Genomic DNA, 144,179 nt, shown 5'->3' with positions numbered 1-144,179 from the left:
CAGGAAGGCTAAAAGAGCTGTACTGCACTGATGATGCCCTTCAGGGTGTGCGTGACTGTCCCTTCACCTCCTTGTCTGCCCTCCGTGGATTAAAAACAGCCTTGAGACTTAGGGTTAGCAGAATGCGAAGGATGACCCTCAGTGGACCTTGCCCCTGCGTTATCCCCTCCACTTCAAGTGTGGGTGGAGGCTGGGCGGAGGCTGGGCGGAGGCTGCGCGGAGCCATCACTGCTGTGATTAGGTTGCATTATATGGGAAGGAGAGATTATCCAGATAGGCCTAATCTCCCCAATGAGCCCTTTAAAATCAGGACAATTTCTCAGCTGAGTAGCAGCAGGAGAGGTCAGCGAGGTCTAATGTTTGAACGACGCAAAGCCACAACGTTGGTGGTTTGAAGCCAGAGAGGTCACGTGAGGAGGAACTGTGGTGGCCTGGAGGAGCAGAGCGCAGCCCTTGGCTGGCAGCCAGCAAGGAAGTGGGGCCCTTATTCCCACCACTACAAGGACCTGAATTCAGCCAACAACCAGGATGAACTTGAAAGAGACTCTTCCTCCGACCCTCCAGCGAAGAGTCCAGCCCAGCTGGTAACCTTGATTTTGGCTTTGTGAGAGCTGAAGCAGAGGACCCAGTGCAGCCCACCCAGACGCCTCAGCTACAGAACTGTGAGCTAATACCTGGGTGTTCTCCTAAGCCACTAGCTTACCAATACCAGTAACAGAATTCTAACACAAGACTCAAACTTTAACACTGAAATTTTTGTGGGGAACTTGGTCAATCGGTTACCTATTGAATTCACTATAAAATTGTGCAAAAGAGAACCCTGCTTTCCCCCACATCTCTGAGAAGGGCAGGGGGAGAGAGGGCCGGTTTCCAAGCTAAATGATTCCCCTAACTTCAGAAAACAAGTAAGACCTTTTGCCCCAGAGGCAGGATGCCTATCCGCTGCTCTGCTGCTCTCTGGCAACACCGTTCGAGTTCGCTCACTCCGTGTACTCCTCCATTTCCTCTTGCCTTCCTAGTGGCACAGCGGGCACTTGACCTTTCACCCTGTGCTTTCAGAGCCTTGAAACTAATAAGGGGACACTCCTGAGAAATTCTACAGCATGTGAGACCTATTTCAGCACCTGACAACTAACCTTATTGCCTAAATAAAGACGAGCTGACGCGCCTTCTAAATAAGAGAGTAACCAAATTCTGAGCTATTAATGTGATATTAACAATAGATTTTGTGCTGGAGTTGCAATGGGAGCTCATAACCCAGCACTCGCTCCTGTCATTATATTCCAGCAACGGTGTCCAACTGTCCCCCAGATGAACTCAGCTTGCAGTGGTGAACACACAACACAGCATGCAGATGATATATTGTAGAACTGTACACCTGAAACATATGTATGGTAATTTTATTAATCAATGTCACCCCAATAAATTCAACGAAACCAAAAAAGTGAACCCAAATGATGACCAAAATCTGCTTATAGCAGTGGTGACACGTATAATGTCTGCTTAAGACATTATACGTATGTCTTAAATGATGCTAATGCTAATTGATACCAAAACCTCCTTTGGAGACCCGCTACATTTCTGGCACTGTGGTGTGTATCGCAGAGGGTGAATAAGACAGTTAACAGTGCAGAAGGACACTCTTAGTACTGCCCAAGCACAGGACACGCCCACGACTTCATCACTTCTCTATAGTACCCCTCTCGTACAGTGATCCCTCTTTTTCCCCCTTCCTACCAGGGACCAGTTCCTCAGCAAGGATAGCGGTATGAACCAGACTGTGGTCCCTGCTTACCGTTTACCCAACCATCTGCCTCTCCTCAGACCGCCTTCCTCCAGAGCTTCTTCATCTGATTATAAAGAACATTGGAAAACGACCCAGTTCTGCACCTGGCCCTAAGGAGGCTCTCAGAAAACGTGGGTTCCCTTTTCCTCCTTCCCATCCCACTAGGGGCTGTGAAAGAGGGTGTGTATTTAGAAAGTTTGACTCCAAGTTCAACCGGTCAGTAGACTAAAATTATAGTTCATAAAAGGGAAAACAGACACTTAAGAAAAGTCGGGCTGTGTGTTAATGAGTACGTGGGTTCAGTGGACTGCTGTGATCGGATAGTCAAACCTCTGTCCAGCCAGGGGACAAAGTGGTTTCTCTGGAGAGGCCAGTGAGGGATGACTTCTCTACCAAGCTCTTGTTTTCCCTAGAGATTGCACCCCACCTGAAATATCCTGCCTTGGATGGCTGTTTCTGCTGCCTGCTAAATCTTGCCTGCAAAGATGACAAATAAATTACACGTAATGAAGCCCAGTCTTGCTGGGTTTCCATGAGAAATGGGTGTGGAATTATTCTGAAGAATAACATGGGTTAAAATGTGGCTTTAAACTCTAAATGTATATCTCAATGAAATCAATGAATCACTCTCTGTAAATATTTGCTCTTTCCCAATGGTCACCTCCTGGTGTAATAAGAAAACAGACTCATTCATGTGGAGACAGATTTGGAAATTGAGGAAAAACACGAGGATTTTTTTGCCCAGCCCTACTATTTAACTTATGTGAAATAATGGCATTTAAATGAGGAATCTATGTCAATTCAGTCAGATTGTTGAACTCCAGTGCCAATGAGGCCAAGGGCTTGCCCCAAGGGGCCAGGAGATTCAAACAGAGGCAAATTTCCTCCCATCATCAATACCCAGCCCTGCTTTGCCATCTCAGAAATGACGGCTGTAAGTTCCCGAGGGCTTTCAAGGAGGCAGTGTGAACAGAGCCTTTTCAACGTTCCTGGGCAAAGTGTGTCTGTATATATTTTTTAATGTATCAGTAGCATCATCTTTATATTCAAGGGATTGCTCTATCGTAAGTAAAAAAAACAAAAAACAAAAAAACAAACAAAACTTGAGAGGCTTATATTAAGTGTATAATGTTGAAGTTCATGTTCAAAGACAACATGCCTCTTGAGAAAGGAGACCTGGGACACGTTAAGAGCCTCACATTTCTAAGTGCTTTAGATCCTGACTTCCTCTAAGTCACACGTCTCTCTTCCCTTGCCAACCTCATGCATAATGCAGTGGCATCCGCTTTTGGTGAAAGCTTGATTGATTCCTTCTCTTACAAAAGCAATCACGAGAATGAAGCAATTAAACTTAGTAACAGTAGTAAGAAAACAACTCTGTGTTTCAGCCCCACCTCAGGAAGATCGTGGAGCGTCTGCATAATTTTAAAGAATTTTATGGCCATAGTTAGGTGGGGTTTTTGAATATCCTTAATTGGATCAATCTGTTCAAACAGCTCGCAATTTCTGAAGTTAAAGAGTTCTTAAGTAATTAGAATGAAGGTTTCTTAGGGTTGAAAAGGCACTTCAAGGGAATCAGGACAGCACTGTAGACGCAGCACGACTTGGACCCATCTCCCAACCTAATGTCACAGTCCCCCCCCCAACCCCACTGGAGCAGAACAATAAATCCTTGTCATTCATTGTAATCAGGGAAGGTTGATAAACTCCCCAAAATATCCCTTTAAATTTTTTCATTAACTTCCTCGTTTAGGTTTTCTTGCTAATTGACCTGCAGGTATACTCAGTAACTAGTTCTTCCTCATCCTTATGAATCCGCCTGTGTCATAAGAATATAGAAAATACTCGACCCTGGCTGGCATAGCTCAGTGGATTGAGCGCAGGCTGCGAACCAAAGTGTTGCAGGTTGGATTCCCAGTCAGGGTACATGCCTGGGTTGCAGGCCATAACCCCCAGCAACCGCACATTGATGTCCCTCTCTATCTCTATCTCCCTCTCTTCCCTCTCTAAAAAGAAATAAATATAATCTTAAAAAAAGAATATAGAAAATATTCATTGTATACTAAGTGAAGCCAAATACATAAAAATCTACATCTTATTTCTGAATCTAATTTTACTCAAAGTTTTAGAAGTTTGAATCTGGGGTTTCCCTACAAGGGAAACCCCTAAGTAGTTCTTAACTCTGAGCCACTTCACATCACTTTACCAATATAATTCATCCATCTAGGTAGAAAATGTAAAAAGGCTGAGAGGTAGTATTTGGGCTATGCTGGAGGGCGAGGAGCGGCGCTGGTGCGGGTGCGGAGCCACGGAAACCCTTAGACGTGCTGGTGGGGGCACAGAGTGTGATAGACGCTTTGGAATATGGTTTGGCTGGTTCTCACAGAACTGAACAAACTTTCACCATATGATCCAGCCATCACACTCCTTGGTAGTTACCCAAATGAACTGAAAATTTATGTCCCCCTAAAAAACTGCACATGGATATCTATAGCTGCTTTATTCATAACGGCCAAAACTGGGGAGCAACCAGGATGCCCTTGAGTAGGTGAGTGGAGAAATAAGCTGTGGGGCATCCAGACAGCGGGGTATTATTTGGCACTAAAAAGAAATGAGTTTTCAAGCCATGAAAAGACATGGAGAAATCTTAACTACTTGCTACGAAGTGAAGGGAACGAAACAAAAAGGCTACATACAGCATAATTCTAGAAAAGGCAAAACTGCAGACAGTAACGAGATGAGCGGTTCTCAGGGGTTAAAGGTGGGCGTGAAGTACAGAAAGGCAGAGCACAGAGGCTTTTAGGGCAGTGAAACTACTCTGTATGGCACTGTAGTGGTGGATACATGTCATTGTACATTTGTCCACATCTACAGAATGTAAACACAAAGAGTGAACGCAGATATAATACAAAGGTGAATTAAGACAACACATCTGCCTTTAGAGAGCGCCCAGGCTTGCCTGACTGGTGTGGCTCCGTGGGTCGGGCATCGTCCTGCAAACTGAAAGGACAGCAGGCTCGATTCCCGGTCAAGGTGTGTGCCTGGGTTGCTGCATGTGCCGCCAGGACCCCAGATGGGGGCATGCGAAAGGCAATAGATCAATGTTTCCCTCACATATCAATGTTTCTCTCCCTCTCTTTCTCCCTCCCTTCCTCTCTCTGTGAAAATAAATTAATTAATTAATTAAAATCTTTTTTTAAAAAAGAACTCACAATCTTGTAAGGAGACAGACCCATAAACAAACAAACAAACAAACAAACAAAGCTCACTGCTCTAATGGAGTGACTGGCGGTGCTATGGTGGAAGTATGTCCTGAGCATAGGAAAAACCAAAGACGATTTTTTCCTATGGGATGGGGATGGCAAGGCAGTGGCAGTGAGGTTCGGTGATAGGATGACTGTCATGGTTCTCTTCCTCTGCGCTACAAGCAGACACCAAAGAAAGGATTCCCAGTATTATCTCTTTTCTATTCCCTAAAAACTGTGTAACTGAGTGGGAACAAGGGAGATAGGCATACCAACTGATCTTTTACTGGCTATTACAACCAACTCAGGATGAGATCCAAATAATCACTGAAAATATTAGCATATTCTATTCTTATTCAGTATGTTTTAGGCACCAAATGACAAGACTGGAAGAAATCACAATTTGGTCAAGTTTATGAACTAGATAATGAGCCCCTGCTTCAGCCTCCGGATGCTCTCGCCTTACATTGTCTCTAGGCGATCTCGAGAATACCTCTAATCAGAGACATCTGGAAGCACATTGTTGTCTCAGAGAGGTATCTGCAGATGTTTGTGTGACATCTCCACTTGAATGTCTCAAAAGCACCTGTAACATAACATGCCAAAAACTGAATTCACACACTTTCCTGTGAAACAGTCCTCCTCCAGCTCTTATCTCACGATCAGCAAGCATTACTGCCCTGGCTGCACAGACAGACCCCCAGGAGCTGTGTTCACCACACCTCTTCCTGCCTTCCCTCTGACATCCAAGCCACGCCCTCTCACTCCTGCTATTGTATCTTCAGACTCCCCAGGTGGATGCTGTTCTCTCCGTCTCTTCCTGTGTCTCCTAGCTCAGGCGACCATCAACACTCACTTTGGTTTCTCTCTCCCCGCCTACTTTCCAACCTGCAGAAGGATAGTTTCAAAAATGGAAACCTAAGCATATCCTTCCACTTAAAACCTGTGGTATCATAAAAAATAAATACTTAGGCTTTGTCCCTGGTCTCTGGGACACAGTTCCTAAAACCTTTGGAATCTCTGGAGAGATAGATCTGCATGTCCTTTGGGTGCAGTTGAGGTGATAGGTGCCTGGGGGCTCCTAGAAAACTTCGAGAAAGAGCTGTTCACCAGAGAAACCAAACCATTTGATTTGGTTTCAGCCGCACCCCCTGACCTCTGGAGAGGGGAGAGGGACCTGAGATTGGGTTCAGTCAATGATTGAATCAGTTATGCCTACATAATGAAACCTCCCTGAATGATGAGGTTTGGAGAGCTTCCTGGTTGATGAGCGCATTCACGTGCTGGGAGGGTGGCCTACCCACCCGGAGAGGACATGAAATCTCCAAACCCCGTACCTTGCCCTATGCGTCTTCTTCCTTTGTCTGTTCCTCAGTTCCAGCTTTTGCATTAAAGCAGTAACAGTCAGTAAAACACTTTTCCTGAGTTCTGTGTGTCCTCCTGGCGGATGATCAAACCTGAAGAAGAGGTTGTGGCAATCTCTATTTTATAGCCTCTTGGTCAGAAGGACGGCCCAGACTTGGAATTGGCGTCTGACCTGGGAGCATTGTTTTGACACTGAGCCCTTTGACCTGTGGGATCTGATGCTTAACTCCAGGTAGATAATGTGAGAATTGAATTGTACACCTAGCTGGCATCGGAGTGTTTGTTATAGTATACTGAGAAGAAAGGCCTGCTAATTATGTTTTACAAAAATATAAGATCTGCCCTTTAAGATGCTACAATGAGCCCTGGCTGGTGAATTGGGCACTGGCCTGTGAACCAAAAGGTCACCATATCAATTCCCAGTTAGGGCACATGCCTGGGTTGCCCAGGTCCCTGGTTGGGGATGTATGAGAAGTACATAGAAATACATAGAAACATCTATGTATAAGAAATACATAGGGGCCTGAGTATTTCCTCCCTCCCTCCCTTCCTTTCTCTCTAAAAATAAATAAATAAAATATTTTCTCAAAAAAAGAGCCCTGGCAGGCATGGCTCAGTGGATTGAGTACTGACCTGCAAACCAAAAGGTTGCCAGTTCAATTCCCAGTCAGGGCACATGCCTGGGTTTGGGCCAGGTCCCCAGTTGGGAGGGTGTGAGAGGCAATAAACACAAGTATCTCTTGCACATTGATGTTTCTCTCCCTCTCTTTCTCCTTCCCTTCCCCTCTCTCTAAAAGTAAATAAATAAAATCTTTAAAAAAAATAACAGATGCTGCAATGAAAAAGGACCACTATGCCACTTTCTAAAAGTCCAAGGAAAATAAATTTCCCTACTAAAGGGCTCCATGGGTTAACCAAACCAAGTCATTTTCTTTGACTGAAATACTGTGTGTCAATATGGTATCTCTGATTACAAGATTTATTTACCTTTGACTGAGGATCAAATTGATGGATACATAGATAATGCAGTTTCATATACAAAATGAGATGTAGAAAGGAATCATGGAAAGTCGGTCTGTTTTGGAACAGTAGTAACATCAGGACTGCTATGTGACCGTGCGCACTTGCTGAATTTCTCTTAGCTTTAATTTCCCTGTATGTAAAATGGGTTTAATAGTTTTTAACCAGACAGGACAATACAAATTAAAAATGTAAAATATTTAAAAAATACAATGTTTGTGAACTTGTAGTGAATACGGCCTAATGGTTAAGAAGAAAGCTTCTGGAGCTGGACTAACAGTCACTCCTTGCTCCCCTGCCCTCTGGCTGCATGACTCTGGGGCCCAGTTTACACATCTGTAAAATAAAGACAATAATATACAGGGGTGGGCAAAAGTAAGCTTACAGTTGTAACACAAATAAATAATAATACAAGAATAAACTCTGTGCTTCGCATCCTCACAACTGTAACCCTACTTTTGCAACCCCCTGTAAACTCCCTCAGAAGATTATTTTAAGGAACTAACATATGTAAAACACTTAGAGTGCTGGCCGACCTACAGTCGTGCGAAATGTGTTGTTCATGATTAGTAGGTATTCGGCAAGCAGGAGTTCTACTCGCATAAACAATATTAGGGTTTATTACCAGTTCAAAATTTTATGTCAATTCAAAAAGACAATGTAAATCATTCTGAAGGAGAGTCCACACAGAAGCTATATCTCAAAATTTTTTTTTTGAGTTTTCCTATCAATAGGAATAACCATTCAAAAGTTCAAAAGAATGTAAGAAAGAAAGATCTGGACCACACTGACAACCTAGTCTCTAAAGTGCCTGGGAATAAACTGAACAAGACATATAAAATATCACTGAAGGAAGTAAAAGAAGGCTTAACCAAGTGGGGAGACATACCCTAGTCCTAAACTGAAAGCCAGCAGCTGTCCCTCGAAATCAGTCTATGAATCCAGAGTAAGTCCTCATCATTGCTCATCAGGATTTCTTATGTAAATCAACAAGCTGATTCGAAAATTCTCTTCATAAAGGTGAATGAATAGAAAAGCAAATTTAGAGAAGGGAGACTAGTAAGAAGATTTGCCCCATCTGATATTGGGTCAGAGTCTGGTACTATAGTCATTAAAACCATAAAGGCTATGTCCTGGGAATATCAACATACACCCACAAAAGGGAACAGCATCCGGGGGAGGGAGCTCTTTAAATGGGTAAACAAACGGTGGACAATGTCTCCTATTACAAACATTGACGGAAGAATAGTTATCTACCTCTCACATCTTTTCATAGTTCTAGAGCTCATTTTTTTCTAAAGTTCTGAATAACATTCCATTGTCTGGATGCACCGGAGTCTATTTATCAGTTAACCTGCTGAACGACGTCTTGTTGGTTTCCAAGTTTGTGCTATCATCAAGTTGCTATGAATATAATATTGAAGGAAAAATGATCTCTTTCTCACACCGTTCCCGAAATAAATTCCAGATGGATTAACCAGCAAAAAAAGTTAAAATCGTACCGAGCAGGAAATAGAAATTACTCATGAGAGAAATTTTTTTAAAAACTGAGATAACATTTTTTGAGCCTATCAGATTGGCAAAGGTCCAAACATTTGATGAAACACTGTTGTGAGTTTGTGGGAAACACACAGACCTTTCATATTTGCTGATAAGAGTATAAATTAATACAACCTTTTGTGGAGGCAATTTGATAGCACACACAGAAATTACAAAGGCATATTATCTTTAAAAAAGTGTATGTACGCGTGTGAAATGTGAAATGCCGCGCACTGCAACAGCATGGTTTGTAATTACTGTAACACATTAGGGGGAACGAGCTTAAACCTAAGTGTCCGAAAATAGGAAACCAGTAGCATAAATAATGGTATGTCCATAGCGTCCACGTAAGAAACGTCCAAACCGACAGAGAATGTTACAAGAGTTTATTTGAGCTAAACTGACCATGTATGCTGGGGGCGGGGGGGGGGTGGAGCATAAATACTCCAGAGAGGAACAGGTTTGCAGTTGATTTTATGCAGTTGAAATTAAGGAGGGGGTGTGAGAAAGATCGCAAGAAGCAGGGAGAAAACAAGGCAGGGATTAGATTTCGGATGGTTAAGACCATTTGCTCCCTTGAGGGGGGTTATGTGTCAGAAGGAGAAGGTCTGAACAAGCGGTGCACACGTTAGAGGGAGGGGTCTAAGAAGAGGCGCTTCAGAGGAGTGTTAACCTGGATGCACAGACACCACCGAAAGGGCTGGCTTAAGGCAAAGGTAACCCTTTCACTAAAACGTTACATGGCACCCTGACTGAAAGCCTGACTGAAGTGGCTCCGACGACTGGGCATAGTCCCACAAAGCAAAGGGTCCCCAGGTTTTGTTCCCACATGCCTGGGTTGGGGGTTCAGTCCCAGCTGGGGCGTGAATGCGAGTGAGAGGCAACATATCGCGGTTTCCCTCCCTCTCTCTCTCCCTTCCCGTCTTTAAAAAAATAAATCAATAAATAAAATCTTTTAAAAATAACAAGCTATATGCCTGGGGAGTGACTACCCACTATTACCTGTGCACTAGGAATTTATGATTTATTATTTCACTTTTTTGAGCCTATCAGATTGGCAAAGATCCAAACATCCAAAGATCCAAACCCTTTTTTTAGCCCACAATAGCATAGAGCTACCAAAAGGACTAAAAAAACTCAAAATACTGGTACAGAAATATCTCCAAGCTATATATTCTATTCTTTTCTTGGGTTAATTTTTTTTAAAAGATTTTATTTATTTATTTTTAGGAAGAGAGTAGGGAGGGAGAAAGGGAGAATAATATCAATGTGTGGTTGCCTCTCCTGTGTTCCTCCACCAGGGACCTGGCCTGCAACCCAGGCAATGTACCCTGACTGGGATTCGAACTGGACATCCTTTGGTTCACAGGCCAGTGCTCAAGCCAGTGAGCCACACCAGCCAGGGCTCTTTGGTTAATTTTTTTAATAGACTTCATTTTCACATCAAAATTGAGTGAACAATACAGTGAGTTTATATATACTCTCTTTCTCCACACATGCCCAGCATCCCCCACTATTGAACACCAGAGTGGTACCTTTGTTTTCTCGTGAACCTATATTGAAAGTCCACAGTTCACATTAGGGTTCACTCTTGCTGTTATACGCTGTATAGATCTGTACAAATATATAACATGTATTCACCATTATAGTATCCTACAATGCAGTTTCACTGTCCTAAAATCCTCTGTGTTCTATCTATTCATCCCTCCCTCTGTCTTCTAACCCTTGGGAGTCACAAATTTTTTTTTATTATCTCTTAATTTTGCCTTTCTCAAAATGTTCCATAGTTGAAATCATATAGTATAGCCTTTTTAGATTTTCTTCTTTTCCTTAGCACTTAATTTTCCTCCTTGTCTCTTCATTGTTCTATAGCTTATTTCTTTTTACTACTGAATAATATTCCATTGTCTGGATATAACGCAGTCTATTTATTCATCCACCCATTGAAGGACATCTTAGTTTTTCCCAAGTCTGGACAATTATGAATAAAGTTGATATAAACATGCATATGTAGGTTTTTGTGTAGATATAAGTTGTCAACACATTTGGGTAAATACCAAGGACCACAATACTGTGTTTATTATATGTGAATGTTTAAAGAATATGTTTAATTTTGTAAAAAACTAAGAAACTGTCCTCCAAAGTGGCTGTACCATTTTGCATTCCCATCAGCAATGAGTGAGAGTTCCTGTTGCTATACATTTTGCCAGTATTTGGTGTTGTTAGTGTTTTGGATTTTTGAGATTGTAATAGTTGTACAATGGTATCTTGTTGTTTTAATTTGCAATTCCCTAATGACATATGATGTTGAGCACCTTTCCTATGCTTACTTGCCATCTATATGTCTTGTCTATAAGATGACTTTTCAAGTCTTTCATGTATTTTTTAAAATCAGGCTGTTCATTTTCTTGATGTGTGGGTCTTTTTCCCCTGACACCAAGCACATGGTGTCTTTTTCAACACCAATCAGTTCTCAAATTCTCTGGCACCAACGGTGTATCCAACAAATCAACGGACTTCTGGCACTACGTACTTGCAGTCAGTCTCAGCTCTCACAAGCTAAAAGGCCCAGTCTCAGAAGTCTGCCCCGACTTCAGAGGCCAACTGCAAATAAGGTGCCCAGCTCCCCCCACTTTTGCCTAACAACTACAATTCAGGGGTTTCCCTGAACCCTCTTCAGGTCCAGTGATTTGCTAGAATTCAGAAGCACAGTTATGTCTTTTGCAAATATTTTCCCCCATTCTGAGGCTTGTCTTTTCATTCTGTTGTCAGTCTTTCACTGAGCAGGCATTTTTTATTTTAATGAATATGAGCCTATCTATTATTTTTCTCATGGATGTGCCTCTGGTGTTGTATTTAAAAAGACATTATACTCAAGGTCATCTAGATTTTCTCCTCTGTCATCTTCCAGGAGTTTGATACTTTTGAAACCAAAAAAGCCAGTGTTCATGCTGCCTGTTACCTACCAGACCCAATAAGCAGAGATGCGGATTGAATCTCTGTGGGCGCTCCATTCAGATGGTCGCCAACCTGAGAAGATGGTGGGTTTGTACCCTAACAGATGGTCTTAAATTCCATTCTAAACTGACCCTTTTTATAAAAAGAAGAAAAGTGTAGCTAAGGGATTTGTAATTCAGGGAAAAGTTAATCAGATAAAAATCTGAAGCATTCTTTCATCTGTGTCCTGGGTGTTTCACTTTGGAGCACAACGGCTCAGATACCATCTTGGATTGCTTGGAGTCCCCCTGAGGCACAGAGGTGGAACTGCCTATGGTCTCCTGGAGTCAGGGCGAGTCATACCTTCAGTTCCTGGAACATTAGCTATTACCTGAAACTAAATTTTCCAGTATTTGAGTCTCCCATTAGTTTTGCATTTTACCTTTAGGTCTATGATCCATTTGAGTTAATTTTTGCAAAGGGTGTAAGGTCTGTGTCTAGATTCTTTTATTTTTTCCATGTGGATATTCAGTCATTCCAGCCTTTGCTTCTTTGTCAAATTTTATTATTTGAATATTAATTTATGTATATATGTATATATATGTATGTGTGTGTATATATATATATATATATACACACACACATATGTATTTTAGTTTTAAAAAGTTAGGCACAAACTCACTACTACCAACAACTGAATCTAAAAAAAACACAAACAAAAAAAATTAAGCAAACAACTAGAACAGAAACAGAATCACAGAAATGGAGATCACATGGAGGATTATTGGTGGGGAGGGGCAGGAGGAGAATGGGGGAAAAGGTACAGGGAGTAAGAAGCATAAATGGTAGGTACAAAAAAGACAGGAAAGGTTAAGAATAGTATGGGAAATAGAGAAGCCAAAGAGCTTATATGCATGACCTATGGACATGAACTAAGGTGGGGGAATGCTGGTGGGGGTAGGGTGGGGTACAGGGCAGAAGGGAATAAAGGGGAGAAAAAGTGGGAGAACAGTAATAGCATAATCAATAAAATATATTTGATAATAATAATAAAGTAAGGCACAAATAAATATTTTACTATGCTACTCTTTGTATAAAAATAAAGATTGGGATTTAGAGATTTTATACATGTAGTCACTTAGATAAAATTTCTGTTAAAGGACAAAATTCCATAAGTAAATTTGAAGCTCCAATTGGCTTTATTAAGTGACTCATGAATCAAGCAACATCCCATTTAGCAACTACAAGGGTGCTCTGAGGAGTTTTACAAAATGGAAGATTTTTATAGTGTTGATGTAAGAAACATCCAAACCTGCACACAAATTTTTATGAGTTTATTTGAGCCAAGCTGACAATGACTGGGAAGCAACATTTCAAAGGATTGGGAAAATGCTCCAGAGAATGGCAGTTTTACTGCCTATTTTATGCTTTAGAACCAAAGAGGAGACGTAAGGAGGGTTATGTGAAACCCATGGATGGTATATTAAGGAGGCAGGAGAAAGCAAATTGGGGAGATCTCTGGGATTGGATAAAAAGTAAAATGGAGAGACACATACTTCTTTTAATTGGTGGGTACAGGATAGTTAACGATAACATTTGTAGCACATAGAGATGCTATTAGGGAAACAGAATGACAATGAGGTCGAATTGGGGACTGTGCCCTTAGCGGTCTGGAAAAAAGAGGTCTGATCCTTCAAAGGTATGTCATCATAGAGGCAAAAAAGACAATAGACAGGCTCGGTGAAGGTAAAGATTAACCTTGCTCAAGGAAGATTCCCATCTAGGACGTGACTACCTGCCATGACTCACTTTTAGTGAAAAGGCTTTTTTGTTTTTGTTTCTTGTTTGTTTAAGAGAGAGGAGAAAGGAGGGAGAGAGAGAGGGATAGAAACATGGGTGCATGAGAGAAACCTCAATGGGTTGCCTTTGGCCCACCCCCAACATGGGACCTGGCCCACATCCCAGGCATGGCCTGACCAGAATCAAACCGGTGATCTTTCGGTTGGCAGTGCAATGTTCAACCCACTAAGCCACACCAGGCAGGGCAGTTAGAAAGTTTTAATTTCAGTCCATCCTATGTGGTTACATCCAGTTTCTGAGTTTTTAAGGCCACGCGATGTATAACGCCACTGAGCTTGTCAGGTCTAGTAGGTGGCCCCTTTTTTGTCCACAATAGGCAGAAAGAGGGTGCAACAAAGAAGTTACAAGAGTGGATTATATCAGGCAAGGACACCTTCCTTTAAACAGGGGTATCAAACTCATTTTAATGAGGGGCCACATCAGCCTCGAGGTCGCCTTCAAGGGCCGAATGTAATTTTAGGGCTGTATAAATGTAACTACCTCTTAATTAGGGGCAAGGAGCTCAGCGCTGCTGCCGGGTAGAAACAAGGTGCAGGACAGATAAAACAATGGGGAGGGCCGAATCCAGCCCTCGGGCCTTCTGTTTGCTACCTGTGCCTTACATTAAGGCAGGGGATCTTATTAGGCAGATTACCTCCTCAGTGCTGACCGGAAAATTCCAGACCGATTTGTTTAAAAATTCCAGTCCTGGGAAAGTCTGAAACTGCACTTTGGTGTCATTAAGTTTTGGTTTGGTGACGTGACTTAGACAGACTGAATCAATTTTGAACTGTTATTTCTTTTAAAAAAAAAAAAAACACTGCCTCTGAAAAAAAGAAAAAGAAGTTACACTTCTTGTCAGCAACATAACAACAAAATAAAAACAAGCAAAATGTTAGTTGCAAGAAACCTGGGCAGCTGAGGCATAAGGGTGAAAAGCCTTTTTCTGTATACTCTTCCTCAGTTCGGATTAATGTGAATAAATTACCTGAACTGACAAATGACAAAACTGAAACAATTTAGTTATGAGTTTGGGATTCTTTATTCAAGGGAGAATAGTCTATGAATTGGAGAAAAGCAATGCCTGGCATGCAGTTGGACACTGTTTCTGAGAGATTTTAGGCAACAGCAAGTTTTAGCATTTTACAGAATGTTAGGAAAGGCAACAGGGAAATGGGACATGATTAGCTAGTTGGTTAGGATTTCCTTATAAGCCAACAGGTCTTATTTTCTAGGGTAAAGTAAGCTAGCTAAAGCTGAGTTGGAGGGTTGTGACTGTGACGGGGGACTCAAGAGTTGATAATTTTTGGCTCTGGGTAGTGTGGCTCAGTGGATTGAGGGCCAGCCTGTGAACCAAAAGGTTCAATTCCTTATCAGGGCACATGCCTGGGTTGAGGGCCAGGTTCCTAGTTGGGGCATGCAAGAGGCAACCAACGGATCAATGTTTCTCTCTTTCTCCTTTTCCTCTCTCTAAAAACAAATAAATAAAATCTTTAAAAAAGGGAGTTGGAAATTTTTAGTTTAGGTAATAGCTCACAAGCTTAGTAGTCAATGCAGATAAAAAGCTGTTGTTCCAGGAGCTGAAGATACGACCCACCTGGACTCCAGGACACCGTAAGCACTTCCACCTTTGTGCCTGGGAAGGTCTGTGAGCAATCAAGATGGTATCTGAGCCATTGTGCTCCAGGGTGACATGTCCACATCCAGGATAAAGACCACTGCCCAGGACACAGATGAAAGCATGCTGTAGCTTTTATCTGATTAACCTTTTCCCTGAATTCCAAACCCCTTACCTACACTTTTCTTCTCCCTATAAAACAGGTCAGTTTAAAATGGAATTTAAGATGGTGTACATGACCCGCCACCTTCTCAGATCGCTGGCCATATGAATAAAGCATCCAGAAAGATTCAATCCCTGCTTCTGCTCATTGGGTCTGGTAGGTGACAGGCAGCACGACCGCTGCTTTCCTCGTTTCATTTGGTGTGTGTTCAGTTTCTTGATGGGTGTTTAAGTGTAAGCTGACTTAGGTTGAGATGTGTGATGTGGTCTGGGCCACTGGGGTGACCTCTATTTTATGGGTTCCAATATATGAATTAACTTTATCAGCACAAAAAAACCAGAAAATATGAAAAATGCAAAAATTAAAGTTTTTTGTGTTTCCGTTTTAGAAGATATATTTTATGTCTATGTAAGCAAATGTGTATGTATTTTTTCTACCTGGAATAGAGTTTGGCATGGGAAGCGGGGAGGGGAATAGGCAATGGAAATAAGACATACCCCAAAGAGCCCACCTTGACTATAAAGCTAGCAGTCTCCAACTAATAAGCTGATTTTTTAATGAGCTTATTTAATTTTGCAATACAAAAGCAAAAAAAATTCTGGTATTATTTAATCTATCTGTGTTTCTATTTCTCTGGCAGGTGGTGGCAAAATCCTATTAGTTCAGTTACAGAACTTTGCATTATATTAGACACAACTCTTCCCCTTGGGTCCTAATTAAACGAGTTTGAATCAACTTTCTGCCTATAGCATTTGTGCTTCAAAACACAAAACTATTGCATTATTCTGCATACCCCTGGAAAATTTTAAAAAGAGAATAAATAGTCTCTCTTAAAGGGTTAAATTTAGAAAAAAATTTAAACCCACTGGAAAATGGCTTTCACATTCCAAAGGATGAGGAAGGAAAACTATGAAATCATTTTGAATGGATTTGTTCAGCAGGGGAAGAGCTGGCTCATTTTCCACGTGGGTTGCCAAGTTCACCAGACACGGGGGGGAGATGATTTTACTCTTACTTTCTTACCTACATACGTGTTTAAACTGTAGTCTTATGGAAATGAAAATCCCATTTGGAGATCATATTTTTCAGATGGATTTAATTTATATACCATTTGGCCAAGTCAATCAGACCAGACTTAGTAGATGGCTTTTCTCATTATGACATTGTGGGCTTTGCTTAGGGATCATTTTTATGTTACAGTGAGTCGGTTTGGCAAGCACTGCATCTGATTTAGGCTTTGCAACTAATTATCTTTGGGCTGCATTAAAATTTTCTCTTGAGCAATAATTATATTGCCTCTCTTTAAAAGCAAACTTTCTGAATCATCGTCAGATTTTACTTTCTAAAATCTAGAATTTCCCCCATATTCATGGTAGCTAAATATGCTCAAGGGAACTGATTTCCGGCTGTAGCTTGTTTGTGAGGTTGTCAGAAATGTGCAAGAATGGAGCAGACCAGGGCAAGGAAATGGTACCTTTACAACCCCTCTTCGGAGACCAGACTCCATCTCAGTCTAGGATATGGCCCAGTGTCTTAACATCACTGCTAAGCTTCCTTTTGCTTGTTGCTTGAAAACATAAATGAATTATTTACTCTGTTTTGCAGAGTGGAAGCCTGTTGGATTTAACAGACAATGGCATGCCAGTATGTGCACCCACACTTAAATATGCACCCTGGCATTAATGCAAGAAATTTTCACTGCTCTTCTCTCCTTCAAGGGAAGCTGAAGTAAAGCAAACTCCTGCTTTACTGAACTCCTGCTTTGCTGAACTCCTGCTGCTTCATTATGTCAAAGGGTAGTGTCTCCCATTAGTAAACCCACAGAAAGCAGGGGCTTCCTGCCAGCCAAATGGTGTGGATGTGTTGGCGGCAAACCTCCAGGTGTCAGACGGGTGGTGTCAGACCAGACCTTGGTTCAGCAACCTCAGTACTTGAATTCTGGCTAAAAAAGAATTCAGAGCCAAGACTTGAATTATAAGAGCAAGTTTATTTAGAAAGTCACGGGGGGGGGGGGGAATGACTTTTTTAAAAAGGAAAAACATAATAAAACAAATTTAAAAAATAGAAAGTCGTGAAGATAGAAGAAGTGAGCCATAGTCTTCTATGGGCTCAGGAAACAAGTTACAGAGGCAAGAGAAGAACCCTTGGAGCTTAGGAGAAAGAGAGAGGCAAGGCAAGTGCTCCCAGGGGAGAAGGTGGGGAAAGGAGCTGGCTGGGGGGGCTGTGAGGGAGGCTGCCGAGCTCCAGAGATGGAACCTCACTGGGACCTCCCCTGGAGGGTGTTTATCTGGAGGTCTCCGGGAAAGATTCCAATAGAATATTCATCAGCTTTCCAGGTGTGTCCCTTCAGGGCCATGGTCTCTACCGATTGGTCAGTGCCAGGGCAGGGGTCATTAGTCAAAGCAGCTGGTTCTGGTGTCCGCCAAGGCATTGCTTGTCTGGTTTTGCTGTGTTCCTGGACCTGGAGCTGAAACACAACTGAGGCCTAGATGTTCTTGATGTGGGTCAGAACCTCATTGTCCTGGGGGCTTAATGCTTAAGGGCTGTTCTCTGGCCTCCTTGTTCCTTCCAGCTCCTTGACTAGCAGCACACCTGGGGAGGAAAGGTCAGGGGAGGTTCTGAACCACATGACCGGTGATGTGAAGGGTCAGGGAGTCTAAACCACATGACCAGAGATATGATAGGGGAGGAAATGTCACCCTAGGGCGGGGGCCCTGTTTTGACAATCATGCCTGTTGCTAGGCACCTGGGGCTTTATGTCCTGGTGACCTTCTGTACCTGGCCCGTCAACCTTGTTCTTCTCTTATCTAACTGCCGACCACAGACGAATAGATTCCAATATTTGAGACAGAACCTGAGGGTGCCTGGTCCTTTACAGATGGTTTCTCTAGCTGAGAGAGCCAATGAGAGCTCCCCCACTCTCCACAGCCTCCTTGTGCTTCTAGGAATTGCTCCTCTCCTGTTTCCAAGCTACATCCATCCCTTTCTGCTACCAAAAAAGATTTCTGAATTCTTCAGCATTTTTTGCCAGCGACCCTACAAATCCCAGCATATAGTTAGTGTCCTGAAAATATTTGTGGAATAAATACAAATACTAAATTATGGCCATATGTGACCTGTTTTGCCAGACTGTTGAAAGTTATCTGACCTGTTTCTGCCCACATGGCTCTTCATAGGTAAGCATTCTGGGGTGGGAAGTGTTTTTGAAGAGCTTTCATTGCGATGAGCTTTACGACATCCGTCATTGACATGCCAGTACATGTAGATAGATGCATTTGAGGCAGAGGAGGGAAAGGTTAACATGCTTTACAAGTACTAAAATGCACTAATTTGTTATGGGCAAACTAACTTTTGTTTCTGTAAAGTTAACTGCCATATCAGTGGCAGAGAAGTTGATGACAACAAAGATTAGGTTCACTGAAAGCTCTCAGGAATGCTAACAGATGTGAAATGCACACCAGTTTACTGACAGATAAAGCACTGGCAAGGCTATTTAGAAAATGATTAGAAGTCAGTGCGTGGGAGCTTGGACCATCATTTGGGAGTGGATCTTCGGAAACTAAGTCTGCTAAACAAACAAACAATCAAACAAACGTACTCTCATATTTTTTAAAACACAAGGGAGATTATCTTAGGATCTCGTGTTCATTATTATTAGCTCAAAGGTTAAAATACCACTACAGCTTATTTGAGAAATCACAATATTAAGACTGGTCAAGGGAGAGGGTGTGGCTCACCACCAGCATGGAAACCCTCTGGGCGTGCAGCGTGGTGCCCGGACTGATGGGCTCCATCTCAGGGAGCCTCAGGCTGCCCAGATATCCACATGGGCTAGAGATGGACGAGAGAATGAAGAAAACACAAAGAAGGAATTTCTTCTTTTGCCTTAAGTTCTTACCTCTTACAGAGCCAGAGGAGCCTGTGGATGAAAAGGGGGTGCTGTAATAAGTCATATATTCCTAACTGGGCAGGCCACAGTGGGTGGTCATGCCCCAAGCATGTGACTTTTTAGTAAAAGGTTTATCTTTGCCTCCAGCAAGCCCTGTTCATTGTTTCTATGCATCTAGGTTAACACACACTTTTTAAAAATCAATATCACAGCATTACTTTATTTTTCAATTACAGTTGATATTCAATGTTATTTTATATTAGTTTCAGGTATACAACATGGTCAGACAATAATATAATTTACAAAGTGATCCCCTTGTTCCTCCCCACTAATTCTAGTACCAACCTGGCACCATCCATACTTATTACAGTATTATTGACTATACTTCTCATGCTGTACTTTCCATCCCTGAGGAAAGTCAGCACAGTTTGTCTTCCCCCATTTATTCTTTTAAAAAATTACCTTGTTCATTTTAACCTTTTTTAATTTAATTTTTATTTTTTTAACACAGCTTGGAAATGCCTCTTTTCAGACCCCTCCTTCTAAGAGGTAACCATCCTCAAGGGAGCACATAATCTCGTTAACGATCCTGTAATGCAATTCCTGCCTTGCTTTCTCCCACCTGCACAAGGGCTTCTTTCCCTCCATTATTTTCAAAAGCATAAAGGAAACGGCAGAGCATGGTAGTGGATCTACTGGTGGGCTCTCCTCTGTGGCCTCTCACAGGGCACCCGTGCCAGAGTGAACTGCAGCCTCGCACCATTGGCCTTCGTACCTGTGGGCCGTAAGCACTGAAGCGGATTGTATGCGTGGGAAAAACAAACAAACAGAAAACAAAGAAACCGCAAAAGGCACATCCTGTAGAGCATTTGAGATCTTGCTTTCTGGCACATGTCATTTTGGGCTCAAATGGACTTTTATAAAAATTCTCTACAGGTTTGGACATTTCTTACCTTGATAATCCCTGGGAATCTGGGTAGGGCCTTTTGCATCTCTAAGTGGGGATTTTACAAATTTCAACCTTGTAGAGTCAGGAAGATTAAATGAATTAATTCATGTAAAGTTCTTAGAACAATACCTGGCAGAAGTAAAAACTGAATGCTCATTATTAATCATCATCGTCTCAGGTCCTGGCAGATCTGTGATCTCCAGCACTGCTGGACTGTCTCCTAAAGAAAACATTTACTAAATTTCTGTTAATTTCTTTTAGAGAAACTAGCATTTAATGAGCACCAATTATACCACAGGCAGAAAGCACTTTTATATCTACGTACTGTTTTACTCCTCACAATAACTAAAAAAGTCTTCCTTATTACACACAATTTTTTAACCCTCACCCGAGGATATATTTATTGATTTTTAGAGAGAGAGAAAGAGAAAGAAACATCAATGTGAAAGAGAAACACCGATCAGATGCCACCCATACTTGTACTGACAGGGGTTTGAACCCACAACTTTTTGGAGTACGGACCGCACTCCAACCAACTGAGCCACCCAGCCAGGGCTGATTTCCAAAGATTTTTCACGATGGAGTCTCAAACTGAGTGGGTTTTCAGGATGTGCTGAAATCGTACACATGAAGTGCCTGAGATTTTCAGGGAACAGGATGGATACTAGAGTGAGGTGAGAGAGGTGCCTAGGACACGATATTTAAGGAGACGTCGCTCTCAGGTTTGTGCGAGTACAGGTGTGGCACTGAGAGGGCTGCCTTCTTCCCTTTTCTGTCCCAGGCTTCTCACCTCACCCGAGTCCTGGCCTTGTCAGCAAACATTGAGCGGCTCAGGATCTGTGTGTGGGTTCGAAAGACAGTATAAAAGTGGTCTGAGGACAAGTCATAAAGAACCTCCAGAGTCATACCTGAGAGTTTGCATGTGATATCCTGGGGAAGTGTTTCTCAAATTGTGGTGTCGGAATCATGTGTTGTTTTTTTTTTTTGAACTTTAGAATTCCCAAATTGATTAGAAAGGTCAGAGAATACATGTTCACCTGTCTGAGTCGTTTGGAAAACTTCTTCCTCTTCATGAAAGAGATAGATGAGATAATGGTGAAAATATCTAGTGAAGTTACTGTGAGTTCTGTAATTTCTTTTTCAGTTGTTTTTTATCTCTAGAGAGAGGAGAAGGAAGGGAGACAGAGAGGGAGAGAAACATCAGTGTGTAAGAGATACATTAATTGGTTGCCTCTCGCACGCAACCCAGGCACGTGCCCTGACTGGGAATCAAAGCAGCAACCTGTTGGTTTGCAGGCTGGCACTCAGTCCACCGAGCCACACTGGCCGGGATGGTCTGTAATTTTCTTTAATATATTTTAGCAGATATGTTATGATGTTGTGTGTGTACCATTTGTATTAATCTGTCACGCAGATGCTGCAGGATTCTAATCCGGAAGGTACAAGCCAGTAACAACAAAATGCAAGGCAAAATTCTCTCTGGGTATGGTTTTTAAAAATTCACACTTTGGGGACAAATGTGGAAATTTGAGTACAGATTGAACATTAGAGGATATTAGAGGATTACTGTTCATTTTATTAAGTGTGTAAAGGTATTGATCATGGATAAATGTATTTAGGTTGTGAGAAGTGCATACTCAAGTATTTAAGGGTGAAATGCCATAATGTCTGTAACTATATAATACATGAGCAAATATGATAAAATGATAAGACTTATTAAGGCTCGGTGGTGAGTATGTGGGTGTTCCTTATACTATTGTCTCTTCCTTCTGTATGTGTAAGAAATGTTCATAATGAAAAGCTAAAGAAAAAAGAATGCACAGTGCAGGAGTGGCGGTGTCCTGACACTCGGGGACAGCTTTCACAAATGCTCCTGTCACCAGCATCTTGATCAACACTGATGCATTTTAATCTGCTTATTAAATGTGAGAAATGGGTTTTAAGGGTAAACACTGTGGCCAGTTGACCAACATGATGAATGTTGGAAATAAGACTTTTTCCTGATAAAATGAAACACACTCAAGGTGTATGGTTATCTAAAAATATCCCCACAATAAATAAATAGAATCTTTAAAAAATTTTAAAAATAGAAATAAGAACATTGCAGAGACTCTCCCTGCCTTTGCCTACGTGGAGTGCAGGAATCCCCAGAGGCCCTTGGCCTATGACCTTTGCAGTGATGCCCTAGGCTAAATCCTTCAAGGGCTCTCTGGCCAAGGATACTGGAGGCTCCTGGGTGCCTGACCCAATTCTCCCTTGAGATGGAATCTTGGCTCTTACTTGAGAAGACATGTTTGGGCTGCTTATAGCTACCAAAATGAACCGAAAGCCCTTGCATACCCACACTGGCTCAGGTTAGTTTACAAGAGAGGATTTGTACATATTAGGTTCTCAGTATTTACATATCACTTTCATTCCCCAGCTTTGAACTTTTTGCTGCTGTAAAGAGTCCGAGACATGTGGTGTCTTTTTCGCTATCTTTTCAAAACTGCAATATCCCACTATTCTCTTTCACTTACCATAGACTCCAGCTAAACTGATTATTCAATTATTGGCTAGAAATTCTAAATACCACCCCCCATAGAAATGTCCTTTATTTGAGATGAAGTGTTATACATAATGCAAACACCAATGAACACTGTGATGTCCCTGAAGACCCATTCTGTCCATATTTCTCAGAAGTTGCTGTCAAGGATGCATATTTCATTTTCCTTGCTATTATGAGTAGGAAAATCACACCATGTTTTTCTTAAATCTCACACCCACAATACTTCTGACACTGGATGTGTGAACCAATTCTCCAACACCAGCTGGGTGTCCTACAGTTCAATTTAGCTCTGACCCTGTCTAACCAGAATCAGAGTCCGATCCTGCATGTTAAGGGCTCAGTCCCACAAGCCTGCCCCCACTTTGCATAAATAAGTGGAAACAACAGCAAAAAAAATCAGTGTTTCTCTCTCTCTGTCTCCCTTCCTATCTCTCTCTGAAAATCAATTTTAAAAAAGGTGTTTGTGGAATGTGGTAGCTCTGGGCAACCATACTCCCTGCTATGTTGTTATATCGCATCTGTTATAATTTGCTTTAAAATACTTCCTTATAAAAAGTGTAATGTGCTTTGTGTAAATTAACTTTAATCTACACTCCAAGGGAGGTTACTTATCATTAGAGTTACCTATTAGGAATTCACACTCTAGGGGTGGTTAGTTGTAACCTGAAGTACCCTAATCAGAAATCCATACTCCCCAGGTGGCTACTTAAGTATTTGAAAGATTTTTATTGAGATTTATACCAGGAGGTTCATTAATTAGCATAAAGGATGTTAGAAACACATTTTCATTAGTGAAATAAATAGTGTCCCAGATACATGGTTAGCTAAAAAGGTTTCACAACCCTATCACTCTTGTGTGAATGAGGCACAAGAACACCTGACTGGAGTGTAAATTCCATGAGAGCAGGGATTTTATTGCCTGTACTCATAGCTATATGTCCAGTGCTAAGAACAGGGTCTGACACATAGTAGACACTAAATATATCCCACATAGGATGAATAAGTTGCTGGAAAGTCCAGCAGCCTCGTACCTTCTCAGTCTGTTTTATTTGATTCTTTGTCCACCTCTCCTCGTTGCCTTCTATTCAATTCTTGGAGGCATTTACTACCAGACCTGAACAGAAGTTGGGCTAATACCTGATGTTGCTGCAGCCACCTCCGAGTGAACCTCTCATACGAGGTGCTTATAGGCATGCTTAAGGACAGAGAGTGAGAACCTTTTTAAACTAACATAAGTATGTTATATGACTTTTTCTGCCCACTTGTTAAAACAAGTTACATATTTGGAAGAATTTGGACTAAGTCTCATTTTCCTTGTAATCTACCAATTGATATCAATGTTGGGGGGAGGGTGTGCTTAGCTTCCACCTAGTCCAATCAATGGGTGCTATTGACATTTCCTGAAAGAACCTATCAGTTGCTTAAGACTGAAGTTAAATTGCAATAAATACACAGGAAAGACTGTGAGACAAAAACACATAAAATAGTGCATATTGGTGCCAGTAAAATTAAGGGTCCTCTCTATGTCACGGAGGCACCAGTCTTCTCTGGCAGTACGGAGGGTGGGTCTGAGGGGCTCTCAGCAGAGATCAGAATCAGCAGAGTGGAAGCTATGTACCAGGGAGACCCTGTAGGACAAGAAGGCAGTTGGCTAAGAATGTAGACTTGAAAACCAACATTTAAAAAACAGTGAGGTAAGAAGAAACCATGAAAGACATGAATGATTTAGATAAGTGTGGCATCCCATAAAAATAAAAGAGGAGAGGAGAAAATGCTGCCAAGTGTGCAATGCAGAATTTGGTCTGAGGCTTAATTTCACTGCAATGTGATAGCAAGTTTGTAAGATCAGAACCGAGGATCTTCTAGGTTTGGCACTCAATGAGTTTACTGAGAGTATTTAAAAAAAAATGTAGGAGGGCTGGATATGATTTTGTAGTAGAGAGACCATGTAGAGGAAGTAGAAAAGGTGGAAAAAACAAGTCTAGTTCCTATTTTTAGCAGTTTGGAGGAATATGGAATCAATATTTTGTAAGGATGGAAAGAGTTCATTATGTTGATGGACTGAAAAGAGGGAGACATCGTGAAGGGTGGGATTAAAGACACAGAAGAGGAACTATAAGCTGATGTGTCAAGATGTGAAGTTTTGTTAAGTTCAGTAAAGGCTAAGTTGTCCTACAAAGAAGTAGTGTAAGTGAGATAGCAATTTACTTCTCTGCCATGTCACAGTGCGCACAGCTCTGCACGGAGAGAAGCACTAATACGGAGAGAATACGGGTCTCTGTCTGCTCTGCACTGCAGCGACTCGTGTTCTCTCCGTATTCGTGCTTCACCAAAACTGCATGGTGAAGGTGGGTCAGTGGCATAGCTCTGTTCTGGCACCTGGGAAAGTAAGTCAAGGACAAATTAAGTGGAAGTTGTACATGTAACTTCTCACGTTCTTCTGGTGAAAATTTAGTCATGAAACTACCATTTGTGTTAAAATGTCTGTAATCCAGTTTAAAATACTGTATTTTAGTATAGTTAGTATGTTATGTATGTACTGACAATGTAAATTTTAAGTCTTTATTTTAAATTAAAAAAAATATCTTGGGGTCAAACATGCTAAAGAAAAAAAAAGCCCAGTTTAGCAGGCTTCAACTAACATTAGATCAGAAAAGGACATTCAAGGTCTGTCCAGAAAGCATCCAGCCATGTAGTATGAAAAATAGAGACATTTATTGGAGGAGATACAGGATACAAGAAATATTGTACGGAGAACAGTGACACCTCAGTTCCCGTCAAAGGAGGCACCTTGGGACCTCACACAGTTCTCCTGATCTCCATCAGTTCAGTCATTTTGAATCTGACAGCCACACAGTACCCATGCTCATTCAACCATATCTACCACCCCCACTGACTAGTACAGTGACATCATCATTGTTCACACATGCGTATTCTAGTCCACTCTCCTTGGCTGCCAGGGTACATCCATGTCACACAGATCACTTTTGTTATATTAACAATGGCTGGACTTTTTCTGGACAGACCTTGTACTCCTGAGGTTGCTGCTAACACAATCTTCTTTATCTATATCTCCCTTGCTAACTGGCATATTGCATGTAAAAATGGGTCTTGTATTGGGGAAGCTAATGATTTGTTAAATAGTGTGATGAATGTCAGAAATAGTGAATTTAAAATTTTTCAAGGTATGAGGATTGTCTATAATATCCTTATCTTTAGATAAACACCAAGTTCTGTTATCTGATACCTTAGGCATGTGTATGATGCTTGATTCCTAAGCCATCCTGTATGGAGCTATCGGGATTTCTGATTCCACCCTGGTGACTAGAGGGCACAACATTCTGCCTTTGAAATTTTGTTTGTTTGTTTGTTTTTGTATCTGTCCTGATGCATCTTTCATTCACCAGAGAACCTGAAAGGGCAAAGAAAGCTGGAATCTTACCCAGTTACAGAACTGGTTTATTCACACTTCTTTGATAGCTACTAATCTCTTTCCAAATGAACCCAACACCTGGATTGACCACATATGCTTTGAGGGCATAAAAGAGGCTGGGAAATGTGGTCTCCAGCTAGGCAGCTGAGTGCCCAAGAAAAAGGGGGAAAAATACAAATATTGTTCTTTTTCCTTTTTTTAAAAGGATACCTAAGAGTCTGACATAGTACAAAGCTTAGCTTGCATAGGGAAGGAAAAGAAGTGGGAATATATATTATAGATGCGTTTATAGATGGAAAAGCAGGAAATTGAAATACATCATTCCTGAGGGCCTCAGATTTCTGAGAAATAGGAAACCATGTTTTTCTGCTGGTTAATTTTACCTACATTAATTTGGATTTTGATTTGGCTGGTTTAGAAAAGACCAACTAGGTAAAAGATTTCTTTCTGTCTTACACAAAAAGTCTGAGTTGTTGGACCATGGGAGGTAGTGTTATTGCAAAGTGAGGTCATCTGGAGACCCAGGCTCCATCTAGAGCTGCTTCTTGGTTCTAGAATTCCCCTCACACAGAATTCAGTTCCATACACTCTTCAAGATCTTGTGGCTCTGTCATCCTGTGACGTGGTCCTGGTCTGCAGGGTTGAGGCTGGCCGGCCCTGACCATCATGTCTGTGTGGCAGCCCAAGGATGGGGCGCAAAAGAGTGAGAGAAGGGAGGGCAAGCAGCTTCCTTAGGAGGATGTGATGCCTTCTGCTCACCCCTCAATGGTCAGAACCTAGTCAGATGGCCAAACCTGGCTGTAAGTGATGCTGGGAGGTCATTTGCCCAACAGATACACGGGGCAGGAGGAAAGAAGGGCGGAGGATTAACAGGTTCTGCAAAGGCAAAAATGAAACAACTCACTCACTTTAAAAAAAAATAATTGAGGTAATTTACCAAGATGTGTAAAGGACTACAAAGTTTATAAAAACAAGTAATGAAATAAGGGAGAAAGGGAAGAGGAGTAGGGGGAAAGGATATGAGGAAGGTTAGTAGTTAAAATAGATGCTATATATACTTTAATAAAGGAAGAGGATAAGTTGCCTTCTCTCTCTCTCTCTCTTTTTTTTTTTTTGGCTTGAAGTGAAGGTAATTTAACCAAACTGCTGATACACTTTTTAAAATATTTCACCCATTAAATGTTAATCTTTAGATTCTTCCCTGACTTTCTTAGAGATTAGATAAAGTATTAACTGAAATTTTAATTCATATGTTATAATAATGAATCAAATTCAATCTTCATCTTGGAGAGTTTTTTCAAAAAGATTTTATTTATTTTTTAGAGAGAGGGGAAGGGAAGGAGAGGGAGAGGGAGAGAAACCTCATTTGGGATTGGTTGCCTTATCAGTTGGTTACCTTTCCCTTGCCCTCAACTGGGGACCTGGCCTGCACACCAGGCTGGGAATCAGACCAGTGGCCTTTTGTTTTGCAGGCCGACACTCAACCCACTGAGCCACACCAGCCAGGGCTGTATTGAAAAAAATTTTTTGGTTTGCCAGCCAGATATAAACACATGAAAGGGTAAAAAATGTGGTGTGTGTGTTACTCACCTTTCACATTTTACGCACCCTTTAATTGACAGCTTATAGGAAACGCCTTTACTAAACTCACAGCAAGAGACTATCTAAAATATCAAACATGCACATGGTGTACTTACCATGGAAATTTACCAGCCAAAGTAGTTATGTCTCAAAATGTTTGTAGGGACAGGAATATTGCTAACTCAGAAACTTAATCATTATATTGTTGTGTTTTACTCGAATTGCAATCTACCAGCTGGGGAAGCTTTCATCGGATTTCTAGTTCTTTCCAGCATTAAGTTCCTATCATTTCACCTTTCTGTAAGATGCTCTGTCTTTTCATGCATACTTTCTTTAGACTGCAAGTCAATCAGAGAATGAGGTCACCACGCTGCTATTCATCCTCCTCAGTATGGCATTATCAAAATGCAGAATGAGGAACCTGAAATATAGGTGTGAAATGGGCTATAGCTGCATATTTTAGAGAAGTTTTCGGAAGTATCTCATGTGTGGTGAGCTATCTCACAGGTGGTAGGAATCTCAGCTTGAATCTAAACTGGGTCTGTTGCTGGGATTCCAGTATGTTTGGGCATGTCTGGCAGACTGTGAGTCAGGACTAAGGAGACCTGCTGACACAGGGGCTGAGACTGCTTCCTAGAACAGAGCTCATTTTAGTGGTAGAGAGAATTAGACAGAGAAGCCCTATAAGAAAGACTCAGTCATTGGATGGGGAGTAATAAATACAGCTTGGGGCAGCTATTACTCAAATCTGTCGCCAATCTAGACCCATGAAAGCATGTCTGGGTTCCTAAGAGAAGTGGAGCTCTGAGTAAAAACACAAAGACCTGTTTCACTGAAAACTGTATATGATCTTGGGCGCAAACAGTCTGCTTTGGGGTTCCCCTAAAAGAAGTCAACATAATGATCTCCATTCCTTCAGGCTACACCATGGCTTTGGCTGTTTTGTTCGTATCCCAGGTCCCTGGTAGGAGTCTGCAGTACCTAGAAGAGTAGAATGGAGGAGGGGGCACTGGGAGAGAGGAGTGTCTGAGCATATGAGGACCCCTCCCTGCCAACTAGGGGCTCTCAGAAAGCTGGAGGTATCCTCACTAAGGTGGTAGGCTTGGTAGGTAGGAGAACCAGTGAAATTTGGTAATTGTTGCTCTGTCTGACCCATTCGTGCTGAGGTCAGTGAGTCTAAATGATATTCGTAATCAAACAGCTCTCATGCAATGATATGCTATTGGGTAATTTATAATGATGGGTGGAATCACACACTCTCCAAGCCAGAAGGAGGAACCACAGAACAGTAAATCTCAGTCTATGAATAACAAGTTTTTAAAAAAATTTTCCTGTGGACTGATATTTTTGCAAAATATGTACAAGTGCGTTACTGCAATAATAAAATAATCAAATAAAAAAAACCCATAAGTCCTGATTTTTATCAGATTCAACAGACATCAAGTTACTCTGCCAAGCTGTGCCAAACTGTTTCAATGCATACCCACTGCAGACCAGCTGTGAACAGGCCCTGTGGGCACTGGGCTGTGGACCATGCTTCCTGCACTTGTGTGGACTTCTCACGTGGTGCTGCCTGGAAAAGCTCCATCACCTGGAGGTCCTGCCTCTAGCCACACACATTAGCAAGTGGGATAAGGACACTATGACACTGTGGGCATGCAGGAGAATGCCCTTGTTCTAAATAGATGTGTACAGAATAAGATGTCTGCAGCTAAAGAAGAGGGTGGGGAGAGGCAAAGGGGCGGTGGGGAGAGGTAGGAGGGGGAAGAGACCTGAGAGAAGGGGAGGGAGACAGAGGGACACAGCCTGCACAAATGTGGCAAAATGTTAGTAATTGATGAGTCTACACAGGTGTACAGGTGTTTATTATCCAATTCTTTCAAGTGATCAGAATTTGAAATTTTAAAAAAATTTCCAGTGATAGGAAGTGCCTTTTTGTACAAAAAAGTCAGTTTCAAGATAGCTCATTTTACTCTTCAATGTGTGACTGCAGCTCCTGCATTCATCTGCAGCTTCGATACCTGCCGTTACCATGTGCCTAATCTCCACTCACTGTTCACTCTTTTCACTGTATCTCCTATACATTACATACCTTTACAACATAACTTTAATCATACCACACCTTTTAAAATGTGTCTTGGTATATGCCTGTTTTTCAAAGTCAAACTTTCTATTCAAAATTTTCTGCAATCTAATCTTTAACTCTTTTTTTTTGGTTTCTAGCTTTGCTTTTTTTTTTAAACAAGCACAAAAAATTTTCATGCTTTCCCCTGTTATTGCTTCTTAGTTCTAGAACTTCCCCTCTCACAGAATTCAATTCTATACACTCTTCAAGATCAAGCTCAAATTAAGTAAGTTTAGATGCAGTTATATATCTTACTACACACATTGATTCAAATCCTACATTCTTCATGTAGTTTTCCTTGATTAACGGCCAAATGTTAATCCTAATCTCCAGGGCTTACCCCAGTGCCTGGCACATACATTTAACACAGTATGCACTTTCAGTTAAATTCTCCATTGCAGCGATTTTCAACTGGTGAGCTGCAAGAATTTTTAAAACATCCAATACCTGACTGTTTAGTCGGGGCACTGCCCTATTTTCCCGTAGATTGTCAGATAAAAAAATGACAACAGCCAACACAACAATAACCATCCATTGTGTGAATGAATCAAAATTATACCTACTTTTTTTTTTTTGGTCACATTAGCAAAAAATGGCATTTTTTTGGTGTGCCACAGAATTTTATTAATTAGTTTGTGTGCCATTAGATGAAAAAGGTTGAAAATCATTGTTCTAATAGTTCTTAAATTACAATAGAGGACAATACATTCTTTGTCTATCTCAAAGAGTGGCTTTGAGGTAAAAATGTTTGAGGTTAGTAATTTGCATTGAATATGTCTGAAGGTATTTGTATACCATAATGTCTCACACTCTTGTTTATTTATTTTTTTGCTTTCCCTTGAAGCAACACGTACAACATACAATAGCTGAGCCAAGGCCTAAGGCAGCAAATGCAATACTGGGGCACTCAAGCTGTTTGATGACTTTCCAAGATATGTGTAAGCGAGGAAAATCTGTTTTAAAGCAAACAGTTCTCTGAACCTCACTTCCCTTAGGTAGCCATCCCTAAAATAGATCTGCCTGAAAATATGCCCCAAGGTCAGAGTGTGTAAGCCTCCCTGATTCCCAGTTCTCCCTCCATCTTTTGTAAATTGTATGAATTTACAAAAAATTCAAAAAATTCCATCTCTGTAACATGCATCTCCAACACAATTTTATTTTTATTTTTAATATTTACTTTCAAATATTTGCAATATATTTGTTTTATCAGCTGAAAAAATAAGACAGTTTTATGATCACAGGTAGTTTAAAAACTACCCTTAAATTTCAATTTATATACACATGCTTACTAAAAGGAATAAAACTCAGGAGGGGACATGGAAAGCAAAGATTAGTTCCAAAAGATAAAGGATGAAAATTGACAAAGTATAAACAATTGTATTTTAAAAAGTAGGTATTAGTGGTTAATAAATCTCTATGGTATTTAGAATTCATTGCCTACGTGTTAAAAAGTGTGACAGTTATGAAATACTTATAAAAAGCCGGAAAAAGTGTAGATGTCATTTTCAACTGTGTAAGGATGTCCAAAATTATTTTAAAGGACTCATGAGCCAAAAAGTTTGAGAACATAGAACATTAAAGATGTGCTTGCTCTGAGACTGTGATTTAACTATTCCCCGAGGGAGTCACAGGCAGGTTAGAGTAAAACCTGTGGCTCAGTGTGGTGCATAAGTATTTAGTACCTTGCACTGTGTTACTTATTGCTACTCATTTTAATTGCCTCTCCTCGTAGATTGTAAGCTCACAGAAGACCGGGGACTTGTTCGATTTCTGGCTCAGTGCCTGTCCACTGGGGACACTCCCCAAACACCCCCGGAATGAATGACTTTCTCGTGAGAACTCGGAGGGCTGTTAAAATCCCCGACCCGCACTAAGGTTTTCGTTCTGCGTGTCCCGCCCGCTGCGAGGCCGGGAAAGCGTGGGAAGGCCTGAAGGAAACTCTGAGCCCTTTGCGGGAGGGGAGGGGTGGGGCGGGGCGGAGGCCAAGCCCGGACCCTGGTGGGGGCGCGGGCGCGGGCGCGGGCGCGGAATCCGCGGCCGGGGGAGGTGCCACCTCGCGTCTCCGCGCAGGCGCGCAGCTGTCTCCGCGTGTGTGCTGTCCCCGCGCGGGCTCCGTAGCGCGTGTGCAGGCTGACGCAGCTCGCGGGCCCTCCTCTTGCTCTGCAGCGGCGTCGGCGGAGTTTTGGGCGTTTGGGAGGGGGCGAGGGAGCCAGAGTCGAGAGAGGGAGGCGGCGGCGGCCGGGAGGAGGAGGAGGAGCAGGCGCCGCCATGGCCGCCGCTATCACCGACATGGCCGACCTGGAGGAGCTCTCCCGCCTGAGCCCTCTGCCCCCCGGCAGCCCCGGCTCAGTGGCTCGGGGCCGGGCTGAGCCCCCCGAGGAGGAGGAGGAAGAGGAGGAAGAGGAAGAGGAGGCGGAGGCCGAGGCTGTGGCGGCGCTGCTGCTGAACGGCGGTGGGGGCGGTGGAGGCGGCGGCGGAGTGGGGGGCGGCGAGGCGGAGACGATGTCGGAGCCGAGCCCCGAGAGCGCCAGCCAGGCCGGGGAGGATGAGGACGAGGACGACGAGGAGGACGAGGAGGACGAGAGCAGCAGCAGCGGCGGTGGCGAGGAGGAGAGTAGCGCTGAGAGCCTGGTGGGCAGCAGCGGCGGGAGCAGCAGCGACGAGACACGCTCGCTGAGCCCCGGCGCAGCCAGCAGTAGCAGCGGGGATGGGGACGGCAAGGAGGGCCTGGAGGAACCCAAGGGACCGCGGGGCAGCCAGGGCGGCGGCGGGGGCGGCAGCAGTAGCAGCAGCGTCGTCTCCAGCGGCGGCGACGAGGGCTACGGGACCGGGGGAGGCGGAAGCAGCGCGACCTCCGGGGGCCGGCGAGGCAGCTTGGAGATGTCGTCGGATGGGGAACCCCTCAGCCGCATGGACTCGGAGGACAGGTAGGTGCCCTGAAGCGCTTCCCTTCTCTTGCACTCCTGGGCCGAGGGGACTTTTTGCTGAGATCCCCCTGCTCCCCGAATCCTCGGCCCCTCCCCCAGGCTCTCAACTCGGAAATCTCTCCCGGCCGCCCCGCCCCTCTGGCTGCGGATAGCGGCTTCAAACTCTCAAACCATTTTCCCCCCAACTCCCCTTTCCGCGTCCTCTTTCCCCTTGGCTCTGCAGTCCGTACAGACCTAAGGACAGCTCTAACTCGGAAAGAACCCCCACAGTAGGCCCAGATCCTCTGTCGGAGCTGAAGAGGCCCTTGATGTACACACCTCAGTACACAAGGTTAGCTTCCACCGTGTTCGCGAACACTTGTCAGAACTAGAATTGACAAGTGTTTTCCAACATGGCTGGTCTCGCTTGGATTTAACAGAACTTCCCCGTTCAGGGAGGAGACCCCAACTATCACTCTTCTCTACTTAGGAAAGACTGTTCGTTTATAATTAATCAGTGTTTCCAGAATAACTCATGTGTACTCGTTAGTAAGGTCTCCAAAGTGATTTAAATAACTTCTATTTGTTTTGTGATCATATCCGAAAGAAAGTTTAAAACGAACAAATCATTGTAGAAAAGAAAAATGAATTGATGGCTTTTAAAATAACTTTGCGGAATGAAGTAGAGTTGGAATCGGAACAAAATACAGTCTTGAAGGTACAGTGTAGTTTGTGATTTAATATCTGTTTAGTAATGCTTCAATTTGAGAGTTACGACTTGAGATGATAGTATTTAAAGTCATGTACTGGAGAGATCTCTGAAGGAATTAGCATTTTTCTGAAGTTTGGGAAAGCTGACAAATGAGCCTCATTTTTTCGGGACATTACAGTTTTGCAGTAGTATGTTTCAATCCTTACTACTACTTTTGATCTCTTTGGAAAACTTCATACTTTAATTGGTTTTTAATGTACTTCTGAAAAACTACTTGATGCATATGATGCTGCTAAAACATAATAGCATTTATTTTGTTAATGTTTTGATGAGCGGTAGAATTTTCAACAATTGATATTGACTTGGGTTTAGAATTTTTAAGTATTCTGAAGTGATAGGAATTTTCGTTGTTAACTGATAAAAATGAACACTTTGCTTTAAATTGAATGTAGTAATATGGAATGCAACGCCTAAATATTTGGGAGGTACAGTGCTAGAATCTGACACTTTAATGTCTACTTCAGACATCTGGGATGGGGTCAAATGGACTGTACGGACCTTAGAAAAATTGTACAGAATTGCACAGGCATGGCAGGAAGGAGAATGCCTTTAAGAAAATTAAAAATTGATGTGAACTGCACAATGAAGCATGTGTTATTTATCATTTTATTATATCCTCCTTCATTGGTACTGGTAGATATTTGAAAGTTGATATAGTTTCCACAGTTTTATTTACTTAGTGTACACACACACATTTACAAGTGTTAAGCACTGCACAATTTAAGTGTTGCAGTTATTTCATTCTCAATTGTAGTGCAAGATAGGTATTATTGATATTTTCCATTTAACAGATGAAGAAGCAAGTTGAATGTCTTCCTAAAACAGTAAGTGTAGAATGGTAGTGACGGAGCTGAACAAAGGTTCTTAAGTCTCCTGATATTTCCACTTCACAAGAGTTAGAATAATTCACCCTTAATAACATGCTATGTGTCAGTTTTTATTGTTTCAGTTAGTATCTGTCCCCTGCTTCCTTTTATTGGATAAGTAATATTTTAGGAGGTGGAGTTTTGGCTTCATTTCATATTTATTAGATATTTGCTTGAGTATCTAATTTTTGCATCATATTCAGAGTGAGGAGTAAGATATTTGTGCCACAAGTCCAAATAAGGTTAAAACTTGATAACTAAGCATACTTGATTTCCTTAATGTTTAAGCATTAGAGACTGCAAAATATTGTAGTCATTTTACCAGTTCAGAGTAATAGATTTATCATTTGTATGAAAAGCCTTGAGTTTTAGAGAAACTGGTTGTGGTCCTGATAATTTTAAATCTGTGATGTCTTGTAATGCCCCTTGCTGCTTTTGGAGGCTTTTGTTTTTTATTTTTAATTTTAAATTTGGAAAGGATTCATGATTCTTACAACTGCCCTGCAGATTACACCAATCTATGTGAATTTTATAGATTGATTTTTATGGTAGGAAGTCTTTATTTTTGTAACTGATGAAAGGATATTGTGGTTTTAAAGTGCTTTTTAAAAACTTGAGGCAATCCTATCACAACGATTTTATCGTACTCTGTTTCTTTAGGAGGCCTGTTCAGTTTTTTTCTGTCACTTTGACATTAGATTGTATCTTTGAGTTTAACTTATTTTTGAATTTGTTGAAATATCTTAAATATCTTTTAACTGTAAGAGCTTCTTTTTAAGAAAGAATTAAGCATAAAGACTTAAATCTTAAAGCTGGTGATCCAAGGTGTCACTTTGTAATCATGTATTGAAGTGTTGTATGGTGAAAAAGTGACTTAATTTATAAAGTGATTAAATAACACTTGGTACAAAAAACAGTGATTCTTTTCTCCAGGAGAGAGTTATTCAAAACCAGTGTAAGTGTATTCGTGTGTTTATTTTGGTGAAGTTAGAAAACCTTCAAATTCATAGGTAATTTGTAATTTACTCTTGCTTTGGTTATACAGATAATTGAATTTTCTTAGGGAGAGGATATTTAGTGGTGCAGGAACACTAAAAACTGGTTTTACTTTGAGTCTAAGCTTAAATATTTTTCAAAAAGTTAGCACCTTCTAAGTTAATTACAGAGGCTATACTTTTAGAATTTAAAATGCCTCAAATTTTTTAGTTTACAAATTAGTTCTACCTATTGAATCATTATATGAAAGAACTCTTAGCTTTTTACCTATGTGAGTCGATAATAACGACCTCTATTTTGTGGTTATCTCTTTTTTATATTTTGTTCCTAGCCCCCTACTAGAATATGAGCCATGACTTAAGATAAAGCTAAGACCTCTTTCAGCCACTTTTATCAGCCTTTTGGGATAAAGGTACTTGTCAAGTGAAAAATGCATGTAAGGATGGAGTGATAGGGAAGGGTATATAGTGTGTACTTGAAATGCTCAGCAAAGGCCACCGGCCTTACAATTTTGTGAATCAGAATTTGGATTTTCAACCTTCTGGGTTGCAAACTTGGAGGTATAATTAAGATTGCTTTGACACTGGGAAGACAGACTTACATTGCCCAATTTCCCTGGACTGGGAAGATCTTCCTCTAGTATAGTGGCTAAACTTTTAAATCAGATTAATTCTGGAAGGCTGCATGTTGAGATTATTGTCAAGATTTATTAAGGATCTGTATGTTTGAGGCAATAAAATACTTTTATGTAAAGTAATATTTTACTCCATAGAACTTCTTTTTACTATTTACCCCTTTCATCTCTGAAGCAGTCAGCTCTTTATAGTCTCTAGCATTCTTCTTTCTAGCTACCCTTTTGATCAAGTTTAGGGAAAAGTTTCTAATAGGTCTCTGTTTTCATGATAATTATAATTATCATGAAACATTGTAATGCTCAGTTAAGGAAGGTATGGCAACAGTAAAAAAAACCAAACAGATTTTGGGATTGAATGTATATTGAGAGAGATTCTAAGGGGTCATTTTACTTTAGGAAACATTGAAAGTACCTACTTTGTTAGATCAATTAGGGAATCCTATGTGTATTTACTATGTGCAGGACTCTTTAATGGACATTTGTGGGAGTTGGGAAGACAAAACGATTCCCTTTTCATCCATCTTGCATATTGCTGTGAGACTTAATGCTGAGGTATAGGTTTTGCCATAGCTCCTGGCACAAAACTTCATTGATCTAATGTAAACAAAGTTAGAGATTTCACACCTTGCCTGTTGTATTATTTATTATTGTATAACACAATTTGCTAAAATTTAGCAAATTAAAAGAACAAAGATGTATGCCTTTTTAAAAGATTTTATTTATTTTTAGAGAGTGGGGAAGGGAGGGAAAAAGGGAGAGAAACATCAGTGTGTGCTTCCCTCTTGTGCACCCCCCACTGGGGACCTGGCCTGCTGAAACCCAGGCAGGTGCCCTGACTGCGAATCAAACTGGCAACCACTTGGTTTGCAGACCGTTGCTCAGTCCGCTGAGCCACACCAGCCAGGGCCAAACATTCGTTATAACATACAGCTTCTGAGAGTCAAGAATGGAAAAGCTTAGCTAGGTGGTTCTGGCCTACGGTCTCATGAGGTTGCAGTGAAAATGTTGGCCAGCACTGCAGCCATCTGAAGGATTGATTGGGGCTAGGAATCCTTGCTTTTGGCAGGAGGTCTCAGTTAACTAACCAAGTCAGTATCTCCTTAGGGCTGTTTGTGTGGCCTCATGACATAGGTAGTTTCCCCCAGAGCAAATAACCTGAGAGAGAGCAAGGAAGAAGTCACGGTGCCTTTTTATAATCTAAATATATCTGCATACATCTTCATTGAGCAGATTTTTTCTCATTTTTCTTTTCATTCACAATCTGATACACAATAATTGCTTCAAAAAGATTTTAAAGATTTTACCTACTTTTAGAAAGAGGGGAAGGGAGGGAGCAAGGGAGAGAAACATCAATAGGGTTGCCTCTCCTACACCCCCAACTGGGGACCTGGATGGTAACCCAAGCATGGGACATAACTGGGAGTAGAACTGTTGACCTTTTGGTTTGCAGGACGACGCCCAACCCACTGAGCCACACCAGCCAGGGCTAATGGCTTCAGATTTTTGATGACTGAGACAACCTTTCAAAACCCATCAAAACGTCACAGTGAATCCTTTCCTGGCTTTTAAAACTTGGCTTTAATTTTTTCTTCCTTTTAATTTGTATTCTCTATTTTTCCTCTTCTTTTATGGCTCCATTCTATAGCTGGAGGGGTGTAGAATATTAATATAAAGAGCCTGTAATCTGGAGACAAAGGGCACAGGTCAGATTTTAGTCTTGTCTATGTTATGATTTTAAGTAATTATCTTTGAGCCTTAGCTCCTCAACTGTAAAACAGGGTTAGCTTTTACAGTTCTGTGGTCCATATGAATTTCTCTGAACTACTCCTCTGAACTGTTGTGAAGAATCCATGTTATTTGAATGCTTGCTTTATCCTTTTGCTTGTAGAATGGTACATTTTTGAGAGCATGGACTGTTTAGCTTGTTTAGAACCTTGCAGTATTTAACATAGTCCCTTGGATAGGTTGAATTCTCAATTACTAGATTTAAATTTAAGTACCAACAATATAATTTCTGTAAAGGAGACTAAATTAGGGCCAGGAATTGGTGCCCTTGGTTGGATCATTCATTGTATCTGGTATTGATGAGTTTAAGGACAGCTTTGCAGGTGAAGTTGTATGCAAAATTAAATACAGGTATTTCTCTGAGAAGATGTCAGCAACTTTTATCAGATTTTCAAGAGTTGGTCTAAGAACTACCTATTTAGAGGATATACCGAGGAGCATAATAGATGTTAAAAAGATTGGACAACTCTGAGATGGAAAGTTTCCATAAAAACCGTATTTTCAAAACACAATATGGAAATCTGAAATGAATAGTTGCCAGAGGGTTTTAAAAAAGCCATTGTTAGAAGCATTTACTGTTTTACTGCATGAAAGTGCTTCACGTTTTATCAAAGTTACATGGAAAATTTGAAGTTGAGGGAGAAAGTATACGGAGAGTAATAGTTAAGAGTGAGATATAAATCAGAATGCTTGGATTTGAAATTTACTTAATCTAGGTGACCATGGGACAGTTACTTAAGTTATTTAATGTCTTAACTGCTATTTCAGGTTTCTCATCTGCAAAAGGGGGACAATAATAGTTCTTTTTCTGTAAGATTGTTTTGGGGGTTACATGTAGAGTGTTTGACATGCAATTGATTAAGCATTTACTGTGTGGTAGGTATTTATTTCACAGATGCACATAGAACCTCCATTTTGTGCTAGGTACTATTCTGGATGCTGGGTATACAGCAGTAAATAAAACAAATAATCTGGCCTCCTGGGTGGGAGAGACAGACTGCACAAACGAACTGGTAATAGCTAGTAAAGATCGGCTGTTGTGAAGCAGTATAAGATCTGAAATGCCAGAAAGTAACATACCAACTGTTAAACGTGTGGCAAGTATCTGTGAGTGAGTGCTGTAGAAATTTGCAAAAGGGTGTGCTTGATCAAAATACTTCACGCAAGAAAATCTGTTCTAATCAATTATTTTAAACATATATAGGGTGGGGCAAAAGGTTTACAGTTGCATGAGTATGCAGAACAGTTTATTCTTGTATTATTTGTTATTATATTATTTTCCATAGGAACAATTGTAAGTGTACTTTTGCTCCACCCTGTGTATCTATTCTGTAGTTGACCTAAAAGGCCTCATAATACCTTTTATTTTTAATAGTTTTTAATATGTACGTGAAGCTGCTGATCTATTAGTAAAAAGCTGTGAGATGTGTTTTCTAGTAATGGTGATGGGTTTGCAGTTACCTAACTACATGTTAAGTTCGTTTTTAGGACTAGCAGTTTGCATCTGTGAAAATAATAATTGTATTGACCTTAGAACTAAGTGGACAATTTAGGGCATGGGTAGCGAATCAGATTTGTATTTGTATGTTTAAAAATCGTGGTTACCATTTTTCCCGGTTCAGTGATAAGAAAGAAATGTGATGGTACCTCTCCAGACACTAAGTTTTTTAAAAGGAGACTAAAAAAAATAGGATTCTGTTATTTACTAGTTTATTTGTAAATTTGTGACACAGTACTTTAAAGTTAAAATGGGAGAGTATTGCAATGAATATTGTAATGAATGACTTAGGTTTTGGTGGGAGTGTGGAAGTGGATTTTATGGTTAAGAGAGTGATGAAGAAAAATTTCTAGAAATCCTAAATGAAGCATGTGAAGGAAAGAACACAGGATATTCTGGAGACTTTCCTGCCTAGATCAGAGAATGTGTGTTGGAATTGTGAAGTAAAGAATTAATGGCTAAAGGGGGACCTTTCACACCAACACAGGTGCACATGTTTCTCAGCGTACGTTTGTGAATTAGATTCTTTTGCCTCTCTGCTGTTTCTGTCTTTGTAACTGATAGTCACGTTCAGGTCTTACCTTGAACGTTTTCTCAGGCAAACTTCCTGATTCTTTGTTAGATAAATTGCTAGCACTCTTTAAGTTCTTCTTTGTCCTTATTACAATTTGAATAATTATTTCAGTCTTTCTTTCAGTCTTTGCTATAATGTATGCTCCCTGAGAATAGGAACCGTGTCTATTTTGATCATTGCTCTGTCCGCAGTACCTGGCACAGTGCTTGACATTTATTTTAGGTATTCTTAAGTATGTTTTGGATGAATGATGAAACTTGTGAAACAGGAAAGTTAATTATATGTGGCAAAAGTAGAAAAGGAAGGTTGAGCTGGGAGACCAATTAAGAGGTTAGAGGAATAGTGCAGGTGTTAAGTGAAGGACTTGAGCTAGGGAAGAAGTTGGGGAAAAAGTCATAGCTATTCCCCCAACTTTCCTTTGACTCAATTTTAGGAAACTGAGTCAAAGGAAAGAAAAGCTAATTTCCTGAGTTGTCACTAAGACAAATCCTCAGACTATTTCTGAGTAAAAATTTTTTTCTTGGGGATTTAATTGTACCAATATCTCACCCTTTTTTCCAGACCCATCTATTACTGAAACAACTAAAGGAACACTGGGTAGTAAAAGAACCTGAACCTTAAGTCAGGAAGACTTGGGCTATTTATTTTTTTATTTTTAAATATTTTTTATTTTTATTTTTCATTGATTTTAGAGAGAGAGGCAGGGGGAGTAGAGAGAAAGAAATATCTATTGCTTCCCTGCCCATATGCAGCTGGATGGGGAATGGAACCCACAACCTTTTTGGTGTACAAGATGATACTCCAACTAACTGAGCCACCCGGCCTGGGGAAGACTTGGGTTATTTTAATTTAACTTCTCAGAAATATTACTGTAAAATAGGAGAAATATCTTAGTGTTATGAGTAAGTGAGATGGAGTGAAAGGGTCTAGGGCTATATTTAATTCAGAGTCACCCTCCCATTTCTCATGCATAGACTTGTGAAAAGAATAGTGGGAATAAGTAATCAATATTGTAGTACTGGTTCTACTAGATCCTGTTTGCAGGAAATTTGGCATATCATTTCATATTTCTGAACTTCAGATTCTTTTTCTTAAAAATGAGGGGTTTTGACTGAACAATATAATTTGGAGCTATCCTTTAGGCAAACCCAGAATATCGCACATGTAGCTTTGTCATATTCAGGACTTCAAAGATACTTGAGTTCAAAAGTCACTGGAATTCTAATTTAAAATACCCATTTCTGTTTGTCTTCTCTGGGCTCTAACACTTTTAAGATTAAAATCAGGTCCTATTTATCTTTATACTTCCAGCACATACTGCCTCCACTCATCTATTACACTGCCTATGTTAATTCACTAACTCAGTACTTGGTTGACTTCAACTGAATACCGATATACTTTATACACATTTATTCTTTCTCATTGCCATTAGTGTGGCTGCATGAAACAAGGATAACCATTTGCTTCATGTGTTCCCCCAGTTTTTTAAAACGTATGTAGAAACATTTGAAAAAAGTTGTGATTATTTGAATAATTTTAAAAAGCAGGCTTCCCCAACAAAAAATTTGCATATTATTTTAGGAGGAAATTACTACCTACTTTGCTTAAGACTCAGATTCTAGAGCTTACTGACAGGGTTTTAAGAAGTGCAGCTCTTTGTATCCTCATCAACAACCAGTGAGGTGAGGAAGTGCACAGAGATTATAACTTGCCCAAGGTACATGGCTCCTTGAGAATGTGCCGTTCTGGCTCTAAATGTGTGGTCTTAGCTGCTGTACTGCCTTTGTGACTGTTTAGCAACCTTGACTGGGGAAGTTTCATTAAAATCATATAAATATAAGTAGCTCTTTAAATTTTTAACCTTTCTCATTTGCAAATTATTTATATATATATTTATTTGACCTTATTTTCATTTCTAGTATTTATATACATACAGATTATAGCCTAGATCCCTCTTAAGACTGAACTATAGATGTTAATTTTTAAGTGTTGCAGTTATTTAGTTTTAAGGGGAATGAAAAGTTTTTTTTAAGTTTTTTTATTTATTTGTTTTTAGAGAGGTAAGGGAGGGAGGGAGGGAGGGGGAGAGAGAGAGAGAGACAGACAGACAGACAGACAGAGACAGAGAGAGAGAGAGAGATCAGTGCGTGGTTACTGGGGGCCGTGGCCCGCAACCCAGGCATGTGCTCTGACTGGGAATCGAACCTGCGACACTTTGGTTTGCAGCCTGCGCTCAATCCACTGAGCTATGCCCAGCCAGGGCTGAAAAGTCTTTATTGACATTTTATTTTTGGAACACTTTTGAAGTCCCTGACTTGCTTTCTTCTTTTCATTTATATTTTGAGACCCTAGAAAGATGAAGTGTTACCAATTCAAGAAAACACATAGAAGGTTATTAGTATATCTCAGTAAGTATATTTGCTAGTTTGTTTCTAAATTATAAAAATTTTTGCCATTGCTTTTTGTAAATATCTGTTAAGGTACTGAGAGGGAATGAATCAGCACTAGACTTTTTAGTGCTTTCAATTCATGTTGGCAGTCATTCAAACAAGTCTTGAGGTGCTGTGCCCTGCTGCAGTCATTAAAATTTTTTTTCACCTTCACCCAAAGACATGCTTACTGGTTTTAGAGAGAGAAGGAAGGGAGGGAAGGGGGAAGAGAGAAAGAAGGAAAGAGAGAGAAAGAAACAAACATTGATGTGAGAGAGGAACATTTATCAGAGAAACATTGATCTGTTGCTGGGATTGAACCTGCAGCCTAGGCATGTGCCTTGATTGGGAATTGAACCCATGACCTTTAGGTTTACAGGACTATGCTTCCACCAACTGAGCCACACTAGCCAGAGTTCGTGTAGTCGTATTTGTTAGAAATATTTTTATAATTTAATACTAACTTTAAAAAAACAGTGAATATGCGACTGCTTCCATATAAAATGGGAGTTGTGCCCTTTTCCTCAGCTGCTACTAAGGTCCTCCCTGCTTCCCGGGAAGCTAAGGCCGCGTTGGGGTGAGGCCCTTACTTCACTCAGCAACTAGCACCACTCCTGGCAGCGCTTGCCCAGCACTCGCCCACACCATGGCCTCTGTCTTAGACTTGCCTGCAGCTCACCTGCATCTACTTAGCCCTTATCCTGCATTTTGGTGAGGTGATGGTGAGGGAGGATAAGATCAATGCCCTCATTAAAGCAGCTGATGTAAATGTTGAACCTTTCCAGCCAGGCTTGTTTGCAAAGGCCCTGGCCAATGTCAACATCGGGAGCCTCCTCTGCAGTGTAGGGGCTGGAGGACCTGCCCCAGCAGCTAGTACTACACCAGCAGGAGGCCCTGCCCCTCCACTGCTGCTGCCCCAGCTGAGGAAAAGAAAGTGGAAGCAAAGCAGAAGAATCTGAGGAGTCTCATGATGACATGAGCTTCAGTCTTTTTGATTAAACCTGTTTTGTAACACATTTAATAAAAAGCTAAAAACTCTATTAAAAAATTAGGAGAGTTGCTTTTCATAGCATACTTTTTTTAACACACCATCTTTGCATGTGTAGGCATTTTTCTGCAAATCTTTTTAAGAAGGTAAAAGATAACTCATATATAGTGTAATTGTCTTGAAGTAAAATGTTTCTAGTATTACAGTCTTTTTGAAGATAATTGCTTGCTGATCTGTTAAGCTGAATGAAAAATGTGGGTGGAGTCATCTTAAAGGGCAATAGACTAGAGATAAACAAATTTAAAATAATGTGCACAGTGCATAGTGGTGGTATAAGAATGCAACCTACTTGTTTTCCACAGGCTGTCTTTCATCACTGTTGCATAAAGTCCCCTTTGGCCAATTTAGTGAACGCTGCTGGGTCTTGGGGGAAAATCTTATGTCTTTATTCACAGAAATAATTGTGGGGATAGAGAGTAGTCTTTTTCTTGATTAGAAAAATCCATTTTACCTTTTTAAATTACAGTGATAATGGTTTGGAATTACAGTAATAATAGTAGTAATAATATTTTTGGTTTTGACTAATTATTTTTAGTGTGCCTCCAATTGATTTTGATGATTATCTCATGTGACAGAGCTACATATTTTACTTGCCTTAAAATCATACTTACATATGTCACTAAAAACTGAACGTATGATATGCAACACACTAGCTAGGTTTAGTTTACTCTAAATGAGATGTTTATGGGTGATTCATAGTATAGACCAACCAGGTCATAAGGAAGCAGACTTCCTTCCACCTTAGTTAAGTAGGAAGGGCCTTGGGGAAATCTGACTTGTGTGTATATAGCACATGTAATAAAGTAGGCATTTTCTCTTTATTTTTTTCCCCCTAATTCTCTTCCAGTTTAAAGACCTAAAATCCTGAAGCACCACAGCATTTTGGAAGACAAAACCAGTTGGTCATAGAGAAAGCTGATGTGACCTTAAATTCCTTAATCTCATTTAAGATCAATTTCATAAGTTAATTTTATTCTTCATAAATAAAATCTAAAATGACTGCTTCTTTGTCTCTGAGATGAATATTTAGAGTTGGATTTTATGTTGACACTGTTAGGCTCAAGACTGTTTCAGTTCTAAATTTGGGACAAGTTCTACCTCAGGGTAGTGTTGCTTTCTATGACTGACCTTGAATTAATTTTTTATGAGGCTAAATGACTTGTAGGAGTCATATTTAATAGTTTATTTTGTTACTAAAACTATTTGCCCAGATAAGTCAAATTATATGTAAATGTTAAATATTGTTTGTGTGCGTGCCATTGATGTGCAAAAGCAAAGCAAAAATTTCTTGTGTGTGTATACCAGATGAAACTGAGTGCCAGTTATTTTGATGTATAATATTGGCTGCATTTCAGTATTTCTTAAATACCCACATTTATAAATGTGGCAATTAAATTTTTTGGCATAAATGAGTTGTTCTTGCATGACTTCGGGCAAGTCTAGTAATTTTTGTGTCCCAGTCTCTCTTATCTCATTTGGTTGTTGTAAACATTAAATGAGTTAGCGCATATCAAGTATTGTTCCAGTTAGTATGGCTGCATGACAATCAGCTCTGACATTTAATGGTTCAAAACAATGATTTTCCTTACAGATCTACAATCTGAGTAGGATTTGGCCTGTTTAGATCGTTCCTGCTTCACTTGGTGACAGTTTGGAGCAGTGTAAAGGCTGGAGACTGCAATCACCAGAAAACTCACTAATGTATCTGTCATCTCTGTGGTTGCTGGGCTGAGAAGACTTAAACAGCTGGGCACTAGCACAGCTGTGGCTCCCCTACATCTCTCTTTATCGCTGTGTACTTTGTTTACAATATTTCTTCTGCCCAGTGGCTTCAGAGGAGCCATATTGCATTACATGGTAGTTCAGGGCCCCCAAATTGTGTGTTCTGAGAGACAGCCAGGCTGCAGCTGTATTGCCTTTGTGACTTAGCCTTAGAAATCTGGTAGTACCATAACTTCTGTAGTAGTCTCTGGCCTGCTTTGATTTAAGGGGAAGCAATATAAACTCCCCTTGATGCCATATTGTAAGAAGATGATGTGGGAGGGTGTAAATTATGGGTGTAGCTGTCTTCAGAAAATATAGTCTTACCCAAGCACATAGAACAACTCAAAACATACAGCAAATAGTAAGCTGCTATGATACAGAATGGGAAGTCAGCACAGAGTGGTGTAGCTCAAAGGGTTGGACGTGGCCCTGCAAACCAAAAGGTTAAGTAAGGGTCACGGGTTCTATTCTGGGTCAGGGCACTTGTTTGGGTTGTAGATCAGGTCCCCAGTTGGGGGTGTGAGAAGCAACCAGTAAATGTTTCTCTGCGTTTCTTCCTCCCTTCCCCTCTCTCTAAAAATAAATAAATGCATCTTTAAAAAGAAGAATGGGAAGTCAGATTTAGAATGTCTTTTGTGATACACATTTTGATGTAGTAAGATACATAATCCCACTTTTTCCTTAAGAGAAAGTCGTAAAATGTAATAGGCAGTTTATAGTTTTCTTTTTTAAAAAATATTTATTTATTTTTAGAGAGGAGGAAAAGAAGGAGAAAGAAAGGGAGAGAAACATCAATGTGTGGTTGCCTTTCACGCACCCCCCCCCCCCCCCCACTGGGGGCCTGGCCCGTAACCCAGGCATGTGCCCGACAGGTAATCGAACCTGCAACCCTTTGGTTCTCAGGCCCGTACTCAATCCACTAAACCACACCAGCCAGGGCTACAGTTTTCTTAAAGGAACCTCTTTCTTTTAATGGTTAAGTTTTAGCTTTTAATTCCTTTGCCAATGCCTAGAATAAGGAGCAGGGCACAAGATGATTGTCCACTTCAACAAATGGGTGTGAGAAATGGTGTGTGTAACTCAGGTAAAGAGTTTCACACTCAAAAGTGAATAATATCTGGTATACAACTTCAGACTTTTTAAAAATATAAAATCCTCTTAAATGCTTTCTGCTGTTTTGAATTTTAACCTTTAATAATTTTGATTGTAAATATATGGGAGAGACAGAAGAAACTTCTGAGTAGAGAGTGGCATGGATGAAAGGAACATTGCCTGTTAGCCAAAAAAGCAGATTACCTTGTTATATGATTATATTAGGACTCTCCTGTGTGTGATTATTTTGTTTATCTACAGTTTGATAAATACTTTGAAAACTATACATAGTATACTTCTATCACAAGCTTATAATCAATGACAAAATTAATTTTGTAATACCCTGTTAAATATTCCTTAGACTAGTAGAGTTACTGTCCCCTTATTTCATGACACTTTTTTTCATTCTGTATGGAAGGCCATGTTCCTTTTTTTTTTTTTTTTTAAAGATTTTATTTGTTTTTAGAGGAAGAAAGAGTGGGAGAGAAATATTGATTGGGTCCCTGTCATATGTACCTGCACCAGGAACTGAGCCTGTAACCCAGGCATTTGCACTGACCAGGAATTGAACTGGCAACCTTTCACTTTTCAGGTCCATGCCTAAGCAACTGAGCCACACTGGTCATCGCAACCATATTCCATTCTTAAACCATTAGAATTATAGAGTATTTGTTTTTTATAATAATTAAGATACAAATTATGAACCTGAAGACTTCCTAAAGGTTATGCTTTTCATTGATAGAACAAAATAAAACAACCTGCTCCATTAGAGAATAGGGAGGTTCTTTTGTGGAACCTCAGTAACTTACGGATCCTGAAGAAAGTGGTTAGATGCCACGCTTGTACTGTTTTCCTGCTACCTTCTTTGTTTATGGTACAGTTTATTCTTTCTGTCACTTTATATATGGTAGCTCAGTGGTTTCTGAACTTTTACTGGGAAAATGCTATCCATTTCATAGTAATTTGGCAATTTCTAGGTCTGACTGAGAAAATAAACAATCTAAAAACAATTTATAGACTTTGAGTAGTCAATGAAACATTTTCCCAAATGAAATTTTATATGGAATGCCAATGCAGACGACACATTAAAATGGTATTTTATTAGTATTTTTATAGGTTTAAAAATTTTGTGTTAATTTATAAAGTCAGAAGAGTAAAGCATTTAGATGAATTTAGATTTTATTTATTTTTTAGAGAGAAGGGAAGGGAGGAAGAGAAACATCTATATATAAGAGGAGGTTACCTCTTGCATGTCCCTAATGGGGGACCTGGTCTGCAGTCCAGACATGTACCCTGACTGGGAATCGAACTGACCACTTTTGGTTCACAGGCCAGCACTCAGTGCACTGAGTCACACCAGCCAGGGCTCAGCTCTTTTTTAAAGTTAGACATTTCACTAGCCTGGAAATCATTTCAGAGCAGGGGGAAGAGGAGAAGGACCAAGAAAAATCCACAGCACAAACGAATTTCCTCACAGATAGCTGAAAAGACTGCAGATAAAGCTGTTTCTGCCCATTTGACCTCAGAATGGATTTCCCTCAGAATAAAATAAAAGTATTTCAGGTCAGAAACATACTTTTCCATTCAAGAGACATTTAATCTTTGCTCCTTATATAGTCTGGAACAGTGGTTCTCAAACATTTTCCTATTAATGATACTTTGCTTTCTCAAATATTGAGGAATATGACATATATCAATAAAGCTGTTAAAAGAGTTATTGAAGAATCTAAAGAGCTTTTGTTTATGTTGGTTATGTTTATCACTATAACAGAATTAGAAATTAAAACCAAGAACTTATAAAGACATTAATTTAAAAATAAACCAATTATATGTAACCTAAGCAGTATTCTTTTTAATGTAAAAATAATTTTTCCAATTAAAGATATAGAAGTGACATTGTTTTATATTTAATGCCTTTAAGGTCTGGCTTAATAGCTAGTTTCTTATATATGTGCTTCTGCATTCAGTCTGTTGCAGTGAATTAGGTTGGTTGAACTTTGTGAAGAAAATTTGGCCCCATACAGATATTTAGTAGAGAAGGAAGGAGTATTTTAGTAGCTATTTCAGATAATTTTGTGGCTATTTGATAATATGCCAAAACTTGACAAGTGATATCTGCAGTGTGGACTCTGAAATGATATCAGCAATTTTTTTTTCTTCTGTTAAACTGAGACCATGGTCTTGGCCTTCTTTGTCATGATAACATAACATCTGTGTATTATTTCCTCTAGTCCTGTATCTTGTTACTTAGCAAGCAGGTTTTTTTTTTAAGATTTTATTTATTTTTAGAGAGGGTAAAGGAGGGACAAAGAGAGGGAGAGAAATATCAATGTGTGGTTGCCTCTCACATGCCCCCTACAGGGGACCTGGCCCACAACCCAGGCATGTGCCCTGACTGGGAATTGAACCAGCAACCCTTTGGAACATAGGCCAGCACTCAATCCACTGAGCCATACCAGCCAAGGCAGCAAGCGGATCTTTACTTCTAATGTTGGCATCCTTTTTGGCCATGGCCAAGTCCACCAAGCAGATGCTTCGTTTGGCAGTAATTTGAGTTCTTAAAGAAGTGGCTATTCTATGTATGAATGAGTTGGCCCTTAGTTGGTTTCCTAAGGGAAACAGTTTCTGTAAATTTCATATAGTTAGCACTCTAGATGTTGGGGTAGAAAACTGTGATCTGCCAAATGGTTTCTTAACAAGGTCCATGGAAAAGTGGAGAAAGGGAATATTTAGGAAAGGACATGAAAATATCTCATGTCCTTTCCTAAATATTTCACTGGATTCTCTAACACTGTGTGTGCATGTGTGTTTATTTTTTGAAACTTAATGGGTTTTCTGTTGTCACAGAGTGTGTGTGTGTATGCAAATGCTTTAGTTTATTATTCTGTGAGATAATTCCTTAGCTTGGTTAGTCTCAGTTGGATAATAATAGTGAAAGAGATCTTTTAGAGTTTGCTACTTAAAATGTAGCAGCAGCATCAAGCAGATAGATGCTTGTTAAACATATATTGTGCTGGCCAAAAGATCTGTATTTTTTTTCCATAAAATAAGACACATTTTTCATTTTCACCAATAACTTTATTGATTTGGATATTTTGATTATGTTGGTTATGTTGGCCTGTGGTATAACATTGATTATTCTCAATTAATGCCTTGATTTGATTGCTGTCAACTTCAACTGGTCTACAGGATCAGGAGCATCATCATTCAGCGAGAAATCTCCACAAAACTTCGCAAACCACTTTTGACGTGTTTGATCGGTCACAGCACCTTCTCCATACACCACACAAATCTGTTTTGCATTTCAATTGTACTTTACCTTTCTTGAAAGAATAAAGCACAGTATGCCAAAATGTGTATTTTCTTCCATCTTCAATATTAAAATGGCTAACAATAATTCAATTTTGATTTAAAAAAAAAGCAGGCTGACAGAATAGCTGTCACAATACAGTTTAACACAATTGTCTTGAGTGAAGTTCAACTCAACAAAGTGCTGCTAGAGCCATCTTACCTAATGAGCTTTTTGGCCAATCCATTAGTATCTCAGGTCCTACCCTAACCCACTGAATAAATCTGCAATTAATAAGATCTCAGGTGATTCATATATATATGTTAGTTTGAGAATCTCCATTTTAGATGATTGAAACTATCTGAACAGTGTGAATGCTTTTTCTGACTCAGGTTTTTTTCCAAATGCCAGGCTGCTTTTGTTCACATTTTACAGAATCAGTACGTGTTCACTGGTAAAAAGAACTGATTGAAAATTTTTAATATATGTATGATTCTATAAATTTTATAAGATCAGGTGGAACATTACTTTTTAGTTCTGCTCATCTTGTTATGTTACTGTTAGAGGAAGAAGGATACTACTTTCTATGAAATCTCTATCTAGCTTAGGATCCTGTCAAAATCAGAAATCACCTGTAACTTGTCTCCTGTGCTCCCCTGTATTAGGGCTGTTGCCTTCATTAGTCTGTAGAGTGGAGGGAATTGCTGATTGCAGCATGGATCTGGGGCCAAGAGGGAGCCTTTGGGTATAGGATTGGACACTTCCTAGAAGTTGGGGATTTTAAGAGGAATTGTGAAGCAGGACTGCGTTTGGTCCTGCTCAGCTATGGGAAGCTCTGTGTGGAGGCGGTACATAGTGTGAAGTGTCTGTCAAGTCTTCCAGGGCATGGGACCTGCCCTGTATCTGTGCTATTGCATTCGTACCTTAGTTGCCAATGATGACGTTCATGCTTTTAACACCTGCATTATACTGTCCTCTCTTTTTTTTTAAATCCTCACCTGAGAACATGCCCATTGATTTAAGAGACTGGGGAATAGAGGGGGAGAGAGAAACATCAATTGGTTGCCTCTCATACATGCTCCAACTGGGGGCAGAACCTGCAACCTACATTTGTGCCCTGACCAGGAATTGAACCTGTGACCTTTGGTTCACAGGAGGATGCTTCAACCATCTGAGCCACACCAGCCAACGCTATACTGTACTGTTACTAGGATGTATATTCAAATGAAGTACTGTTTTTTAAGTGAGTGAAATTGCACATAGAGTGATTAAACAATGCTTTTAGTGTTCATAGATTTTTTAAAGTTGATTTTTACGTATGTAGAGAGACATCAATTTGTTGTTCCATTTATTTATGCATTTATTGGTTGATTCTTGTATGTGCCCTGACTGGGGATCAAACCCACAACCTTGGAATATGGGAATATCATTCTAACCAACTGAGCAACTTGGCCAGGGCCTTTTCATAGATACTTGGATTTGTCAAATTTCCATTCAGTGATAAACTGAATGCTAAACACTGTGTAGATAGACCCTATATTGCTAATTGGGTTTATCATAAGTATATGAGTCTCTTGACCTTGCATTGCTTTGCTCAATTTAAAGATAATTGATTTAGTTTCACTTTTAATTCATTTTGGACTTGTAACTACAATTAGCATAGTTTTGTGGTTAAAAATGATACAAAAGGAGATATAGATATAGATACACACACACACACACACACACACACACACAGTGAAAGGATATGTACAGTGAAAGTTTCTCTCCTATGCCGCTCTCCCAGCCCCCAACATCTGTGTTGTATGTATCCTTTAAAAGAGAGTTTGCCTCTAGAGGATAGTTGTATCTAAATCTATCTCCTTCCTCCACTTAGGTATGCAAATTGGAACCTTACTACACTGCACTCGTGTGTGGATGTGGGTTGGGTTTTTTATAAAGATTTTATCTATTGGAGAGAGGTGAAGGGAGGGAGAAAGAGAGAGAGAAACAATGATGTGTGAGGGAAACACTGATTAGTTGCCTCTTGCTCACCCCCAAACTGGAGACCTGGCCAGCAAGCAACCCAGGCATGTGCCCTGATAGGGAATTGAACCAGTGACCTTTTGGTTTGCAGGTCAGTTCTCAATCCAAGTCACACCAGCCAGGGTGGATTTTTTTGACTTTACCTTTGAGATTGTACCATAATAGGTCACTGAGATTTATTGCTTTTCCCAAGATTGTTCATTATAAATTGAGTGTGATTAGTTGTTAAAGTTGTTAATATTTTATTTACCTTTAGTTAATTAGTATGGCTTACAAAAATGTGAGCTTAACAGTTAAAATGTTTTAAAATATATATTGCAAGTAATAAGGAAAATAGATAACCATGTAACAGTTAAGGGCCACATGAACTTGAAATTTCTAGGGCTTAAATAAACATTTTATTTTTTATTTATTTAAAAAAATTTTTTTTAGAGAGGAGGGGAGAAGAGAGAGGGAGAGAAATATCAGTGTGAGAAAGAAACATTGATTGGTTGCCTCTTGTGGGAACTGAACCCACAACTTAGGCATGTGCCCTGACCAGGAATCAGCTGGCTACCCTTAGCTTTGCCATACGACACCCAACCATCTGAGCCACACCAGTTAGGGCAAAAGTTTGTATTTTAGTATAGGAGAACTACCATACTCACAGTTTACTTCTGCAAAAACAGTTTATGAATAAATATTCAGGTATTCAAGAGCTTTTTTGTATTTGAGAGTTTTAAAGAGATCACAAAATTTTAGAGTTGCAATTCGACTTTATATATTGACTGGTAGGTAGATAACCAGATGAACTTAAATACATGAATATCCTTTAAAGGAAAATCTGAGACATTTTTGGTATCTGAAGCATTATACAAGGACATTTTTGCTAGCTTTTGGGGTTGCATTTGACGTTAGGCACAAATCATTAGGCTTACTTAAAAGGTTCTAATTCAGTATAATTCTTAGGTGGGAGAAAAGTTTTTTTTTAAAGGTATAATTTATTTTTAGACAGTAAGGAAGGGAGAGAAATATCAATGTGTGGTTGCCTCTCTTGCGCCCCCCACTAGGGACTTGGCCTGCAACCCAGGTATGTGTCCTCGACTGGGAATTGAACCGGCAACCCTTTGGTACGCAGGCCAGCACTCAACCACTGAGCCACACCAGCCAGGGCAGCAAATAAGTTTTAAATGGTATAAGTGAATGTTCTTATTTTTAGAAGGCATGTGCTGAAATGATTGTGGTTGAAGTATGTTTGCAACTTGCAGATGATTGAGCAAAACAAATTAGAAACAACTAATAGGATAGCATGTACTTACTGCTGAGTTCAGATTTAGGTAGACTTTTCTACATCTTTACAATTTTCTGTAATAAAAATGGGGTAGGGAAACATGCCCCTAAATATAATATAATTTTTATAACTTACTGATACTTAAATTACAAGCTGGTGTAGATAGCTTTTAATTTAGTCTGAAAATATTCTTTCTGTTGACCATTCTGTAATTGAAGCTACTTCCACGTAGTTTCTCTGTTGGGAAGATAATTGGAGGAAAAAGCAGTAAATTGCTTTTAAAATGAAGGCAAAAGTATGTTAAATTTCATTAAGATGTGAAATTTTGAGCAATAATTTTTATTACTAATGTAATTTTTCATAAATAAAGAGGTTACTAATATGTAATACTTTGCTTAGTAAATAAAAAGTAAAAGGGATTGATTAGCATTTTCAGTCTTTTGGTCGATAGAGATTAGTTTTAAAAAGACATTTTATTTGGAATTGGGTAAAATCAGAAACTTTTCTCTCTTCTGCTTTTTTATTTAGAGGGGAAAATACAGCGAAATTTCCCAATTTACTTGAGATGGAAAGAGGTAGGATGTGGCAACAGTTATATTCTCAGATTAATGAATAGATGAAAAGATGTCAGATCATCTAGTGATTTGCAAACTGTAAAGATAATCTTTTGATTCTGAATTACTTGCAGCTGGAAACTTTATCCTGCTTAACTATGGAAGGGATGAAATGCAATGAGCTTTGTTTATGTGTGTATATGTTTTCTATAGGATATAGTATCTGGGAGTTCATGTCTGCCAAAAGTTGCTTAAATATTCCATACATATCTGGCTTTTGAGGTACTAGCATTTTTTTGGCCTTTATTTGCACTTTATTGCCAACTAAATAAGTTCAAAGCAGTGTTATTCTATAATGGAAAATATGGGTAGTATACTTTGGAGCACAATATCAGGTGATAATCTTAATTAAATATTTATAAGATCATATTCATGTTAGTGAATTTCTAGGAATAACACAGCCTTTTTTCTTCTTTTGTAGCATAAGCAGTACTATAATGGATGTAGACAGCACAATTTCCAGTGGGCGTTCAACTCCAGCAATGATGAATGGACAAGGAAGCACTACTTCTTCAAGCAAAAATATTGCCTATAATTGTTGTTGGGACCAGTGCCAGGCTTGCTTCAACTCTAGTCCAGATCTGGCAGATCACATCCGTTCCATACATGTAGATGGTCAGCGAGGAGGGGTTGGTTTTATCATTTCTTTTTTTTACTCCCTGTTTTCATTAGTTTTATTAATTTATAATTGTTAGTTAGGCTTATTTTTTTCTCAAAGTAATTTGGGATTGTTTTTACACAGGCTTTATTTTTTCAAATGTTTTTTTTCCTTTTTATTTACAGATTCCCACATACTTGATGGAATCTAAATAGAACATATGATGTGTTGGACTTTAATTTACTCTTAGGTATATTACTTTGAGGAAATAAGACTTCCTAAAATATAGTGGGAATATTATGAATGAATACAGTATATTCCAAGGTTCTGAGATTTCGAGTTGAGGACATTTAGGAATTCTCATTGTTTAGGGTTTCTGTTAGAGTAGTCCTACATTACCCCTGATGCTGCAATTAACTGGAGAGACTATTGGTACCAGGATTAGTATATACAATCCTATTGACCTATAACCTTTCAGGAATACATTTAATAGTGTCAGTTCATATAGTTAGTGGATAAAGAACTAAGCAAATTAGGTGAATCAAAGTGTAATGGACCAAGATATTTATAATATTATTTATAATAGTTACAGTTTTTTTCAACTTAACCTAGGTTTGTCCTGAACAGTTACCATGTTCATTACATTTTCCAGAAATTAGTGTAACACTGTAAATACAGATAATTTATCAGGCCACACATTTCCCATCTCCCTGCCATCACTGTTTGTGATATACTGATACTAAAATGGCTAAAATCATCAGGGTTTAAGAGAATAGGCAACTGTTTCCAAGGTTGTATTGATAATTAGATTGTATTATTGATCTTTAAAAAACAAAACAAAACATGCAATCATATAAGTTCCCCTAACATTTTAATCCTTGGTATTGCATTTAAAATTTTTTTTTTAAGAAGTATTTGCTGTTGTCACAAAATGTTGTAATATGTCAGTAGTTTTTTGATTACTCAAGCTTGATAAGTAACCATTTGTCTTATTATTAGATTTAATGTATGTGGCATCTAGGTCAGTACCAGATGGTGTATTAATGAATTGTGTCCATTGTATGTTTTTTCACTATGTAACCCATCTCAGTGGTTAGGCAATTTTGGTAATACTTTCCTTTCCCTGCCTTCCAGTCAGGTTTTTGGTGTGAACTTACTTAGCTAACCATGTTGGTTTCCTGGTCATTACTGAGTTGCCTTTTGTGAGCCCATGTTTGAGACCACTTGTTAATATATCACCATGGTAGTCTTTTGAGCCATGGCATAATGCTTGACTTAGCTATTTATTGAATTGTGACCTATGTAGAAGATCTCTAGGTTTTTCTTCAAAGGCATGGTATAATTTCACATTTGTAAGTTGTGGGTACTACAGGTCGAGTTGGCACATAGCCTTATGCGTATGTTTTCATCTCTTTATAGATTTGTAGAAAAAATGGAGTTACATACTGAATGTAGCATATAATCACTGCAGCTACATGTACCTTATTGATAATACAGAGCCAGACTTAAACTCTTTCTTATTTCTATAATATGTATGAACTTGTGGAAATCAAAACCCTATGTCATTTCTTGAACCCTTATTCACAAAATCACTTTATTACAAACAATAAGATTCTCTTAATTTTAAGAGTAATGCTATTTTGACTACAGAAAGGAGTCCTTGTTTTTGGAGGACATTGACTTAGAAATGAAAGATGTATTGGAGAAATGTAAAAAACACATCCCAAGTATTTCTACATACCAATCCTTGGCATATAGACTAAGCTTTCAGGATGCAAGTATGAATGAGGATTTGAAAACCTGATACTATATAGCATAGGGAATCTTGATCTGGTTTTGGGCTTTAAAATAGAGTAGTTGGTTGGAACTTTTTTTTTTAAATGGCCTCTTTGAAGTTTGGAACTTAATTTATTTTTCTCTCTCTTTTTAAAACTTTTTTATTGTTTTTTCTTTTCTTTCATTACCCTTTAGTCCCCTTAACCTCCCATCCCCCTACCCCTGCAAGCACCACACTGTTATCTATGTCCAGGAGTCCTTTTTCCTTTTTGCTCAGTCCTTCCACCCCTTCCCCTTAGCTGTCATCCTTCTGTCTGTGTCCATTTTGTTTGTTCAGTTTGTTCATTAGATTTAACTGTTTTTAAGTGTACAGTTCAGTGGCATCAGTATATTTTTACATTGTTGTGCAATCATAACCACTGTCCATCTCCAAAACTTTTTCATTATCCAAAACTGAAATCTGTACCCATTACACAATAACTTCCTTATCCTCCCTTCCCCCAGCCCTTGGTAACTGTTGCTCTACTGTCTTTGTATAAAATGACTATTCTAGATATTGCATATAAGTGGAAAACAGCAGATTTTGATGACATAGTTATCTTTTTAGATTTTCAAGTTTTTTTTTCTACCCTAAGTGTTAAACTATTGTAATGGAATAAAAACAAATGAAGAAAAATGTGGTAACTGTAGAGGACTCGGTGCTTCTAATTATTGAAAGATAACATTTTTATTGAAGCAGTAGTTAACAGTAATATAGTTAAATGCTATATTAATTCCTTTTTTTTCTCATCCCACTTTGATCTTCACCCTAGAAAAAACCAAAACCATCATGTAGGATGGTTTAAAAACTTCTTTACCTCCTTCAACTATATGTTGCTATGTCACGTGGACTTTGTGTTTGTAGGCTAAAGCAGGTGGAGTTAGGTTTTCCTAATCTTTTCATGTATCAAAGTGGTTAGATACTTAACTCTACATTAAAAGTTATACTAACCACTTAAGTACCGAATTATGAATGTACCTTTTTAAAAAAGAATCATGAGAGAATTTTCTCCTATTTAAAAAATAAAATAGGCACAAAAAATGAATCTTTTCTGTTAAGTGTAGTAAGAGTTGTGTTTTGGGGTTCTTACTTTCATGTATGACTGCATTTTCAAAAGTAGAGTGAGTAGACTAATTAGTAAATTACTAATCAAATTTCAAACTCCAGTGTCCTGGTAATGCACACCTAAGTTTTGGTAGGTGGGGAGGAACTTCATCCTCTAGGATTTCAGTGGTTGAGTAAGATTCACTAGTCTTTTATTCTTTCTGTTTTAACTGTTTAAAAATAGTTGCCAGAAAGACATATGTTTATGTTCTTTGATACAAGAGTTATTTTACATGTGCCATTTTATTACGTTTACTTTTGTGTATGTTCTTTAGTGTGTGTGAGGGGAGAGGGCCTGAGGGAGATTGAAGGTGGGTGAGTCAGGATATTCAAAGACTTGAATGAGACCAGTTAACTTTATGTTGTACAAAATGACATACGTAGACTCTCAAGGTTAAATCAGACTGCTGTTAGGAAGTGAAATCAATCTCAGGAGGTCACTTTGCATTTTGATTGCCAAATAGTTTATTACTGTAGTATTATGAAAAATATTTCATTACTGTAATTTGAGGGGTTTTTTGGTAATTGGATCTTTTTAAAAAAATTATTAATTGATATGATCTTTTTGTGTCATACTGTCAAAGGAATTGAATTTACTAGTAAAACTAGTCCCTCCACCCCCATATTTGGGCATTGTAACTTATATTGCTTCCTGACTCTGTATTTAGAATATATTTGGCTGATTTTTAATTTACTAGTAATCACTGAGTAATTTTCTTTGTGTGTACATAAACTCTGTCAGATTGCATTGATTGTATTTTCTGAAGGTAAAGCTCACCTATTCTGACAGAACTGAATTAGATTTCCTTATTTATTTACTTTTAGAGAGAGGGGAAGGGAAGGAGAAAGAAAGGGAGAGAAAGAGCAATGTGTGGGAGAAACGTCAATAGGTTGCCTCTCACACACCCCCAACAGGAGACCTGGCCCACAACCAGGCGTGTGCCCCAACTGGGAATCAAACCAGCAACCTTTTGTTTCACAGGCCAGTGCTCAATTCACTGAGCCGTATCAGGGAGAGGACAGTTTCCTAGAGGAGTTCCCAACAGAAAGTATCCCTGTAACATTGAAATTGTTGACCTATACATCTTACAAATTAGGTCATTGTACATTATAAGATTTTTTGGTAGTTTGAAAACGCTCTTTAAATGGTTGTGTAGTGCTTTTTAAAGAAAAATTGTATTTAATTGATTATGCTATTACAGTTGTCCTGATATTGCTCCCCTTTATCCCACTCCACCCAGCACCATCTACTCGGTCAGACAATCCCACATCATTGTTCATGTCCATGGGTTATGTTCATATGTTCTTTGGCTACTCCATTTCCTATACTGTTTTTTTACATCCCCATGTCTATTCTGTAACTACGTGTTTGTACTTACATTAATTAATTAATTAATTAATTTAGGGGAAGGGAGGGAGAAAGAGGGGGAGAGAAACATTAATGTATGGCTGCCTCTCCTGTGCGCCCTACTGGGAACCTGGCCCACAATCCAGGCATGTGCTCTGACTGCGAATTGAACCAGCAACCCTTTGGTTCGCAAGTGGATTGAGGCTGGCACTCAATCCACTGAGCCATACCAGCCAGGGCTGTTTGTACTTATTAATCCCCTCGCCTCTTCACCCATTCCTTCACACTTCCCTCCTATCTGGCAACATCAAAACACTCTCTGTATCCATGATTCTGTCTCTGTTTTTCTTGTTTGCTTAGTTTGGCTTTTGATTCAGTTGTTGATAGGTAATTTATTTATTGCCATTTCATTGCTCATAGATTTGATCTTTTTCTTATATATAAATTCCTTTAACATTTCATATAATAATGGTTTGGTGATGATGAACTGCTTTAGTTTCTTCTTGTCTGGGAAGCTCTTTATCTGCCCTTTGATTCTAAATGATAGCTTTGCTGGGTAGAGCAATCTTGGATGTAGGTTCTTGCCTTTTATCACTTTGAGTACTTGTTGTCAGTCCTTTCTTGCCTGCAGAGTTTCTTTTGAGAAATCAGTTGACAGTCTTATGGGAATCCCCTGTAGGTAGCTAACTGTTTTTCTCTTGCCGCTTTTAAGATTCTCTGTTAATCTTTAAACTTTGGCATTTTAATTATGATTTGTCTTGGAGTGGGCTTCTTAATATCCATCTTGTTTGGGACTCTCTGCTTCCTGGACTTGCGTGTCTATTTCCTTCACCAAATTAGGGAAGTTTTCTTTCATTATTTTTTCAAATAGATTTCCAATTTCTTGCTCTTTCTCTTTTCCACTTGAAGTTTTCCCAGAGGCTGCTTGTACTATCCCCATTTTTTGTTTTTTGGGGTTTTTTTTGGATTATTTTTTTCTTGTTCTGGTGGGTTATTTATTATTTTTTGCTTCCTTATTTTCCAAATCATTGATTTGATTCTTTGTTTCATCCTCTCTACTATTGTTTCCCTGTAATTTGTTTTTTCACTTAGTGTATCCTTTTCTGATTGGATCTTTTTTATGCTGTTGAGGTCCTCAGTCAGTTCTTGAGCATCAGTATAACCAGTGTTTTGAACTCTGCATCTGATAGATTGCTTCTCTCCATTTTGTTTAGCCTTTTTTCTGGAGTTTTGATCTGTTCTTTCATTTGGGCAATGTTTCTTTTTTTTTATTCCCTCCCTTAGTGGCAGAAAAATCTGGTGGTGGTGATTTTGAGAAAGGTGTCCAGTATCTAATACAAACACAGTTTTTCTGTCAGTCAGTCTTGCTTACAGAATATATATCATTTTGCATTTTTATCATGTCTTGGAGTTACCAAATGTGTGCTCATTGTGTCTGTTGTGACTCTCCCAATGTTATATAACTGGGAAGTGTGAAAACTGGATAGAATTTAGTTACTTACTTTTCTTCTTTCTGTTTCTGTAACATCTAATACAACCCAGTTAACATAAGTCTATCATAAGAGCCCAGGCTAGGAACCTCTGTACCTCAATATTCTAATTAGTATAGATAAATTTCAGTTCACTTTAACATAGTGTAGAGAAACCATGAGAGATTTTATTTTTGAATAATTCCTTTCATGTTGGGGCTTAATTCCTATGGTGTTTGGTTTTCAGGGTATATTTTGCAATGAGAAAGTTTCTAAAAATTAGGGTATAAAAATGTTTTTCATGTGCTGACATAAAAAAAGACTGAGGCTTGAATACTTTTGTCAGGTTTTGTACTACCTGTACAAACCCTTTATCAAAGGGTTTTTCTAATATATATTAGGAAAGAAAATTTAGCTTTTAAAAATTTTGTGGTTTTTGTGGATCCTTGATGTGGATTTCTGGTGTCATTTTGTGTATCAAGACTATCCTTGTGCAAGTTTATTGCTTCTTCCTCCTTTCCCCCTAATTATTTTTCAAGTATTTCACCGAAATATGACTAACCATAGTTAGCTTTGGTCTTTTTACACTTACTTCATTTCCTCAAATATTTACTAAGTTGAAGGTTATGGTTTTTCTTTGAACCTGAAAGTGTTGCCCTAATAATGTTACTAGACATTATTCCATCTAGACTCTGGACGATACCTACTCACAATTAAGGCTATTATCTGATGAAATTACAGGATCTGCCATTCTATATTTATATTTTTTCTTAGGAGATTTATGGTTTCTCTCAAATGCAGTGGTTGGGTAATATTTAGGTTAGTGCAGAGTTTGAGTATTTTTCTGATTTTTTTTTGAGGGTATTATAATTCAGCACAGGGATCACTCGAGAGTTACAGCAACAGAATTCTATAAACATTATTATATAAAGTATGTTAATTTGTTCCCAAACACTTGTTTTAAGGCACTTTTGTCTTAGAGGGGTATGACTTGTGAGCATTTTAAACCAAGTTCTGATTTATATTTTTTACTTGGATGGAAAATTTAAGACTTTCAGAGTCTAGTAAGTCATGAATCAGGAAATTGATAGATAGCATTGATTATCTGTATGTGATCCTCAAGTCTTACTGAATTAATTACCATAACATGTAGTTGTAGCTTCACAGTTTTTCCCCCATAATTCATTTAAAATGTAACTTTTAATTCTGGCAACTTCAGGAATTATTTTATAAACATGTACTAGGTCAGGAATTTTAAGTTATAAAGGAGGAAATGTTAATGACTTTTATATCTGCTTAACTTAAAGAAACTAGCAAATCTGTTGTGGAACAGGATATGAGAGAACTTTCTCTAAATAGTCACGTCAACCAGCAATAATAGCAGTGTTGCCTGTTTAGACCTATCTGATGTAAAATGGTTTTGGTTTTTCATAAAAACTGATCTCAGTTTTTTTTAGATCATTCATTTTTCTTGACTTGAAGGAAATTTATTTTAAACTGACTTTAATGATTTTTTCCTCAGTTCTGTATGTTTTTTGTCTCTGTTCTATAATATAGTTAATACATTATAGTTTTCGAAGTGTGGCTCTATTTATAATTGTTCTTACCCCAGAAAAGAACAGAGTGTAGAAATTGTACTTTGAAGGTGATGATTACAGTAGATTAATATTTCTTTTGCTGATGTTAGCAATCCATTTTAATGTTCAGCTTCATGGAAATATAATCAATTAGGAAATTGATATCTCACTGATAGGGAAATGATAAAAGATTAGATTGTTAGTTGACAGACTTGTGCTTTTTCAAACCCAGTCATAGTTACATGAATCCAAGAACGTATGTCTATAATAATGATAGAGTAGCTCATGCCCATTGCTTTTGCAATTTTGCTTTTTTGTATTAATTTGACTTTTTGCATTAGATTTTGGTTCCTATTCAAGGTATTTGAAAATCATTTTTAATGAATAGAATAATGTAAGAATGAGTAGTGTGGGTGTGAGAATAGGAATTCAGGAGCAGGGGAATTGTAATTTGGTAGTTTAATTGCATTACTTATTCTTTTAGGATAAAAGTATCAGTATCCACTAATTTACATTTATTAGTTCCTTATTGAGGACACGGACGGCAGCCTTAAAGGGGAAGGGTTAAAACGGCCTCTCATACTGGAAGTTCAGAACGTTTAACATTAAGCATTTGATTGACTCATGCATTAAATGGCTCTTTTTGCCAACTGAAGACTAGCAACATGTTTATTTGAGCTTCAAGGAATAAAACTTTGTTGAAATAAGTAATGGAAATTATTATGGCTCTTCTTTTAACAGGTATTTGTTTGCTTATGGAAAGGTTGTAAAGTATACAACACACCGTCAACCAGTCAGAGTTGGTTACAGAGGCATATGCTGACACACAGTGGAGATAAACCTTTCAAGGTAAGTACATGTATGTGATTTTTTAAATTTCAACGTGGAAAGTTTCTTAATGGGCATACTTTTGCCTTTCTAAAACATTTTAAAAGAACTGTTTTGTTTTAATGTTCCAGTAGATACATGGAATTTTAAAAAACAGGTGGGAGAAAGAAGATTTAATACAATTATTAAAATTTGGAGAATAGAAAAAATGTCTCTGAGAGTAGGGTCTTGAAAATAGTGCATAGACGAATGACTTGAATGCATGTGTTTAAGTTGGTTGGTTGGTATTAATACCTTCTGCTCTGATTGTTCTCTCACTGTTACTGGTTTCAGCCTTTTTTTTAATTAGCCAACAATGATTATTACATAAAAAATATAATTGTAGAACATGAAGGGACTTGATTCCTTTCAATTTTGAAGTCATGCACTGAACTTAGTTGTAAATTACTGTGTCTAATCGATGTACTGCAGAAAATCTGTAAAAAGAGGAAGCTTTTATAAAAAACATTTTCCTGTTTATCTTTATTAAAAACTAAAATATTTGGCTTGTAATTATGGAAAGCATACAGACTTAAAGTTCAAAGAAGTTTAGTAGTTTTTAAATCCATGGTATCTGCTGCTATGAAAATACTGTCCCAGAAACTTTCCTTGAGTTTCATTAGAAAGGAGATAATTCTTGAGGAGTTACTTTTGAAAAAAAAAAAATGTTTTTTTGAAAAGACAACTTTTAACAAGTTTTAAAAATGTATGAAGACCCCGGCTGGTGTGTCTCAGTGGATTGAGTGCTGGCCTGCAAACCAGAGGCTTGCCTGTTCGATTCCCAGTCTAGGGCACAGGCCTGGGTTGATGGCCAGGTCCCAGGGTGGGGTGGGTAGGGGGTGCAGGCATGAGAGGCAACCACACATTGATGTTTCTTTCCCTCTCTTTCTCCCTCTCTAAAAAATAAATGAAATCTTTAAAAAAAATACATAAAATGCCATAACTGCGTGATTCAGTTGGAGTATTGTCCCGGGCACTGAAAGGTTGCTTGTTCGATTCCCACTCAGGGCACATGCCTAGGTTGCAGGTTGGATCCCTAATTAGGGCATGTAGAGGAGGCAGCCAGTCAGTGTTTCCCTCCCTCCTTCTCTCCCTCCAAAATTGGACGCTGTCCTCAGATGGGGATTAAAAGAATGTATAAGAAAATAATTCACACTTAAAATCTTGCTTTCTTTTTTTGTTCCCTTATGCCTTCTCTTGCAAATAACTGTTACTAGTTTCTAGTGAGTTCTTCTAATATTTCTTTAGGAAATGACAAGCAGATAAGCCTGTAATCTCATTCTTCTCCCTTTCTATCACAGAATTTAGTAAACTATATACTGTCTATACTTTTTAAAATAAGCTTTTTATTTTAAAGCAGTTCTAAATTTACATAAATATTACAAAGATTATAGTTTTTCAAATATACAAGTTTTCCCTATTATTAACATTTTTATTGGGTGTATGTGTACCTTGCCTTTTTAAAAAACATTTTATACTAGAGACGTTTCTGTATTTGCTCATAGGGAATATTCTCTTTTTCTTGATTTTCAACAGTTTCATAGTATTTCATTGTGTGTGTCTGGCAGTTTATTTAACCAAACTTTTAGACACTTGAGTTGTTTCTAGTCCTTGCTATTACAAATAGTGCTATAGTGATGAGTCTTTAAGCATGTCATTTTTCGTATTTATGCTTATATATGGAGGAAAAATTTCCCAAAATGATGTGAGTGGGTGGATCAAATGCTATATAAAAGCATTGGTAATTAACAAAAAAATTTTAAAATTTATTGATTAGCAAGAGAGAAAGAGAGACAGACTTATTGTTCCACTTACTTATGCATTCATTGGTTAATTCTTGTATGTGTCCTGACTGGGGATCAAACTCACACATTTGGTGTAAAGGGATGGCAGTCTAACCAAATGAGCTACCTGGCCAGGGTGAGCATTGGTAATTGTGACTAATACTGCTAAATTGTCCTCCCTGGGCGTTGTGCCCTCATCAGCAATGTTAGAGCAGCTGCCTTCTCCATAGTCTTCCTAACAGGGTGCTGTTAAGATATTGGATTTTTGCCAATCCAATACATGAGAAATTGTATCCTAATGTAGTTTTAATTCGCTTTTCTTTGATTATGAGTGATGTTGGACATCTTTTCATATGTTTAACCGTTTGAATTTCTTTTTCTCTATGTTTTTAAAAAATCAGTGGTCTCATTGAGCTTTCTGCTGACATGTGGATCCTATAACTTTAACACCTTAGTTTTTCCTATAGACATACTACAGATCATGTGACCTGGTGCAGGTTTTTAAACTTTTTTCTAATGTGTAACCGGTAATAATAGTTACTTCATAGAGTCGTACACTGTATGTTATACGTGAAGTAAAAGAATAATTTACTTTCTTATATTTGAAGTAAAAGAATAATTTACTTTCTTATATTGTGAATTTTCATATATTTTTCCTTGAGGCAGCAATTTATTGCTGGTTGATTATGATGTGCAGGTTAATTTCAAAGTCCATACAAATGGGTTTTTCCCCAAATCCTCTTTTTAGAAACTATAGATGATTCCCATTAGAAAGGGGGAAAGAAATTGTTGCATAAGAAAGGCAGGCCTGTGCTCCTTTGGGAACTTACATTCTTTAGGTTTATATAAATCTAAACGGATTTGAGTAATGAAAGTTTTAAGTGGATTTTTTAAAAAAAGTTTAAAAAGATTTCATTTATTTTTAGAGAGAGGGGAAAGGAGGAAGAGAGGGAGAGAAACATCCGTATGTGGTTGCTTCTTGTGCGTCCCCCACCAGGGATCTGGCCCACAACCCATGCATGTACCCTGACTGGGAATTGAATTGGTGACCCTTTGGTTTGCAGGCTGGTACTCACTCTACTGAGCACATCAGCCAGGGCTATTCTAAGTGTTTTAAAAGTGACCTATGAAAGAATCTCTGGAAACATGGATTAGAGATCAATTAAATGTACGCTTGACCCTTGAACAACACAAGAGTTAATACCTGTGCATTAGAAACTCTTTGTATAACTGTTGACGCCATCAAAACTTAACTATATTCAGCTCTCAGTTTCTGGGGAGGATTGGTTCCAGGACCCCCAAGGATAGGAAAATCTGTAGATGCTCAAGTCCTGTGTGTAAAATGGCATCAAACGGTGCTTCTAGTTTGCCTGGCCTTCCATATTCACATCCATGGATTTCCAACAGTGATCTAAAATACTGCTTTTGCTCTGCACTTGGTTGAATCTATGGCTGCAAACCCCACAGATACAGAGGGCCGACTGTATTTATTGAAGAAATCTTCATATAAGTGGACCTGTGCAGTTTAAAACCATTTTGTTCAAGGGTTATGATACTGTATAATAGGAGCTGGGAAAGAGGAGAAGTTGCGTGTAGTTGACTGTACATGTAGATAGAGGGGAATGATGAGTCGATGATGTTTTGGGGTGAGTCTCTTATTTTGGGGGGGGACAGAAAACCCAAAATTTTTTTTTCCAAAAAATAAGAGGCTCACTCCAAAACATCATGACCTCATTGCCTTAAAGTACAGTTAAGGTTCAACAATTTAGAGATTTGTTTTCTATGTATGCACCTGTATAACCACTACTCCAATGAAGAATATTTTGAGGAAACAAAATTGCCAATGTCCCTTTCCAGTCTATCCCTTTCCAGTCCTCTCCTTCACCCCCCAGGACATTTTATAATTTCTGTCATCCTGGCTTAGTTGAGTCAGCCTTTGTGTCTGGCCTTTTTCACCTAAGAAAATACCAATGAGATTTTCCTTGTTGTATGTACCAGTCATCTTTTTAAAATTGATGTGTAGTATTTGATTGTACAGATAAATCAGACATTATCCATTCTCATGCTGATGGACATTTGTATTGTTTCCAGTCTTTAGCTACTGTTAATAAGCTGCCTTGTGCCCCTTCTTCTGTGTCTTTTAATTGCATACACGCATTCATTTCTCTTGGCTGTATACCTGTTAGTGGAATTGCTGAGTCCTTGAATAGGGCATTTTTAGCTTTTAGAATGTGCCAAACCCATCTCCAAATTGGTTATATTATTTCACATTCCCACCAGCAGCAAATGAGAGTTTTAGTTGCTCTATATCTTGATAGTATCAGCCTTTTTAATTTTAGCCTTTTTGGTGGTTGTGTGGTGTTACCTCATTGTGGCTTTAATTTTTATTTCCCTGGTGAGTTCTGAACACATTCTCATGTACTTAATGGCTATTTGGATTTCCTATTTTAGTGAAGTGCCTATTTAAGCCTTTTATTATTTTATCGAATGGTTTGTCTTTTATTATATAACTTTTTAGTATTTTGGGAATACGTCCTTTGTCAGATATATGTATTACAAGTACAGTTTTCCAGTCTATTTTTTGGTTCTTTTTACCTTTCCTAATGGGGTCTTCTCATGAATAGCTTTTAATTTTAGTGAAGTCTAATTTATCAACTTTTTTATGATTAGTTTTTTTGTTATTCTTTAAAAAAAATCTATGCCTGCCCTCAGTATGTAAAGATGAGAAGCACTTACAAAAATGCCAAGAGTTTTGTTTTCTGGTGTTAGATCATTTCAGGCATCTGTAAGTACATATATTTTAAATGTAATTTACATAACATAAAGTTTACCAACTGTACAATTCAGTATTTTTTGGTGTATTCACAAGGTTGTACAGACATGACCACTATCTAATACCAAAATAATGTGCTTTTGAGAAAAAGAAAAGAAAGCATAAAAGAATAAGTGGACAGTTTGGGTAATAGCATGCAGTTTCAGATATATATATGTGAAACTCAATCCACTGAGCCACCGCAGCCAGGGTGGGTTTTTTAAAAAAATGCACACTGATGTGACAGGAGACACAAAACAATCTAATAAAATTATTTCGAATGAAATTAAAGACAACTAAGTGCTACTAGATAGAGCTGTCTTACGGAAAAAAATGAAGCTTTTTGGCCAACCCAGTACATCTCTCCATCTGTCTTCCACCATCTCTCCTCCTCTCTTTTACCTACCAGTACAGCGCGCGTGCGCGCGCGCACACACACACACACACACACACACACTCACACTTTGTTTGAGAGGAGCAGTGTACCTAAATACTAAATTCAGTGTGTATTTCCTAAGAACAAGGACATTCATTTACGTAACCTTAGTACCATTGTCGAAATCCAGAAACTTGATGTTACTAGCTATTCAAATTTCATAAATTGTCTCAATAATAGCGTTTATATAGCAGATTTGGATTCAAAATGAGGATCACACATAGTTTTTATGACTCCTTTAATCTTCAGGTTTCTTCAGCCTTTCTTTATCATTCATGGTACCGATATTTTTGAAGAATTTCAATCTTTTATTTTGCAGTATGTCCTCCATTTTGGGGTTGTTTGGTGATTTTATAATGACCAGATTTCAATTAACAATCCATCACCTTACACACTTACACTTCAGTGGGAATCTTTGGCTTTTCAACAAACATTCTCTGTATTAATACAAAGCTTTAAACACCCTGTTCTGCTATCTTTCATTAATTCTTCTTTGCCATTTGTATGTCTGTGTGTCTGTTTGGAGCTCTGTGTTGCCTAGCCCTGACAGTCAGTTTCTAGGAAGCTCCCACTCACTGAAGAGTAAGTACACTCTGAATATAAGTAAGGATAATAGCTGCAGTGATCATCATGATATAAAAAACAAAAATGATTCTTCCCACCCCCAAAGAAAGAAAAATGAAATGGTCCCTGTTGGAGAATAGTAGGGGTTTCATTATTTGGAAAGAATAAGAATCAAGAGGTTTTTCCTTTACTGTATAAACTGTCTCAGTGGATATCCAAATCCTGATGTCTGAGTTGCACCCATGACCAATTAAATGAGAATCTCTGGGGTGTGTTGTCTTTATTTAAAAAGATCTTTCAGATGATTTTAATGTGCACCCAGGCTTAAGAAACTCTGTTCTATGAGCTATTTTTCTCTTTTTAAAAAAGATTTTATTTATTTATTTTTGGAGAGAGGGGAAGGGAGGGAGAAAGAGAGGAAGAGAAACATCGGTGTGTGAGAGATTGATCAGTTGCTTCTTGCACACCCCCAACTGGGGTACCTGGCCTGAAATTCAGGCATGTGCCTTGACCTGGGAGTCAAACCAGTGAGCTGTCAATCCACAGGCAGGCGCCCAGTCCACTGATCCACACCAGCCAGGGCTGAGATATTTCTCTTAATGGGAGGGCACCTCATAAGAGAGATATCACTTATATCACTGGATGAATTTCACTGGGTGAACAAGAACTACTACTAAACATTTCGCTGGTAAATGCAGTTACCAGTTCAGTGCTCATTCAACGGGAAAAATGCGTAGAGGAAGAAAGGTCTAGGCTATGTTTACTATGTGCATGTTGTGTGTGGGATTTTTATTGACTTACACTTTCTTCTCTAGAGCTCCTTGATACCACATTTGTTTTTCCCGCTGCCCCTTCCAAACCTGTTGACTGCTCCTTCTAGTCTATTTTGCAGGCCTGTGCTCTCTGACTTCTACATGTTGGAGAGAGAGCTCTTAAAATTCCTCACCCTAGGTGTTCTTATTTAGTCCTCTGGCTTTAAATACTATTTATGTTGTGATTTCTCTTAGATGTGTATCTCTAGCCCTAAATTTTCTTGGATTCCAGAATATTTACCTTGCAGGTCTAATAGAACATTTTGAACTAATTAACATGTACAAAACCTTGGTTTTTCATTTCAAACGTGGTTCTACTCAAGATTGTGTAAATAGTGACATCATCCATCCAGTTACTCTAGCTTTAAGAGCCCTGCATTACTTTTGATTCCTTTCTTAGCTTTACCTGTATTCCCCCAAATGCAGTAGCAAATCCTGTCAGTTTGATCCACAGCATAATTTGAATATCACTACTTCTCACCCTACTCTTTTATTCTAGTTCGTCTGTTTGTTAGTCATTTTATTTGAAATTCTTGGTAACTCCTCACTCTCTCCAAATTAAAATTCACATTTCTTAGCGTGGTGCATAGTAAGGTCTTCATACGTGATATTTACCTGCTTCTCTGTTCTCATTTGTTCCCTTACTAATAATACCTTCATAGGAAGCTGCGTTCCAGCCATACTGTACCATTTATAGTTCTCAGATGAATCACACTATTATCATTGAGGTTTTGTATAGGCTGTACTTCTTACCTGGAGTTTTAAAAGGCTTTTTACTTTGGAAGGTTGTTAGATTTTTGGAAAATGGTTAGATTTACAGACAAGTTTGAAAATTGTTAGGTTTATGGACAAGGTACAGAGATGGTGCAGAGAGCCCCCGTGTCTTCACCGGATTTGTTCCCCTCATGTTGTCATCTCGTGTTACTGTGGTTCATTGGTTAAAGCTAAGAAATCAGCATTTCTACCTGGAGTTTTTGTTTTCCTTTAGATTACCTATTAATAAACACTCCTGTGTCTTCTGTGAAACTGGTAATTTCTGCTTTATGTTTCAGTAACTCCTTGTTACTACATTTTCATAGTACCGTACCTCATACATAGTCTTTGTACTAGAAAAGACAATTTCATTATTGCTTCATTTGAATGAATCTGGGGAGAAAAATCCCCAGGAATTCCATGTTTCAAATTCTAGAACAGCTACTTCACCATAGTGGTACACAACAGAGTGTTTCAGTGGATGTGGGGGACAGAACATTTAAAACACTCAATGTCCAAAAACCATTTATTTCCCCTAATTGTTGAACAGGGTGCTTGTTCATCAGAACACTGTGTGAGGCGGCTTAAGTTCAAGGGTCACTGCTGTATGTGTGGGTGGAAACACTAATATTGGAGTGCTCAAACACACTCAGTACCCTGGAATGCTCATGAGAATAGGATGGCGGTACTAAGGCCATTTGAGGCAACAGCAGATTTGTCTTCCACCTGTTCTCTGAGATACACCATTGATGAGTGGAACATTGGTTAGATGACACTTAAAATTATTTTTTCCTTTAGGTTAGAAGGCATGCATTTAAGTGAAATATGTGTGCTTGTGATTCTATTTTCTTTTCTTTTAATGAATGTATTCTTCTCTAAATTTTTATTGTACATTTGTGTTTTCTTTTTTTGATTTGTTTATAATTCTTAATTGAGGAATGATCAAAATCAAAGAAAACAGCCCTGACTGGGGTGGCTCAGTGAGTTGAGCTCTGGCCTGAGAACTGAGAGGTCGTTTGTTTGATTCCCAGTCAGGGCACATGCCTGGGTTGCAGGCCAGGTCCCCATTTGGGGTGTGAGAGAGGCAACCTGTCAGTGTCTCTCCATCTTTTTCCTCCCTCCCTCCCTCTCTCTCTAGAAATGAATAAATAAAATCTTAAAAAAAATCAAAATGATTTTCTGTTAGAATTCTCGTTATTGAAATTTTATTTTCAGATCCTTGAATCATTGAATTAACTGTTGATTAAAATAAACTTGTAATATTTACTTGCAATTTTAGATGCTACCAGAACCTATTCTTTTCTGTCTTGAAGGATCCCAGGAGAAAATGAATCCACCAAACCTACTGGGGCCCTTGTAACTAAGGATAATCCTGGTGGAATCGTAACACAAAATCCCTCTGAATTTAAACCTGAAGGGCTTGGATCTAAACTGTTACTGTCATTTCTGCCTTTTAATTATGAGTATAGTCAAGTAGCTATTCTAAAATTTGAAATGTGAAGTTTTTTCAACACATTTGTTTGAATAACCAATATTAAACTGGCAACCGCAGGGCAAAGGCTGACTTATTTATATTAGATTCTTTGAAACATTTAACACATTGGCCACAAAAGATGCTTATTATATGTTTTTAGAGTAGGTGTTAGGGAATATAGGGATGGTATCTTCTTGGAAAGTAAGAAAAGTAAGTATTGTATGCTTATTCTGTGGCAATACTGTGTAATGGAAATATGTGTAAACCAAATAGGTCATTTTCAGTTTTCCAGTGCTACATTAAAATACTTGCAACAGGTGAAAATAATTTCAATAATATCGTTGAAATAACCTACTATATTCTTTCAGTATTTTATCAATATACAAAATTGATGAAATATTTTGCTCTTTTGGTACTAAACCTCCCAAATTCAGTGTGCATTTTATAGCCACATTTCAAGTGCTCAGTAACTATTTTGTGTCTGAAATGTACTGGATAGTACAAAACTAACCCATTAATATAATTCTATTAAAGCACTGTTACTTCAGATGCTCCACACTTGGTCTGTGTTTAGATTTTACAAAATTTGCAGTTTCAGAAGTAGGTTCACATGCCCAAGTTGTTCCAAACATATTTAAACATTTTTCAATACTTAAATAACATGTTTTAAATTAAAAAATAAAATGGTTAAGAAAATACAAATGACCTTGAAGGTACTATTTCTTACTAGGATGCTTTTAATAAAATAAACAAAAAATAAGATTTGGCAAGGATATAGAGCTGATGGTTTTATAACACTGTAAATAACTAAATACCACTGAATTGTACACTTTAACATAGCATGATGAATTTCACCTCAATATAAAGATTAATTTAAATGAAATTAAAAATGTGTCTTTGTAGCCCTGGCTGGCGTAGCTCAGTGGATTGAGCACGGGCTGGGAACCAAAGTGTCCCAGGTTCGATTCCCAGCCAGGGTACATTCCTGGGTTGCAGGCCATAACCCCCAGCAACCGCACATTGATGTTTCTCTCTCTCTCTCTGTCTCCCTCCCTTCCCTCTCTAAAAAATAAATAAATAAAATATTTAAAAAAAAAAGAAAATCATTAAAAAATGTGTCTTTGTTAGAGTAGTTTTACTGAAAGTGGTGAGTAGCAATAATTGGCTCTTGGCTCCCTTTGGTGGACAGTCGTTTTATGGCAATATTGTAATCTGCGGAAGATGGGAACTTCAGAAAGAATTATTATTTTTTTGGTACTCAAAATATGTGTAGTAACTTTAAGTTCTAAGAACCCAATAACCATTAGTTGCTAAACTTCTCATGGTCAGCATCTGTAGCTGAATATTGTTGATGCAGGCTCTCTGTGGACCACGCTACTGATGGGATCCTTGTAGGGAGTAAATGAAATAATTAAGTTTGAAGTACTGGATATGGCTAATTGCTGCTTCTCATGGTTCCCATAGCACTCTATGCTTTAACCCCAATTGCAGTCCTTTGAAGTTATCACTTTATATGCATGTCTTGCTGACCACATATAAGCACTTTGAGGGTGGGAAATGTATCTCAGTCATCCTTATACTTGTAGAATCTTGCATCGTACTGAGTGTAGAATAGATAATTGTCTGAACTAAAATCTTGAATTATTCCTCTGCCTGTTAACTTAGTGGGCACCCTAGAATGGGCAAAGATTTTTGTTAGTAATGCTGAGGGCCATTAGAGCCCATAAAATTGTTGCTTGCATATCCAAGTAAAAAGAATAATTATTGACTCTGTGTTAGGAGCTTGCTGTGAAGTGTTTCAACCAGCACTGGTTTTATCAGATTCTATTAACAGCTCAGTAGAAGTATGCTCTTGTCTTCAAAATGCATGGAAAGGATGAGTTGGGTTAAACATTTAGATGTGCAGTGAAAGAGGGAGGATCTCAAAGGGGGGGATAAGCTCCTTTTCACTTAGGCAGTTTTAGAGAGAGACTTGCTGCATAAAGTTAGGATCTCTATTAATAGAGGGTTGTATTGTGCTTTTAGAAGTTTAAAGTGGTAGAGTGCCTGTTTAAAGAAAGACCCTGGAAGCATGTAGATTTTTTTTTGTGGTATTAGTTAGTTGGAGTGTAATATAAATTGAAACACCTAGGAGTAATCTGATGGATGTAATTGTGTTTAACATAACAAATTTGCATGGTTGGAGTTTGATTGTCAGGTCAGAAACTAAATAAAGTGGATACATTACTAATAAAAAAGGCACCAGCAAGTTAGTTGTGGATTTTGCTGTTTGGGGATCATTTTGAAAAATGGTGTTTTTTAGCTTTTTAATTTCTTTTTATTGTGTTGATTTTGAGAGGGAGAGATCAGTTTGTCATTCAACTTATTTATGCATTCATTGATCGGTTCCTGTATGTCCTGTCTGGGGGTCAAACCCACAACCTTGGTGTATTGGGATAGTGTTCCAACCACCTGAGCTACCTGGCCAGGGCAAATGGTGCTTGTTTTAGTTAACATTTCATGTGTTAGAAGACCTGCAAATATTATTTCCTAAGGTTTAACTTAGAAATCACACATTTGTTCCTTAGCTAATTTGTATATTGGAATTTTAGTGCCATCCAAGCATTCTATTCTACATTTATTGTTGGAATAGCATGTCATTCACCAGGTTGACTTAAATAGTTAGCCATTGGTTTTCTCAATCTTGAAAGTGCAGAAAGCTAGAAAGGCAGTATTTAATGGAACTTGTAGAGGGTTGCATAAGGTCGATTCTGAGCATAAGTCTTCTCTGAGAGGCTAGATCTAATAGTTTAAATGTCATTATTAACTGTATTTGTTTTTTCTCCTTTAGAACAGTAGGGAGGCTGCTGGAGATTTTGAAATAGCATATATTGTAAGATAAAAATAATTCTAAAAATCCAGGGATGCACATAGTTGTCAGGATACCTAATTCTTGGATGTAAAACCTCTTTAAAAACGTGTTTAATTCGAAACCAGATTTTTTGGGAAAAAGATTCCACTGTGTTTGTCTTGCATACCAGAGGGAAGAGCAGTAAACTGGGGAGGCTTGAAACTTAAGTTTTATTTTTCAGCTGCACCACCACTTAATGTGCGTTACTTTGGGCAACTTATAAAATGAAAGAGTTCTGGAATTAGTTCTGTAGCATTACCAATTTACTTCTGAAAAAAAAAAAAAAGATACTCACTCACTCATATTGTGCTTGTTTCCTACTTAGCATCCCTGACATCCTTTTTTATTTTTATTTAGTGTGTTGTTGGTGGCTGCAATGCCAGCTTTGCTTCTCAGGGAGGGCTAGCTCGCCATGTACCCACACACTTCAGTCAGCAGAACTCCTCAAAAGTTTCTAGCCAGCCAAAGGCCAAAGAAGAATCCCCTTCTAAAGCTGGAATGAACAAAAGGAGGAAATTAAAGAACAAAAGACGACGCTCATTACGTAAGTGTTTCTTTGAAACCCTGAGTATTACAGTGCTTTTGTTTATATCCTAGGCTTTTATGCAAATTAAGTTTTTACTGTTCTTCAATTTAGCTTATCTGTTTTTGTTAACAGTAACAAACAGGTTACCTGTAGGACAATGTGAGAATTCAGGGATGTTTTATCTGTAGTAGCTAAGAGAGTGTGAGTATATATGGTCTTAGAATACAGACTGCATAGAATTAGATTTTGAGGGCTATTTTGATTTCATCCTAAATGAAGAAAATTTAAAACATGGCAGTGTTGGTGTTTCTGACAGTATTTTAAAGAAATTGAGCATGCTAAAGGTAAAAATCAAGTAAAAGTTAACTAACCTATTTGCTCTAAAGTGATGTGTGTGTGAATAACAAAATTACTTACAGTCTGTGTTTCAGCATTTAATGGTCTCTTGTAGCACACAAACAGTTGTTATGTGCTTAGTTACCAGGTTACGACGAGGTGTGTCCTCAATAATTAGGATAGAACACAATTAGATTATAAGACTTGTAAATGTTGGGAGCAGGAATTGACTTTGAAACCCCAGAGCCTAGCACTGTGCCTGGCTCTTAAGGTTGACTGGCTGATGAAATAAATATACCTTGAATGAAGAAATATGATTGAGCAAAGCTGTCATTGAAAAGGGAGGCCACTGCAAGAGTGAACTAGAAAGGGGAAAAAAATTGCATCCTACTTTTTCTCTTGGAATTTGAGTAGAGTGTAGAAGAGACTCCAGACACTAGCTAATCTACACTGTAAAGGAGACAGTTATCTCTAAAACATTGCAACTTTTTTTTGTTAGAGCAAAGCTACAATGGACAAATGAAAAAAAAAACACATGTGAAAATAAACTTTCCTAAACGCTCTTAAGTTTCTTTCTTGTTGTTGAAATCAAACTTTTAATTTTCAAAGTTGGCTACTGCATTTAGGTTGTGGATCATTTCCCTTTTGATTATGTGGCTCATCAGTTTAAAAAAAATGCTTGGGCACGCAGTTCTAACACAGGTGTATAGTGTATACAGATAATATTGTTAATGCACATTATCAAACAGTTACCAAGAAGAACTACTGGTAACATCGAGTTGATAAGTGATACTGTTTGTTCCCATAATCTAATGGATCATGACACCTGCTTTGGAGACTGTTGTTCAGGTTTCATATTCATGATGTCTTAATGGTGGGTATTAACATGGTGTTAAGGTTGGAGTAGAATAGAATCTGCCGTTTGAGGGCTTCTTTCATTATTGTGAAATTAATTCTAGTGATAACATTTGTGTTTGAATCTTGAATGAGGAGTGGTAGATTTGAATGATTTATAGAAGTTGGTTATTTTTATTTTCTCTAAGTGCTTATACTTCTCAGAAAAAAAGCATATTTGGAGAGCATGGAGAAAGTACACTTTTCCCCCCAGTAGTCACAGATCTAATAGGAAGGGGATTTGTTTCTCAGCATTAGGTAAAATCATGACTTTTTTCTCCTATAAGTGTTTTTTTTTTTCTTACTGATTTCTATTGTCATTGTATTCTTAGTTTTATGGGTTTTTCTAGTTTGTTACTAGTTGGTAGTTTGCTTATTTCCTTCTGAGAAAAAAAGTGCAATGATAATAGAGGTATCTAGGTTATTTTGTATATGCCAACTTGTGAAATCATCTTCCCACGACAGCTCTGGTGGGTTTGTGTAGATGTTCCGACAACTCTGTGAATGGTGGAGGTAAATTCATTCCACATAGTAGTAAATCAGAGCAGTGTGGCAAGTCAGCAACATGTAATTCAGAATGTGCTGTACCCGGAAATTAAGCCTTTTCTTCTATTGTCAGTAAAGTTTAATTTTTAATTACAGATGATAATATGAAATTACATGTATTAATAAGCTCCACAGTTGTAAAACAATGGATTTATTTTCCTTATTTTGGGCAGTGTTCCAGTTAAGAATAAAAATGACACAATTTATAATAATAATAGTGGGATTAAAATTTAAAATTTAAAAATGTTCTTATCAAATTAAATCTTCAATGTATAACTTTGTTGTGATTATACTAAGGGATTGCCTATTCTGTGTTTGTGAATTTATTATTTTTGAAAAAGCGGTATATGCTTATTAATATAAACTGCTTTATGACTTAATAGGGAACTTTTATAGGCATTTGTTTTACTTAATCATAATCTGTAGGTGTTTTATATCCATTTCACAAAAAAGGAAATAGGCTAAGGTAGATTTAAGCAGTTTTCCCAAAATTACATTGCTGATACTGGAGGAGTTGAGTTAGAATTTTGATGAACTCATTGGCATTCAAAAATTTATCATTTTCAGCCCTGGCTGGTGTAGCTCAGTGGATTGAGCATGGGCTGCAAACCAAAGCATCGCAGGTTTGATTCCCAGTCAGGGTACATGCCTGGGTTGCAGGCCGTGATCCCCAGCAACCGCACATTGATGTTTCTCTCTCTCTCTCTACCTCTCTATCTCCCTCCCTTCCCTCTCTAAAAGTAAATAAATAAAAAATCTTTAAAAATAGGTATCATTTTCTTAGATTGTTTTTAGAAGTTATTTATAATCAAGAAAATACTTGTAAAATCCCCAAATAATATTACCACTGTCAAATTTGGAAAAATTTTGATTACATATTAGTATAGAATGTTCATGAAATGCATTCCATATGTTTGGGTTGTGATGAATGAGGTCTCAGTGTGGTGTTGCAGGTGGAGATGGTTGTCCGATTGGTGAAAATGTAGAGTGTTGCTCAGGAGAGGTAATGGAATGAAATATAAAACTATAAAAATGATAGCAGCTGAAATGTGTAGTCATAGGGTCTAAAGGTACAACCTTATTCACTAAGGGGCCACATTAACCCACATTCACTTGTTAGTTGGAATTCACCTTTTGTACATTATTGTCAGCTAGACTCTGTGTTTTGAAAGCAAAGAAAATCTTGGATTTTAACAGATTAATAGTTGATGATTATTTCAGTCTTTCTTATAACATTTTTGTGGAGAATGCACTACATAGCTGTTTGGCATACTGTTACATTTATTTGAATATACTTTATTTCTTTTGTATTTTCAGCACGACCGCATGATTTCTTCGATGCACAAACACTGGATGCGATAAGACATCGAGCCATATGCTTTAACCTCTCAGCCCATATAGAAAGTTTAGGGAAGGGACACAGTGTCGTTTTTCATAGTACTGTAAGTATTTGATTTCTTTTTTCAAATTATCTGTATATGTTTGTGAAATGTGTATTTTGACTTTCATAATATTTCTATATTGCTCAAAATCAAAGAACATATAGTTTAACAAAAAAAGAACCTTTTGCTTATCAGTGTTTTAAAAATTACTTATGGTATATTATTGGTTATAAAGCAAATATTTCCCACAGTTGGATATTTTTATGATTAAATTGAATATATTTGTTTTCAAATAAGCTTAGAGTCCTTTTTATATTTATATTTTATTTTTAATGTTTTCATTTGTATTGACTTTATTGGGGTGACACTGGTTAACAAAACTACACAGGTTTCAGGTGCACAGTTGTACAACACATCACCTGTGCACTGTATCGTGTGTCACTGCCCCAAGTCGGGTTTCCATCTTCACCATTTATCCCCCCCTTATCATCCTCTACCTACCCCTCAACCCCTGGCAGTCACCACAAAAATTGAATATTTTAGCCTTTAATTTGAGCTGTTTGGCAGTTGGGCCATTAGGCATAGGTGGTGTCTTTTTTTGACATGGTTTCCTTCTTTGTAGAATTAGAACATTAGATACCTTTTAGCTTACATCCTATGTGCTGCATGTGCCTTCCTTACACCAACAGAAATAAGAGAATGGCTATCAAATTAAAGCTTCACGAAGGAGGGATTTTTGTTCTGTTTTGTTCCAATGATGTATCCCAGGTTTCTAGAGTTGTCCCTGACATGTACTAGGCACTGATTGTATTTGTGGAATGATAATGTTAGTTAACACAGAAAAGTATAAACTTTTAGAAAGCAATGCAAAGGACATCTTTCAGCAACTGGGAGTTAATAGAGTTCTGTCTTCACATATTCCTTGCCATTTTATTATCCTTTAAATTGTTGTAGTTTGGTGAAGGTAAGTTAGTAGAGACAAAACAGTTTTAAGACCAGGCTCTTAGTGATTTGGATCCTTGGAAAAAGAGATTGTTTGATTTTGCCTGTTGAAATATCGAATATACTAAATTAAAGTTTTATTTTTATAGTTCAATTAAAATTCATGACAATTTAAGTACAAAAGATTGATATATTGTTGTCAGTATTTACCGGTTTGAATCTGTATTTTTTCTGTCTTCTGTAGTAGGTTCTTGGGGACATACTTACTTTTTCTTCTGTATACTTGGATCCTTCCATTTCCAAGTTTCCAATTTTGATTTTGATTTCCAAAATTAAAGGCAAGAAATGAAAAGACTAGACACAAAGGAAAGAAAATCTTTTCTGAGATTGAAACATATGAGGTGTGAGTTTGGGTTTGAAGAAAGGTGTAACATACTTACAGTATTTTAAAGAACATTGGCAGTATAGTTAGTTATCTAAATAAGAAAGGAAGGGTTGGAAGGAGAATGAGAAGATTTGAATACAAGGTAAAACTGGGTGCACCTTGCTCAGCAGAGACGGTTGGAAGTCTTCCTTTGAAGTTTGATGACATAGGTTTATGATTTCGTAGGTCTATAACTGTTCAATAAGATATGCTCACCAGATCCAGAGTGTCTGGCATTTGGGCTAATTTGTTTATTCGCTTAAGTAGTTGAGTGCCTACTACGTGCCGTGTATTACTGATGTAGCAGTGAACAAAACAGGTTAAAATAAAACAGTAAACCATGACTACCCTCTAGTAGAAGAGACATGATAAACAAGATGAAATAGTAGGATTTTAGGAACCCAAAGAAAGTGAGGCAATAAGCCATTCTGTTACTAGGGGAGGAGCATCATAGCCAGTGGAAAATCAAGTTCAAAATCCTTAAATGGGAATATGTCAAATATTTTGAAAAACAGTGAGGAGGCCAGTGTGGCTGGAGGAAATGAGTGAGGCATAGAGCGTAGTAGTCAAGTCAGAGAGGTAATAGGGAGAACCTTGTTGGCTTTTATTCTGTGTGTGGTAGGAAGCCATTCAAGGAGTTGGAGCAGCCATGGTCTGATGTGATTTTTAAAATAATTTTTATTTAATGTAAATACTCACTTAAAGTGTATAATTCTATGCGTTTTGACAGTTCTGCTTAACTGAAACCACCACTATTGCAGTTAAAATGCAGAACATTCCCATCTCTCAAATCTTGTCTGTTGTAACTTTAGTTCATCTCTGCCGCCACCTCCTGCCCTAGAGAATTCACTGATCCGATCTCTTTCTTCTAATGTGGGTGTTAATGTGCTCACTTTGGTTTTTTGTGTTGTGAGAACAGATTGTAGGTCAGAGAGCAGGTAGAATGGGATTAGTCTTTCCGGTAACCCAGGTGAAAGACTGGAATGGTTCTAGTGGAGATGCCAGTGAGGTTGGATTCTGATTCTTTTGAAAGTATACTGACAAGGACTATGGGTGGATTGCATATCAGGTTTGGTAACAAGGGGAAAGATGACTTGAGTTTTTTGGTTGAAACAACTGGCTAAAAGGATGGAGTGCAGCCCTGGCTGTTGTAGCTCAGTGCATTGAGCATGGGCTGCAAACCAAAGGTTTGATTCCCAGTCAGGGTACATGCCTGGGTTGCAGGCCATGACTCCTGATCAACTGCACATTGATGTTTCTCTCTCTCTCTCTATCTCCCTACCTTCCCTCTCTAAAAATAAATAAATAAAATCTTTTAAAAAAGGATGGAGTACAATTTATGTATTTTTTAAAAATATTTTATTTATTTATAGAGAGAGGGGAAGGGAGGGAGAAAGAAAGAGAGGCAGAGAAACATCAATGCAAGAGAGAAGAAATATCGATCAGGTGCCTCTTGCACATCCCATCCAGGGACTAAATCTGCAACCCAGGCTTGTGCCCTTGAACACTTGACTTTTTGCTTTGCAGGATAATGTCTAACCAACTGAGCCACACTGGGTCAGGGCTGGAGTTGCCATTTAAAATAGAGGCTGTGGTGATGAGCAGATCAGGAGGAAAAGGGAGTATTAAGTGGTATAATTTCAGCACTTTTGGTAGGGCTAAAATAGTGCCTGTGTCGTGTAGGGAGTTTGAACTCAGAGGATAGATATGGCTACAGATTCAAATATGGAAGTTTTCAGCATATTAGTGGTATTTAAAGGTATCAGAGTGGATAAGATCACTTTGGAACTTAAGTATAAATAGAGAAGAGAAGAAATTTAAGTACCAAGCTTTGGAGCATTAACATTTAATAAGCAGTAAGTCTGATGAAATAATGGTCTAGTAATGAGCAAGTATCTGATTAGGGAATAGTGAGTGGTGATAAAGAAGGTTGTATTTTAAAAAGCAAAGCCCCCAACTTTCACATGCTTTCATTAGAGTAGCTCCTTGTAATAAAATCCTTCAGTTTATCATGGGAGGACTTGAGATGATCCAAAAACAGAAAAAGAAAAAGAGAGAAGGAACTAAAAATAGTTGTGGTGACATAAGGAGTCTAGGGGAAATTTAAAAACTTAGAATCAAAATAGTCTGTGATGATGAAAATAAGTTTTCTAGCTGTAGAAAGCATCTGAGAGGCTTTAAGAACATGAAACCTATGTTTGTCATAAATTAAAAAACAGGAATAAGTGACATTGCGGAGGTGGAGGTAACCTTGACTGAGGAAAAATCACAAAGTGTAGAGTGTAATCTGGAGAATGCTTTTTTCCTGGCAAAGGTGGAAGGAAGAGACATCTATAATGAGAAAAGTTCTCTGTTGGAAACAATAGAAAGGAAAGGAGCTAGGTGAGCAAGTTCTTTGAAGTTCCATGGCTTGGGAAGGTTTTGTGTTAAACAATCACTTCTGTTAGCAGTCAAAATGTTTAAGTCCAACTACAAATTTAAGTCTTCTAGTTACCAAATTTGTATAGGAAATAATCATACTGTTAATGAAACAATTAGCAGAAAACATACTTTTCTATGAGGTACTATCCTATGCAGTTTGCCTAATTTGTCGTCTTTAATTGAAACATTTTCTTTCGAGCCTTCTCCAGAAGAGGTCAGCAGATTCCTAGTTACCAGTCTGTTGGCTTGCTGTGCTTGGTTGGTTTGCATTGTTTTCGTATCTTTGTAGAGGTGTTTTGTTTTAGCATCTTCAGATCTGTCTTTGGGCTTTTTAATTAATCTCATTGTCAAGTTGATAATTAGGGTACTTAACTACAGATTTTTGTATAATGGAGATAGAAGGTGTTTTATATGTGCATAGAGTGCTATTGTTACTTAGTTCTAATATGTTTTGAGGATGACATAACTTTGTGGGGCTATTTGGAACTTAAACTTGGTGAAAACGTTGATGTTTGGATTACTAAAACACTGAAGTGCTAATTTTGTTAATATGGAAGTTGTAAGATTTATAAAATATCACTGTGATTTGTATTTATTGAAGTATTACATTAATTTTCAGAATCTGGTAATGAATGACAAGTATATTGCTTTTCTTATACTTCTATAGGTCTTTTTGTTCAGGTTGATCCACCCTTTAACTTAGATAGATTCTTTAAAATTGAACCTAAACATAGATTGGCTAATGTTTCATTTACAATAAAACCAACCAACAAGCAAAGAAACCCCCCAAATCAAAAATTCCTTAGCTGTAAATTACAGACTTTTCCCTTCTCAGAAGTGTTTTTTCTTTACTGTGTATTCTTTAAAAATATTCTAGCCAGTGTTCTTGGTTAGCCTTTCTGTCACGCCACAGACTTAGGAGATAGTAAAGTAAATAGTGTTTTCATCAGTATCTTAACTAAGATAGTATGGTTTGTCTATTTGGCTGTAGAGACCTTCTTTAGTTCCTTTTTTCTGTTTTGTGAAGGTGTGTAATCAAAGATGAACTCACTACATAATAGGGCAGAACAAGATGTGGTAGTGGTAATATCTGGTCTAGGACATGAACACCTAAAAGTTCTTGATTAAAATTAAAAGTACCTTGCACCGATATGTTAGAATAATGTGTTACAAATAATTTTTATGGTTTCTTGTCATTACTAGGTAATAGCTAAGAGAAAAGAGGATTCTGGAAAGATAAAACTTTTGCTTCATTGGATGCCTGAAGACATGTAAGTATTTGGAATACTATGAAATTAATAGACTAATGTCTTTAATTAAAATCTTATACTAAAAAATTACTAACATTGTTGGATTCAAACATAAATGACTTACAGAAATGAAACTAGGAAGTATTTTGAGGTGGTCAGGATTAATGACAGAATCTCTGAAAGCCCTTACATTTCCTGGCTAAAGGTATAATCTTTAAAATTAGCTTTTTATTGTTTTTAATAAAAGTTGTAGCTATTTGTAATAGAATGGGATTATTTTTAGGATTTTTAATGACCAAGTAGTATGCAAGCAGCCTTAGTGGTCCTTTTGTTTGAATCATTTATTTAAAATATTTCTAAACACATGTCCAGCACACAATTAATGCTATTTTATAGAAATGCAGTTAACCAGCTTTCCACTATAATTAAATTTTTCTTTGAACTTTAGTACCTTTTAGAGCACTTCTGACCCAGATGCTGCTTAATTTAGACTTTCAATTTTAATTTTCTTTTTAAGTGCATTTTATTATGTTATTAAAATTGCCCAATTTTTCCCTGTTTGCTACTCTCGGCCTGCCACCCCCTCTTTTCTCCAGCAGTCCCCTCTACTCCTGAGTTCATGTCCATGGGTTGGGTGGGCATATAGGTTTGGCTTCTCCATCTCCTATGCTGTTCTTAACCTCCCCCTGTGTATTTTGTACCTACCAATTATACTTCTTTTTTTAAAGATTTTATTTATTTATTTTTAGAGAGGGAAGGGAAGGAGAGAGAGAGGGAGAGGGAGAGGGAGGGAGAGGGAGAGAGGGATGGGGGGAGAGAGAGAGAGAGAGAGAGAGAGAGAGAGAGAGAGGGAGAGGGAGAGGGAGAGAGAGAGAGAAACATCAATGTGCAGTTGCTGGGGGACGTGGCCTGCAACCCAGGCATGTGCCCTGACTGGGAATCGAACCTGTGACACTTGGGTTTGCAGCCCATGCTCAATCCACTGAGCTACACCAGCCAGGGCAATTATACTTATTAATCTCTGCACCATTTCTCCCCATTCTCCTTTAGCCTTTCTTCACTGATAACCCTCCATGTGATCTCCATTTCTTTGATTCTGTTCCTGTTTTATTTTGCTTAGGTTGTTTTCTTTTAAGATTTCACTTGATAGTTGTGAATTTGTTGCTTTTTTAATGTTCATAGCTTTGATCTTCTTTTTCTTAAATAGGTACCTTTAACATTTCATATAATAATGGTTTGGTGATGATGAACTCCTTTAGCTTTTACCTTGTTTGGGAAGCACTTTATCTGCCCTTCGATTCTAAATGACAACATTGCCGGAGAGAGTAATCTTGGATGTAGGTCCTTGCCTTTCATCAGTTTGAATACCTGTTGCCAGTCCCTTCTTGCCTACAAAGTTTCTTTTGAGAAATTAGCTGATAGTCTTGTGGGTACTCTTTTGTAGGTAACTCTGCTTTTCTCTCGCTGCTTTTAAGATTCTCTCTTTATCTTCACTTTTGTATTTTAATTATGATGTGTGTTGGTGTGGTCCTCTTCAAGCCTAACATGTTTGGGACTCTTCATACTTCCTGGACTTGCATGCCTATTTCCTTTGTCAAATTAGGAAGTTTTCTTTCATTATTTTTTCAAATAAGTTTTCTTCCTCTTCTCCTTCTGGCATCCCTATGATTTGGATGTTGGCACATTTGGAGATGTCCCAGAGTCATCCTATACTCTCCTCATTTTTTGAATTCTTGTTCTTTCTGTTCTGTTTGAATGTTTATTTGTTCCCTATGTTCTAAATTATTCATTTGAATGCTGGCTTCCTTCCCTTCGCTGTTGGCTGGCTCCCTGTGGATTTTTCTTTATTTCACTTAGCGTAACCTTGATTTCTTCCCTTATGTTGTTGCCTTACTCAGTGGGTTCTTTGAACATCCTTATCACCAGTGTTTTGAACTCTGCATCTGATAGGTTGGCCATCTCCATTTAGTTCTTTTTCTGGGGTTTTGTTTTGTTCTTTCATTTGGGCCATATTTCTTTGTCTCCTCAATTTAGCAGCCTCTCTGTGTTTGTTTATATGTATTAGGTAGAGCTGTTTTGACTTCTTTGTAAAAGGCAGCTGTAAATTGTGTGTGATGGAACCTTAGGTAATCATCAGAACAGGTCAACCTGCGCAACTGCTTTGTGGCTCTGTGTTGCGGGGAGGGCTTAGAGAGGGGACTGTGCTGCTGCCTGGCTCCTGGCTTCTGCCTGGTTGCCTGGCTTCTGTTTGCCCTGGCACTAGCCCCGATTCCAGTCACTTCACTCACATTCCTCATATGTGACTGGCTCCCTTCCAGCTGTTGCCCTGGTGTTGAATCCCAGAGTGGGTGGGTTTGCGTACATTTTAAGACCATGAGGGCCCTTTAAGTGATGTTTCCTGAAAATCATGGCAGTTCCTTTTGCCAACCCAATCCCCACTGGTTTTTACAGCCAGAAGTTATGGGGATTTATCTTCCCAGTGCTAGAACCCTAGGCTGTGTGGTCTGGCCTGGGGTTGGGATTGCTAGCTCCCAATGTATATCCCAGTTTTTATCCACCACATGGGAATGTGGGACCGTCTGTGCCTGTTTGACCTCTGCCTCTCCACCTGGTCTCTGTCTCTTTGCCCCTTCTACCTGTCTAGATGATTGTGGCTTCTTTAATTAAATCCTTGGTTGCTGGACTTCCCTACAGTTCGATTTTCTGACAGCTCTGGGTATTATTTGTTTTGAGACTTAGTTGTAATTCTTTTTCTGGTTGCATGAGGGGGCAAAGCATGTCTACCTAAGCCTCCATCTTGACCAGTATCCAATTTTAGTTTTTTTATTACAAATTTTTTTCTTGTTACGGTAGGTAATAGAGATGTATTATAGATGTTTTGGGTAAAATTGATAAGCACTGAGAATAGAATAAACTGAAATGAATAGAATCAAATTGTGTATACTTATTTTTCAAAAATTGGCAACATGTAGTTAATATTTGTTGTGGATATTAAGTAATGTTTTTATAGTTCTCCAAACTCTTGAATGTGATCTGAATTAAAAGTTCTTAAATAGATTTGGGAGTTTACAGTACATATTAGTATATTGATATGATTTATCATATCAGTTTTTAAAAAGTCCTGTGACTATTAAACTTCTGTTAGTGTAGAATATATATACCACCACTCTCTCCCCCTTCCCTTCCAGGTTTTATGGAAATGCTACTGTAAGACATTTTTTTAAAATACCCCCGTAAAATTTATTTAATAAGCTGCTTTTTGCTGAACGTTGAGGTTGCCCATGAGCTTATCATCACCAATCCCTTATTATATAAAATTTTAAAGGGACTTACCTAAGAAAAAGATCATCCCTGGCTGGTGTGGTTCAGTGGATTGGGTGCTGGCCTGCGAACCATAGGGTCGACAGTTTGGTTCCCAGTCAGGGCACAAGTCTGGGTTGAGGGCCAGGTCCCCATTAGGGAGTGCGCAAAAGGCAACCACACATTGATTGATGTTTCTCTCCCTCCCTTTCTTCCTCCCTTCCCCTCTCTAAAATTAAATAAGTAAAATCTTTAAAAGGTTAAAAAAATCAGAACTATGAGCAGTAGAATGACAACAAATTCGCAACTATCAACAACTGTACCTAAAAATTTAAAAAAAAATCAAAACTAAGCAAACAGCTGGAACAGGAACACAGTCAGAAATGGAGATCACATGGAGGGTTTATCAGTGGGGGTCGGGGGGGGGAGAAAGGGAAAAAAGGTACAGGGAATAAGAAGCATAAATGGTAGGTACAAAATGGACAGGGGGAGGTTAAGAATGGCATAGGAAATGGAGAAGCCAAAGAGCTTAATGGACATGAACTAAGGTGGGGAATTACTGGGTGGAGGAGGGCAAAGGGGAGAAAAAAGTGGAACAATTATAATAGCATAATCAATAAAATATACTTAGAAAAACACTAGAGGTTTTTCTGTACTGTTAAAGAGATATTAAAATCTATTAATATACAAACCTATACAAAATGTTACAGTTTTTGATAGGCGTTGCCCTCCTGAGTTTTTACCAATTTCTAATCCCATCTATTATATTAGATTATTCCTCTGGTTTGTTTTCAACAGTGGCTAGTATCTTTCTTACATTTGGCATTTCTTTGATTACAAGTAATACCATTTTTAAACTGTTCATATCTTTGGTGAATTGATGGTGGATGTGATTCATCTGCCCTCTCTCTTTCCCCTAATGAGTGCTCACATCTTTCGTACTGATTTGTAAGAACTGTGTAAGGTTACAAACATTCAGAGTGGGATGAAAGTAGCTTTACTGTTTTGAGTACACAACACAGAATTTATTCCTGTATTATTGTATTATTTTTCACACAAACAACTTCTGAACCTGTTTTTGCTCACCCTATAGTTCTGACACTTAATTTCTTTATGAAGAAATAAGTAAAACCCCCCACCAAGTTTACACTTTCAAAAATATGTACGTGTAATTAAAATTCTGGAATCAAAGAAATTTATTCCTACAAGAAAATTCAAATAAAAGCATTTTTATATTTGAAATTACCAATTTCCAGAATAGTAAGAATATGGACACTTAAATAGAATTTTTTACTTATTTTTTCACAAAGAAACTCGGTGTCTGATTTCTATCAAGTCAAGCTCAAGTGACTTTCACTCAGCAAGCTAAAAGGCAGTGTGTTTTAATATGTGTTTCTCAGTTTGATATGGCTTTGCCACTAAAAGTTCCTAGTGCATTCCCAAATTTGTGCCTAAAATTTTTACTCTGCTATTTCTCCCCATTGCACTACCTAGATTGCTGAGCTCCCTTGGCTTCTGAGAAGCTTGTTAAACTAGATATGGCCCTATTGAACTAGCAGATAAGGGTGGGTAATGTGAAGGTATATGAGGAGTAAGTTTAAAATTAATGTTATTTTATGTATGACTTATTTTTTAATTTACAGTTTGCCTGACGTGTGGGTGAATGAAAGTGAGCGACATCAACTAAAAACTAAAGTAGTTCATTTATCAAAGCTACCCAAAGATACTGCCTTGCTTTTGGACCCAAACATATACAGGTAATTTAATTCCTCAGTTCATGTCTATTTTTTTTAAGATTTTATTTATTTATTTTTAGACAGATAGGTAGGGAGAGAGAGAGAGAGAGAGAGAGAGAGAGAGAGAGAGAGGGAGAGAGAGGGAGAGAGGGAGGGAGGGAGAGAAACATCAATGTTGGTTGCCTCTTGCGTGCCCCCCTAATGGGGACCTGGCCCACAACCCAGGCATGTGCCCTGACTGGGAATCGAACCAGTGACCCTTTGGTTTGCAGGCCAGTGCTCAGTCCACTGAGCCACACTATCCAGGGCTTGAGTTGATGTTTTACTTTCTAAATTGTTATCTTTAAGTCTCTAAATATTGGATGTAAGGGTAGGATTTATTTTGTAAGGACTGAATTCAATACTGAACATAATCTTGTTTTCTGGAGCTTTCTATATGGCAGTTATATCACAAAGATTTATAAATTACAGAATTGAGAAAGATAACATTTTGATAAAGTTTATGTGCTGCTTTAATCCCAGATTTATGTTAAGTAGTTTAATTCTAATATATATAGTATTTTGATAATAAGTGCCTTTTATTTAAGTATATAATACTTTTTGTAATATCAGACTTTTGTGGACCTGGGCATGTATTGCATGTGCCCTAAATACCATAAATGATTGCATTTTTTAAAACTTAGACTCTTCCCAAACTTTTCAAAAAAGCAGTTTATGTATTACTATGGTAGCTCAGACTGTTTACATTTCTAATTTGTGATCTGACCTTTGTTTTAGTATGCTATGCTTATGGAGGTATGGGGTGGGGGGGCCAGGGGAGAAGAGGCCCAGATTTCTGACTATGTATTGAGTCACTTTGTTAGGTTCCTTACATGCACTTCATCCTCTGTGAAGCAGCCCTGTGAAGTAGGTGTTATCTCTGTTTTACAGATTGGAAAACTGAGGCCAGAGGTTCAGGTGCTTGCCCAGGGTTACACAGACACTAACTATGTGACTGTACTCCATACTGCCTCTACCCAAATGACTTACACTAGGGTGATTTCAAAACTGGTGAAAATGCTGAAAAGTGGCTCTTAATGAACAAACTTTCTATATTTTTAAAAGAAATATTAATATGTATTTTATGATAGGAATAAGTTGGATAAGAGTAAGATAATCCCAAGTGAATTTTAACTGTATAAAGAGATTATGTTCTATGCCAAATTTTGAAACCATGAACACTTCGAAGGTTCTGCTCATTTCATGGCTCAATTTTATGAATATTATTCAATATAATAGGATTTTTATAATTTGAGGCATCTTCTGAATGAAATTCTAACATAATGGGCCTTGCCAGGTGGAAACACTTGAGAGTCTTGAGGTTTTCTGACTCCAAAAAGAAATTTTTAAAAAACATCTTTTGGTGAAAGTTCTAAGTACAATAAAATCTTGTTTTTGTGTGTGTGTGGAATGAGTTAGGTTATCAAGAAATTAACTAGCATAAAGAACAGGGAAATGTCCATAAAGAAGATGATTTAGGGAAATCCACTAACACTAATGTGGGAAAGTCACTATTTAAGAAATAGTGGAGTATTCTTTGTTTACCTAATTTAGGGTTATTTCTGCTTGCTTTTTAAAGGGAGTAATTAAAATTAGCATTCTGAAAGAGTGACGTTTTGGGAGAGCCACCCTGCTATTACTATTGGTTGTAAACATCTTAGACACAGAGTTGACAAAGGGGCATGAATCTTAATTATAAGATTAAGACTGACTCCAGTGTTTCTGCCCTGCATTCTACTCTTCCCCTCCAGTGGTCTTCCTTCTTCACAGAACCAGCTTGTTTTTTTCCCTCTTCTTATGCTATATAGGAAGCAATTTAGATAATTTAGTGAAAGTGATGTAAAAAATCATTCACGCTCAGAACTGATGTTCCTAAATGCATAGGAATTGCTTGTCTCATAGTGTAATTCTACAATACTTACTGATTTCATTCTTGAGTAATGAAGGTGTTCTTAAGACATGTAGGTACTTCTGTGGAGGTGATTTTTTCCTTTTAACTGTGTACCTTCCTTTACCCCAATCTTAACATTTCATTTTCAGTCTGAACTTTCATGTGTTCATGCTTCTGCTGTTCCACAAATCAGAATTTAGTCTACTCTAAAGTGGTGCAGTGTAATGGAAACCCCTCCTACATTTGCTGTGCTGTAGCATCTTAACAATGTTTGAGATTTTGATAGAGAAAAGTTGTGAAATTAAGTAAAAAGGGAAAAAGCAATTCTAACTTGTTTTAGGAGAAATAATTTGGTTCGTGCACATCTCAAAGTAAAAGCATGGCAAACCTAAAAATACCTTAAAAAAGATTTAAAAGGATCTATTTATTTGAGAATTTTAACATCAGATTTTAAAGTACTTAGTTGGTTAAAGTACCTTATCTTAGACATGAGGTTGTTTTTAAGAAGTACACTAGCAGGCTATAGAAACAGGATTAATTAGAAGGCTATACTATGGAACTAAATTTGCATCTGCTATGTGTGAATGAGTGCTTTGGAAATAAATTTTAATGATCAATGATCACATTGCCCATACTTCATAAGTATTTGTAGTGTCTCTTTTGTTGAAGTACCTAATGTATTTTTGATACAGTTGAATGAAAGATATTCCCTTTTTTCTCTCTTTCTAGAACAATGCCGCAGAAGAGGTTGAAGAGGTAAAAATAAATAAATACATAAAAAGCAAACAAGCGGGGACACCTGCAGTCTTAGTCACTGACAATGGGTTTAGTACAAGTTGCACATTAGAGTCAACCCCTTCCTTTTTTTTAATTCGATTTTTAGAGTAATATTTATGCTTAGTGTAAACATTCTGTGAATGAAGTAGGCTCTTCTGTGGAATATATTAATATATTACTGTATATCCACATTTTCATGGAATGGTGCTGTGGGAGACTGAGCAAACACTCTTCTGGCAACTTAGTGGAACAACTTCTTAAAGGCTTTGCATGCTTGCTGCTTTAAGCTGCTTCCCCCCCATAATGATTACAAGTAGTTTATATTGGAAAGAAAAGTAATTGCAACGTCTGCCCTTACAAATACCAAAAACACTGTAAGAGTATTTGTCTTGACAGTGTTTATTGATTTGAAGTCATTAGGAAATACTTAGACAATGAAAATTATCAACTATGATAATTAGATGTGATTGGTTGCCATTTGTGTTCTTTTGCAGAACTCTGATAAGAAAAGTGTTCAGTTTGTATTTAAGCAAACAGTGAACGACATTTGCAATCGACTAAATATTCGACTTTCGAATTAGGGCTGAAAATTTCTGTTAAAGAGTGTTGCCGTATGTCTGGTGGCTCCCTTTTCAGGACTAGGGTTTTCTCGTGGAGTACAGTATGTTAATATTTACCTATATAACTAATCTGTTAACGGTTTTTGAAAAACCTTTATTTCAAATATTTGAATAATCCTCATATTTTCATTTTAACCTACATAAGCCTCTAATTTTTTTTCGAGGAAAACATTTGGTTTATTAGTTTTTTTTCTTAACGTAAGAAAAAGTATTTTTTTTAAAGTGTCTTCAAACTGAATCCTTTATGCACCAAAGTTGGTTTTGAAAAGGAAAATAAAATCACTTTCTTGCTTGGTTAAGCAAGAAGCCATATGGATTTTTTTTAACTTACAGAAATGGAAATATGTGTAACTTGTTAGTATTGTATCAAACAAATGTTCCATAGAGATAATAGAACATTGCTTGTAAATAATTCAGCAGATTTGTAATATATTTTTATATTATGAGATGTACTGTAGATGTTTTTCTAGAGGCATGAAAGTTAAATGTATATATTATGGGTAGAAATAATATTGAAGGATATTGTAATTCACTAGTGCTGCCAGAGGAATTGTTAATAAAGCACCTTCTTTAACAATAAATGTCTTTTTCAGACTTAAGGAACTATGTACTACTGTTAATATCTTTAAGAACAAAACACATTGAACATCCTTCCAGAAAGTCTTTGAGGGAGGACCTATACCCATAATAGAATTATGGCACTCATTTCTGACAGTGACCGTGAAGTCAATCATTTCCTTACTGTTGGAAGGACATATTGTAAAGTATGTGGCTATATGCAGTCAAACTGCAGAAAATACTCCTGATTGAGGAGTTTTCACTTTACTACAGTAATATAAAACCAGCAGTTTTTACACTAAATTTTTTAAAGAAAGAATAGACAAAAATATAGAATTAAAACTTTGGTTCCAAAATGGGAAAGTTCCATGCTACATAAATCATTTCTCATTTACTTTAAAATATTTAAAAATAAAAACTATGGGAGACTTTATTCGTTAGCAATGGGGTAAAGAGCTATATACATGAAATGAGTCATATAAAATTAAATGGAGTGCAAATAAAAGCACTGCTACTATAAGACATTCTGGAATGGTTGTTTAATAGGGTATTATCCATATGATCTGTAGCAAATGTGATTTTATTTTTAAAAAGAAAAGCAGTATGTTTTCTTACCTTTTATTGTTCTCCTTTGCTTAAGCACTTCATTAATTGCTTTTTATTCTGTATCTGCGAAGTAATCTGTAATCTTCTTCGTTCTTTTAAAATTTTGATTTGTTAAAAAATTGCCAAATAGAAGTGTTCCAGATATATAGTTTGTACCTGTATTTTTTATTTTATTGCCTCATGTTCTTGTAAGTCATTCTTAATTGACCGATGATTGTAGACCATGCCTGAGTATTTTTTCTAATAAAACAAAAACAAATCACATTTAGCTTCAAAATTGTAACAGTTCAATTACATTTTTAAGCAACATTTGAAATGGACATCTAATATTTTATTTTGGAGAACTGCAAAAAAATGAGTTTTTTCATTGTGTAGAAATATTTAGATGTCAGAATCAAATTTTATGGTTATTGAATAGCCTCTGAGTAGTCAGACACTCATGATACCTTGCTGCTTATCTGACTTTGGTCCGATACTAGTAACACACCAAAAAATACAGAATTAAAATGAAAGAGTATTTAACTTGTACGTAAACATTATTATTACATACCAGCACAATTATATACTAGCGGCAAGTAAGTGTGAACATTTTAATTTATAATGCTTACTGAGTGATCGTACCCATCCATATTGTCCCTCCTACCTCCCATATATGACGTACTTACAATGTGGCACCTGAAATACAATTAGTCCCTAGCTCCAGATCTGTTGTCTGGTTGGGCAGTGGAGAAACCCACAGGCACACGCGTTCGTCTGGGTGCTGTCCGTGACTGCTCGCTTCCTGTAGTGGCAGAGTTGGGTAGTGAGGCCTTTCGGCCTGCAAATTTGAAACATATACTCTCTGACCTTTTCAGGAACAATTTGCCAGTCTCTGGTGCAGTTGATAAAGATTTTGGAAAAATAAATCTAGACCACATAACTTACATTTTAATGTAATAGTGTTGATCTTGGTAACATTAAGTTTCAGTGGAAGCTGTTTACTGTACTTTAAATATCGCTATATTAGGTACCTGCAACAAATGGTGTTGTGTTGTTTTTATACTTTTATATTGGATTTCTTAATAGTTATTAATATTGCACCATTTGTGTGTATTTTGTTTTACTAAATAGGACTAAAATGAGATTGTGTAAATCAGATCATGTTTAAATCACAAGGCACATCTTGCTCTATCTAAAAGAACCTTGGAAGTGGAAAATATTGTAAAGTTTAAAGTTGTTTATTTTTTAAATAAACTTTTCATATATAAATCTTCCTTAAAGTGAACACACATGACTTCTGAGTGTCAGATGAGAGGAAATGAAGATGGGAGTAATGAACTCTGAATGCATATTTTAAAATTTGGTTTATTTCTCATTGAAAGCAATGATAATCATGTCAGTAGATACTTGATTGTAAAACTTTTTTCCTTTCACAAAAGTGTTTTAAATATTCAAGTATTCTTAAAAGGCTAGAATTTGCAGCAGTTATTTAAATTACCTTATTTGCTATTTGAATTTTTAATATATGACTAACAAAAGTTTTAGATATTTGAATAAAATATAAAACGGGAAAATACGGTTGAAGTCTTTAAAATGGTTTGTGGGGGGTGCTTTCTATAGTCACAACTTAAAAAAATGGTGTTCAGTACCTCTGCAAAGTTTTCTAAGAGGCAAACAAATTCTTGTATTGAAAAACTGATATATTTATCTGTATAACAAGGCCTATGGGTTGCAGACTCACAGGAAACACTAATATTTTTAGCCTTTTTTAAAAAGAGTTATTTATCATTTGATTGTTTTTATTTTTTAAGACAATTACATTTTGGGGAATATAAATGAAAAAATATTTTTCCGTTCTAAAAAATGTTAGAAACTAATTTTTTTATAAGTATAAAATTTTGTTACAATTTTTTTATATACATATTTTTTAATTTCTGAAGAATCTTGCCCTGGCTGGTGTGGCTTACTGGATTGAGTGCCAGCCTGCAAGCCAAAGGGTTGTCAGTTCAATTCCCAGTCAGGGCACTTGCCTGGGTTTCGGGCCAGGTCCGCAGCAAGGGGCATATGAGAGGGAACCGCACATTGATATTTCTCTCCCTCTCTTTCTTCCTCCCTTCTCCTCTAGAAATAAGTAAAATCTTCAAAACAAAAAGAATATTTGACCTAGTAGAGCACATTTTGCAATTTCAACACTACAGGTTTAATATAAATTAAAGTCTGCAGAGTTATGTGTGTATTTTTGTCATTTCTAATGATCATGAGCCTCAATAGCCTTTAAAATGTAATGAAATGATGTATTCTTATTTTTAATTTTTTAAAATTAAAAATGGTTACACAGTCCAGTTTATTCTTTGAATCAGGATTGTATGGTGTATAACACATGGTTCTTTTACTCTGAAAATTAAAAAGCACTTGTAAGCAGTTACAGCAGGAATTGCACCCCATATTCTTTTCTAGATCAGTATTCTTTCTACTCTACCAAACTGCTTTTTACAGTGTGAGAAAGGAAATCTCGTGTATATTGTAATACCAACTATGAAGTTGTTTTAGTGTTACTGCCATAGCCAGTTCCTAGCTTGATACAAGGCACAGAATAGCTGCTGAAGTCCTTGTTGAATGAGTGTTATAGGTGAGTGCTTGCTACAGTAAGATATTTTGGAGAGTTGTGGTCTAAACACTAGTAGGATTGAAGCAACCTGGCTTAAGCCACACTGTGATAATGTTACGTAACTTCTCATATGAATCGATACTTGTTTGTCTGAATAGTCTCTATGTAAGGGGTTATTGATGTTACATTTTTATATGCTCAGTTTGTAGCGAAACCATTTTTGGTTTGTTTATATGTTCCTGTTGAAGAAGATTATTTCAGAAATTTATCTCTGTTTGAATCCTCAGTAGGTATTTTATGCCCTGGGTTTTTTTTTTAAGTTTTAGAAAAGTGTAAAGTTTTTTTAGGAGAGTGTGTAGCTAGGGAACAATAATAATAATAGATTGTAACATATGAGCATGTACTCGTGATAGCGGAGCCCAGGGCCAGTGTCCGTGGTTTAACACACATACCGCTGGGCAGAAGAGCAGGCCAGATGGTCCCAGGCGTACATGTTGCTGAATTTTCTAAATTAAGAGCCTAATTATTTTAGTACTTGCATGTCTTTTTAATGCCTTTATAAGATTGTAATAAATGTCATTTTTTTGGTAGAAGAGAACTTAAGTTTCTCTGTATCTCATGTTTTTCAGGGAGTTATAAGGAGGATAAATGGTAATGGGTAAAAATACAATAAAAAATAAAAATGTAATACAGAATAGTTAGCAGTTCATTGAGGATTTGTTTGAAACATCAGTAGTAAAGGCTTTCTAGCCAAAAGTAAAATTAAAATTTTTTTAAATATTTTAGTTTTTTTGTTATTAAAGTTCTAATTGCTGAAACAAAGTAATAGTATAGAATAAGGATAAGAGTGAAAGTAATCACTAAACTGGTTATACTTTCCTGGTCTTGAAATTAATATTTTGTTGAATCCTTCTTAAATGTTTTTTTTTGTGTGTGTGTATTTAAGTTGTTATTATATACCCAGCTCTGGGATTTGGCTTTTATTCAAGGCATCCATGTACAGGGCGTGACAAAAGCAGGTTACAATTGTGAGTACGTGAAACAATGTATTCTTGTGATTCTATTGTTTTCCATACAAACAACTGGAAACCTACTTCTGCCCCACCCTGTAGAGGTTTCTTACTCTATTCTTTATGGCTAGACTCAATATGCCATACATCATTCAAGCATTCTGTATTGGTTGACATTGAGATTGCTTGCATGTTTTCTGCCATACAATGAATAAAACAGCATCCTTGAAGATATTCTTTGAGAGAGATTTCTATAATGTAGTTTCTTAGAAGGGACTATTAGCTAGACTTCAAAGTGTTTGTGAGTTGTGTCTGTTGCAAATTTTGGTATTGTCAAAAGGTTTTCCTGAAATGGTGGTGCCAACATAAACTCCCATCGCCTCGATGTGAATGCCCTTTTCTCGGCACTGTTCCAGTATTTAAATTTTACTCATTAAATTTTAGTCAGTCTAAGGTGGAAAGTCGGTTATGAAGTGCCTGGGTTTAATTCTCAGGTCAATTGAAAACTGTGGTATTGGGAAGTTTTACTTAAACTCACAGGGCCAGTATTTTTTAATTTGTAAAATGGCATATTATTTCTGCTTACCCAATAGGATTTGTTGTGAGGATAGAATGAGACGTGTGCCCATTGTTTTGAGTGAGCATGGCCTGAATCTTTACACTTTATGATCCCTTCAAACGCACTCTGCCAGTGGTCTTGTCTTGTCATTGGAAGAATATCGTGTAGGTTCCTTAGTTTTTCTGATTACCCTTGAGTATTAAAAAGCCCTCCAGTCCTTTGTAGTCACAAAAGTAATTTAACACCTTATCTCAGTATCTCCTAATCCATTTTAATTGTGCAAATTAAAAGAATTTCGACACATCCACGTAATCATGGAAACACCAACACAAGGTAAAAAACACTTCCGTCACCCCCATAGGTTTCCTAATGCTTGTTTGCGGCCATCCTTCCCTTTAGCCCCGCCCCCAGCCCCAGGCAACCACTGATCTCCATGCAGACTGATTGCATTTTCTAAAATTTTATATAAATGGAATCCTATGGTATGTAGTCTTGCATGTCTTTCACTTAGCATGATTTCGAGATGGATCAGTAAATACTGTGAATAAATACTTTTTTGCTTATTTAATGATATTGAACATACTCCTGTAGTTTTTGGCTGTTTGTGTTGTAAGTAGGTATTAGGGATGCTAAATTGTCTAAACTCTTCTGGCTTAAGGTTAAGATTTACTATAATACTTATCTCAGACTCTTGTCTGGGATATGATTGGGCAGCATTAAAGGCATTAGTTAAGGCATTTTAAAAACAAATTATATGTTTAATCATAATTTTATAATTCAGTTTGTAAGGTAGTGTGACTTAAAGTGGAATGTTTAAATATTTTATACTGGAAATGTTAGAACAAGTATTTGTAGCAAAGAATTTGTTGCTGTTGTACTAGGAATGCTATGAAGTTCACTGTCAGCCTAAATTAATTAGAATGTTAATGGAAAGGTAATCTTAGCATCTGCAACTGCAACTGCATGCTCTAGATACTGAGGATTCAGCAGGGAACCACATAAACATTCTTCATCTTACCAGACTTAGAAATGTGTGGATGGGAGATGATAGAGTGCAAATGAGTAGCATGCACAGTGGGTCATTAGTGAATGCTGTGACGAAGAAGTGGGGGAAGGACTAGGGTTAGAATTCACGATACAATTTAAGTGGGTAGTTGTAAGGCCTCATCGACAAGGTGACATTGGACCAAAGCTCTGAAGGAGCTAGTGGAGAGGATGTGGGCAGCAGTATCCATCTCTGCTGCGGATGCTCCTCGAAACACGAGAAAAACACACAGAGACACCCGGGTCCTGTGGGGAAATAGGGACAGAAGGGCCACTCTCTCCAGTGGAGAGTGCACCGTATCCATTCCCAAGCAGATTTTTATTGAGAATACAGACTTAGTTTGTGGATTCCCAGTCTGGCAGAAAAGATCAAAAGAAGTAGGTGACTTAACAAAGGTGCAGACAGAAACCCCCGCTGTGATTCTGGGCAGAGCTTGGGGTTTTATCTAACAGGGCTCAGAGGGCTAGTTTTGGTTTCCTGTCTGTGCCTACAAATTCTAATAACATCCTCCAGCAAACAGATCTCACAGGATCTTGCATATTCTATGTCCCAGGCCTGATTACCCCGGGGATCCACCATCTCTGGTCTGGTCTGGGCTGCACCGGCCCTGCTATTTCCGCGGGCCTGAGTCAACAGAGAAGACAAAGGCAGCCAGGAGACTTGGATTTCTCACATCTAAGAACAAGGACTCAGGCTTTGACAAAGCTGAGGGGGCAGGGGTTGATGTCCATCACCCCTTCATTTCCACAGCCCCGAGTCTCTTCCCAGAAGCCTCCATGTGATCATGCCTATCTTAGTCGATTCCCTCTGTGGGAAATCTTACCAGTCATTGGCTAACTGATCAAGCTTAGGAGGTCAGGCACAGAACAGGCAGCATTCATGCCAGTGAAATAAGTTTTGTCTCCTTAGTGGCTCCTGGTCCAGAGGTCTTTCACTCAGCCTAAGTCACAGAGGGTTACAGTTTCCTGAGACCAGGCAGGGCAGTCCCCAACAGCTAGAGCTAAGTCCTGTAGGTATATGAGGGAAGAGCATTCCTGGCAGAGAGGAAAAGTATAAAAACCCTTGCAACAAGACCATTTACTGAAATATGTATTAGGTTCTTACACTTCCCCAGCATGAGCCCAGGAGTTGGTGATGCTGCATTGAACAAAACATTAAAAAATTAATTTCTGTTTCTCGGTGTTTATATTTCATCATGCTTTGGTGTATTGTAGCTCTGGAATTGATGTGACTACCTTTGAGGGGATGGGAAGCCATTGAGGGTTTTGAGCAGAGAAAAGTTAAGATCTGAATTACATTCTAAAAATATGATTGATGGCTCTTTGAAGAACTGACTCTCAGGAGCAAGGGCAGAGGTAGGAAGGAGAGTTAAAAGGCTATTAACATAACCAGTGACTGGACCCAGAGCACATTGGACGGTGATCAAAGTTGAAACTCAGGTATGTGGAGGTAGGTTTCCTGGGAGTTTGGATGTGCTATGAGAGAAAAGAATGGCTCCAGGTTTTCTGGTGGGGAGGGCTTGAACTAGTGGCAGCATGGTACACCATCCCAATAGTGATGGGAAGACGGCAGTGTGGCGAAGGGTTGCGAGGGGCGAATTATGCTTTGAATGGATTATATTAGGGTGTTACTTAGACGTCCAGTGGGAGTGTCATGAGTCAGAAAGGAATCTACAGTGGAAATGGTAAGAGGTAGAAGACTGAATGCAGTTTACGTACTTTGAAATCTAGGTTAAGTTGTTACACATTCATAAAGATGAGTATCATTTCCCCTCCAGTAAAGAATTTGAACTTCTTTGTGTGTCTGGCTTGAGCAAGAGCAGGACCCCGGGCACTCGGTGAGCAAGCAGCAAGCAGCGGAAATTCAATCCACTGAGACTTGGAAACAATTTCTGTTCAGTTCATCAAGTGTCAAGTGGTGGGACAGAATGATCAATGGCTTGGCCATTGCTTGTGATAAAATATTTAGGAACAGAAAGATGACTGTCTTTTCTACAGTGATGTGGGGTAAGTAGGCATTACCATTAATCACTTGAAGGAGTGGACATTTATCAAACACCAAGTGCCAGACTCTGTTACATTAGCTCATTCAATGCTCGTAACTTCGAAGCTGACAATTACTCCATTTCACGGTGAAGGAAACAGGTGCAGCGAGATTAAGGCATGTTTCCAAGATCACGGAGATGGTAAGAATTTGGAACATCTCTTGGAGAATATGTGAATGATATCCTAGAGGAAGTGCCTTTCGAACTTGATGTAGTAAGACAAGGTAAATGCCAGAGGAAATGCCATGTGCCAAAAAAGGCAAAAAGTTTAGTGCAATTGCGTAGTTACTTAGTACCTGGCATGTACTTGGTATTTTGAATAAAAATAAGGTATTCTGTTCCTACTTTCCAGACTTGGGCATAGCGAGAAGATCATAGTGACATTAATGTAATTTCTGTACAGTGCGAAGGGCTGCGCTGGAGATCGGCCTGCAGTCCCGTGGGAGCACAGAGCATTGGGCCGGCCCTGGAGGGCAGCGCAGGCTCCTCTCCTCCTCCCAGAAGGCGACTCCGGGTTAACTTGTAAAGAGCACGTGGGACTTAGTGCTGGACAACAGAGGGGAAGATGGGGTAGTTTAAGACAGGGATCTCCATGTGCCACATTGGGGAACAACCTGGTGTCTAGGTGAAGCAGAAGGCGGGGAGTGATTGGTGGCGAGTCTGCGGAGGTTGGGAGGATCCTCCGAGAAGGGCCTGCCTTCCACGTGTCACGGTTTGTGCTCTGTGTGGAAGACCGATGGGGAGCGATGCAAGGTTTCAGGCAGAGCACGACGGTGACTGCCTGGCAGTAGGTGCGAAGCTGGGTCAGGGGGAGTGGTTGGTGGGGAGACAGGTCAGGTGGCTGCTCTTCCTCGTCCTCCACAGGGGTAATTAAGAAAGAGAATAAATCGCAATTTTCAAAGATGTTTAGTTTTACTGAAAAGTAATTTTCTAAGATTTAAAAATACTAGAATTCATTCCTAGGGAACTTAATACATTTTCTTAAAAGTTCTTCATCAAGTGTTAGCTACTAAATAAGGTCACACTTGCTTTCAAGTGTGAGGTAAGGGGCTAGACTAAGTGTCCTTTTTAGCTCTGCATTGTTCTGATTGTGCCATTGCATGTTTTCTTTCAAAATGAGATGTAAAAAAGTACTAGAGTAATACAGAGTACAGTGCATTGCCCATGTTATCTGAGAGGTAAAACATTAAAAATGCCCTTCAAGCACTTAGAAATGGCCTTGCCTTTATGGTATGTAATATTCAAACAGGCAGTTCTGCATAGATTTCCAAATAGTGAAAAGCAGCCTTCTTAACAGGGGACTGAGTCAAAAATTATTATTTTTTATATTCAGCTTTATGGCTTATTTTGTGACGTTGTGCAAATCACTTAGGAATTAGCAACATACAGAATATTTTCTGAAATAGAGAACTATATGTAGTATAGAGAGATTAGTTGATAGTTATCGTTTATAAGGACATTTGAACATGAAACTGGTATTCAAAGCAGCTTTAGTAAATATCAAATGATTGAAATGTAGCTTCTTTGCAGAAAAGAATAAAGGGACAAGCAAAATACAGAAGTGAATCGTGATGAGCAAGATAGTGTGTAGCAGGTGTTTTCTGTGGGTGGGAAGATGGGCAAGCAGGTCTGCCTTGGATGCCACTCCGTGAAGATTGGCAGTTGAGGTACTTCTAGAAGGCACTTTCTGGGATCGTTTCACCAGCCCTTGGAGAAAATATGAAACTGGTTTACTTTCTACTTTTCTGTTTCCCTTTTTGTTCTAAAAGATTTCATCTTAAGAAATATGAAGCAAGACATTATTTTTAAGAACTGATAAATATAAGACACTGGGAAAACTTAAGGCACACCTGGGGTGAGGTCCACGCAGTGCATGATCTGACATTTTATACTTTGACTGGAGGTGGCCGCATGCTTGTTAGCTCTAGCTCATTTATCAAGCTAGAGTAAAGAGGAAGCTTCACAATTCATTGTGTTTATAACTTGTCATGAAGCATTTAGAAATAGCTGAGTACAGGGTTTGGTGAATTTACATATACTTCACATTTAATCCATACAGTGTGCATATGAAATACAGGCTTCACTATTTTTATTTTACAGGTGAATTACTTGTAACTTTCCCAAGACTGTACAGCTAGCAGGTTGCTGAGCTGGGAGTTTGAACCAGTTCTGCCTGATCTTACTAATCACTGTGGCTTTTTGATAAGTGGTTAATTATTTGAATGTATTTTGCATGCTGTGTAAAAGAATAAGCACCCCTGAAAGAAGTGTCAAGGAAATCATAACCATGTTTTGCTCACTTTTTTGTCTGATTCCAAGCAATTCCACTTATTAATACTACTCTTATTGCCTAGTGATTGAAATTACTTCTAATTTATGACAAACGGTAAGGTAAGTATGGTACAAAACTTGAAGCATCTTAATCCTCACCTGGTCCTTCTCTAACAGTCTTTTCTTCATGTAGATCCTGATGTGGACGAAAAAAGGGCCACATACTAACCCCTACAAGCTCAGGGGAGGTCTGCGTGGTGGCCCTACACACTCACAGAGACTGAAAGGAACCATACAGGATGGGCTGAACATTGAACTTCCTAACCAAAAACAAGCCGTGGCGGGTAGTCCCATCATAGGCCTGTAGCTTCCTTGACAGAGGTCAGCCTTTACCTTAGGTGAGCCTGTCTGTCGTCGTGCTACAGCTAAGACAACATCCCCTTGCAGCATCAGAGGAAACCCCTTGTTCTGGGCCCCTCGGGGTTCGCCTGCGGCACCACGGCAGGAGACCACAGAACCCCTCGTCGTCATCTTGCTCTCCACGTACCATCTCTGTGCTGCAAGCGTTACTTGTTAACAATCCCGTGCCCACCAATGTAAAAGAAGTGTGTCTCTCCACTTTACTTTTTATCCAGTCCCAGAGATTTTCCTGCTTTGCTTTCTTGTGGCCCCCTAATCTACCACCGATGGATTTCATGTAACCCTCCTTACTTCTCCTCCTTTGATTCTGAAGTATAAAATAAGTTGCCAAACTGCCATTCTCTGGAGCATTGTCTCAATCCCTTGAGATTTTGCTTCCTGGCAGTTGTCAGTTTGGCTCAAATAAACTCAAAAATTCGCTACCAGTTTGGACATTTCTTATATCAACCCTGACCCGTGTCATTTCCTTCTCTCTGGAGAATTTAGTGTTTCTTGTGAGGAGGACCTACTGGCAACATATTCCCTCAGTTCTTGTTTGCTGAGAACGTATTTCTCCTTCACCTTTGAAGGATAATTTCACGGAATAAAGAATTCTAGGTTCGTGTTTTGTTTTTGCCTTTTCCTTTTCATACTTGAAATATTTCTCTTCACATTCCTTGATTGTGTGGTTTACACAGACGTGTCTGGTGTGATTCTTATCTCGGCTCCCCTGTAGATAAGGTGTTTTTCCCGTCTGGGTTCTTTCAAGATTTTTTTTTTTATCTTTGATTTTCTGCATTTTGAATATGATACACCTAGATGGAGATTTTTTTTTTTGCATTTATCCTTTTTCTCTAAGCTTTCTGTATCTGTGGTTTGCTCTCTGTCATTAATTTGGGAAGTTCTGTCTTTGCTTCCAATATTGTGTTACTTTCTCATTCTGATATTCCTTTTACACACACACTATACCTTTGTAGTTGTCCTGTGGTTTGTGTATATTCTGTTCCCTTTTTCTTTCTTTTTTAATCTTTTCAGTTTTGGAATTTTGATACATCCCCAAGCTCACAGATGCTCTCCTCAACTGTGTCTAGTCTACTAATGAGCCTATCAAAGTCATTTTTCACTATTGCAGTGTTTCTTAATTCTAGCATTTCTTTTGATTCTTTTAATTTTCATCTCTGCTTACATTAGCCGTCTGTTCTTGAATGTTGTCTACTTTTTCCATTAGTGTATTAATAGTTATCATCCTAGCATATTGATCTAATTATTTTAAATTCCTGGCCTGTTAATTTCCACGTGCCTGCTGTATCTGAGTCTGCTTGCTCTTTCTCTTTAAAATGTGTTTTTTGCATTTTTGTATCCAAGTAGTAATTGTTGAAAGCGGGATGTGATATCTCTGGTAAAAAAGAACTGCTGTAAATAGGCTTTTATTTACTTATTTATTTAAGTATTTTATTTATTTATTTTTAGAGAGAGGGGAGGGGAAGGAGAAAGGGACGGAGAGCAACAGTGATGTGAGAAAAACATCGATCAGTTTCCTCTCTTGTATGTGCCCCGGCCGGGGACCCAACGCAGCCCGACTGAGGACTGAACCTGCAACCGAGCCACATTGGTCAGGGCAAAGAGAGAAACATATATTTGCTGTCTCACTTATTTGTACATTCATTGGTTGCTTCTTGTATGTGCCCTGATTGGGGATTGAACCCACAACCTTGGCATATTGGGACGCCTGCTCTAACCAACTGAGCTACCTACTCAGGGCTTGCTTGCTGGCTAGTTTTACTTATTTAAAATTTCATTTATTGATTTGAGAGAGACACACACACGTACCAATTTATTGTTGTACTTATCGATGTAGGTGCCCGACCAGAAATTGAACTTGCTGCCCTGATGATGCGCTAACCAATTAAGCTCCTGGACCAAGGCTGTAAATAGGCCGTTAGTGATGTGATGAGGTGTGTGTGGGGGTGGGTCAGTGAGCCTGTGCCCCTGGGCTGTGGGCTGTGACGTTCACAAGTGCTTCTCAGTTTTTTTCCTTCCTTAAGTGGAGCAGGGTGGCTGGGCAGGCCGTAGTCAGGTATTTCCCTTCTCCCACCTAGAAGACTTCTCCCAGGTCCGGCAGGCCCTGTGAAACTCCAGCCAGGATTGGCTCTGGTTAGCAAGTTGACCTAGAGGGCAGGCCTCGTTGAGAACTGCAGAGTGCTGTGGATCTCTGAAAATGGCTACTGCTCCCCTCCTCCTGCCAAAAGTGGGAGAGGACTTTTCCCTGTCTTCACTGTGAGAATCGGATAGGACTCCCTGAGGTAAAACTCACAAGTGTGTGTGTGTGTGTGTGTGTGTGTGTGTGTGGCGGGCGGGAGTTAGGAGTGGAGGGGAGCTAAGACTGGGTCCCTTTGGAGTTTTCAACTCAAACTTGTCCTCACTGAGCCTTCAGCAATTCGCCAATGATAGTTCAGGTTTTCCTACTCCAGTACTGGTTCCCACCGAGGTATCTGGTCCGGTGAGTTCTGATTCTCCATATCTGCCCGTGTCTCTAGTTTCGGTGATGTGCCTTGTGACCCCAAGTCTCCAAGGCATCTAAGGAAAGTGATTGATACACAGTTCAGCTTTCTGTCTGTCAGGACAGAGTGACTTCCAAGCTCCTTGCATGCCAGACCAGAAACCAGAATTTCAAGTCATTACAAATAGTAATCCGCTATCATCCATTCCTCTGGCTTCCTTTCTGCAAATGAGAACTAAGCACATACAAGGATCAGGGATGTATTTTCAGGCTGCGATGTAATTTATGTCATCTTACATTAAGCATTCTCAGGCAAAACTGAAATACAATATTTCTGCTTTTCTGATGTTTAAGTTCTGGTTTTCCTTTACTTCACTCTATTCAAAGTAGAGGGACTCGAAGAAAAAGGGGGACTCTCAGGAGCAAAACTGGAGGGATCCAGTGAGGACCAAGGAAATGCAGTAATTCAGTACTGACTGAATTCTGGGGACACACGAAGGAGTAAAACAAAAGGCCCTGTTCTCACAGAACTCACGCTGTGGTGGGGAGGCGAGCGATAAGACAGTAAAGGAAACCAGGATTTTTTGCTCTGGCCGGTGTGGCTTGGTTGGGGCATCATCCTGTCACTGGAAGGTTGCAGGTTTGATCCCCAGCCTGGGCGCCAGCACATGTGATCCCTGGTCAAGGAACAATCTACCTGTTCTCAGGTCTGGGTGTGTAAGGGAGGCAATCAGTCGATGCTTCTCTCTCTCTTCCTTCCCCTCTAAAAGCAATGAAAAGAATGTCCTCAGGTGAGAATTAAAAAAAAACACACACAATAATTTCTGTATACAGCTGTAATGTGTACACACTTCTTTGGTCTTGTGGTTACACATCTTCCCTCCTTCATGAAAAGTATCTAAATCAGTTTTTCCTAGGTGCCATGGAGCAGGCTGAGAAATGCTCCTTTGGCCATGTATTAAGAGGAGAGATTTGGGATAACTTTTGTTTTCACCCGGCTATGGCCAGATGGAAGTAAGGAGAAAACTTAGGGTAGTGTATGGAAAAAGGGGGAAGAGATCTCTAAGTTGTTCCCCGTCTTTTATGTACAACGTAGTGAACAGAAGATCATTTCAGCCCCACATCAGTTACTGTTTTAGGGACAAGACCCAGCCGCATGGTCGGTCCTGGAGGAGCTCGTACATGGTGTCTGCGGGAAGCTTTCTTTTTTGGTTTACAGGATTACCTAATTGAAAAAGAGGAAATATGTGTAAAATCTGGATTTAATTTGTATAGTCTTTTTTGGAGAAAATGGGAACAAATTTCAGAAGAAACTGCAGCACTCTAATAGTTAACATTTTGTTTAATAGCTGGATGACATCAGAAAAAGACTGACTTCATTTTTAGCACCAGCAGTTTGTATTTCTGTTTACTGGAAACCCTTTGGTAAAAGAAAAAAAAAATAAACAAGTAGAGTAATTCTTTGTCAATAAAATACATTTCCCAAAAGTGTCCAATAATTTCCTTGAAAATGTTCCAAATATGAAAGTAACATATTCAATATAGAGAATTTAGAAAATTTGGATGGAAATAATTACACTGAACTCCAATCATATTTTAGAGAGAGGGGAAGAGAGGGGGAGAAACGATGTGAGAGACAGAAAAATCGGCCGCCTCTCGTCCATGCCCGGACCAGGACTGAACCTGCAATCTAGGCATGTGCCCTGATGAACTGAACCCGTGACCGTTTGGTTCACAGGGTGACACTCCAACCAACTGAGCCACGCTGGCCAGGGCAATCCAGCCATGTTTTAAAATCACTGTTAATATATTAGATATCAGTGTATGAGGATATTTTCTTATATAGGCTAGGGCAATCCAGTGATGTTTTAAAAATCACTGTTAATATATTCGATAGCAAGGTATGAGGATATTTTCTTTTACTTACATAGACAGGGTTTTCTTACAGATTGGGTTAGAACATGCCATGCTTATGCTCAGCATCTCTCCACCATGGGACTACCAGCACTGAGGGAATATCCCATAGTTCGTGTCCTACGTTGTTAGCTGGTCCCCTGTTGAGTGTTTTAGTTTCCAGCGTCTCACCAGCATGAATAATGCTTGTTGAACTGAACACTTGGAGTGTGTTTTGTTATTTGCATTCTACAAATGGTATGTGGCATTGTGCCCTTTCAGTCCTGAAAACTAATAATTAAAGTAAAAAAAATTAAGTGTAAGGACAGGTCATTGTTTTAATTTATACATTTATTACAAGAAAGCTTGAGTGTATTCTTATATTTATTGCTAGTTACATTTCTTATTATTCAACTATGTAAGAATATTTTTTTACATGTCGCAAACAATGTTGAACTTACTATTTTTATACAGATATTTAATCAAATCTCTCAGTGTTTTTCCTTATGGAGCTTTTCTTGGTGAATGTAGACAAAGTCCTTTCTCATTCAGTGTCCATGTAAGTTATTTTCTTCAAGTTATTATGTGGTTTTATTTGTTAAAACACTTTGTGAAATCTGAAGTGTACTTAAGAATACAGAGAGGAGCTTAATAAATAAACCTGTGATACCTGTCACATCTTGTTCCGTCTGTATCCGCCCCCAGTTCCTTTTGGGATATTTTGAAGCAAATCTCAGATGTCTGAGGATCATGTAATCTGTTGATATTTGGGATTGTGTCAATAAAGATAAGGATTTCACTTTTTAAAGCATAACCACAGTACTATGTCACATGTAAAGAATTTAACAGTAATCCCTAATATCCATTATCCAATATCATTTTCCTAATTGATTTAAAATTGTTTTTAAAAGTCTGAAATTGGGAATCAAACAAGACCCATTCATTGCTTCTGGTTGATACACCTTGAAGTTTCTTTTAATTTGTAGGCATCCCTTCATATTTTCCCCTTTATTCTTTTTTTCTCCCTTCCCCCCTCATTTTTTTGTTGAAGAAATGGCTTAAATTTTTTTTGACTCTGTAATACAGTGGAAATTATCATTATTTTTTATGTATATTTTGAAGCAGGGGTCTACCTCTGCCCCTGGCTTCTAACAGTTACTCAGTACTACTTAAAATGCAACCTTCATTCTTCATTTATTTAAAGTGCTAATTTTATTATATACAGTGTTATATGATAAAAGTGACATTTTATATTAATGGAGAAATACCGTATTCTTACTATGTAAAAATCCTTTGGTGTTTTGACTGGAATTGTAATAAATACATTTATTTGTAGAGAATTGACATCTCAACAGTATTGACTTTTCCACCCAGGAACATGTTGTATTTTTTTTTTTTTTAGTTATTTAAGTGTTCTTTTGTTTCTTGCAAAAAAAATTGTGTTTTTTCATCCTCTAGGCCCTGCATATTATTTATAAAATTCACTTCTCAAATCTCGAAACTACAAATTTTCCAGTATCCTATTTTCAAATATTTTACTACAGTGTTCCTCCAGACCTAATGTAAACTGTATTTATACTTTATGGTAAATGAGGTTTACAATAAAATGATTCCCTAACATCCTGACCCTCAGTTTCTCTCCTCATATTTAAGCACTATTAACAATTTCTTTTGTATTCAGAGAATAGTCTGGCATACTCATAATATATGTTTACTTCCTCCTGTATTACCATTTTGCCTATCAAGGAACTTCAGAGATGTTTCCATGCCAGTGCATGCAGATCAGTCTGTCTTTGATTGGTGTCCACAGAGCATGTAACTGAAAGGGTGTGTGATCGTTTGTTTAACCCATTTCTCACGGGTAGGCAATCAGGCCTTTCCAGACCCGCGGGGCTCAGTGGGTTGGCTGTTGTCCCACAAAGTGAAAGTCATACTCTGGAGAAAATTCTTACATGTGTATCTTTGTGCATGTGTAGAAATTTTTGCAGGATAAATTTTCGAAGTGGAATTATGGGACAAAACTGACACATATGGTCCTGCAAAGTGACTTCCAAAACGGCTACATCAACATGTCATCCCAGCAAAGGTATATGAGAATGTTCACTTTTCTACACTTCCATCAGTGCTGGATATCATTACTCTTTTGAGGGGGAAGCAAGGGGCACATGAGGGTCATAGATCTTTACTATTATATTTTTTCAGTTTTATTCAGATATAATTGACCTACACAATGAATTGATTTGATATACTTAATGTATCGCAGAATGATTACTTTAGTAGTGTTAGTAAACATTTCTATCACTTCACATAATTACTGTTTTTTTGCGGTTCAAACATTTAGGATTTCCTCTTTTAGGAACATCCAAGTATCAACAGCTACAGTCACTGTGCCGTGCATTAGACCCCCAGAACTTACTCGTCTTACACCCAGAAGTCTGTGCTCTGCAACTGCCATCACCCCATTTCCTTCACCCCCGCCCTCGGTAACCACCATTCTCCTCTCTTGTTTCTATGAATTCAGCCTTTTTATTTTTATTTTGTTTCATTTTTTTTCAATTATACTGGACATTGAATATTATATTAAGCTCAAGTGTACGGCATAGAGGTAAGACATTTGTATAACTTACAAAGTGATCCCCCAGAGAAGTCTAGCACCCACCTGGCCCCAAACAGTTCTTACAAGCTCCAGTTTCTCATAAGCGAGATCACACAGCACTTGCCTTTCTGTGACTTACTCCATAATGCCCTCTGGCTTCACCCAGGGTGTCACAAATGGCAGGATTTCCTTCTTCCCCATGGCTGGACATTATTCCTCAGTGTGTGTGTGTACAGAGTCATGTGCCATTAAGGACAGGCGTGCCGTCTGAGAAGTGCATCACTGAGGCAGTTTCACCCCGGGGTGACCATTGTCGCGTGCACTCGCACAAACCTAGATGGTTCAGCCTCCTGTACCCCTAGGCGGTGGCACCTAAGCTACAGACCTCTACGTTACTGTGCGGAATGCTGCGAGCAGTTGTAATGCAATGGGAAGGATTTGAGAAACATTTCTCAACACAGAAAAGGTACAGTAAACATATAGTATAATACATTTTAAAAAATGGTCCCCCTGTAGGACACGTACCATGAATGGCTCCTTCAGGACTGGAAGTTGCTCTGGGCGGGTCAGTGAGTGGAGAATGAGTGTGAGGGCCTCGGGCGTTATGAACCCTGCTGCGGACTTTGTAAACCCTGGGCACTTAGGCTACTCTCCATTTGTAGCCCAACTCAAGATTAAATTAAGCGCCAGAGAATAATGCGATAAAGAGACCCAGTAAACACGAGGTGTGTGAGGCTACTGCCAGTGTATGTGGTGTGCTGTTTTACAGCAGGCTTTTTGTTTTGTACTCGGGTACATTCTAAAATAAAGATTAAAAGTATAGCATAGTAAATACGTAATCCAGCAACAGTTGGTTGTTGTCATTTTCAAGTATGTGCTGTGCATAGTCGTCTGTGCTATGCTTTTATATGACTGGAAGTGCAACAGGTGTTGTTAACACATTGTGGGTAGTTTTATCGCACATTCTACTACCAGTCAACATAAAACGTATAAATACGTTTCCCGCATACAATGTGTTAAAAATGTTCATTTTTAATTACAGTATACTCTCAGTGTTATTTTATATTAGTTTCAGGTGTACAGTGTAGTGTTAGACAATCACATAGTTTACAAAGTGCTCTCCTCTTACTTCCAGTACCCACCTAGCACCATACACAGTTATTACAACATTATTGACTGTATTCCTATGCTGTACTGTACATCCCTGTGGCTATTTTGTAACAATTTGTACTTAATCCCTTTACCTTTTTTTAGGAGTATCTATGTACTCTAGGGGACGGGAGGAAGAAAGAGGGAGAGAAAGAACAGGGTGCAAGAGATCCCACGCCCTAACTGGGGACCTGGCCTGGGTTGCATGTGCCCTAGACTGGGAATTGAACCAGTGACGCTTTGGTTTGCAGGCCGGCACTCAATCCACTGCACCGCACCAGCCAGGGCTATCTAACACTCTTTTTGTGGAGAAGTGAAATTAATTTAACACAGTCTGACAAATCCCTGGAGAACTGCATTTCTCAGTGTTTTGCGTCAAAGCCCTTGTGTGACCTCAAAAGCCTAATGATGATTTGGGGTGAAAAGCAGGAAAAGGGAGGGAGGCACTGGCATGGCTGTGAGCTGCCTCGGATTTCTCCGGATCTCAGGAGGGGAAGAGAAAGGGAACACTCAGATTCTCAGACATACTGACCCAAGATGTGCATTTTAACAAGATTCCCAGGTAACTAGTGTGTCTCTTGAAGTTTGGGAGGCATGGCTTTGGCATATTAATTAAACCACAGGCAACTGAGGGGATCTAAGGAGAGCCCTTTTAAATATTTATTCATTCCTCCACAAAACAAATAACTTTTAAGCATGTAATTTTTATGGGGCATAACTGCTTTTGGCAGTAACAATGACAAGAATAATATAATGAGCCAGGCACTGTATTTTTTATTTTAAAAAGGTTTTTAATTTCTATTTCATCTTTGTTGTATTTTTTTCATTACCATTTAGTCCCCTTATGCCCCCCCCCCAGCAATCACCACACTGCTGTCCATGTCCATGAGTCCTTTCTCCTTTTTGCTCGATCCCTCCACCCCTCACCTCCCTTCCCCCATGCTCTTAGCTGTCATCTGCTCTCCATCTATGAGTCTGTCCCCATTTTCCCTGTTAGTTCAGTTTGTTCATTAGATTCCACATGTGCATGAAATCATAGAACCAGGCACTTTGCATTATTTCTAATTCTCGCAACCTTGAAAGGGAGGTGAGGTTAGTTCCAGTTTACAGAGAAGTCGCCGGAGCCTGGGGTAGCATGCCTGTGATAACTCAGCAAGGGTAACAGGGAGCCGTGACGGGAGCCTAGTCCCAGCTGACAATTCCTCTGTATTTCTACCAGTTCTGACCTAAATCCAGAGGGTATCAGAGCTTGTACTTTGAAATGCTTGATTAGAAGATTTTATTTATTTTTAGAGTGAGGGGGAAGGAGGGAGAAAGTGGGAGAGAAACATCAATGTGTGGTTGCCTCTCCCACATCCCTTACTGGGGACCTGGCCTACAACCCAGACTTGTGCCCTGACTGGGAATCAAACTAGCAACCTTTGGGTTTGCAGGCCAGTGCTCAATCCACTGAGCCATACCAGCCAGGAAAAAGGCTTGATAATGTTAAAGCTCATTCTTGATGTACAAAACAAAACCCACACACAAAACGGGGAACATGATCTGGTTACTTATGTATGTTCAGTGCTGAAGCTTCACAAGGGAAATGAACGCAGATAGGACAAAGCAGAAATCTCCAAATGCAAATGTTAACGCTTCTCCGTCCATATCAGATATAATAAATGGAATAAAATACTCGTTTGCCTACCCCTCTTTTGTGGAGGTGTTAAGTTAATTTAAACACAGTGACAAATCCCTGGAGAACTGCATTTCTCAATTTTTTGTTTTTTTCATCAAATCTCTTGTTTGACCTCAAAAGCCTAATGATGATTTGGGGTGAAAAGCGGGAAAAGGGAGGGAGGCGCTGGCATGGCTGTGAGCAGCCACGGATTTCTCCGGATCTCAGGAGGGGAAGAGAAAGGGAACTCATCTGTGCATGCTTCCCTGCGGAATGGGGCAAGATAACGTTTCTCATTGATCACAGATCCACTGGTTCCAGTCAAGAGAATGCTGTCAGGGGTCCTGCTGTGCCTCTGCCTTCTTGTTTGCCTGGAAAGAGAGATTCCGGTGGCAGGCATCTGGCGCATTGAAGTGCCCTTTATGTCCACGTGCGAGTATGGGAGCACGTGTGTTTGCTGGGCAGGAAGCATAGTTTTCAGTGTCATCATCATATTTTCCATTGCTGCGAGAAAGACCATTTATGAGTCTAGCACCCAGCATCATAGAAAATTGTTTCCTTGTTAGCCAAAAGAAAAAAGAGGAAAAAAGGGACCATGACAAAATTGGCTGATTCAGATGAAGCAATGAAGATGTTTGGGGTAGATGTAATCGAAGCTTTCCTGAGGCTGCGGATTTGGGATACCCACATGTAGCTTTGTTTAGAATTGGCATCCGTTTCAGGAGCTTGCTTTCTGTTTGTGAGAAGAAAACTGGCCTTTTGAAGAAATGTGGCGCACACGCTCTTAATATAACATGAAAGGAAAAGGTTCTTCGTGCCAAGAAATCGCTCACGTGAGGTGGAATTTTTAAAACAAATCTGGTGGCAAGCTTTTTTCCTGCGAAAGCTTCAGGGAAGAATGAAATAATCTAAAACTGCACTTGTGGCAGTCACCATCGGCCCTTCAGACGGAGTTTGCTTCGTTGTCCAAAAACACAAACAAACCTAGCTTGGAGGTCTTCTGTTTGCAGAGTGTGGTGGTGAGCAAAGGCTGCTTCTCTGGCTAATTGGGATAGCTCCCAGGTACTGGTGATGATTTTTAGATTTACGGCAAGCTCTAGATCTGCCTAGAGACACAGCATGTTTGAAAGACAAGGTGTTCAGTACATCTAGAGGCGGGTCACCAACCGATGCTTCTCAGGGTGAAGTTCAGGTTCAGAACTGCAAGGGCAGGCAATTCGACAATGAAGGAAACAAGCTCCTCCGGAGGGTATTTTTTTGTTTGTTTTATTGTTTTTTCTATTTTTCTTATAACCAAGGACTGAACTTCTTTCCTTTTATCACATTTGGCTCTGTAACTTTTTCTTAACTACTGGCTCCCTTGACAAGTAATGGTTTGCTTAGGATATCTTGATGTTGCTGGACGTTTAGGAGCTTTCAGCCTTCAATCCCCGAGCCTCAGGAAAACTCCGCCCATCTTCGCCTGTGCAAGCTTTCCACCCGCCCTCCCCCATCCTTTAAAATGGAAACACACTGTTTCCATCTCAGCCCTGATTGCTTGACCTTCAATATCACTGGAGATTTGTACAAATAAAAAAGGCATTGCTGCCTCTGCATTCTTTTCCCAATTCCAGTCTTTTATCCATTTGGAGTGACTGGCTGCCTGCTGTTAGCAGTGCCCCTTTGACCTTAACCTTTGGAGAGAATTCAACAAAGGCAAGAACTCAGCCAAAGAATTAAACTAGATCAAACTTCTAAAGAGTGTCCAAAACACAATACTGGGGTTTCTATCTTCCTAAATAAGGACCCCAATAACCCCTGAAAGTTACTTCCCCAAGAGACACAGCATGATGGGAAATATGAGGATGTTACTATTTTTACATTTCTTTTTAATAAGTAATATCCTAGGGTAAAGAGAGTAATTATTTTGTTCATATTGGAAGCAGTAGCTGTAATAAATCCCCTTTGTTTTCTTTCCTATTTTTTGACTCAGTAGAATACAATTATATTTGAAGTTTGTTTTTACTGTCACAAAACTCAGAGTTTAGCTCTCTAACCAAGTACATGGAAATTGATTTTAGATTTATGACAAATGCTAGACTTGTCTTGGGTAAAGAATGTATACTTATTTAAACACAAAAAGCAATCTCGAGAGCATTGTGTGGGAACCATGCTATTTAAATACTCTTATGCTGGGAAGACTTCCTTTTACAAATCTCCTTGGCTTCCAGTCCTGGAAGATGGAGTCTCGTTCCAGAGGGACAGGAGAGAAATATTGCATTAAAAATCAAGAGGTGTCAAAGCCCTCGCTCAACATCTACTGCGAATTTATTTGCGTTGTCATCTTGGGCAAGTCATTTTTCTCTTCCTCCGCACCTTAGTGAAATAATCTGTAACATGATGGAGCTGAACTGAGACAGTGAGTGTAAACGTTCTTATTTTGTTTTCACTGGAGTGCCCTCCTATCAGATGTAATCTTAGGTAGACTCCCTTACATAATAGAGATAATTGCTCTGCTTTATAAGGTACTTCATGAATCCTATGCCTGATCTTAGCCAAATGGTTGAGAAGTGATTTATGAATTCTAAATGATAAACTTTACTGAAAAGTTACGCAATGAGAACGGAGGCCATTTGGGTGTTCTTAAACCATAGAAATGGGAGTTGTGTGAGTTTCCTAGGGCTGCTGTAACAAACTACCACAAACTGGTGGCTTTAAGCAACAGGAAGTTTCTCTCTCACTGCTCTGGAGGCAGGAAGTCTAAAATCAAGGGTTGGCAGGGAGGGCCCCGCTCCCAGCAAAGTTTAGGGGAGAATATGTCTTGCCTCTCAGTTGCTGGTGGTTCTGGGCATTCCTGGGCTTGGGGCAGCACATCTCCAACCTCTGCCTCACTTTTCATGGCCGTTCTTCCCTCTGTGTTTCTCTGTGTTCTGTGTCTCTGTTTTTGTTGTTGTTGTTGTTGTTGTTGTTGTTGTTTTTAATAGAGCATTTGGTTTAGGGCCCATCTTAATCAAGTATGACCTCATCTTAACTTGATTCCATCTGCAAACACTCTAGTTTTAAATAAGATCACATTTATTTATTTATTTTGAGAACAAGAAACACCTTTATTACATTTTATCACATTAAAATAGGAGGGAGGAGGATTCATTTGCCTTCCTGGGCCATGATTTTCCTCAGCTCCCTGCCCTCCAGAACAGAGCTGTCTGCTTGTCCACATGGGCCTGGTCTTGGAGCAATGCACACAAGAAGCTTGCCCTGGTGCAGCTGCTCCTCTGGAGATGGCTGACTTTGTCTTTCTTTTTCTACTTACTTTTGTATTCATTAGTTCATTCTTGTATGTGCTGTGACTGGGGATTGAACCTGCAACCTTGGCATATCAGGATGATGCTCTAATCAACTAAGCTACCCAGCCAGGGCTGTTGTTGGCATTGTTTTTTCTTTCATCATATTTCTTCTGAATTTTCTTTGATCCTTTTTTTCTTTAAATTCTCTTCTTCCTCAAGAGTCAGCTGGGCCCCCTTCTTGTCGCCCAGGGGCATTGCATACTTGCCAATGAGCGTGACGCAGTTCTTTACTAGCATCTTGGTATGGACCAGTTTGTTGCTGGATGCATTGTGGACAACATCAATAATCCTTGTTTTGCACATACAACACTCCAAGCCCCAGGAGTAGCTGCCCATGTCCAGCCTGAAGGCTCTGTACTTCTTGCTGCTCCCCAATGTTCAAACTGTGTGTATACTGTGGGGCCAATCCTATTACTGGCAGCAGGGTGCCCCAGCTCATAGCTTTGCTTCTTGTGATGGTGTTGCTCTTGCCCATGGTCTTGTGGCACTTGTGCCAGTTGTCCTGAGAGATGTCCATGGCTCAGCCCCAGCTGGAAAGAGCTACAGCATTTTTTGGACCATAAGATGCACCTAGGTTTTAGAAGAGGAAAATAGGAAAAGAAATTTTGAAGCAAAAAATGCGGTAAAATATTCAATAACATAAATAACATAATATTTCACCAATGTAAATGTAAACAGAACTCAACAGCAGCATAAACAACCATTATTCCTCCCAAATTTGGGGGGGGGGAGAAAAAAATGTGTCTTATAGTCTAGAAAATATGGTACATAGGGTCACATGTATAGGTATTGGGTGTTAGGATCTCCACGTATCATTTTGGGGGATGCAGTTCAGCAGTAGGAGTTGTGGATGACAGTGGCAGTGTTATATTAATGTCAGTACCTAATGTATTTTGTGTATTTTGTTCAGCAGCACAATACGAAGAGAAATCCTAGTCCTCATTGTTAAGAAATGATAAGTTATAATTAAAATCTTTTTAAAATACGCCATTTTGCAATCTTAATCTCAATCCCTTCCGTTAAACTGATCCTGAGATCTGAAAGAGCCACGTTAGGAAATTTACTCGTCCATGTGAAATTACTGAGAATGTCCTGAAAAAACAGCCTCCTTCCTTACTGGAGAGGCTTCGCATTTTAAAAGGAGTTGATGAATGGACTCCTGAAGAAGCTTAAACCACCATTCTATTTGGCTGACACGGTGTTTTTAAATGTCACAATACCCTGAATTATTCAGTGGTGCCATTTGAAAACATCTCGTTAGCAGCGCGTTCAGTCTGACATTCCCTCAAAATTTCAAATGAGTAAAAATAGTGTTATTTTGTATTTTGAGTCTAAGGTTGGTTTCAATTTTGTTGCTGACACTTTCTCCGCTTTTCTGAGCAGCAGTGTGGAGACTGCGGACTGCCAGAATGAGCCCATTCAGCTGGTTAAAAATAGCACGGAATACTGCAGCTGGCACAGCTAACTTACATTGGAGAGACGTTTAATTAATGGAGATTTTTTTTTAAACAAAAAGGTTATTTATATTTTTATTTGAGATATTTGTTCCAGAACTTTGTCTTGAAACTACTAAAAACTTCAATGTAAACATGTACTTTCTGAAATTCACCATCCTTATCGTTAAAATAACTCTGAAAAGTCCCGAGTTTAAAGACTATGCCTTAATAAATTTGGCGGTTTTTATGAGTTCATCCAAACTCTTTCAAAACGCTGCACAGATAGTTCACACAAGTACAACGACCACACACGTGTCAGCCACCGCTCTCATTTCACCGACTCCTTTCATGTCAGAACAGACATGGCTTCATTTTTAACAAGTTATTCAATGGTATAATTATAATCTAATCTAAAAACTTAATTTTTTCTCCAGTTTTATCTAATAACTCTTCCTTGGGGTCGTTTGTGTGATTCTGTAGGAAAACAAGCACCACAGAGATCAGCAAACCCACATTTTCATCCCACCAAATCGTAAAGGCTGAGCTTTAAAGAATTCATCAGAGATGTATTTTGAAGCGTGTTTCAGGGTTTGATCAGGAATGCTAACTAGTGTGATACATGCTCACAAGGGTGGCCTTTGGAAATCTGTGGGGGCATTTTGGTTTGTCTCAACCCCTGAGGGTACACCTGGCATTCAGTTTCCTCCAGCCAATGATGCTAAGTGACTTGTGCTCTCTCCTTAAATGCCAGCAGCAAAAGAGGGCAATTTTGTTTTTGTAAGTGTCTGTTTATTTAACATACCTCAGACTTTAATAAGCTGCTTCTGATAGAATTTGTCTTTTCCTGCCTTACAACCTTGGATGGTTCTGTTAAGAAGCTGTCCTCGTCAGATTTAAATTTTGTTCACATAAAATTTTGTTCATGACACTAACTAGTTCAATTAGGCAGGAATATCCGAGCCCCTTACTTTTAGAATGTTTGTGTTTTGTTTCAAAATCAGGTAATTTAGTAGAACCAAAGACTGCAGTATTTCACTGCACGAAATATGAGAAGGTGAGCAGTTTTAGTCCCATTAAAACGGAACAGGGTGACAGTTCTTACTGTGGTTTCAGGTGAAACTTGCAGGCAGTTGCTCTCGTTTCACGTGTTGCTGCTGCAGCGGTGTGGTTGACCACTCACTGGTCGGTGCAAAATTTTTATTATTAGGCAATCTACTTTTAAAGATAATTACTGTATTTCACCAGAAGAATTTTTTAAAAACTTAAACAAAATTATCCAAAACTTACATTAAGACTTAAGCTTAAGTAATTATTATGTCTTATTTTACTTGTTTACTGAATGGCTTTCTGGGGCTTTCTGAGGCTTTCTGACAAGAGCAGGCACCGAGCACAGGGAGCTGAGCCTTATCTGGCCTTTGATGAACCATATGAATGGGTTCCAGGGCACAGGTGGCAAACACAAGGCCTGTGGGGGGCTGAATCTGGCCCTCCACCTTGTTTTATCTGGCCCAGCACCTTGTTTCTATCCAGCAGCAGCGCTGAGCTCTCACTTAACTGTTAAGGAGTAGTTGCATTTACACAGTCCTAAAATCACATTCGTCCCTTTGAGTGCAACCAAGAGGCTGATGTGGCCCCGGTGAAAATGAGTTTGACACTCCTGTTTTAGGATAAGTCTATTCCTCCATATAATTTTTTAAAAGATTTTATTTATTTATTTTTAGAGAGAGGGGAAGGAGGGAGAGAGAGAGGGAGAGAAACATTGATGTCAGAGAGAAACATCGTTCAGTTGCCTCCTGTGGGTCCGCAACCAGGGAATTGGCCTAAAACCAGACATGTGCCCTGACCAGGAATTGAACCAGCGACCTTTCACTTTGCGGGATGATGTCCAACCCACTGAGCCAGATGGGTCAGGGCTACTTCCCTCATATAATTTTATGAGAGAGTCCATGTGCAAGGCTGAATTAAAAAAAATATTGGTGCAGAATTACTACCTATTAAGTGTATTATAAGTACGCTAGAGATGGCTAAAAAAGCTATAATTCAAGGTCTGCAGGCAAGTGAAGGAACTTGATTGGAAGTTAACACAATGATGGTTTCCAGTGTGTTCAAAGTTGGCATTTTTAATAACATTTAAAAACTAGTTGAATTCTTTTTTTCTTTTAAATATTTTATTTACTTATTTTTAGAGAGGAGAAGGGAGAAGAGAGGGAAACATCAATGTGCGAGAGACACATGGATTGGCTGCCTCTTGCACACCCCCAAATGGGGACCTGGCCTATGATGGGAATGGAACTGGTGACCCCTGGGTTCACAGGCTGGCTCTCAATCCTCTGAGCCACACCAGCCAGGGCAGAAAAATAGTTAAATTCTATAATGGCTGATTTCTGACCATGGTGGCTCTCAGCCAGCCTAATGATATTCAGCTTGGTCCAGTTAGTTTCATTGTTTTCTTTCTTCATAGTCCAATCTTGTCATTTTCATGTCAGCTTCAGTGTAAACAATTTCAGTATAGGCATGGCCCCTCTGCAAGGTGCTCTCCTTGTCTCTTGTCCAGGTCCCAATTCTAACCTCCCCGGGACTGCCACAGTTGCAATTGGATATAGCTGAGGAGGGAACACTTCCTGTCTTGGACTTTCCCTGGCTCGCTTCACTGGGAGAAGGTGGCAGGGGGATGGTAGAAATAGCAAATCTGCCTGTGTATTTGATTAATACCATATAACATGGCAAAAATTATGGCTCTCCAGTTGCTTCGTGTCTTCTTTTACTTAAGTCAGGAGTTTCATGCTGTAGTTTTCTCGTGTGTGTATCTTTGTCATACAGATGGCCTCCTGGCAGGTGGACATCCATGCCTATGCATGTGGGGACCGTGGAGATTTCTGGGTCTCCTCTATCCCTTTAGGAATTGCTCTTTGGTATGGATACACATTGTTGACTTCACTCTCTTACCTCCTTATAACCCCAAGTGCTTCATGGCACTCAGCTTTCAAAATATTCCCAATTTGGAACTGAACACATGTTCTCTTTACTTTGGGATTTCACAATGAAAGATTTTCATATATAGTCTTCCTTCCCCTGGTGACTGGCCACGGTGCTGCCACTCTCAAAAAGTGTTTCCAGAACATCCAATTTAAATAATGTATCTTCCATCATCTTCACTGCATCCTATTTTATTTTCTTAACAGCATTATTTGCTTCTAATACCTAAAAGTAATCATATTCAGTTGTTTCCCTCTCTATTTTCTATATTATCTTCTTAGAATTTAAATATCTTGAAAATAAGATCTTTTTCTCCCTCGATTGACATTGTACCCTGGGATTCTAGAACAATGCCTAGCACATAGTTGGAATTCAATAGATATTAATTGAATGAAAATAGAGTATCAAATAGTTCTTTTAGGCCATATTCTGAGTTTGAGAGCCTAATGTTTATTGGGCCACAATGTTGCCTGGTTATCTTTCCATTCCCTCATTGCAAATATTACCTTTTCACACAGTGACTGTTCTAAAGCTTCCCAGTCTTTCTAGAACCCTGAGTACATCTAGCTCCTGTTCATTTCTGAGATCTCAATTGGTTTTGATGGTTTCTTAAATTTCCTTGTCTTTGATAAACTTGACAGCTTTGAGGAGTGCTGGTCAGGTATTTTGTAGAATATCCCTCACTTGGGTTTTTTTCCTGATGTTTTTTCTCATGACCCGATTGGCATTATGTTTTTACCACAGAGGTAGGTGTTGTTTTCATTTCATCATGTCAACAACATGTACTATCAACATACTTATTGTTGTTGATGTTGACCTTGATCGCCCCGCTAAAAGCAGTATTTGCCAGATTTGGCCGTTGTTTGCTGGAAGCTCCTTAAAGTGGTTCATTCTCTTTAAAGAGTAATTTGGCAATAAATAATGTGCCAAATTTTAGAAATTTTTACCCCAGTAATCATAATTCTGGAATTTATTCTACAGAAATAATTCCAAAGAATAAACTCATTGCAGAGAGATTTTCTTAAGCTATTTATTAGAGAAATAAAACCTACATCAAAAAGGGGGGAAATAAAGCAATTTATATTTTGCTAACTTAGTGGACTACTTTCCAATGATTACAAATGATAGTTATAGCACTGCCTGGGTAGCTCAGATGGTTAGAGTGTTGCCCTGGTATGTCAAGGTTTTGGGTTTGATCCCTGGTCAGGGCACATGCAAGAATCAACCAGTGGATGAATGTATAAATAAGTGGAACAACAGATCAATGTTGTTTTCCTCTCTCTCTCTCTTCCTTTCTCTCTCTAAAAATAAGTTTTTTTAAAAGAAATGATTGTTGTGAAGACTCTGTGTGTGTAAATATGAATTTTAAGTAAAATCTTTAAAAGATAAAGTTTTATAAAGGTTAAGTTTATGTAAAAACAATATCTATATTTTGAAAAAGCCATAACAATATAAACAATAGGACTTACAAGAGTCAGTTATCAGTACACTTATTTTTTTTAAAGAATTTATTTATTTATTTTTAGAGAGGGAAGGGAGGGAGAAAGAGAGAGAGAGAAACATCAATGTGCGGTTGCTGGGGACCGTGGCCTGCAACCCAGGCATGTGCCCTGACTGGGAATTGAACCTGCGATGCTTTGGTTTGCAGCCTGCGCTCAATCCACTGAGCTATGCCAGCCATGTGCGATGCATGTTTTGATAAAGATAAATTGAAGAAGACATTTTATTCCTGAAAAGAACAAATAGATATTATAATGTCAATAGATATGATAGTGTCTGAAATAGTTAACTAGTTTTAACAAAACTTAAAATGTGTTTGTTTAATTCTTTCCCCTTTTGTTAATCATACATATTTCAGAGAAAAGTCCATTTAAACATCAGATTAAACTTTGAATTCATAAGAATACTGACTAGGAAGACTTAGTGTTCTTTGCCTACATATCTTGCTTATTAGATATTTAGTACACTCATGTTTTGCTAAGAGAAATATAAACTTCCCATGGTTATTGTCAGGAAACCATGTCCCCTTTTCATGGTGGCAAACATGTTGTGACATCCTTTCAAGGCAAAACATCCTGGCTCAAGTTTTATGAAGAGAAAAGGGAAGGGGGGACGGGGGCGGTCATGCAAGAAGACCTTGTGTGCAAAGAGAATCTAAGATCTAGAAACCAAGAAAAACAAAAAGTCCAGGAATTTACATCAACTCAGTGTGGCGATACAATAACATGGCAGTATGGTGACGTCTGACTGGCGAAGCTCTCATAGTTGTATATGTCTGATTAATAAAAAGGGGAGAGCAATAATGATGACTCATTAAAAAAATTTAAAAAAAGAAAAATTCTGAAACACAACTCATGAAAGCCTGAGAAGAATGAAGGAGGTAGTCTTTCAAGGCCATTTCAAGTGATGAATTCAGTCTTAATTTTGGCTTAATTAGCAATTAACACCAAATATTTACTTGTTGGCAAGAGGCCAAGGCAAAACATGCAATTTGTTCAAAGCCTGTAGTCCTTTTACTCTGGTCCAAATAATGGTGACATGAGTATAATTACCACAGATAGAGATATCATTCTTTTAAACATTTTATTTTAGTTTGATAATTTGGCTAGTAATACTGAGCATGTTAGCCAAATATTTATATGATGTATGGTATCATTTAAATTAAAAAATACTGAATTTTGTCAAGTTTAAGAACTTGGCAATTGTATGATGATGAAAAGTTCTTATTTTCCACCTTTTAAGTCTCATTTGCTTAACATGTAAAATAAAATCAAACTTTTATTGCTAGTGTTTTTTCTGCCAAAGCTTTTAATGTGTATTCATAAAAAAAACAATTCCATTAAAAAGACCAGAGATCCTTTGGTTTATGCTCCCAAAGAATAGGATAGTTGTGAGAGAAATCAACACACATGACAATTTACAAACATGACTTCATCTCCTCACTTTTGAGAAGACGAAGTGTTAATCATTACAAAGGTTTTGGAGAAAGAGTGTCTGTCGCAGGGTCCTTCAAAGGGTGGGGGAATGACATCCTAGAGACCTCCATTTCAGGTTGCTTGAGTTTGAATTGCCATTCACAGCATCACTGTTTTCAGACTTCACTTTCCTTGAGCATCTCCTCACCTAGAATAGCAACATGTGGTCTCCAGATCTCCTGGCCACCTGTAAATGACTACGAACAACAGCCAGATCTTTCCTGTCCTTTATAGAAAAAAAATGTTTAGATGAACATTTTTTTCTCCTCCATTAACCTTTTCTCTTCTGAAGTTTTATATGAAGAGAGACGTTCTCTAAATCATTCATCTGAATGAATTGATCATATAGTGCTTCACACATATCACACAGCCATAGAAATGTCTTCTCAGAAACACATTGACCTCTAAGAAATTGCTGCCCTGCTTCTTTTCAAAAGACTGAAACAGGACTTAAAACATGTTCCAGAGTAGTTCTGAGATGTGGCTGTTATTTAGGGACCCCAGGTCTGCTCAGTGATTTTGCTTTAAGGCCGCAACAGATTGGTAAAGTAAGGGAGATGGGTCCTAGAATCGTCTCTTCATGAACTCACTGTGTAGCTGCTTTTTCTCTTCTGGAGTGAAGAACATGTTGGTTTAAAATAAATGATTTTCACTGTGTTTCCAGTCATATGGCCTGACTTAATTTTCTGCATTATCATCGAATCTACGCTCCTATTCCTTGTCACTTGAGAATTAGTTCCGTTATTTATCGCTGCATAACGAACCACCTCAAAACTTAGTGGCTTAAAAACACATTTGATTTTCGCTCATGATTCTTTGGCTTGACTAGGATAATCTGGGTTCCATGTGATGTTGGTTGGGGCTATTGGCATTTGAAGATTCCAACAGTCTAGAATATCTAAGGTTTCTTCTTCATTGGTGCCAGCTGTTGGCCTGGAGCTCAGCTGGCTTGGTTGACCTTGATTTTCTTTAATTTGGCCTCTCCGTGTGGTTTGGGCTTCTTACAGCATGGTGCCTATGTTTCAAGTGGAAGAAAGTATGATTAGCCAGTTCTTTTAAAACTGAGGCTTATAAGTCCCAAAACATCATTTCTGCTATATTCTACAGTTGAAAATAGGCACAGTCCTGGCTAGGGTGGCTACGTGGATTGAGTGCCACCAGCCTGCGAACCAAAAGGTCAGTTCCCTGTCAGGGCACATGCCTGGGTTGCAGGCCAGGTCCCCAGGTCGGGGCGTGCGAGAGCCAACCAACTGATGTTTTCTGACACATCGATGTTTCTCTTCCTCTCTTTCTCCCTCCCTTTCCTTTTCTGAATATAAATAAATACAATCTTTAAAGAATTATTAAAAAATAAGAAAATAGGCACAGAATGAGCTTAGATTCAAGGGGAGGGTACTTAACTTTACCTCTTGCTGAGAGGTAGCACCTGCACACAGAGAGGGAAGGCACTGAGGGTGGCCGTTTTTGAAACCATCTACCACAGTCGGTCCTCCAGAACAAAAAATCACATCCCTCCTACATACAGAATACAATTAGCCCTCCTTCAACACTTTCTTCTCATTACAGCAATTGGTCTCAAATTTTAGTATTTCTTTATCGGATTAGGTTCAGGTGTGCTATGGACTGAATGTGTGCTCCCCATCCCCCCAAATTCCTATTTAGAAATGTAATTCCCAATGTGACAGTATTGGGAGGTGGGGCATTTGGGAGGTGATTAAGTCGTCAGGTGGAGGAGCCCTCACGAATGGGGTTAGTGCCTCCAGTAGAAAAGACGTCAGAGAGGTAGCGCACTCCTTTTCGGCCCTGTGAGGACACAGTGAGGAGTCAGCTGTCCGCTGCCCGGAGGAGGGCTCTCACCGGAGCCTGACATACTGGCACCATGACTTTGGACTTCCAGCCTCTGGAACTGTGAGAAATAAATTTCTGTTGTTGGTTGGCCACTGAATTTATGGTATTTGGTTGTAGTAGCTGAGCAAAGACCAAGTGTGGCTGGGATTCTTGCGTGTGGTTCCTTAGGAGCAGAGCCCTGTAAACAAAAAAGAGAAGTTGTTTCCGAAATTCACCCAGCCCTACATTTCTCATTATATCTCTCACCATACTTCACTAGCATCACCATCACCACTATCTACCCAGAAAGGTCCCCCATGTCACAGGCCTCTGAGTCACACCGCCTTTTCCGTAAGAAAGGGTGTGCGCCTGTCTGTGTCCGGCATTCTCACCTTGGTTCCATGTCTAGAGGCCTCTTTGCCTTTTGACCATTGGACTGCCTTTGACCATTTAGTCCAGGCTTTAAAAAACTTTGTAAACTTCCTACATACGTCTTATGTAACTTGTATATCAAGTTATGATTTGCTCTTTTAGGTGAAAACCACACTTACGAATCCCCTCCCACTTGTGCCAAGAAACAGGGTGGTGTGGGAGCAATGCTCTTAAAGTTCTTAGTAGTCCTTGGTCCATTTGAGATCTCTGAGGCACCAGCTTAAGTATTTCTGATGCTTAACAAAGAATCTTAGAGCTACACTTTTTTTGTGTGTGAGGCACAGTGGCAAGGTTTATTGGAGCGAAAACAAAGGACTTCCCCCAGTTGCCGCATGCCTCATCCACAACCAGGTGGTTCAGCTCCGTCTCATTACAGCTACACTCTTAATCTGAACTTCACCCTGAGGCTAGTTCACCTTTCACTGGTAGTGTTAGCTCCATCTTACAGATGAGGGAACTGAGAAGGTTAAATGACTGTAAAATATACATACTGCTAACTTCCTCCCTTCCTGAAATTCAAAACCTAATGGGACATCAGAAACATAAGTAAAGAAGAAACGTGGAAGACCCTGACTCAAACACAAATCTGATATGCTGACGAGTGAGGGGAAGGCAGATGAGGCTGACTTCCTGGAGCAGGTGGCACTGCATCCGGGCAGACCTGAAGAGGGAGAGAGAGGCATTTCAGGCAGAGAAAGCAGAAGGGAGAAAATTGAACAAGATGAGAAAGAGAATCTATTCTTGGAACATGGGGGACCTTTCTGGGGTAGATAGTGGTGATGGTGATGCTAGTGAAGTGTAGTGAGAGATATAACGAGAAATGTAGGGCTGGGTGAATTTTGGAAAACCTGAAATACTAGAATGAAGAGTTTGGATTTAGTTGAACAAGAATTTGGGCTTCTTCAGCATGACTTGCTAGTTCTGCTTGTCTACATAATTATTCACATATTTTTGTATTTTCATTCTCTGGGATATTATTGTTCTTTTTATGTTTCAATCTGAATACTGTGTATATGAAAACAGTTTAAAATGGAAGCAGAGTGGCACAGTCGTTGAGATCTTGGATTGCAGAGCCAGGCAGACCTGGATTAAGACCCACCCTAACGCTGACCATTTCTGTGTCTTTGGGCAAGTGTTTTAACTTTCTAAGCCTCAGGTATCTCATCTTCAGTGGGAACACCTGCCTTAGAAGGTTGCTGTGAGTGTCAAATGTGATGGTATAGACAAACCACTTACTACAGATTAGACCACGTGGTAAATTATCAGTTAATATTATTATACATAATTATTATTAAAATTTAAAAAATACTATTTTTGTGTGAATTGTGTTCCCCCAAATTCATATGTTGAAGTGCTAACCCCCAATGTGACTGTGTCTAGAGAAAGAGACTTTAAGTAGATAATTAAGGTCAAAAAGGTTGGGGTACTAGTTTGAGAGGACTGGTGTCCTTATAAGAAGAGGAAGAGATACCAGAGACTCACAGAGGAAAGGCCATAAGAGGACAAGTGAGAAGGTGGCTTGTGACAGAAGGGCCTCACAAAACCCCCACTCCAGTGGCACCTTTGTCTTGGACTTCCAGCTTCCAAAACTGTGAGAAAATAAATTGTTGTTGTTAAAGCTGCCCAGTTTGTAGTATTGTGTTACGCAAGCCCTCGCAGACTAATACACTGCTTAATGCAAATGAGCTCAATAATAACAAATAAATTTAAATCTTATTCTTTTGCATGCCACCAGAGCCAATATCATAGAAGTTTCCTTTCAGCAAGATGATGAAGAATTTTTTTCTAATAGCCTAGACAATGCATAAAGTATTTTGTTTCAGCTTCAAGAATTCATCATCAAATCCGTCGGTAAGTTGGCTGTCTATCCAAGGTGACTGCCTCACGTGTCTTGAACCCGCCAGCAAAATAGTCCAGGTTTGTTCACGGGGTGGCAGAGTTCCAAGGGCAGCACAGAACAAACTTCAATAACAAAGCACTTTTTAAACTTCTCCTTGCATCACACTGGCCAAAGCAAGTCACCTGAATCAAGTGTGACGACATGGACTCTACCTTCTGGTTGGAGGGAAAGAATTTGAGGCCATTTTTGACATTTATTACACCTTTTAAACTGCCTACAAAACAAGACCTTCTAAAGTCTGAGCTGCACTGGCTCTGTTGAATAGTCACTGAGCTACATAAACCCTGACAAGTCTTACCAGAGTTGGATATAGTTATACCTCTTATTTTAAGCATGTCCTCAAATTTTCTTTTCACATGTCACTCATGCTGCAAATATTGTTGGAGCTTAGTTTTGTGTTTGTTCAGGAACTGGTAAGAAAGATCGAGAGTCAACATGTAAAGAATCATTCATTGTTAATCATGGGAATCAGATGCTAGTTTCACCAGCAGAGATATTAGCAGACGGATGAATATTCACAGACTTCTAGGATTGAGATATTGTCCGGTTTTATGGACAATACAGAAAGCACTTTTGGTTTTCTTTATTAAAAAGAACATTTTAGATGGTTCTTTTGGCTTCTGGCACTTCAGTGTAGCATCACTGAGTTGCAGAATGCCATCTCCTCCTGTATTCTGTGGATGGGGTTGTGGATGGAACCTCGGCCAGGAAATAATACATTCAGTTTTCCAAGAATTTTCCTCTGTCCAGTTACAGGGTAACTGAGGTCTTCCTGGTTATCTGTGAAGCTAACCTGCCTTTTGAGGGATTTTAAGACCTTTATTCTCTCTTTTGAGTCTGGTGCATTCCCTGAGGGCAACAAATGGTTTAAATGGGGTCATTGAGGCACTGAGCTTGCTGGAATGGTTGGAGTTTTGATTTTATAGTGTATAGAAAAAAAAAACTTGATGCAAACACTTTGCAAGGCTAGATTTTTTTGGCTGGTAAAGGCTTTATTGTTTTCCTGTGGCCCGCAGCTCAACAGAGGGCTTCAGGCAGTTAAAAGGTTGTGTGGTGGCTGCAGGGAGAGGCTCACGCAGAAGCCTGATACCAGGAGTGGTAGAGGGGCCCCTCAAAGGCCACTGGGCTCGCGGGGCTCCTAGTTGTGCTTGAGGACGAGTCCCTTCCCTTCCTCTTCCCCTTTTTCTTTTTAAATTTTAATTGTTCAAGTACAGTTTTCTGCCTTCTACTCCCATCCCAGCCCATCCCCCCAGCCCTTCCCTGGGGGCGAACCTTTCTAAGAGACGCTTGCCTAGTCCTGCCTGGGGGCCGCCTAGCAGGTGGAGCTACCCAGGTGTTCCCCATCTTCTTGTTGAGTTTCCCTCTCACACCCAGGAAGTGGCTCCCCCTCCCAGAGGTCAGGAGATGGGGGTCCCGCAGACAGAACATGGGATCCCCAAGAGTCTGGGTCTTCTTCAGGACCACCGTGGCTTCCTTGGTGTCCTGGGTTTTACTCAACTTTGGGTGGCCTTCTGCACCACCTGGAAGAGGACGAGGGCCCTGCCTGCAGGTGTTGCATCGTGCTGCTCCTCCTCCGCCAGCTCAGCGGCAGCGGAAATAGGACCCGCGAGAGAGGTGGGTGTAGGGCGCCCGTTGAGGCCGGTTGTCCTGGGGCTGTTGACGGTGGCTTGCGCCTCGGTGTCATAATTCTGAGGAGCTCGTGGCTGGTGGGCATTTAGGAGTTAAGGGCAAAAAACGTTGTTGGCCAGTCCCCGGGGCAGAGGGTTCTGGTGAAGATGGGCCTGGAGGTTGGCGCTGGAAAGGAGGTTGGAGGAACGGGTGTCCTTGGGTACGTTCTGTCCAAACACTGTTGAAGCAAGAGAGGTGCTGGGAACCAGTGGTCGCGCTGCCAGCTGGAATCACTTTCGAGAAACACTCTCAGGACTGGTCTCTCAGATCAGGAGGTTTGTATTCATCCAAATACTACATATATTAGGACAGGCTTCTCTACCTGCCCCCCTCACCCCTGTTGTGGAAGATACATTCTTTAAGCATTCAATTCAATCTTTTGGTTTGTTTGTTTTCAAGTGCTTTTTTTTAAATTGCATTTATTGGGCTGACATTGGCTCACAAAACCATACAGGTTTGCTGCCTTTTGACTCAGCGATCCCACTTCTGGGAATATATTGGAAGAGACCCAAAACCCTAATTTGAAAGCATATATGTACTCCTATGTTCATTGTAGCATTTTTTAAAAAATAGCCAAGACCTGGGAACAATTAAAGTGCCTATCAGTAGATGAGTGGATAATTCAATCATTTGTAACACTTTCGAAAACTGTTTCTGCAGTGACTTTTCGAATTGTAAACACTTGCGTTGAAGACACTGATTCTTTTACCTGCCTTAAAAAGTGCTTCCACCTTCCTTTGGAGAATTGTGATGCTTCTTTAGCCCAAATGGTAGTTTGGGTGAGGCTTGCTTTCCTTACCACAGGACAGGCCTCTCACAGCACCCCGTTTTCCTAGCCAGAGGGCTTGATCAGCAGTGGGAGAAATTTGTTGGACCAGAGACTTTCCCTAAATTTTTGCTTTTTAATTTTTAAAATTTTATATGAGAGGCATGAGCTCTTTTTTCCTCATGGTCATATAAGAATAATGCTGGTTTACAGACATGCAGCCACATAAAATCCAGAAACAAACTTAGTTCTCTTCCTCGCTTTCTTATGTTACTTCCCCCATGGTATGCTAGCAAGGGTGTCCAACCTTTTGGCATCTCTGGGCCACACTAGAAGAAGGAGAGTTGTCTGGGGCCCCACTTTAAATACACAAACACTAATGAAAACCGATGAGCAAAAAAAATAAAAGGTTTTAAGTAAATATATGATTTTGTGTTGGGCTGCGTTCATAGCCATCCCGGGCCGAGTGTTGGACACCCTCGTTGCCTTGAGAAGATGAGAGCAAGAAATAACTGAATCTTAGGGTTTCTTTCCTCCTGGCTTCTCCCAAACAGGGTTTTGAGATTCAGAAGAGAGGACCAAACAGAATTTAGACTCAGAATTGGTACTTTAGCCATACAGTTAGGAAGAAACTTGAGAAAGAATAAGGTAACCTAATCGATACTGTCGAGGAGACCAGAGGAGGCCACCTGGGCTAGGTGTTGCTTATAGGCTATCAGAGTTGGGGGATGAGAGGCCTCACCTGGGGGAGGTCCAGGTGGAGATGAGTTGGGGCAGTGTTAGGAGCGTAATGAGTTTCACTGGTGGCTGTCTTGGAGCCAGTGGGAGCCAAGCTGGTACCTGTAGCTCGTTCACCATCCTGTGTAGACTGCGGCTGCGCACACCCTGAGACTTCAACAAGCCCTATTGAGGTGATCTAGTCTGCACAGGTCAAGGATCCAGCAGTATTTCTCCGTTTTTCCCTCTTTTCTCCAATAACACAGCAGAGAGGAATCTGAAGATCCAGGAGAATGAGTTTTTTCCCCCCACACAGTGAGCAGTTTTCTTAACTCCACCTAATAAACAATCTGTTTCTTTCCCATTAATGAATTGATATCACCTATAAAATTCACATGTAGAGATGGGCTCCCCTCTGGCAGGCCACCATTGAAAGTAAGAGGCTGCAGACTTTCCCATGTTTACCATGGAAGCTGAAGGGTGGAGGAAAGAGAAAATCTGTGAAGCATCCACACCGTGGGTCAGGGCCTGAGGTGGGACTGTCACATTGGGACTTTGTAAACTTGAATGCACCTGAAGAACCTGGCAAAGCAGGGTTGTAGCTATGTCACTCAGTTAAAAAAGGAAAACAAGCTGGGGAAGAATGGGAGCAGATCATGCAGGTTACATAGAAATTTCTGGGGTTTTTTTGGAGAACATAATGGGTTAAATAGGATTTCCTGAACCTCCCTGGGAAGCTAATGATTATTTCTATGAGAAAATGTATTCCAGTTTTCAACTGGGGATATCTGGAGCACACCTCCCTTTGTCACAACTCCGGAAAGACTCCCAGGAATTTCAGTTGGCCCCCACCCTCGTCTGAGGTGGGAACTGCACCCTCTAAGCTGAGGCTCACAGCTAGAAGCAGGAACAAGCCAACCAGAAGTACACATGGTGGTGGATGGGAGTGGTGACTTTTATCTCCAAGGAGAAAGGGAATTTTGCAGCAGTGAGAGTAGGGTCTCTGGTGCCTGGGTTATGTCCATACATACCTTTATGAAAAGTAAGTAAAGCTTAGAAAACATGGAAACAGAACCCAAGTCCAGGACTTGGTGGGAAAGTAGGCCAGAGGGCGCCTTCCTGAGTGTAGGTTCCCCTGGTCAGGGTGCCAATGGCTGATTATGTCATTGAAGCTTGGACTACCCTCAGAGCCTGCTTGGCACAAAATGCAGTAAAGTATTGACGTAGTATTTCCTTTCCTTTTTGTTATGGGGACAAATGGGATGACTTGCTGCTTGGGTATACCCTGTGAGCTTGTGGAATTTGGATAGAGCTAAGCCTGGCCAGCACCTGACAGGTCCTCTTAGTGGGGACGGGGACCAGTGTTTCTCACTGACTTAATATGAGGCTAAGGTCGCATTCGATCGGTGTTGCACAGACTTGGTTCAGAAAAACCTTAAAAGCATACTGAAAGTGGCTAAAACTTTTTCTGTCTATTGCCTAGATGCAATAGTTTTTGTTGGAAAAATATTATTGATCTTTAAGCACATAGAAATGGAAGTATTTGGTGTTATGGAAAAACAGATGGATAACCTCTCTCTCTGTTTACCCCACACCCCTCCTCTCTTTCTCTTCCCTCATTTTCTCTTTTTAAAAGTTAATGATTAGATTAAGGGCATCTTTATATGAATATAAAAATAAGGTTCATACGTAGGCAATTTTTCCAGCTGGAATGCTGTGTTTAAAAGACTCTGTTTTCATGGCCTGCACTGTTTATTTTATATTCAGAGATGTGGGCACATGGGAACCATTTGCAGAAAATATCTTTGTTTTCTTCTACGATTGATATAATACAGAAGCAGAGGGTAGAGGTTCAACAGGCTGCCTTTCTAAAGCCAGATGTATAATCTTTCCTTTTGTTACTACTGGCAAGTACATTTATGAGGAAAAAAAGATGGAAGTTATGCAAAGTAATGAAGAGATAAATCCATCGTGTCTGAAAGTGTATGTAACACCCAAGATTTACAGAAAGAAGTTCTCCGTGATCATTTGGAGTCAGATTCTCATGGAAGTGCCCAGGGTGGTTTCACCTGCTTGCTCTGAGAAATAATCACTGATGAGAAAAGTGTTGTGCTTTAGTTTACAGCCTCAGCACACCCACTACCAACAACTGATGGCGAGAGCCTTCAAACTTGTCTCATGTTCAATTTCAATTTATCCTTCCCCCACTGAGACCGTCCTATATTCTGGCACCAGAATGGTCTTTAAAACTACAAATGTGGCCATGGCTCACTTTAGTCTTAAAATGCTACAGTGGCTGCTTCTGGAAGAGGTGAGAAGTTGTGGCCCATTGGCTAAAACTAGCTTTCAAGCATTGACCACATTCTGTGAGACTGGAAACACATAGAATAGTTGCCAACATTTAAAAATTGGAAACTTTGACAGAAAAATCTGGACATTGTGTTATTATTAAAAAACTGGAAGCTCTGGTGGCAACACCAACCTTACATTTTGTAAAAAATAATACAACCATTCCATTTGGAAGGGCATAATATCCCTAGTTTCCCCGCAGGGCCCTACACTTCCTGTCTTTTTCCCTCATTTACGTGATCTCATTTTGCTCATTGACATATCGGTTTGGCATTTACAGACACTTACATTTTCAACTACTGAATTGTGGGCTCAGGTTCAGCTCCTTACCTTTATGTATAAAGACCATCTGACTCTTATTAACTGTTTTAGGTGCATTTCTCACACTTTCTCCTCTTGAACTTTACAATTCAAAAATATAGTTTCCCTTAATGTACTGGGATTTTCACCAATTCCAGGCCCTTCCATCTATCTGAAAAGCCTTCCCTGCTTACCAAACTATATTTTCTTTCTGGAAAATATTTTCCTGGTATTCTTAATGTTAACCATTCCTTCTTTGTGTTTTTTTTCCTGAACATTGAACATGGACTTCCACGGCTGCTTATATCATCACTCTGCATGTTACTTATTTGTGTAAAATAAGGAGAAACTTTCTCTTACAAGGAGTAAGGATAAAATTCCTTTTGGGGAGATCCGAGTCTTGGAAGAGAGGTCACTTGGACAGGCTGGCTCAGGAGCTGCAGCCAAGTCCCCGCGGCTGAGGAGAGGGTAGTCCCAGGACTCAGAGTCCCGTTCAGAGGGTGGGGACAGGAGTCTGCGTGGTGGGGCAGGAGGGACGGATGGACAAGGTGAAGAGAGGAAACCTGACAGGAGGAGAGAAATTTCAAATGGAGGACTTTGCAGGTAAAAACCACCAGAAGAACTGAATATAAAATTACTTGAAAGAACTGAAAGAGGCCCTGGCCGGTGTGGCTCAGTTGGTTGGAGCGTAGTGCTATACATTGAAGGCCCACAGGGTCGGTCCCTGGTCAGGGCGTATACGAGAGGCAACCAATCAGTGCTTCTCTCTCATATCTTGCATTGATGTTTCTCCCCTTACCCTCCCCTCCCCTCTCCTCTCTTAAAATCAATCAGCATGTCCTTGAGTGGCCACAAGAAAAAGAAAAGAATTAAAAGAGGTTGATCCTGGAGAATGGACTGGGTGTGGGAGGGGAGAGGCGGTTGTAAGCCTTCAGTAGTTTTTGAGTTTTAAAAATGGAACACACGTAATAGTTTGATAAACTATTTAAAATTTATACTTAGGAAAACATAAATGTAACAGTTGATTCTCTATGTGGTGTGATCCTCTCCCAAGGTTTCATAAATCTCGATAGAGAATTTAGATTATCGCCGAGTTTGGAGTTGTTCTTTTTTCCCACGGAACCAGGGATGAAGCTGGGCTGTAGGGACTGGCTGTGGTCAAACGGGAAGTGTTCGCTTCTGAAGGTCAGAGAGCAGCTGATTTCATAACTACATTTATGGGTTTCTAAGTATGATGGTAAAAGAATTTATCAAGCTAATACATGAACTTGATTAAAAAAATATTACAGAAAGCTTGAGGTAAAGCAAAACAAGACGTAGCCCCCACCCTACTATTCGTTAGTTCAGCTGCCATCCTCCAGGATCAACCTTTTTTTTTTTTTTAAGGGTTTTTAATTTATTTTTAGAGAGAGGAGAAGGGAAGGAGAAAGAGGGAGAAAAACATCAATGTGTGGTTTCCCTCATGCACCCATCACTGGGGACCTGGCCCAAAACCCAGGCATGTGTCCTGACTGGGAATTGAACTGGTGACCCCCTGGTTTGCAGGCTGGCACTCAGTCCACTGAACCACACCAGCCAGGGCTGGTGCCAACCTCTTTTAATCCTTTTAAACCAGTTCTGAATTTACCTCTTCTGGTGCTTAGCCTTGTATCTTCCAATAATGTTTTAAGGTCACACAGAAGATTACATTTTCTTATTTATTAATTGAATTTGTGGAGATGACATTGGTTAACAAAATTATGTACATTTCCGATATATAATTCTGTAATACATCATCTGTCTATAGTATTGTGTGCTTGCCAGCCCAAGTCTTTTTATGTCGCCATTTGTACCCCTTTTACTGACTTCTACCTCCTTGTACCCCGCTTTCCCTCTCTAACCACCATGTTGTTGTCTGTTTCTGTGAGGTTTTTCCCCTTAACCCTTTTGCCTTTTTCACCGTGCTCCCCCACCACTCTCCTCTCTGACAACTGCTGGTCAGTTCTATCTACTAGTCTGTTAGCTTAGTTTGTTCATTAGATTCCACATATAAGTGACATCATATGGTATTTGTCTTTCTCTAACTGGCTTATTTCACTTAGCATAATGCTCTCCAGGTAAATCCATCTTGTAGCAAAAGGTGAGATTTCTTTCTTTTTTTTAATGGTTGAGTAGTATTTCATTATGTAAATGTACCACAGCTTTTTAAAAAATCCTTACCTGAGGATATATTTATTGATTTTAGAGAGAGGAGGAGAGAGACACACACAGAGAAACATCTTTGTGAGAGAGAAACATCAATTGGTTCCCTCCTGTATGCCCCCCTATGGGGGATCTAACCCACAACCTAGGCATGTGCCCTGACTGGAGATTGAACCTACAACCTTTTGGTGCGTGGGACGATGGTTCCAACCAGCTGAGCCACCCGGCCCAGGCATGCCACAGCTTTTTTATCCACTCATCTACTGATGAACACTTGGGCTGCTTCCAAATAAAAGATTTTATTTTGTAAAGATAATCAAGACATTATATCCTTTGTCACATAATTTCACCTTTAAATTTACTTTATTATAGAAAGAAAACTTAAGATGAAGTCTACCCTCCCAACAAATGTTAAAGGGTACAATGATCCATTGTGGACTACAAGTACAGTGTTGCACAGCAGGTCTCCAGAGCTCATTCCTCTTGCTTGACTGAAACCTTAGGCCCATTGCTTAGTAATTTCTCATTTCCTCCTCCCCCTAGCCCTGGCAATGCCACTCAGCTCTTCGATTCTGTGAATTTGACTATTTTAGTCACTTCATACATTCATAAATACTTCAATGTAGTATTTGTCTTTCTGTGGTGAACATATTCCACTTAGCATTTCTTCAAGCCATATAGTTTCCAGAAACTTGCTGTTTTCCCATCAAGAGGAATAATTTTTTTCCTTACCTCTTGAATCTTGAAGGGCCTTTTTTATTTGGGGTACAGGGGAAATCAATTTTTTTTCATTTCTTTAACTTCATAACTGAAATTGTCATCTGGATACAGGCAAGACTATCACACACACCAACGTCAATAATTTAATTGTGCAAACAAGTACTCACGTACACTTGTGATGTATTGTGTGTTGTGTATTGTGATGCCTATAGCTTTATAGCTGAGAATATAAATAATGTAGTTAGCATGTAACCAGAGCACAATCCTCAACAAGTTCAGACTTGACCTTGCCTCCTACCCATTCAAGCATGTGGGGGTGCAGCAAGCTCTTTCTTTAGCTCCCTGCCAACTGCTGCTCCAGGTGGCAGAGTCGCCTGCCTGAATCAAGGAGAGTCGCTTAAGCGTTGGAGCAGGGGCACCCGAGCTATTAGCAGTGTAATTACTCTGGAAATTTAAATGTGTCATAGAGAACTGCCATGAACTGGGCAGTAACTAAAGTAAGAATAGGCTCCTTCCACTGGGGTGATGCTAACAGAGTAGGCTGACGAAGAGAACTCAGTGCCCAGTACAGTCTTACATACACATATTAGGTGCTTAATAAATGTTTGCTTGTTGATCTACAGGTAGAAAAGCACACAACTGATAAGCTCAATAAATTACCCCAGAGTAAAGAGACCCAGGTAGGCACAACGAAGACCAGGAAACAGGACACTGTCTGCAACACAGAAGCCTCCCCCCAGCGTTCCCTGCAGTCGCCGCCTCCTTTCCTCCCCAAAGGTAAACGTTATCCTCATCTCTAACATCATTGTTATTCGATGTATAGCTGTGGCACCTCACACCTGGGAAACAATCAAGTATTCCCATACCGTAGTTTTATTTTCCTGTGTTTGAACTTTAGTGTAAATGCAGTTGCACAGTATGTGGGTTTGCAAGATTCATCTATGTCGAGGCATATAGTTGCAGTTGATTCATTTTTTTACCTGTGTATTCAGTTACATGCCTAAATCATGAAACATACTCCCTTTCTCCTGTTAAAATACTTGGACTGTTTTCAGCTTTGGGCTATTGCAAAGAACGCAGCAATGAGCATTGTCTGGCATGTCTTCCAGGGTGCCATACATATGTATGCATTTCTGTTGGGTGTATGTCTGGAGTGAATCGATAGGTCCTAGGACATGTGTAAATTTTTTACTTCTCCAGTTTTTATTGAGATATAATTGACATATAAAACTGGGTTAGTTTAAGGTGTACAGTGTGATGATTTATCACTTGTATATATTACAAGGCGAGGACCATGACAGGACTGGTCCACACCTGTATCACCTAGCATAATTGCTTTTTGTTTCTTTGGGTGAAAACACTGAAGACCTCCTCCCGTAGCGACTCCCCAGTGTGCACCGCAGTGTTGTGGACTGCAGTTGCTGCGCCGTGTGGAGTTTCCCAGGCTCCCTCGTCTGACACCCAAGAGTTTACGCCCTTTGACCAGCACCCTCCCATTTCTCCCCTCCCAGCCGCTGGCAGTCACTTTCTACTTCCTGTTCCTGTGAGTGCAGCTTTCTTTAGATTTCACATGTGAAAATATGTATAATATTTTATCTTTCTCTGTCTAACTTATTTCAGCGTAATGCCCTCAAGTTTTTCCATGTTGTCCCATATGTCAAGATTCCGTTCCTTCTCATGGCTAAGTAATATTTCATTGTATGTATATACACCAATTTTTTTAATCCATTCATCCATTAACCAACGCTTGGGTTTTCCCAGCCCTGACTATTGTAAATGATGCAGCAGTGGGCGTGGGACTGCAGATACCTCTTTGGAATCTGGGCTCTCAGGCAGGCCCTGATGCCATTTTCTGTGGGCCACTGCAATTACTTCCTAAGTGCTCTCCCAACTATCTTTTCTGCCCATTCTTCTGAAGATGAGATTGGTTTTTTAAAAATAAACACATCTGTCCTGGCTGGTGTGGCTCAGTGGATTGAGCTCTGGCTTGCGAACCGAAAGGTCACTGGTCTGATGCTCAGTCAGGGCACATGCCTGGGTTGTGGGCCAGGTCCCTGGTTGGGGGCATGCAAGAGGTAACTGATTGATGGTTCCCTTTCTTTCTCCTTCCCTTTCCCTCTCTCTAAAAATAAATAAAATGGTAAAAAAAAAAGACCAACCCAAGCTCAAAGCACGTCTTAACCAGATCCATGTCAAGGTCATATCCTTCAGTAGATAAGGGTGTTGGTGGTGCATAATTTTTCAAGGTCAGTCTAAATTGGGGAGGAGAGAGCAGTGTTCAGCAAGTGCCAGTGACTGACAGGGGGGTGGAAAGGAATGAGGGTCGAGCATGCTTATGAACATGCTCAAAATGACTGAATTCCTGTCTTGTGCAAGGGTCAGAGGGTGGCATGGAGAAACAGAGGAAGAGTTTGATCTTGAGGCTCAGAAATGAAAAAGGTGAGATAAAAGGAACACGAGGTAAAGATTGGAAAGAGAAGAGAAAAATAAAATTGGAATCATAACTCCTGTTTCTGTTGAGTTGAGAAGTAACAGAATTTTTACATTAATGGGAAGGAAATTATTGTATAAATGCCAGAAGTGTCTGTAACAATTCCCTAAAAAGATATAAAGAAAGAGAACCCAACTGATATTGTAAAGGAGAGGAAAAAATGTGAATCAGGAAATGAAGTTGTGGTTCCTTTTTGAAGTGCAGGAGAGGACTTAAAAATGTTACAAAAAAGTTTGCAGAGTTGCTTTAGTGTGTGTGTGTGGGGGGGGTTTAATCTCAAGAGAGACACGGCCTGCCCGTTTCCAGGAGTCTGGAGGGCAGTTTCTGACATCTGTTCAGTGAGGCTGAAACGACAGCCATGCAGGCCGGGCATAGCGAGGTGTAGTTTATGAGTTAGGTTTGCCTTCTAGATGGTAAACTCTGGTACATTCTCTATTTGAAAACAAGAGGCTTAAATACCAACAATTATGGAAATTTCACAGCTGACAGAAGACAATGCATTCACATCTCTATTAGAAATACAAGGGGGGACCTCCCCCAAAACCTGGAATTTATTTGTTAAAAATTGTGTATTCTTACATGCTTAAACTTCATTCTGCCATTTTTTGTTTCACCTCTTCCACATCGACAAGATCTTTCCCTTTGAAGACTTTTTTTTTTTCATCAGGGAAACAAATAAAAGTCACTTGAGGTGAGATCAAGTGGACCAAGAAGGTGGGACCTGGGGGTCATGTCATTTTTGGTCAAAAACTGCTGAACACTCAGTGCGGTTGTGGGCAGGTGAGCTCACAAATCACCCACCATGAAATGGGCAAAAGTGCTGAAAGAGTCTTCAAAAACAAATTCACTGAAGCCAAACACAGCCTCTCACAGTAGCGCCAGCTGGTGCCCTGATACAGACAGGTTCCTAGAACACTCACCTAGCAGGGGAAGCCTGCACTACAAGGGGACTGTCCTCCAGAAGATAATTCCGTTTTTTGGGGGGGTTTCCCCCATCACAGCTATTCATTTACTTGTAAAAACAAAACAAGAGGCAAAGCAGGGAAATTTACCTGTTCAAGTGATGGAAGATTTATGGGAAAGACATTGTAAATCTGTTCAAAACTGCCTTGCCTGGTGCTGTAAACCTTTGAAGATGGCAGCGATGGAAAAGAAGGTAGCTAAAATAAAATAGCTATTTCACTGAGATATAGATAAACATATTGCCAGCACCAAAAGCTTCCCCAATAATGCTTTTGAGTTTAAATACATTATAAAAGATCAAAAGCAAATCAGAAAAAGAATTTTTACAACATAAAGATGTATTAGAATTAATAAATGAAGCCCTTTGTAATTTAAAGACAAAATCAACATGAATTCATGAACCTCAGTTTATAGATGGCCATAACAAATCACACTATGTGTGCGCCCACATATGATTGGGTAGGAAGTGCTGTGCGTGGAATCACCTGGCCAAGGTGACCTGTGCCCTGGTGGGCTAACCTCGCCAGGAGGAAGGAGGGTCTTTTTCTAGTTTGTTTACTCTGAGGTAAGAACTTTTTGTAAATCATCCACCTGGAGGGGGTGCTTTTGCGTAATTCACTAAAATTCTTGCGGAGAGTCAGTGTAATGAAAGACCAGGAAGAGTGCTCAGATGAGTGTGATAGAACATTGGTCTGGAACTATGTAGGCCTGAGCTTAAGTCCTTCCTGCGTTACTAACCATGAGTGTGGCCTTAGCTTAGAGCTCTAAACCCGGATTTCCTCATCTGCAAAATCACCTAGATTACCTCACAGTGTCGATGTGAGCTTTCATGGTGATAACATATATAACAGTGCTTTGTAAGCTGTAAAACACAGTTCAGTCTTCGTTTGTATTCATGTACCAGCATATACTTTGCGCCAGGTGCTTTGTTACGCTCTGCGGATACAAGGCTGAAAAAAGCACAGTCTTTATCCCCCCCCGGGGAGCTAACAATCTATGGAAATGGCAGATGAACCCTTAGTTACAATGCATGATGATGAAGAACATAAAAAAGCTATGGACTTGGAGAGGATTGAGGGACCCTCGTAATGTAAGATCCCTGGACCCCTTGTGTGCTCACGAAGAAGCTTACACTTAATTAGATGACTTAAGATCTATGTATATCTGGGTAGGAAAATAAACACACAGGTAAAGGGCCAGCTCCGGCATTAAGTTCTCTTTGTGCAAATTAAATAGAGAAACCCCTGTTGGACAGATAAATTGCAAAATGTGTTACCTCTCCCTTTTTTTTTTTGATGGGACCCTGATTTTTTAAAAAGATTTTATTTATTTATTTTTAGAGAGGGAAAGGCGGAAGAAAGAGAGAGAGAGAAACATCAATGTGTGGTTGCTGGGGGCCATGGCCTGCAACCCAGGCATGTGCCCTGACTGGGAATCGAACCTGCGACACTTTGGTTCGCAGCCTGAGCTCAGTCCACTGAGCTACGCCAGCCAGGTCCTCTCCCCTTTCAAAGACCAATCAGAAAATGGCATACTGGCCAAGTCAGCCCTGGACGCAGAAGGCCTGGTGGTCAGAGGGCCATACTGGAGCCATTGCTTACACTCCTCTGGCAAGGGGCTACTGTGTCAGACACAACCTGAATCACTAACTTGGTGTCCTGGCAAGGGTAGGGTTTTGTAGTTCTTGCTTCTGAAGATTGCAATTAAAAAATAATCCGAGCAGGCTATAGCACATGCAGCCATACACATATGCAATTTATGGGAAGAACTTAATTCTGTGGCTTACACAGACATCCTGGGAGGGGTGGGAGCACTTTGCCAGCTTTCCTGTGTGAGCCTGAACCGGTTTTGTAAAGGTGCATCTGAGCCCAGCAGGAACTTGGAAGCAGCTCTGAGCAGTCAGAAGGGAGGATGTTTAATGCGGGAGGTGGTCACAAAGCTGGATGGATTCCTTGAGTAGTCAAACGGGAGGGCGGTGACCAACCCGGATGATATTAGCAATGGCAGGAAGTTCATGTCACTCCTAGGCTGGAATGACAAAGGGAGAAACTGGTGTCAGGAGAGCCTGGAGGCCAGGGTCAGTCAATAGAAAATGAAGCCACTGTAGGCCTGGGTGGTATGAGATGACACCCCAGGGGGAGGACATGAGGCCCTGCTGGAGATGCTGCTGAAGGTGGGGAAGGGGCAGGGAGCGGGGGCGGGGGGCAGGGAGTGGGGATGGATGCCCTGGCTCTTCTTTCCTCCGTGTTTCCAGTCTCTGTACCTCTCCTGGCCAATTTCAGATCCTCCAACTACAGGGGAACCTCGGAAATGCATCCCAGGGGAGGGAAGAGGCATGACCTCTGAGGGCATACAGGATGAAGTACAGTACAAGGAGACAGAAGGAAACACAAGGTTAAAAAAGAACTATACAAAGCTCTCTATATAAAATAGTTGTTTGGAAAGAAGGAGCATGCATGAAGATGGGATTAGGTTTGCAGGTAAAACGTTGATATGCAATGACTAACAAGTCTCTAAAATGGGCATAAACATTTAAAACATAAGCATGAAAATTTTCCATCGATATCACTGAGACTTGGCAAAAAGGGCCTGTGTGTTATGGTGAAAGAGCACACATTTTCCGGTGGAGAAATTTTCTTCCTTTATTTTATAACAGGCATCAGCCACGTGGAAGAAACAGCCTGGGCGAAAGATAATCATGGTCTCATTCTCTTCTAACTCAGATCAGTCTAACAATGAACTATGACAAGAGCCCCGCCCAGGTCTCTTCCTGTAGGTCAAGGGAAGGAATGATTTTTGAGGTCTCTCAAAAACTGCCTATTAACCCTGGTGTGAGCCCTCCTGGCCTGTAGTCCTTCTGGATGCTGTGGTGTTTAAACTAGATGTGCATCTTTTGCCTCTAGTGCCAAAACCAGTAATCCTGTTATCTGGGACTCTCATGCCTTTCTAATGGTTACTCTAATGCGTATACATTTTGCTCCTTCTCAGTGCAAGCATCTTCTAAGACAGCGCTGTCCAACACAGTTTTCTGTGATGATGGGAATATTCCATGTCTGCATTGTTTAAAGGGTAGCCACTAGCCACATGTAGCTGTGAGGACTTAAAATGTAGCTAGTGTAACTGAGAAATTGAATTTTAAGTTTAATTTCCATTATTAGAGTTTAAATCTCTATGTGTGGCTAGTGGCTTACTATGTGGGGCAGTGTGTCTCTATGGTGCTGAGACAGCCTTTGGATTATCTCATGGGTTTATGCCACTTGGGGAAATAGTCTTTCCTCTGTGCTTTCCAAGGAATTCCTGGAATTAAGTTTATTAACTCAGACCACCAAGATAGACTGAAATTTCACTGCGGCCTCAGACTTTGTGGATGATTCTATTGTTTATGTCCCCAGGGCCCCTGTAACCAGGGTGATTCCACACCTCTCTTCCTGATGAAGTCAGGGGAGATGAAAAGACTTGCAAATGTCCCCTGGCCAATGTGAGTCTAGGAAGAGATGGCCAAAGGCAGCACTCCAGTTGTTCGTGGCCACCAAGTGGTGTGGGAAGTTATCTGGAAGGTTTTTTTCTTTTTGCTCCTGAGAGAGCACAGAAAGACTGGGAGAGCTTTACAGCATCTCCCAGCAGATGCCACCTAAGAAAATAGCCGATACCAAGCTGAAACTAACAAAAATAAAACCAGGGTGAGATATATCCCAGAGGATGCCAGTGGAGGGCAGGGTACAACAGTGGACGGGAAGCCTCCCAGCCATACAAAATGATGCTTGCTCATAAGGCCACCTGGACTGCCTCTTGGCCCCGTCCCCAATGAAAGAATCAGCAAGGAACATCCTGAAGAGACTGGGCTTAAATCTCAATGGAGAAAATAGAAAGTGACTAAAGTTGCTCCCCCAGAAAACCTGAGTTACACAACAATCATAGAGTGATTCTGCTATTGATACACACACACACACACACACACACACACATAACATATGTGTGTGTGTGTATAAATATAAATGTACATATATATACATAACATATATATGTTATGTGTGTGTGTGTATATATATACACACACCCCATGTGCATGGTCAAGCATATTTAGAGCAAAAGCAGAAATAGATTAAACTAATGCCAACAACAACAAAATAAGATCCCATCAATAGGAGAGTAGATTTTTTGTGGAATTGCCATACTACACCACAGTGAAAACAAAGAAATGACTATGTGAACTTGTGTGGAAGAATTTATAAAATATTCAGTGGACAAAGCAAGTCATTGGAAGAATATTATATGAGATGATAAACAGGCAAAACTGAGTAAAATTGCTTTAGGAATGCAGACACAAGTGGTAGCCACCATTCAGAAAAGCAGAGGCGAAGCGCAGAGCTCAGGGGAGTGTGTGGTCACCTCTGGGAGGACAGCTGCTGTGGCCCCGAGGGGGCTTCCGTGGTGCTGGTGATGTTCTTCTTAACCTGTGTGGTAATAGTAAAAGTACTATTTTAAGCATAACCCGTAATGTTGAGGGAACTGCATACGCACAATGTGATATCGTTTCTATAATTTTTTAAATCCTGTAGAACTGTATATTGTTTCTAGATTCATAGTAAGAGTATAAAATGCATTCCAAATTCAGGATAGCAGTTAATTCTAGGGAGAAAGAAGAAAAAAACATGCCGAGTTCATAGGGGGCACAATTTAAGCAGTGATTTTCATTTTTTTTTTTTTTTGGCTGAGTAGTGTTTGTTATATTTTTAGATGCCTAAAACACTGCACCAAAATTATAAAAAGCAGAAGCCAGCGAGCATGGCTTCCTTGGAGAATCTGTGGGGAGTGCAGCCTCAAAGAGCAGATGGACTGGAGGGGAGAGCACCCAGGGAAGGACAAGTGGCGCATCGCTTCTAGGCTTGTTAACCACTGCCAAAGATAGAAAACCTGCGTTCCAGGCAAGGAGAACAGGGAAAGTGTTAGGCGGGCTGGCTGAGAATAATGTAGTGTTAACAGATGGCTGTGAGAAGGCGGAGCGTCCTCGTAGTTCATTCATCCATTCAATCAGCCCATTTTTATTGACTTTCCATTAGGAGGCTTTGTTCCGCTCATCTCCCATTTTTTGCATCTTCAACACCTGCAACCAAACGGGGAGGGACTGAGATTCCAAGAGTAACCAGTGTACATTAGGTAGGGGTTAAGAGACAGCGTATTGTGCTGTATTTTTTGTGTGTGTGTTTACCTGCATACTTTTCAGAGGAGCCTAGGACAGGTGTTAAGGGCATGGGTTTTGGAGCCAGACTGCCTGGGTGCAAATTCCAGCT

At 39.3% G+C, this 144,179-nt stretch overlaps 1 protein-coding gene, 2 long non-coding RNA genes and 1 pseudogene across 5 annotated transcripts; 3 read left to right on the top strand and 1 right to left on the bottom strand.

The window, feature by feature from the left end:
* The first annotated feature begins 32,159 nt into the window (after positions 1-32,159).
* Positions 32,160-102,671, top strand: AEBP2 (AE binding protein 2). Of its 3 annotated transcripts, none has more exons than XM_028531696.2 (9): positions 32,160-32,964; positions 54,021-54,228; positions 62,253-62,360; positions 74,261-74,447; positions 77,523-77,647; positions 82,578-82,645; positions 87,568-87,681; positions 90,320-90,346; positions 101,861-102,671. In XM_028531696.2, the coding sequence occupies exons 1-9, from the start codon at positions 32,306-32,308 to the stop codon at positions 101,865-101,867; spliced, it is 1,503 nt and encodes a 500-aa protein (XP_028387497.1). In that variant the 5' UTR covers positions 32,160-32,305; the 3' UTR covers positions 101,868-102,671. The 3 variants fall into 3 exon arrangements, with proteins under 3 accessions (XP_028387497.1, XP_028387496.1, XP_028387500.1); XM_028531695.2 differs by lacking the exon at positions 101,861-102,671 and adding an exon at positions 90,862-93,399; XM_028531699.2 differs by lacking the exons at positions 32,160-32,964; positions 101,861-102,671 and adding exons at positions 33,128-33,295; positions 90,862-93,399.
* On the top strand, positions 33,596-45,751 carry LOC114512885 (annotated as a pseudogene).
* Positions 84,618-85,318, bottom strand: LOC118499122. Its single transcript, XR_004901642.1, has 2 exons — positions 85,261-85,318; positions 84,618-84,722 (listed from the first exon to the last, which is right to left on the bottom strand). It is a non-coding gene; the product is annotated as an uncharacterized LOC118499122 (long non-coding RNA).
* On the top strand, positions 95,036-99,488 carry LOC118499121. Its single transcript, XR_004901641.1, has 2 exons — positions 95,036-97,513; positions 98,351-99,488. It is a non-coding gene; the product is annotated as an uncharacterized LOC118499121 (long non-coding RNA).
* Positions 102,672-144,179: the final 41,508 nt, after the last annotated feature.

This window comes from Phyllostomus discolor, chromosome 2 (genome assembly GCF_004126475.2).
Source record: "Phyllostomus discolor isolate MPI-MPIP mPhyDis1 chromosome 2, mPhyDis1.pri.v3, whole genome shotgun sequence".
NCBI lineage: Eukaryota > Metazoa > Chordata > Mammalia > Chiroptera > Phyllostomidae > Phyllostomus > Phyllostomus discolor.
The sequence above is the reverse complement of the archived record's forward strand: the minus strand, read 5'-3'. Positions and strand labels throughout refer to the sequence as shown.

Bases quoted from the DNA above. Each gene is read 5' to 3' on its own strand.
- AEBP2 (XM_028531695.2), top strand. From the start codon at position 32,306: ATGGCCGCCGCTATCACCGACATGGCCGACCTGGAGGAGCTCTCCCGC. The intron at 74,448-77,522 runs GTAAGTGTTTCT...TTGTATTTTCAG, and splicing joins CAAAAGACGACGCTCATTAC to CACGACCGCATGATTTCTTC. The intron at 82,646-87,567 runs GTAAGTATTTGG...TTTAATTTACAG, and splicing joins CATTGGATGCCTGAAGACAT to TTTGCCTGACGTGTGGGTGA.